Raw genomic sequence first — 104257 nt, 5'->3', positions numbered from 1 at the left:
CCATCAGGCTCTTTTTGGACCTTTCCAAACTCTATCACAGTTATCAGCCCAGTTGATTCTCAAGCATCCGGGACCCCCACCTCCCCAGCCACTCAAGTTTGGGGTAAAAAATGGTCACACACCAAGGGCTTAATTTCCAAAATATACAAACAGCTCATACAACTCAATAACAAAACCCCCCCAAAAAAACCCAATCAAAAAATGGGCTGAAGACCTGAATAGACGTTTCTTCAAAAAGGACATACGAATAGCCAACAGGCACATGAAAAGACATTCATCATTTCTAATTATTAGCAAAATGCAAGTCAAAACTACAGTGAGGTACCAGCTCACACTGATCAGAATGGCCATCATTACAAAGTCTACAGATAACACGTGCTGGAGAGGGTGTGGAGGAAAGGGAGCCTCCTACACCGTTGGTGGGAATGGAACTTGGTGCAGCCACTGTGGAAAACAGTAAGGAGCTTCCTCATAAAAACTAAAAATGGAACTATCATATGATCCAGCAGTTCCACCCCAGGCAAGCAAGCGAAGACTCTAATTCAAACAGACGCACGCCTCGCTCTGTTCGTAGCAGCACTGTTTCCAATACCCAAGGCTTGAAACAACCTAAACGCCCATCAACACATGAATGCATAAAGATGTGGTACATAAATACAATGAAATACTATAAAGCCATAAAAAAGAGCAATGCCATTTACAGCAACATGGATGGAATTAGAGATTATTATGCTAAGTGAGGTCAGTCACAAAGGACAGATACCCTATCATATCATTTATGTGCAGAATCTAAAATATGACACAAATGAACTTTATCGACAAAACAGAACAGCCTCATAGACATGGAGAAGAGACTTGTGGTTGCCAAGGGGGAGGCGGGGTGGGGAAGAGATGGACGGGGAGTTTGAGATTAGCAGATGCAAACCATTATAAACAGAATGGATAAACAACAGAGTCCCACTGTAGAGCACAGGGAATTAAATGATCCTGTGATAAGCCACAATGGAAAGGCATATGAAAAAGAATCCTTACCACAACTGCATCCACTTTGCTGTGCAGCAGAAATTAACATAACACTGTATATCAACCAAACTTCGATAAAATAAATTTAAGAAAATGGTCGCACAAACAGGAACTCACCGCTTGGGGCTTTCTGCCTGCCCCAGCTCCTGGGAAGGATCTTACCTGAGCTTGGGAGCTGGGTCCTTGCCTTTTGGCTCCGACTCTTCTCTGAGGTGACACCTGCCGCAGCTGCCTCAGTGCCTCCAGAGCTGGAGGAGGAGCTACAGCATGAGGTGGGAGTAGGTGGGGGGTGTTGCCAGGGAGGTACAGCTCCCACAGAATGATCCAGAAAAACAGAAAGCCGTGGGGCGCGGCACCCTCCCTGAAGGGGAAGCATCCTGCCTCTGCCCAGGGCCACGTGCCAGTTCCGTGCTGGTGGCCTTGGGCTCCCTGGGTCTCACCGAGATTCCTGGGCTCCGTGGCACAAGCTCTCAGGGGCCAGGCCAGAGGCTGAGCTGAGGGGCAGCACCCACCGATCCCTCCTCTTTCCCTGCCCAGACCCGTGCTCAGCATTCTCGGCCGAGCCTCTTGCAATGAGTTCTTTCTAAAAAGACACCCGTGGACTCCTGGTGTCCCAGCCCACAAAACATGCTTGAATCGCAGAGCAAAGCCCCACCACGCACAGGTCTTATCTTCATGGGAAGCTGAGGCCCTGGATGCTGGCGGATTTGCCTGAGGTCACACCCAGTCTTCACATCCCCATGACCAAGGCAGTCCTACATTCTTTTCACTGCATCGCGCTGCACATGCCCTCCCACTGCAGCCAGAAGGCCCAGTGGACCTGACATGGGGGCTCTGAGGAATCGCTGCCGCGGCTCCCACTCGGGCCCCGCACCAGGACCACCTGTGGAGTCTGGTCACCACAGAGGCCAGCGGCCAGACCCAGGGGGCCCTGCTCAGCTGAGTCAGGTGGGCCCAGGTGTAGCGCCTGGATGGTAGGTCCTCATTATTCATGGTAATTAGTCTGTAAAGTCGTAGGAACCCTGACTTAGCAAACATGGAATCTTCGTCCCTAGAGGAAATACAGGGTTAGGCTCCTTTGAGCTCCTGGACACAAACTTGATCAGCTGATCAATACATAACCCATTTTATGCGGGTTTCTGTTTAAAGACACTTTAATCCATTGATTCATTCATGTTGAGCTCGGAGCCAACAGCATCGTAACTCACACCTGAGCCAAGAGGGGCGGGGGGGGGGTGTTCTCTGAGGACAGGCAGGGGAGGGACAGTCTGCAGCCACAAGCCTCCCCCCGCTATCGCCCTGCTCTGTCCTGGACATTCTCCAAGGGCCTGGGCCTGGGCTGGAGGAGCCCCCAGCCGCTCTGCAGAATTTGCACAGTTTTCAGAGGATGAGCACAGAGCTGGGCCCATGGTAGCCCGGAAGCTGAGCGCTCAGCTCTGCAGCAGGGCCCTGGGCCAGTAGGGACCCCCACGCCCACCTAGAGCTGACACAGGACTGGACACATGCCCGGCCTCAGGCGCTCTCGTTCACCCATCCTCCTAAGCCCTAAGCACAGACCCCACCGACCCGGCAGGGCTCGGAAGACGCGGATAAACTGGCTTCACGTGAGAACAAAGCTTCCCCCGCATACCTGTGTTTCCCACAAGGCACTTCTCAGCCTTCCTGTGCTCAGCACCCCTCTGTTTGCTCCGACCCCCGGTTCGCTGTCGGACAGGTGGAGGCCTGACCAGCCTGCACAGAAAGCGGGTAAACCAAGCTCCCAGTTGAACCTTCTCAGTCGCGGGAGCTCTGAGTCCGGGCTCAGAGGATGATGTGGGTCCCGGCCAGGCAGTGCTGGGGAGTGGCCTCAGGTGGCTCCAGGGGGACCAGACTTTCTCGGCACCAGGAGGAACAGGGTGTGAGGGTTGGAAGGCCCCAGAGCTGAGCTGGAGAGGGGATTCTGAGAGGAGCACCGTGCATCCCAGGCCTGAGAGCCAGGCCTGCCTGACAGACACCTGGGCCTCGGAAGGAAGCTCAGGACCCTGCCCACCTCGCAGGCTCGCTGGGCTCCCAGCTCTGTGTGTGGGAGGGAGGTGGCCCTTCTGGGAAGCCCTTGTCGTGGCTTACTGCAGCTCCGGGGAGGGTGAGGGGATCACCCAGAAGCTTCAGAAATGCATCTCTCCAGAATCCACGTCACGGTTTCTTTCTAGAAAGTTTGATGTTTACAAGCTCAAACTCATTTATCTAGTAAAAAATAAAAAGAATCCTCATTAATGGCAGTCTTATGTCTTTTCTCGCTCAGTAACGAGAATGATCCTGCTAAATGGTCCCTCCCTTCTTCTCCTTCCTGGCATTCAAACATCATTTAACTTCTGCTCCGTCTGGGGCTGGGTACCAGCTGGCTTCTCCCCCAGTGGATGCCCTTCCCTGTGGGTCTTTTCTGGCTGGCTGCCCTGCTCCCCCACATCCCTCACCCCAACCCCCTGCCCCCGGCAGGAACCACCAGCTGAGGGGACACCTGGGGAAGTGCCCCCCCATCTAGGTGCCAAGCATAGGCCGCCTGGCATTCTCCTTCTGGCAGAGGCGTGTGACATGACCAGCCTCAGGGGTCTTCCCTTCTCCCCCCCAGGATTCTCCCAGGAGAACATTTCATTGTCTCACCTGGGCTCCACCCCTGCCTTTGCTCTATGGTCACCAAGGTGTGTCGCTCTGCAGGGCAGAGGAGTCTGGGCTGGCTTTTACGGGGTTTCTCTTTTGGACCTGCTCTCGTGTGTGTGTGTGTGTGTGTGTGTGTGGGTGTGTGTGTGTGGGTGTGTGTGGGTGTGTGTCTGTGGGTGTGTCTGCACCCACTCCGTGCTCCCCAGCAGACTGGGAGCTCCCCAGGGGCAGGAGTCTCTTCTCTTCCTCCCTCTGAACACTAAGGCCCCAGGCAGGGTTTCTAGGGGAGAAGAATCAGAAACCTGTCCCTTCCCTCTTCCTCCCTGTCATCGTCCCACGGCAGCCTGGCATACTCAGGGAGGCCACCCAGAGGGGGTTTCTGGGACCCTGGCTGGCAGAGACGGGGTGCTGAACCAGAACAGGCAGGCCTCCAGCAAGGAGGCCGGGCCCTGGGGTGTTTGGAACGAGGAATGAAGGGACCTAGGTGTTCCTTACAGCCGCCCCAGGGCCTGGGGGCTAGGGGGCCTTGGTGGGGGCGGGGAGAACAGGTCTGTCAATCCAAAAGGGAGCTGTGGCTGTGCGAGTCTCTTTGTAGCCTGTTCCTCTCCCCCGTGCCACCCTGCATCCTCACCTGGCCACTTAGAGAAAGCCTGTCCACATTACAAAGAACCAGGAGGTCTGGAGAGCAGTGAGTCCCAGGCGACACATGCCCCCAGGGCTGCCTGGACCGTCAGCAGTCTTAGAAACACGTTGGTATTACAGAGGGCATCGGTGCTTGCAGGAGAAAAAGCCACGGGAGCCTCGAGTCAATGATGAACAGGAAGATTCTCCTCCCTTCCCCCCGACGGCCCCGCCTCCGAAGCCGGGCCCAGTAAGATAATTCCTAACTTGGCAAAGCCGAGGGTCTGCCTTTACAGGTCCTTTCCCGTGTGGGTGTGTCTATTGACATGTATTTCCACGTGACAGTTCTTAATTCTAATTCCAAGCACACGCACAATGATGAACTCAGAGCCTGTCTTCCACACGAGCCGGCACCCGTGAAATGACCCAAAGCAATGGGTCATCTCGAGCCAGTTCTCTTCGATACGGATTGCATGTTTGGTTTTATATAAATTTTTGTTTATAAATCTTGTTTGCAGAGTTTGCCTGGTTTTGGCTGAAATGGAGTCTACTTTGGATTAACCGAGCCCAAGCCAATCAGTGTAGCTGGGTGGGCCACCTAAACCCAGAGGTGGTTTTTGGGGGAGGGTGGGAGCTGTGGGGAGGATGGAGTGGGGACTCAGTGATAGGAAATGACTTGAGAGGCAAAAGGCAAACTGTCCACCGGATGCTCCAGCCCTGTGCCAGGGAGGCTGGCCTCGAGCGGCCCCAGGGACCTCCCCCTGCCTCCAGCTTTAGCTGGGGGAGAGGCAGCGAGGTCTGGATACCCTCCCTCCTGGGCTGGGGCTTGGCAGTGGCTGCTGTCTCTCCAGAGGCCCCCGTTCCTCAAGGGCAGACACAGCACGCACCAGACCCCAGAAGGCGAGGGCAAACAGGCTCCCACTTTGCAGGCTCTGGCACCTACCAGCACTTGTGGGCACTAACTCTGCCCGCACTTCTTCCTTTTTTTTTTTTTTTTTTTTTTTTTTTTGTCTTTTTTTGCCATTTCTAGGGCCGCTTCTGTGGCATATGGAGGTTCCCAGGCTAGGGGTCTAATCAGAGCTGTAGCCACCAGCCTACGCCAGAGCCACAGCAATGTGGGATTCGAGCCACGTCTGCAACCTACACCACAGCTCACGGCGACGCCAGATCTTAACCCACTGAGCAAGGCCAGGGATTGAACCTGCAACCTCATGGTTCCCAGTCAGATTCGTTAACCACTGAGCCATGACGGGAACTCCTGCCCGCACTTCTGTACATAGTCTTTCCATCAAAACGTTCGGCTCCTGTTTTGCATGTGCTTCTGTCCCTGACACCTGAATCGCTGCTGAAGGCTCTGAGCCTCAGGTTCCCCGTCCTTGCATTGGGGACGATGATGACTCTGCCTCTAGAAGCTGGAAGAGACCAGGAGCTGATCCTCCCCTAGAGCTACCAGAGGGGACGCAGCCCCGCCAGCACCCGAGTTCAGCCCAGTGACACTGACTTTGGAGATCTGGCCTCCAGATTGTAAGACAATAAATTTATGTTTTAAATCACTAGTGTGTGATAATTTGTTATGACAGCTATAGGACACCAATTCACAGGTCCAGGTCCCAGAGAAGCAGAGAGTATAATAAATTCTGGGCTCTGCTCCAGCTACACCTGACTGTCCCAGGAGCTGCTCAGGGGGGACCTGCCGGTGGCCTCCCAGTGCCTCGGAGTCTTCATGTTGGTCTAGGAGGCACAGGTTGGTTTGTTTCCAGGTGAAATCCTGACACCAAATTATATCTGAAGGGTTTCAGACTCCAGCATTATCAGGAGCTACAGTAAAATGGTATTTTGAGTGAGTGAGATGGTGTGAGGCAATGGGGCATGGTGGGGCCTGTGGCGAACTGGAGAATACACACCTTTTGCTTAAAGACATCAACTTCAAGTGACAACAAGAACAATAAATCTAGCCAAACAAAACCTATGTCTAATCTATTGATGTGGCTTATGGGCTAGGAGTTTGAGAGCCTATATTTACCTTCTACTTTCAAGCTGCTTCCAGAGGGAGGCGGCCCATGGGGTAAAGCACGGCCTTGGATATGATGAGGGCCTCTCAGCCTCGCTGCCCCTGAGCGTCACTGGCCTCACCCCCCCACCTCCGCCACGCCCAGCCTCTCTGCTTCCTAAAAGGGGATTTCGATACAGAGCCAGGGGAGAGCTGCGGGTCCTGCGGGCTAGCCAGGACTGCCTCACTGCCCTCATCCTTCCCCACCTGCACAAAATGCTCAAAGTTGCCCCATGGGGACATCATCGCAAAAGCCCTGGGGCACAGCCTCACCCCTGTTTCTCCAACAAGGAAGGACCTTGTGGGGAACAACCAAGACTCAAACTCTAACCAATCCAAACCACAGGTGAGGGAGTGGGCACACAGAAGAGGGACACTGTCCCAGAAAATGACGTGAACCCAGACGGTGAGGTGGTAGGGATCGTGGGTTTGGATGCAGCCAGACCTGGGGGAGTCCCCCATTCACCATGCACCAGCTGTGTGGCTTCAGGCAACACACTTAACCTCCCTGAGACTCAGTTTTCACATCTTTAAAATGGGGATAACGATACCTCTTTGCGTTGTTGCTGCGATGATGAAGTTAGATCACGTATGTGAAAGACAGCGCCTGGACAAGAGGGGCTCTGTGCAGACTCTGGAACCGGACGACTTGGGTTAGAATTCCCCTTAGCGGTTCCGTGACCTTGGGTGAGTTACTTCATGTTTCTGTGAAGAATATTCTCACCTGCCATATGGGTTTGCGGATGTGCTCTTAGGGCTCCTGGGAGGAGGAAGTCAGGGACGGGCTTCAGAAGGACCCCACAAACAGGTGAATTATTCGCTCGGGCTCTTCTGACCTGGGTGAGCGTGTGTCTCCTGCAGCTGGTGGGCTCTGGGTGGGCTCCAGGGATGCGAAGTGGAGGAGTCAGAGCCAGCTCCTGGTTTTCAGGAGGGGCTGCCCATACTCTCCCTTCGCCTGTCTGCCTAGTTTCTTCCCGCATCTCCCCCTGCCCCCGGGTCTTCCACCCTCCTCACTTTCTGTCCCCAGCTGCTGCCTGACACCTCCCCAGACACCCCTCTGGCAGCCCCAGACCCTGGGGAGCAGGCTCCCTGCTGTGCCTGGGAGGGGTCCGGGCTGCCCTCTGTCTGAGAAGCCCCATTAGTCACGGCGCAGGGCGAGCACCGCACTGCCCTCGCTCCAACACGTGTGTGCACGTGGGGTGGGCTCGGATGAATCACTTCCCCGCCGAGTTGTTACCCAGGCTTGCAACAGAGGCCCTGTGTGCTGGTTCTGTGGGTAGTGTTTCTTTCCACTCCATGATTCAGAAAACGCCGGTCACTCAGCCATGTGATCCCCTCATCTTCTGCCAAGGAACTGAGGGAAAAGGTTTGCTGGAAAACCCTCGAAGGGCGGGGGAGGGCAGCTGTGGTTGCCAGAAAGGGGCCTGAGCTGCGAGAACTGGACATCGGAGCTGGTGAAATCGTCATCAGGAAAAGGGCATCAGGGGACTCCGAAAGCGAGAGGCCAGAGACCTGCCCCCAGAAGCAGCGGCTGGTGGGTGAAGGACCCCGACGTGGCTGCGCACAGATTTCCACCCACCCCCAGAGAAACAACGTGATTATTTGGTCTGGCTATGCAATGCTTGCTTCTGCAGAAATTCTGATCAGCACATAAAACTCTAAACAGAAAGGACAGGTCTCCCGCAGGCTGCCGCCAGACACCGTTTCAACCCAGCAAGACATGTGCCACCTGCCTTTGTGCTTGGAACTGTCAGGTCCTTGTCCTCTGAGCCACTGGCCACAGCCCCGGTCTGATCCTGGCTCCTGCCCGAGTCCGGGACACTGAGCCTCCCAGGGCCCTGGGGAGAAGGGCCAGCCCTGGTCTCCGGGACCTGGGTTCTAGTCCCAACTTGGCCATGTGCCCTTGGGCAAATCCTATTTTTCTGTGCAGTTAAAAATGGGATAATAATTGGGCTGACGTGTTGACAGGATGAGAGGTATGGGGGATATGAAACCTCCAAACCTGCAGAATCTCTTGCAATGTAACGGAAGTGCCTCTGAGGTGACGCCTAATTCTTTGCCTCGGCTCATTCAACCCCAAGGGCAGCCTTGAACCAGCTCCCTGCTCCACAATTGAACTTGGTCTGTCCACGTAACGTGACCAAAGGCTTTCCCCAGACGCCCCCACGACTGGCCCAGAGCAGGGAGGTCTCAGGCTGGGGCCCCTGTCATGGCAGCACCAGCCCTGAACATCGGCTGAGCACCGAGGCCCCAGTTCAGGAAACGACAAAGCTCGGTTGTGGCACCAGTTCTGAGCCAAAGTGACTGCCTCCCTTCCCTCGCTTCCCTCGCAGACGCTTCTCTCGCCAAGCCAGGCCCATCCTCGCGCCACTCCCCCTCAGAAGCTATCTGACTTCAGGGACCTTTGTGAATTCTCCGGTGTATTCTCTCGCTTTACCGTGTGCGGAATTTAAGTGACATCCTTGTGTACTTACCCAAGGCACAGTAATGACAATATAAGCACATTTGCTTGGCTGTTTCCAAACTACTCCTTATTTACGTCTCAGAAGAAGAGGCCCAGGGCCTCCTGGAAGAGTTAAAGGAGCCTCAGGACAGTGAGTCTAAGCAGCCCAGCACCTCCTCGGGACCCCACTGCCCAGCCTCTGTCGCCGGGGCTCCCCTGGAGCCGAGGCAGCTCTGCCCTTGCTCCCACTGGCCCGTGCCGTCTACCCAGGAGGCAGGAAAAGCCGTAGGTGACCAGCGAGACCCCTCTCCACACGGCTCCCATGGGAAGGAGCGAACCCAGGCTGAGCGGGGGCCTGGGCCCGCGTGGACCACGGCAGCCGGTCAGCCCCTGCACCGTGGCCTTCAGCACCACGTGGCTTCTGGAGAGGGTGACCTGTCAGCCACCTGGGGGGGCACCCGACCTTCCCCACACTCACAAGACCTGCCCAGGGCATGTGTCTGGGCATCAACCTCAGGGCCCCCGCCCCAGGCCCTGCTCCCACTGGGACCCCCTGAGCTCTCCAGGCTCCCTTGAGCCCCGTCCAGGAGATGGCAGGGCGACTGCCTGCCTCCAGTCCCCCCGCCCCCTGGCTCGGTGTTCCTCCTGCCTGCCGGACGCCCAGCGGCTGGACACCCTGCACAGGAGCCCTTGTCACACACCTTCGGTCCTGGGCAGAGTCTCAGGCTCAGGACCCCTCCTCAGCCCATCCTGATTTACTTGAAGCAAAGAGACATGCTTCCTGACAGGAACTAGCAAAGAGAGGACTCAAACCCAGGTCCTCTCATACCCAGTTACTGTGTTCGCACCACAGCAGGGACTGAGGGGCCAGCCTCCCTCAAAGCTGGCCCTGGAGCAGAGGAGGTGAGGCTGAGGCGGGTGGCGGGCCAGGAAGAGGCGAGCAGGCGGCGGGGCCGAGCAGCCCCCGGGGGAAGCGAGAGGCCCTGCAGTGGGAAAGGCAGCGGGCGGTGCAGAAACAGGTGTGGGGACTTACCCGGGGCCTGTGGCTCGCAGACGTGGGGCCCCCCTGAGGCTGCCGGGAAGGCTGCTGCGACAGGCGGCATCATTACGGTAAAGGCAGGTGCCGCCCAGCGAGCACTTACTGCTCACGAAGCGCGGGGCTCCAATGCCTCGCCTGCGTTACCTCCTTCGACGCTCCCAGCAATGGGATGAAATGGGTGCTCTCAGGACCCTCCGTTCCACAGGGGAGGCGGCTGACCCTGGGTTTGGTTGAACAACTTGCCCAAAGGCATCATCTTGTCAGGGGAGGGGCTGAGATGAGAATCCAGGCAGTCTGATTTCACGTCCCGCTCTCACTTCTCTAATACCTGCTTTCTTAAAAAAACAGAAACCAAACCAACAAACAAATGATCCCTCCTGCCCAGAAGGTGGGTCAGGAGGCAGGTCTGTCGAGGAAAGATGGATGGTTATAAACAGACCCGTGGGCACGTCCCCGGCTTCAGCGGGAGGAATCCCAGGGAGCCCAGGGTCTGGGCCGCCCAGTGGGGGAAAGTGCTCTTCCTTGAATAAAGACACAGCATCAGAGCCTCAGAGTGGGGCTGGTGCTGGGTGGGGGCAGGGCTGGTGGGGAGGGGCCTCTGAGAAGCCGCTAAACCAGGCTTGCTGATGTCCTGGCTGGCCAGACCACCCTACCGTCCACACCACTGTGGATCTGGGCCTGGGACACGAGGAGGCCGTCCTATAAATATGGCAGGACTGGTTGGTTAGAGGCAGGGAAGAATAAATGACAAGTCCATAAGCTGGATTTTTAAAATACATGTTTTGTTGTTGTTGTTTGTTTTCTTGGCTGCGCCACCGCATATGGAGCTCCTGGGCCAGGGATCAGATCTGAGCTGCAGTTGTGACCTAAGCCGCAGCTGAGGCAACACCAGATTCTTAACCCACTGTGCTGGGCTGGGGATTGAACCTGTATCCCAGCACTCCCAAGATGCTGCTGATCCTTCACACCACAGCAGTAACTCCTCAAAATATGTTTTTTATAGTAGGATTTTAATGACAAATATGCACTAGGAAAATATAGTTTGACTCCAAACCAGCTGTGTTAATTGAAACAATTTAACTTGCTCACCGGCCTCAGAGTCTTAATGAATCGAGAGGACTTAGGCCCAGCAGGCAAGGCACTGGGTCACGGTCTGGGTGGCGCTTCTGGTGGCCAATGGGCACAACCCCAGCTCTGTGGCCAATAACTTTCCTCCATGTGCTGGCTCAGCACTCTCCCCACCCCCCCACTTCCCGCCCCACTCCAGTGCCTGCAGTGTAGACTGGCTGGTGGAAACTCACTTTCATATTAACTCAAGCAAAACATGGGTTATAAAACTCCTGCAAACAAGTGTTGTGAAACCAGAGGAGAAAAACGTTTAGATATGTGGCTTTTTAACTTTTTGGACGAAACTCACAGGAAGCAATGTATTTTCTATCGTAGCCAAGTGTGTGCGTGCACACATGCGCAGACGCACACAACGACAACATACTTTCCTGAAACGATTCTAAACTCTAGTGCATGACGTGCAGCTGATATTTCAAATGTTATCTGCTTCCATTGAAATAGAATGTGATGTGAGAAGCACTGCATCGTTGCCCCGATTCACGAAGGTGTGGAAACTCACAGTTTCAAAAACACTGGCTGACCACGCTGCTAGCGAGCCAAGGAGCAAGCTGCCTCGTTCATCTGCCTCAACTCCCTTTGGATATAAATTTCCCCAGATCAGAGGCTGTGCCCTCCCATTAGTCCTATGGAGGAGTCTGCACCCATGCACCTTCCACAAACACAGACGCTGTGGCAAACACCAGGAGTCCGAGCAGAAAGGGCAGGTGCCAGGGGAGAAGTCACAGGTGCCTTTCTTCCTAGTTAATATTTAATTGGGATTCGCTTAGCCATTAAATAACCTTCAGGGAGTGAGAAACAAGTTGAACGAGGGTGGCAGACAGGAAGAAAGATGGTGAAAGGTCAACACGCCCCAGTGTGATCCTGGGCATCGGTGTGTGACCATCGCAAAGTGGATGTGGAATGGTAAGTGGCCAGGAGCACAGACTTGTGAGTTAATATGAGCTGTGGCTAGGAGCTATAGCTCTGTCACCTCGGCTGTGACCACTGGTGAGGCCCTCTGCCTCTCTTTGCGTCTTCCTCATCTGTAAAATGGGAACATAACAGTATTTAGTTGCTTGGGTTGTGACCTAATCAATATGCCAGTTTTTGATGATAAACAAGAAGGCGGTTGACCCAGACACACAAACTAGGGTCCAACTCCAGCCAGTGAAGGGTGGTACAAAGCAGAGAGCAGCTACGAAGTGGGGTATAAAAGGCGACGTGTGTTAACATTTTAGAGATTCCCTCGGGGAATGAAGACCCTGCCCTGCAAGGAGAGGTCAACGCTGGCATTCGGAACACTCCCATCCAGGCATCAGGCTGGACCTCAGGCTCAAGAGCACTCAGTACATGAATGGGAAGACCCAGCATTCTCCAGAGCCCCCTTCTGCTGGCCACCTGCTTCCTGTGCTTAGCTTCACCAGTTAACTGCCTTTCAGCTCTCTGCTGCATTACCCTGTCTCCAGTCCTGGAGCCTGGAAGGATGAGAGCAGGGGGTGGGTGGACGGGGAGGGGGAGGGGAAGGCGGAAGAGAAGGGGAGGGGAGGGGGAGAGGGAGAACAAAGACCTTCAGACGGAGGGTTCTCCAACCTCAGTGTGTGCTCAGTCCTCAGGTAATTTTGGCAAAACGCAGAGTTAAAGACGCTGTGAGTGTCGCTGTGGACCTCTCTGAATCACCGGTGCTCAAAACGTGCGGGCAGGCCAGTGGCTCTCCTCTGTAAGCAGGGGGTGAGGGCGCCTGGGTGTCCGGGGGCAGCTTTGAGACTCCAGCATCGCACACTGTCCCGGCATGGGGCTTGAATGAATGAAGGCCAGCTGAGTTATTGTCTCTCTGCCTCACTGTCCCCGCCTAGCTCAGGGCCTTAGCTTCTCTCTCCTGGACGAACTGGTCCCCCTCCCACCAGCCCGCGTTCCACACTTCTGCTAGAATGAGTTTTTAACGTGCAAATGTGCTGTGACTTCCCTTTGGCTCTGTACCAGACCCCTGATTAAACTCTTGGAAGGCTTCCCACTGCCTCAGATGCATTTCAAAGCCCCTCAGAGGCCCAGCCTCAGCTCCCCTTCTTGGTCTCATCTTATACCATCCTCTACAAGCCCTGCTGGCCAGTCCTACCAAATACCCTGCATTCCCTGGTGATGCAATACAGGCTCAAGCCTTTATGCTATTGCCCGTGTCCCTGTTTATGCCTTGCCTGCCACATCTCTGCCAGTTGGACTGGGCCCCTTATTGAGAACTACCATGCTCAGTGGAAGCATCGTGTCCTCTAGGTCGCTTTCCCGGATCCGGTAGAGCCAGGTGCTTCCTTTTTGCGCTCCCACAACGCTCGGACTCCTAGGAGGCAGCCCTCAAAGGCTTGACTGGCTTTCCGGCTTTGGCCACTAGAGGGCAGTAGAGCGCAGCGGGCGTCTGGCGGCAGCCCCGGGAGGCTGAGAGCGCTGGGAGGCCCCGGCTGCAGGCTGGGCTCCAGCCCTGCTGCGTCCTCACACCGGTCGCTGGGTGGGCCTCCCTTCTGCAATGCTGCGCAACCGTTTCTGGGTCTGCAGGCCTCTGCCGCGCCTCTCCGCTCCTTTACACGCAGGACTGTGCCACTACCTCCCTTGACGTTTTTATCACCTTTCCTCTTTGCCACCCTTACCCACCCTTTCTCAAGAACACTCAGTAGCTCATTATTATTTCCATATTAACCCAAAACTTCTCATTTTGGACTTTTGTTTATTAAAGTGTTGCAACTTCAAGAACAATAAAAAAATTAAAGAAAAAATTCCTAAGTCTATCCCATAATTTTCTTATGGTTTAATATCTCTGTATATATAAATTATGTATGCATTATATACATGAAATTTGTGGTTGTGGTCAGGGCATAGATACAATTTTGAATTTAACCGTCTTGGCTTATGGTGAAATCCTAGGCAATTTTTCAAATTACCATTCTGGCTTTTGTAAATAGTGATATGAAGAAAGGCCAGCATGGGTTTCAAGGCCAAGTTTGCCATCTCTCCTGTTCCACTCGATCATCCCCAGCGCCGATCCTGTGACTCTTTTGTGACTGGAGTACCCGCCAGGCCCCCATCCTGGTGTCCACAGCTACCAGTCCCTTTTCCAAAGCATCCTTCTCTCCCTTCTCCACTAAGCGGCTCCAACTTCCCCTCCAACGAGCCTGTTTCCCAAGCAGGAAGCCCAGCTCTGGCTGCCTTGCCTCTAATCCCTGCTGCCCAGCCCTCTCTGGTACAGCCCTGATTTGCCTTGTGAGACTGGGAGCACCCCTGGGGTGAGTGGACACTGTCCACTGGCAGCTGTAACAAAGTACCACAGACACGGTGGCCTAAAGCAACAGAAATGTATTCTCTCACAGTTCTGGAAGCCAGCAGCCCCAAATCCAGGTGTCAGCAGGGCCAGACTCTCCACTGAGGTTCTAGGCGAGGATGCATTCTTTGCCTCCTCGAGCTTCTGTCTGTGGTCGGTGTTCCTCGGCCTGTGGCTGCCTTACTCCGGTCTCTGCCTCTGGATCCTCTGTTCCCTTTGTTTCAAATCCCCCTCTGCCTGCTCTACATAAGGACACTTGTCATGGTACCTACTGGATAATCAGGGTGCTCTCTTCTTTTTAAGATTCTTAATTATACCTACAAAGATGCTTCTCTGAAGTAACGTAACATTCACAGGTCCCAGGGGTTGGGATGTGGGTCCATTTTGGGGGAGGCCACCATTCAACCCTACAGTTCAGGGCCACCCCCCAGAATCAGTGTGGAGCAAAGTGGGGCTCCCCAAACCTGGCTGATCCCCAAAGTCACAAGTGTGTGAGTGACACTTGGAAGAATGCCTCCGCTCAGGCTCCCATGGAGACTGAGATTCGGGAGGTGTGGAACAAGGCCTGGGTATCAGCCCGAGGGAAGAGGTTATGCTGCAATAACAAACAGCCCCTGCCTCTCAGGGGCTTGGCGCCACAGATGTTTCTTCCTAGTTGACTCCAGTGGTCACCTAGACTTGGCTTTGGACTCTCCCCTGAGTTGTCCTTATTCCAGGACCCAGATGGAGTGGCCACCATCTGGAGAGCTGCTGGCTTCTGTGACAGTGGGAGGAAACGTGGTGAAAGATGAACTGGATTTTAAGGCCATTTCCACCCAGAAGTGACACTCACCCCTTCTGCCCACATTTCTCTGGCCATTGCACACACCGTGGTGGGACCATGATCCTGTGTGGCTTTTATCTGGAAGAAGTGGTGCCTGTGTCCCTATTTTTCTTTTTTCCTGTATTTTTTTTAGGGCCACACCTGTGGCATATGGAGGTTCCCAGGCTAGGGGTCGATTGGAGCTACAGCTGCCAGCCTGCACCACAGCCACAGCAACGCCAGATCCTTAACCCACTGAGCGAGGCCAGGGATCGAACCCGCAACCTCATGGTTACTAGTCGGGTTCGTTAACCACTGAGCCACGATGGGAACTCCTGTGTCCCTATTTTCCCAAAAGCACTGCTGGTTTGGGAAGCATGGAACCTGAGAGCTGCAGAGGGACATCCAGTGACATCCTTTAGCACCAGCTCTAACTGCCCTCCTCTCCCCCAAGGGTCAAAGCCCCAAGAGTCAAAGCCCCAAGGCGGAGCATCCCCTGGGCCGAGCCTGGGTGACAGTGGGCCTAGGGCGTTGTTTGACCATCCCCCCAGGACCACATGCTGGACCAGCCCCCTGGGAAGGGCCCACCCCGGTGCTCCCTCTCCAGAGCCAGCTTCTCCTAGAGGGCATTCAGGAGTTCACGTGATGCTCCAAGGGGCCCCTTCACTGCTTATTCTGGGGGCGCTCAAGAGAGAGCGGGGCGGCATTCCCCTATGATCTCCGCTTGGTCCCACAGAGGCCACCAGGATCCACCCTGCAGAACCAGGACGACTGGTTTGGATGTGGTGGCCCTGTGTTCACCCCAGAAGGAGTGGGCTGGGAGCAAGAAGAGGGAAGCAGAACCGCCATGGTTCCGTCATGTGCCTTCATGGAACAGTCTCTCAGGGAAAGTCTCTCAGGAAAAGATTCTGGTGAAAACAAGGTGTGAAGAAATCTATGTTTGACTTGAAATGGTTGCGCAAGCTGGCAAAGCTTTGTCATAAGGGTTGGCTGCCTATCGAGTTATTTTGACACTTAACACACTGACGCTTTGGGAACCTGAGCCCATTTTTAGCAGCCGCCTTTCCTCACAGCCTGGGGCCCACACAGACACCTGGGCTCCAGGCAGAGGTGCTCAGAAGGAGGCCTCGCGCCTGCTCAGAGGGAGAGCAGCTCCAGAGATGGGACAAGGACAGCGGCGTGGACGCGTCACAAAGTGTCCTAAAACAGTGGTTCACAAACCAGACTGTAGAGCCCCAGGGTGTCCTTGGGGTCCCACGTGTGCAGGGTCCCACGTGTTACCATCAGGACACCCAGTTAAATTTAAACATCAAACAGCCAGTGAGTTTTTTTTAGGGTAAGTATGGCCCATGCAGTATTTGGGATATACTTATCCTTTTGAAAGTATTTATTGTTCCGAAATTCCATCTTCACTGTATATCTGGCATTTTTATTTGCTAAACCTGGCAAACTTGGGTGTCCTCCTGCTTTGCTTTTATTTAGTTTGGGGCTTATGTTCGATTTTTTTTTTTTTTTTTGGAGTCAGGGTTTTCACTCCCCAAACATCAAAGTTTGGAAAGCCATGGCTAGCTCCTCATTGTTTTTTTCCACGTTGAAAAATTTAGCTGTAACGAATGTTAAATGCATTCCTCCAGCCCTAGACAGATGTCATGGTGCGTGCTGACAGCCCAGGCACGGGCACGGAAATCTGGGCCAGCACGAGATGAACAAGACAGAGCTGCTGCCTCTCAAGTTGTCGAGAGATGGTCGCCCCTGCCCAAGTGTGGCGGGAAGTGCAAGGCGCTGAGAAGGGAGTGAGGCCCACGTGGATCAAGGCAGAGCCAGGAAGCATTAAGAGAAGCCAGGCAGGGCTGCCAAGCAGGCACGGCCTCTGGCGCTGGTTCCCACCTGCCATGTTCCAAGCCGGCGGGCACACCGCTGGGAAGACCTGATTCTCTCGGGCTTCGCTTTTCTTTCCCTCTGACTTACGGTTTATTGATGCCCTGGGTAAGACTGATGAAGCAGTCAGGGAGCCGCTTCCTGTTCAGTTGACTTAAGAGGGATGACATGGGCGAGCCATTTCCTTGGGGCGTTTTGGGGATCTAACACCCAGATCTGGGCCAAGGTTCCACGGGTACGGGCAGGAACCACCTTTCCCTGTGTCCGTGAGACTCTGGCCCGGCCCTGACCAGTACCAGGAATGTGGCAGAGAGACACGAGGGAACTCTGCAGGAGGAGCGTTCAAAGGGCAACATGCCGTCCACCCTGTTACCAGGTAAACACCTCCGCCTCCGGGTGGATGCGAGAGCCCGAGGCCCCAGGTCTGCGGAGGCAGAGTTGTTTCCACTGCCTGAGGAGGCAGCGGGGGCAAAAAGAGGGGGCTCTGTTATCAGGAGCATGTTTGTTTGTTTGTTTGAGTCATCAGAGGAAGTGATTTCCCTTCTAGAAGCGTCTGCTGGGAATGGAGCCCCTGAAGGTGGGTGCTGAGAGGGCTCGTGGCCGATGCTCTGGGGCTCAGGAGGCTCGGCCTTGGAGCCTGGTCTCACGTGGCCAGGACAGCGTGGAGTCGCCAGCATGTGACCCGCCGCAATGGGCTCGGCAGTGGTGGGGGCCGTGGCAAAGAGGCTCAGAGACGCTTTTGTGTGAGTCCAGAACAACCACACGTAGCCCAGGATTAGTGAGCCGACCGCAAGTGTGTGGAAAGCGAGGAGGCCGTCTCCCGCTCCCACGGGGAGCTGGAAATAGAACTCTGCCCTTTGTCCTTGAGGAGCTGAGGCAACTGCCCCGTGTGGGAGTCCCGGCCACAGCCCCTTGGTTCCTCTCGCCCCCCCATTCCCCTCCTGCCCTTCTTCCTCTGTGGCCTCAGCCCCCGCCTGGGAACACTGTGGGCTGCGCTCAGCCCCACTGCTGGTCACCTCTGGGCTGGCGGGAAGGTCACATCCGGAGAATGGGTGCGCTCCTGGTTGCCAGGGAAAGCCGGACAACGCCTTCCTATGGGTACTAGCTGCCACCCGAAGCCCTGACCTGGGGCCATTCCGAAACGTTCTGCCTCTTTCTGGCAGTCATGTCAGTGTCAGGCACACCCTTCCAGGGTTTTAAGACTTCATTAAGCGAGAATCGCAGAGAGAAGCACTGTGCATTTTACACGGCATCCCGTGCACGCAGTATCGCTGGTCTTCTCCACATATGGACAGGGGTCCTTGGCTCCGGCCCCAGGCTTTGCCACACTCAGCTTGTGGGCAGTCGGGCAGGAGTCGGGAGGGAGAGGGAGGAGCGGGAGTAAGTATCTATGCCCCATCGGCTGGCCCCAGGCTGGCTGGCTTCCTCTCTCTGCTGATGACCACAGCTCCTGTCCGAGCTCTCCCCACATGACTCTCCGTCTCCAAGTTCTGGAAACACCTTCTGCCTTCAAGCTTTCAAGGCTGAGGCTGATAACTAAGCCCCGCAGTTCCTTGACCTGGCCCTGCCCCAGCTCTGGTGAGTTCCCTACACCCTGCCCACGTCTTTGTAAACAGTTCCTTTATTAAATGCCCACAGATGACACAATCAGAATGTGCCATCTTTCTACTGCTGTATCCACGCGGCGTGTGTCCATACATTACACGCACACACACACGTTCACACGAGACTCGTGAAATAACACTCACTCTTACTCCCCACCAGGGACTGTCATATATGACTCTCTTCTGTCAAATTATCAGGAATGCTTGTCCCACCTCCTCAATTCATGCCATGACTCACTTGTGGCTCTCAATTCCATCTGCAAAGCACGCGTGGGGCCAGCCCCAGGGAGGCCGCTGGTCAGCTGGCCTGGCTACGGCGTCTGGCAGAGGTCAGCGTGGAACGTGCTGGGGGTCTGTTGGATGACTCTGCAGAATGGGTGTCTACGGGGCTCCCCTAGGGGAAGGCTGGACTCCTTTCTGGGGGTCGTTCCTTTCTGCGGGCATCCCATCCCGGGGGCCGGGTTTCCACCTTGTAAGCTAGAAAGCTGTGTTGGTTAGATGCTCTGAGCTGCTGCGCTTCGGGGTGACTCACACAACAACCGGGCACAACCGCTGCAGTCCGGATTCAGCCACCCCCCAGGACGGTCCGGCGGGCACCAGAGCCGTGTTCACCCACCGGCACCCTCTCACGGGTGGGAATTCTCTCCGGAAAACCAGGCTGTCATCAGAAGGCGCCCGGCCAGCATGGCCTTAGAGCAAGGGCGTCCTTAGCAGCGGGGGCGGATCTGGGCGTCCAGAGCAGGACCTCTCCGGGACGCCCGCTTCAGGGGCCCTGCTCTGATCCCAAACCCTTGCTGACCCACCCCCTCTGGCTGACGCATTGACCTTCTCATTCTGTTCCCTACTGGGTCAGAACGATTGAAGCTTCTTATTTTGGTCCTGGTGGTGGTGGGTGGGGGTGGTTTGCGGGGTGGCTGCCCAAGGGTGGGTGGCACATGTGTTCAGGGAGCAGGGGAGTTCCCCCTGCCTCACCTTCCAGGTGGTCCTGAGATGGGCCCAGTATCTGGCCAATCAGCAATGGCCACAAGTGCAGGCTTAGGAGCGCTTTGTGGAAACTGGGCTGCCGTGGGGCGCATTATAGGCACGATCTCATTTCTCTCCCGACGAGCTGATGAGAAAGGGCCGGTTTCCCCACCATGTACCTAAAGAGACCGAGGCTCAGAGAGCCCAGGTGATTGGGCTGAGGTCGTACTGTAAGCCAATGGCTAGGGGACCCTAGAAGCCATCCGTGAGTGCACACAGGCTCTGAAAGGACAAGGAATGTGTCCCCAGCCCCTTGAGCTCCCGCTCCCTGAAGGCAGGTCCTGGCTCCGGCAGGAAATTCCCTCTCTGCCCCGCTAGCCCCCCCACAGTGCCCAGGGCAGGACTCAGCACCCCTGGACCCAGGCACCCACACTTGCTGACAGGCGCAGATTGGGGATCGGCCTCTTGCCAAAGAGGGAGGGCCAGTGGGAGCCTCAGACCACAGGGAGGTGACTCCATGGACGCACCAGACCGTGGTGGTGACTCAGCTGCCTGGCTGGTGGACGGTGCTCGGACGTCAGCCCTTGCACTGCGGCCCTTCCCTTTTTCCCCTGGAACAATAACAAATCCTGGCTCTGTGATTCGGTTGCCATGGGAACTAGAAAACATTTGATAACGTGGAAACACTGGGACAGGTGGGCTGAGCAGGTCTGGGTGAAAACAACCTTTCCTGCCCCTTCACCCCAAATCCCGGGCGTCTCACCTGTTTGGAGCAGATTAGGTAAGTAGCCAAGAGGGCGTTACCCTGCCACCTGTGTTGAGTGATCTTGTCCGACCAGGAAGTCTGGGGCAGCCACAAGTCTGCGTGCTCGTGGGATGGGCCCAAATTCCTGCTGGGAGAAGTGAGAACTGAGGCACCCTGTCTGCCTGGGAGACCGAGCGTCATGTGGGGTGTCTGCCCCTGGCAGGCGTGGGCCTCGTCCAGGACACTGAAGGCAACAGGAAGAGGGGAGGCACAGGTCCTGATGCTCAGAGAGCTCCTGTCTGCTTGGGGCAGGCCACACACCTGGACAGTCCTGCCCGGTCCCAGGCCACACTGGGAATCACCAGGCAACAGTGAGAGAGGTGCTTGGGAGAGTGGCTTCTGGGCGGGCATGGGGCTCTGGGAAGGGAACTGGAGCCCTCCAGCCCCAACAGGACCGCCGAGGGTGGCGCCAGGCTCTCTTGTTGGGTGACAGCTGGGCGCAGGGGACTGCAGGCGCTCGGAGGCTCAGCCCTCCCTGCCTTCCTCGCCAACCACGTCGCGGTCCCCGTCCTCCTCCTCCCTCCTCCACGCTCATCAACACCTCTGCAGGCGGCATGTGGCTCCCACAGCGGTGTCCCCCCCAAGACTAAACAGGCTCCACGCCCTGCCCACAGGACTCCTTTTCCTCAAACACTGACGCTTCCTAGGTTTAATGGCCTCTCCATGTGCACACGTATGACCCTCCTTCCACGCGGGTCTCTCGTGGGGACCTCCCTGTCCTCCCCCACGGCCGCCCCGGGCCTTCCTTGCACGTGACCGCTGAAGCCACCTCCTAGATGTTCTCTTCGTCCCACCCAGGCTTGGAGGCGGTGCCCCTAAAGCCCTTGACCTCTGCCCCACGTGCCAGCATTTTCAGCTTCTTATTGGGCATCGCCCCAAGCAACTCAGACCCAGACTGCCCGAGACAGGACCGCCCTGCCCCACAGACTCTTTGGCTTCTATTTCCTCTCTCCGTGGGGAGAGCCCCAGCCTCCTCCCGTGTCCCTGCCCGCTGGCTCTGTCCCCCCCCCCCCTCCACCGGGGTCAGAATTCCTTTCTAACACATGGCTCTTCGCAGCGCTCCTGCTCAGAGACCCTTGATCTCCTCGTTGACCACGTCCAGGTCTCCTGGGAGGCAGATGAAGGCCTCCTGGCCCAGCCCCACCTCCCACTCGCTCTCTTTCTGTCTCCTCCCTCCCCTTTCTGTCTGTCTGTCTCTGCCTCTCTCTGTCTGTCCCTCTCTCACCTGCAGGTCCCTGTGCCTCTTGCTCTTTTCTAGCATCGCCCCCTTTGTCATGCTGACGCCTCGGCCTGAAACCCCCTCTTCCTCCACCTGGGAACCCCCACCCTCCCCAAGGCCCCGAGCCCAGCCCAGATATCTCCCCAGCCCCATTGCACCCCAGATCCAGGGCAGAGGTCACCACTCCCTCTGCGCACCCACAGAATTCAAGCATTTTCCACCCGGACCAGGAGTTCCTGTTTCCAGCCACCTCCACAGGCCTGCAGACCTGTGGTGCCAGGCCTGTCTATCCCTTTGTGTCCTGACGTCCAGCTCGAGCCGGGGCCCCACGAATGCTGCACAGATCCCGAGTCCCCAGCTCCTCTCTCCGCCAACAGGGCAGAGCGCCCGCCTCACTCCACCCTCTTTCCCTGTGGTGTTCTGCACTTAGTACCTACCCTCAAAATGTTTGTTGAAGTGCTGAACCCTGCCATTCCTGTGCACAGCCCTGCAGTGGCTCTGGGGGCCTGTGACAGGCTGGCCACCTCGGGCATACAGGGCAGCGGTGACCTGATCATTGGAGGCCCTTCTGCCACAGCAGGGGCAGGACCCAGAAGGAGGATGGCACCCTCAGCCCTCAAGTCAGCCACCCCACAGGAAAACTCAGCCTCTCATGCCTGCTGGTGGCCAGCAATTGCTGGAAGCTTCCTCGGCTCCCTCCCACACTCCCTCCTTCCATCATTTTCCATCAGCCCAAATTCCTGGAGCTGGGTGTACAGACACTGGCTGCCCCGCCTCCACCTGCCCATACACACCAACCCTCTTGCCAACCTCACCTTCCTGCATTTCATGGACAAGCTCCGGTTAATCCAGGCCTCCTGGCCCGCATACTCTGCAGGCAACTGCTCAGGCAATTCCCCTCCCCTGGAGGCCTCCCTTCTCTCCTCCACTGATCCGAAACCGCTGCTGCAGGCCCCGCTCTGGTCTCCCCTTCCCCGCGAATTCCGTGACGCGGAACTGCCTCCCTGAATCACATCGCGGTCCTGTGGCAATCAGCAAGCACCACTCCGCTTAATAGTTCATCAGTCTCCACGCTTTTTTAAAACGCACGTTCATTTTCTTTCCGCACCTAGATGATAAGCTCTGAGGGATCAACTAGTTCTCTAGCTGCCGGGAAGGCGGGGGAATGTAGGTTTCTTCTCAACTCCCTTAGCTTCCTGTTTGTGTCCTCAACTTGAGTGGAATCATCTTTGAGAGTCCTAGTGTCTGCCTGATCAAGTCTTTTCTTGGACAGCCCCGAAAATACATCACAGATTACAAGGAAGCCTCATGCCTCAGGCTTCCAGGACTGAGAATTTAATGGACCAGAAGCTCAGCTTCTGCGGTCGGCCTGGCTGGCTGGGAGGGCTCCCAGGAGGAGAGAGAAACCAGGATTTCCACACCGTGGGAGCAGTTGTTGCCCTGCTTTGCGGTGGCTGGGGAATGACGTCCTCAGCTGGAGCAAGGCTGTGGTGGCTTGGTGACCCCGGGACCTGTGCCCAAGGGAAGTGAACCAGCCGGCCCTCTGGCTGGCCTCGGAGGAGCCTGCCTGGAGCCAGGGGGTGAAGCCAAGGGCCTTGTGATGGCCTGCCTGGCACTGGGCACCATGACCACTCCCTCCGAGCAGGGCTGGCTATGGCGAGGGGCGTGGGCAGCTGAGCAGAGCAGGGGAACCCCTGAGAATTGCATTCGCTGTCACTTTGCCCAGCAGCCTCCTTTAGGTCAGGTTACACAGGACTCCCTTCAGGCTAGACACATGTCCATGGGGCGGCTGAGCCCCGGGCAAGCCCCTGAGCACCTGGGGCCTGAGCCTCCAGGAGTGTGCATGGCGTGAGCCTAGGGTCTAGGAAGGGGAGTCCAATGCCAGGGGCTCAGATGCCTCTTTCTCCTCCTCACTTTCCTGCCAGACACTGTGCTTTTATCCCCTCCACCTCACATCGCCTCCTTTCTGCGAGGTCACTTTCTTTTTTTAATTTTTTTATCTTACATTTTTTATTGTAATTGATTTATACTGTTCCGTCAATTTCTGCTGTACAGGAAAGTGACCCAGTTATACGTATATACACACATCCTCTTTATCACATCATCCTCCATCGTGCTCCATCACAAGTGATGAGATATAGTTCCCTGTGCTATACAGCAGGATCTCATGCTTATCCACTCCAAATGCAATAGTTTGCATCTATTAACCACAAACTCCCAGCCCATCCCACTCCCTCCTCCTCCCCCTTGGCAACCACAAGTCTGTTCTCCAAGTCCATGAGTTTGTTTATTTTCTGTAGATAGGTTCATCTGTTCCATATATTAGATTCCAGATATAAGTGATATCATATGGTATTTGTCATTCTCTTTCTGACTTATTTCACTTGGTATGAGACTCTCTAGTTCTATCCATGTTGCTGCAAATCGCATTCTTTTGTTCTTTGTTATGGCTGAGTAGTATTCCATTGGAGAAAACAGTTTCAAACAATGCAACTAACAAGAGTTTAACCTCCAAAATATACAAACAACTCATACAACTCAACTGAAAAATGGACAGAAGATCTGAAATGACATTTCTCCAAAGGAGATAGACACAGATGGCCAACAGGCACATGAAAAAATGCTCAACATCACTCATTATTGGAGAAATGCAAATCAAAACTACAGTGAGGTACCACCACACACCAGTCAGAATGGCCATGACTAATAAGTCTACAAATAACAAATGCTGGAGAGGGTATGGAGAAAAGGGAACCCTCCCACGCTGTTGGTGGGAGTGTAAATTGATATAACCACTACGGAAAACCAAATATAGAACTACCATATGACCCAGCAATCCCACTCCTGGGCATATATCCAGACAAAACTTTCATTCGAAAAGATATATGCACCCCTATGTTCATAGCAGCACTAGTCACAATAGCCAAGACATGGAAACAACCTAAATGTCCACTGACAGATGGGTGGATTCAGAAGCTATGGCTCGTAGTCACTGTTTCTTTGACCTGCACCTTCTCTTCCGGGAGAGCTCTCTGTCTGATCACCCAGCGGCAAATTCATCAGTAACGTCTGCTTGACCTATTTCAGGGCTGCCTCCTTCCCTTCCTGTCCTTGTCTTCCCTCTGGAAAACTTGATTTTCCAGAGGTTACCATGGAAACAGTGCTGGTCCCTGAGTTTCTGGAGCCCACTTTCCTCAGGTCACAACGTTATGTAACGATTCAATGAGCACTTGCACTATGGGACCGGGGGAAATAAGAAGGGCTGGCCACTGGCCCCTGCCCTTGGGGACGTGTCTGTAGCAGAGGAGGTGGGTACACAAGTAGGCCATTGTGAGGGCGGTGACAACTGGGAGATGGACAGGCTGCAAGGCACAGAGGGGGCGGCCAGGACCGTGTTGGGGAGATGCGGGAAGTGACATCTAAAGGGAGGTCTGAAGAATTGTTGGCAGTTGTGTGTAGGCTGGGGGGAAACTGTACCCATACAGAGAGAAGCCGAGGAGACATGGGGAACTGCACGCAGGTCCCGCGTTGCTCAGGGTCAAGGAGAGTGGGGGTGGGAGAGGAGAAGAGCCAGGGGAGACTCAGGCAGCGCCTCCAGCGCAGGAAAAGACAGGGGACTCAATGCAAGAGCAAGCAGGAAGGTGCCGAGGGGTCTTGAGCAGGGAACGTGACCTTGGGTAGCTGATGTTGGGAATATCCACTCCTAGTTATATAATGGGGGACCTTCCGAAGGAGGCTTGCTCTCGTCCAAGTTCACATTCAGTGAGGAGACTGAAGAAGGGAGGCTTGGAGTCCTGCTCAAGGCCCACAGCAGGCAGGGCCAAGTTGGCACTAGGCACCATGCAGGGGGGGGGCACAAAGAGACGAGTGACTGGAGCCGTGGGGACTCCTAGGTTGCAGCTAACAGAAGCCCACCTGATCCGACATGAGCCACAGGGGACAGAGGTGGAGAGGATACCGGCCCAGAGCAGGACAGCAGAATTCTCAGAGGCAGGAGTCCTCTTTGTCCACGCCGCTGCCCACCTGCCCCACCCTGCTCTTTGCAGCCCTTCCTCAGCCACTCTGGCTACTAGCAGAGCCTGTCCACCCCACGGACCCTGAGGTGGTGAGTTACAGGCCAGCTCTGGGTTCCAGGTCCAAGTTCCAGGAAAGAGACTCTGAAAGCCCAGAGCATCTAGTATAAGCTGCTATGCCCAGGGGTGTCACAGTACACACCCAGGGGCCGGGTGGGGCTTGCACTGTGCAATGGGGAGGGTCCCCAGAGAAGGAGGACTGTGTACCAGCAGGCACCCCAAAGCTGTGAGGCTCAGAATAGCATGGTCTGGGCTTACAGTTACACAGAACTTTATAATCTTGAGGAACCAAATACAGATTCACTCCAATCCCAAGCACTTTATGACAACAGCTAATACTTTTGAGCACGTACTCTATGCTGAGCACCTGCTCAGTGGTTTACAGGTATTTTCTCACTTCATTCTCATGGCCCCGTGAGGTGGATGTTCTTATTGCTTCCAATTTACAGAGAAATGGATGCACAGAGAATCCTGACTGAACTTTCCTGTCCCGTTTCTGAAGTGCAGCACCCAGTCTTGGAGCACAGAGGAAGAGAAAGAGGGCCCCCCTCTTACCCAGCGGTGTGCCAATAATTGTTTAACAACCAGCTCTCTGGCAAAAAAAAAAAAAAAAAAAAAAAAGCTCTGGTCTGTAGCATCGACCGATGTCTGAGGGGTGACGACCCCATCACGGCTGACTTCAAGCCACCAACTTCCCAGGGCCAGGCTGAGCGACTCCCACGCGCACGGCCTCTCTTTCGGGTGAGTCCCAGAGAAAGGTCCAGAAGCCGTGTTTTGGAGCTTCTCAGAGTGTGGTCCCTGAACACGTGCAATTCTCTGATCTCGCCCCAGACTTCCTGGGGTGGGGGGGGGCCCCCTCGTTCCACAGCCCTCCAGGGGATTCTCACGCTGTCAAGTCTAACAGCCTCGGAGCAGAGGGGGAAGGCGCCCTTCCTCAAACCCGGCTGGTCCCCCTGCGTGGGGAGAATGGGGCTTGTTTCCCACTCCTTGGCAGATGGTCACACTGAGGCCAGAGAGAGGAAGCTGCTGGAAACGGGTGGGTGAGAGAAGTGGGCTGAGTCACCCTCCAGCCTGGGTGTCCTTCTCCACAAGGCAATGGGACTGGGGGTCTCTGCAGAGTTCCCGCCCTGGCCCTTCACGCGTCTGTGAAGTGATGGCCCGTGGACCCGAGGTGAGTGGGAGGGTGAGAAGGCCGAGCAGAGAGAAGCAGCGGAATCCCAGGTCCTCTGGAGCTGGCTCCTCCGAAGAGGGCGAAGCAAGGGAAGAGCCACATAAAGGCCTAAGGCTCAGCAGGGCCTGGCTCTGGGCCTTTGAGCCTGGTCCAAAGAGGTCCTGAGGCTGAAATAAGTCCTGGGACAGTGCTAGAGTCAGCACCAGCAAGCCCTCCGCCCGAGGTCTGAGCCCAGAAGACCTGCGCTGGCTCCCGGTCGGGGAGGGGCAGGGAGCCACAGGTCCAAGTCCCGCCAGGCTCTCTGGGGGACGTGTTTATTGTCTGCTTGTCTCAACAACTTCCCTCAGCCCCAATCCAGATTTGCTATTAACCAAAGGCAAACAAATCGAGGCCCAGGTCTCAGAAATGATGCAAATTCCGTGTCAGCCCCGGGAGGCCGTGAAACACCTGGGCAATCAGCAAGGGCATGATGTCACCGGAGGAATGCCTGGCTCGCATGCAACTGCAGTCACGTGACACGGCCCCAGGGTGCTGGTCACGCGGGGGGAGGGGCTCCCGCCTGAGCTCAGTGTCTGACGAGGAAGCAAAACACAAACAGAAACTGTCCTGTCAGGGCAAAATCCGTAAGTCATGTGATGGGGCCGTTTTCCACCTCCAAGTTTGAGTCACAAAGCGGAGATTCAGAGCCAGCATTACTTAGCAAAATCAGCTCCTGCTGGGATGCTGGCCTGCTTTTTGCTTTGGGCTGGAAAGTCGAGTCCCCTGGAAGTTCAGTCACTCTCCTTCAGGAAAGAAGCTCTGTAAGAAAGTTTCCTCAGGGCACCTGCTCTAGGATTTCTTCAGCAAAAGTCCTGGACTACACCAGCCTTCCCTACTGGGCTGCAACATCCCCGCAGTGTCTCACCTGGGCCTGGCCGCCCCGTCGGTGGGTCGGTCCCCAGGGAGAGGCCAGCAGCCATTCCTCCTTCCCGACCCAGAGTTGCCCACGCAGGGTCCCTCAGCAGTTGCTGGCTGAAGCCAAGAGAAGATCTTGGCTCAGCACATGCTGAGCAAATGCCTGGGGCAAGTGGAAGGTTCTAGGCAGCAGAGAGGTGCCAGGTCTTGGGGGGAAGGGGCAATGGCCCACTCCATTCTCTTGCCCCCACTCCTCTGGGCTCCTGCTCTTGGCAAAGCAACTTGTGGACCACTTGGATCCTGGCACCAGACAACGGTGTGGGCAATGTGTAAGTGGCAGCCAGGGCGCTGCCCTCAAGGGGCTTAGGTTCTATTTAGGAAGATAACACTATCCTAGCCCAACACAATAACAAGCAACAATGAAATGTACCACAGACCCGGAGCAGTGAAGCAGGAAAAGCAGGGGTGGTCACCGAGCTAGACACACCACGTGTGAATTCTAGCCTGGCCACGCCCCGGCAGCTGTGGGTGACTGTGGGCAAATTGCTTCAACTTTCTGAGCCCCAGTCTACGCATGTCTAAAATGGAGATAGACATTTCCAATTCATAGCACTGTTGTGAAAAATGAAAGGGTGTCTATAAAACAGGTGGTAAGACGCTCAGCACAAAATAGGTACTGGATAAGTTACAATAGTTCTCTTAATTCCATTTTGGGCCAAGATGGCTATAAGAGATGAACCATTTATGTTTGGTCTCCACCTAATTAGAAGCAGATTAGAAGCGATAAAGTGAAAGCACTGGAAGAGAGGCTCAAAAAGAGAAAGGAAAACTCACACAAGAGAGCCTGACAATGAGGGGGTACCTAGAAAAAGTATTAAAGCAGATGTGAGAACAAAATAGTGCCCACCATAAGGGCAGAAGCAAATAGCCACCTTTACCCCACAGCCTCCGGGGCCATCGTCGTGTCACAGGACAGCAGAGCACACAGTGTTCCAAAGACGATATATTCATTAGCCTCCAGGAAGCCAGGGACGAGCATAGTGCATTTGAAAAATATTTTCATCCAAAGTTTTTAACTTTTTTTTTTTTGGTCTTTTTAGGGCTGTACCTTCAGCATATAGAGGTTCCCAGGCCAGGGGGCCAATTGAAGCTGTAGCCACCGGCCTACACCAGAGCTACAACAACAGGGGATCTGAGCCGTGTCTGTGACCTATACCACAGCTCATGGCAATGCTGGATCCTTAACCCACTGAGCGAGGCCGGGGATCAAATCCGAATCTTCATGGATACTAATTGGGTTCATTAACTGTTGAGCCACTATGGGAACTTCCCAAAGTTTTTAATGTTTTTAAAAAAGCACTTAAGGAGTTCCCGTTGTGGCGCAGTGGTTAATGAATCCGACGAGGAACCATGAGGTTGCGGGTTCGATCCCTGGCCTTGCTCAGTGGGTTAAGGATCCGGCGTTGCCATTAGCTGTGGTGTAGATTGCAGACTCGGCTTGGATCCCACGTTGCTGTGGTTCTGGCGTAGGCCAGCAGCTACAGCTCCGATTCGACCCCTAGCCTGGGAACCTCCATATGCCGCAGAGCTGCCCAAGAAATGGCAAAAAGACAAGAAAAAAAAAAAAAAGCACTTAAAATGTGTGGGGCTGGCAAATTTTCAAATATCCAGAAAAATCACTTGTCACAATTTCCTAACAGCTCGATGAGTTGAGTTTTCACTCTACTTCTTAATACATTTGTCAAAGAGATTAGAGCCATGCTTAGCACATCATGGGGGCTTACCCACCCCCTGTTTACTCATAAATTCATACAGTGTTGGAATATGGTTTCTTCTGTTTCCCGTCATCAACACTTCTATGCATTAACTGATTGAGGCCAGGGATGCACTCAATCTCCTCTGTGAACAGCAATAACGGATTATCTCCAGCCTCCCCTGCCACCCCCACCACCTGTCCTCTCTTCTGTTTTCCAGGTTTTAGTTAATGGTGCCATCATCTACTAGACAACAAAATCAACAGCAATAATAGTAACTACATTAATGAAATCTGTAGGATATGCTTTCTAAACATGTGCCAGGCTATGTACATCACCTTGATTTTTTTCTCCCTAAATTCCTGCAAAGTAGGATTATTTTGGTTCTCAGATGCAGAGGGTGAGAGTCAGAGAAGTTAAGTGACTTGCTTCAGGCTACCCAGCTTCTAAGGGGCAGAGATGCATCTGACCCCTTTGCTCTGCATGCAGTCCCAGGTCCTGTCCAGAGGGGGCGCTCGGGCACAGCTGCTGCACAGCATCCCCACAGGCGCTAACCCTAGAGCTGCCAAATCTGGGGTGAAACCTGAGGCCCTAGCATTCCCCTGGTCTAGGGACACCCCCGTGGAAGAGGAGGAGGTGAGTTCCCTTTCCTCTTGCTGAGCCTTGCAGGGGACCTGGAGGCAGGGATGTGGTTCCAGGTGCAGGGCACCCAGAGAGCTTCACTGCTGGCCACCAGCCCCAGGGAAGAATGTTCCCAGAACTCAGAGCAGCCAGCCACACTCCTTATGCATCTGGCCTCCCCAGCTTCTGTCAGGTGCCAGTCTGCTGGCTGCTGCCCAGAGCAGGAGGGACTTGGCCTGAGCAGAGAGACCCCCTTCCCTGCTCACCCTCCGGCCTGGCATTGGCCTCCCACCCTCTCTCTGTTGGTTTCTGGAGACCCCAACAAAAGGTTCGCTCATGCCCTACACAGGCTTCCTCAGTTTTCCATTTGCTGTTTTGTTTGACTTTTAGTTCATGTTTGACTTTTTAAAAGTGTAAAACAGATCAAATTCATCTGGCAATTAGCCTGCAAGTAAATAGGATATCCTTGTGTTTAAAATACCCACTTGGAGCACTGTGGGTCCCTCCATCCCTCTTCCTTCTGACCCTGTCGGGGTGCTGTTCTGGAAACACAGTGAGAGCCTCCCCGTCTGGGAACCCCTCTACTTTCCTTCCTCTCACGTATGTACACAGAGCCTGGCAGGGCACAGATGAGACTGGCATGGGCACAGGTGAGCCTGGCAGAAGGACAGAGGAGCCGGTGGATTCTGGAATTTGAATCTAGACTTTCATTTCCAGCTGTGTGACCCTGAGCTTTTGTTTTCCTTCTCTCTCAAATGAAAACTGGAACAGCTCCCTGGCTTGTGCAGGTGACAGAAGGCTCCCCTCCCCACCTGAACCTGGTAAAGTGGCTGGCACATGGTAAGGACTTATCCCATCCAACTGTGGCTCATTTCTTCTATGAGGTCTTCCTTGATTATCCCAACTGGAAGAGACAGCTAACTACTAGCCCATCCCCACACCCCACTTTGTCATCACAAACAAAACCTGAAGTTTATTTGGGGGAGCAAAGTGCCCAGCTAAGAAACTACTTTTCCCAGACCCCTTTTCCATGAGGGTGTGCATGGGTCACAGGAAGGGCCAATGAGAAGTTGCTAGGAGGGATGCTGAGAACGCTTTTTATTTGTTATTTTTTTAATTTATTTAAGTATAGTTGATGTACAGTGTTGTGTCAATTTCTGCCGTACAGCAAAGTGACCCAGTCATACCTACATAAACATTCTTTTTCTCATATTATCTTCCATCGTGGTCTATCGTGCCTGGGCTGTACAGCAGGACCTCATTGCTCCTCTATTCTAAATGTAACAGTTTGCATCTACAACTCCCCGTCCATCCCACTCCCACCCCCCCTACCTTGGCAACTACAAGTCTATTCTCCATGTCTGTGAGTCTGTTTCTGTTCTGCAGATAGGTTCATTTGTGTCAAATTTTATTTTATTTATTTATTTATTTTTTTTTTGTCTTTTTGCTATTTCTTTGGGCCGCTCCCGCGGCCTATGGAGGTTCCCAGGCTAGGGGTTGAATCGGAGCTGGAGCCACTGGCCTACACCAGAGCCACAGCAACGTGGGATCCGAGCCGCGTCTGCAACCTACACCACAGCTCACGGCAACGCCAGATCGTTAACCCACTGAGCAAGGGCAGGGACCGAACCCGCAACCTCATGGTTCCTAGTCGGATTCGTTAACCACTGCGCCACGACGGGAACTCCCATTTGTGTCAAATTTTAGATTCCGCATATAAACGATATAAAAACATGGAACGCTTCCCAATTCTGCATGTCCTCCTTGCTCAGGGCCCGTGCTGATCTTCTCTATGTTGTTCCAGTTTTGGATATGTGATGCCAAAGCGAGCACTGAAGAAGCTCTTTAAAGACGGCTGACTCAAGCGGCTGCTTTTGCCCCTTACCCTCTTTCTCCTTTCTCTTGTCTGGAGTACACATGCGATATCTGGAGCCACAGGACCCGTGTCATGACCATACGGCAACCTTGAAGAGGAAAGTCACATACAAAGCAAAAGAGTAGAAGAAGCCTGGCCCACTGAGGGCACGGTTCACCAGACGTCAGGATTTATGTTACAGGAGGGAAGAAGAAATCGCTTATTTACGATTTTTATTACATGCAACCCAGTGCAGTCCCTGTGGATGTGTTGGTTAATGACCCTTCCCCCTTCTCTGCGCTGTGGTCACACATAGGGTCACAACTGTACTTGGGGAGATTTTGGTCATAAGCAAAGCAGCCTAAGAATCCAGACTTTTTTGGAGCCTCACGTGCGAGGAGGAGGAAGTTTCTGATTCCCACGAGGTGTCTGTGCCCCAAAGCTCATGAGGTCCTGCACTCGTCCCCTGGTCCTTATCCTTTGGGGGGAATGAAAGACAGATTGATGCTGAATGCAAGGCAAACAGTGCCTGCGGGACTGTAGGATTTGTTCCATCAAAGGCAGGATGAGAGGGAGCAGAGGCCAGCAGAACTCCTACCCAGCTGCGAGGTCTGGAGAAAACCTGGTCCCCTCTGATTCTAAGAGCATGGATTCTAGACCATGGAGAAGTGATGAGTCCTACTTGGGCAGCAGAAGTATTTCTTCACATGTCCACATTCTATACCCCAAGGAGCTCAAGTTTGCACTTAAATTTAAAGCATTTCTGCGCTTCCCACATCCCAGTTCCTGTGCTCAGTGCTGCGGGAACTCAGAGATGAAAAAGACCCCAGCCTTGCCCTCAGGGAGTTGGCAGTTGAGTTGGGGGTGCACACAAGCTTCTCTGATTCTCACGTATGAATGCAGGACGTTGTGGAAAGGCCCTCACAGAAGTTGAGAGGGATGAGGGGTAAAGACAAAGGAGGAGGAGACTGAAGCCTCAAAGGGACGGTGCATCTGAGCTGGGCTTTGGCGAACAGGTGGCATTTCAACAGAGGGCAGCGTGGGGAGGACCTGCTCAGCCTGAAAGAGCAGCACGAACAGGATGCAGAAGGGTCACTGGTGGTGTGGTGACTTCAGAATGGTCGCAATCTAGGAGGACTACAGTGTTGGGAGCCTGAGGGGGTGAAACTTGGGTACTGAGTGCGGGAGATAAAGCTGTGACTGAGTTTCAAATAAAAACCGTGGTGGCCAGCATTCGCTGCATGTGCAGTAAGTGCAAACCACTGTTCTAAATGTCTTCCGTGAATTAATTCACAATTCTATAGGGTGAGGACTAGTACTCTGCTCATTTCATAGATCAGGATGCTAAGCTTTCACGAAGAAAAAGTCTGTTTGCCTAAAGTCAGATCTCTTGAGAAGAGCCAGGATTCAGCCCAGTTTCTAGGGGATGTGGCTTTTCTTGCTCAGATCTGTGAAATGAGCAACAGGCCATCGGAAACAGACTTGTGACTCTGATGCATCCTCCTCCAGGGCTGGAGCAGGGAGAGAGTAAAGGCAGTACTTCCACTAGGAAAGTAAACCCATTAGGAGGCGCGGAGCCTAGTGAGAACTACTTGCAGGCCTGGTCTGGGGCAGGGCCGAGGGGACAGACGGGGAGGAAACAGGCAGGACTGGTGCTTGGGAAGCTCTGAGTATATGCAGCTGGTACGGAGGGAGCAGGACGATGACTTTAAAGAGAGGAGGAGGGAGAGGAGTCTGGGAGAAGAACAAAGGCTTCTCAGACTTGATCACACTTGTCCCCAGATTTGTCCCACAGATCCATTCCCTGCATGTGACATGATGTGGGGGCAAGTTTCTTCACTGTGTATTCCATGAGGTGGCAAAGGACTGGAACTAGGCTGAATGTCCTCCAATAGGACACTGTTTGGATACATTATGGTTTAGCAGTACATTGAAATACTATATTTTTGGATGGCCTGGGGGTTAAGCACGGTCTTCACATTTCTAAGTGTTTGGAAAAAAATGAAGACTAATATTCTGTGATGTGAAAATTATATGAAATTTAGCTCTCAGTGTCCATCTGTAAAGTTTTATTGGAATCCAGCCATGTCCATTTATGTGTCATCTGTGTCTGCTTTCCCACCACGATGGCAGAGTTGAGCCCTGTGAAAGAGGTCTCGTGGCCTGCAGAGCCAAAGATATTTACAATCTGGCCCTTTACAGAAAAAGTTGGCTAACCTGACAAAGGTCCCTGGAAAGCTGCACAAGAAATGAGCCATCGTGAGTGCCCCTGGGAGAGGAGTCCAAGGACAGAATTGGAAAGGAGACTTCTTACAGTGTAACTTTTGTAATTTTCAATCATGTGAATGTCTGACCGATCTTTAATTTAATTTGAAATTTAAGAGGAGAGAAGGATGCTTCCCATCCAGAACTGAAGGAAGAGGAGGGAGAAAAGGAAGAAAGGGTGACCGAATTCTAGCTCTTTAGCCCGGGGTCTGGGTGAGGTCATGGGTCTCCAGTCAGGAGAGGCTGCAAGGCGAGTTGGGCCTTGACCTTGGCATTGACGTGCTAAACCTCCAGGACAGCTCTGTTGCCCTGTGGGTGAGTCGTCAGTGCTGCTCACGTGCCTAGAGGCCCTCCCTCAGAAGGGACTAGAAGCCTCTGTCTCTCTGCCTGCCGTGGGAACAAGGGAAACGGACAAGGAAACCCAGACTGCAGCCTCATCAGTCACTGATAAATAAGAAGCCCAGTGGAGTTCCTTGGTGGCCTAGTATTAAGGATTCAGCATTGTCCCTGCTGTGGCTTGGGTTCAATCCCTGGCCTGGGAACTTCTGTATGCCTCGGGCTCAACCAAACTAAATCTATAAATAAAGGGGCAGAGTGGATTGGGAATGTGCAGCAATGAGAAGGGCAGAAGGATTCTGGACTCTGGACACTGAGTCCTAGTCATGCTTAGCCACCAACTACCCCTGTGACCTTAGATAAGTCATTTTCCCTTTGGGTCCCAGCCTGAACCTGGCTTTTGGGTCCCAGGGGCCTGGACCAGAATGATGGTCATGCAACTGCCACTCCCCTGCCCCCCCTTCACCTGCTCCTGCCCGCTTTACCTACTGGGTATTACCGTGAGACTTCACAGAGGCCCTGGATTGAAAAAATGACAACCAGTCAAAACAATGGCCAGTCTCACCTTGACGGTCTCTCTGTCACTCTGTAGCTGACAGCCTCGCCACCTCCCCAGATACAACCTCTTAAGAGAGGGAGGTCAAAGGAACACCTTTCAGCCATGGATTGAGCAGTGGGGACCTCAGAGGGCCCAGGTGATGGCTGAGCTAGCAAAGCAGCAGCAGGCAAGAAGTGGCTAGGGAGGGGGTTGTGTGTCCATGGACATGGTGGAGGCCCTTCTTGAGCAAATCCAGGCAGATACATTAACAGCCCAAGTGCCGTAGCAGCTGCAGCCTGCTGATTGGTCCCTGGGGAAGCCCTGGAGTGAAGGTGGGGCACCCTGAGTAGAGGACTTGCCACCTGAGCAAGGTGTGTGGCTGCATCTTCCTGGCCCTCCTGGTCATGAGCAGCCAGCTCAGAGGCTGGTCAGCATCCTCAGAGAGCACTGGGTGCACGGCCCACAGCTGCCCTCCAGGCCTGGAAGCCTCTTCTCTCCCTTTCCCTACAAGGCCCTATGCCTCATTTACGACCCAGCTCAAAACTCTCCTCTTGAACACAGAAGCCCGTTTGAAGGGGCTCCCCATGGCCAAATTTGAGATAATCTGATCACAAAATAAGTAATGATTGCAATAGATGATAACCTAAAGAGTAAGAATAAAGAAGGAAAGAATAAAGAATAACAATAAGAGTAAAGAAAGACATTTACCTATATCAGAATAGGCAGATGTTTGAATAAGTAAATACGGGGGGAAGGACAGCCTCTTTACAGCAAAATTCCAACTGATGCATGTTGGAAGGCGTGAAGGAAAGAGAAACAGAAAGCCACCACTTGGCAAAACCACGCTCACGATTGTTTTAAGTAAGACTCATCAATGGAAACAAACAATTGTGGGGACAACAAGATGAGAAACAGGATGTTCACATAAAATCTCAAAGTAGTTTCCCGGGAGATGCCTGTTAATTGCAAAGGGCAACAGCGTAACTTTACAGTGGGAAAACCAGGCAGGCCCCTCCTTGCTCAGGTGACCAGAGTCAACATGACACGTGACACATGTGCCGGCCTCGTGTGCTGCCGGATACAATGTGCCATGAAGCATCGCCTCTGCGGTGCTCTCGTCAAAATGCACAACCGGAGGAAACACCAGCCAAACCCAAGTTGCGGCACATCCTACAAAACAACTGGCTGGTACCCTTCCAAATATGAAGGCCGTGAAGGAGTAAGAGGCAGGCGCCCTCCCAGACTAGAGAGACGAAGGAAACACGATAGCTAAGTGCTGTGGGTGAACCTGGACTGGCTCCTGGGCCAGATGAAGAGCGTTCGTGGGGAACTTGATGACATTCTAACGAGGTTTTTAGCTAATGTTACTTTCCCGGTTTTGATGACTGCACTGTAACTCCACAGGATGTTAACACTTGGGGAAACTAGGTGGAGGGTATTTGGGAATTCTTTGTATGCTTTTGCAACATTTATGTAAGTGAAATCATTTGGAAAAGGCAAAACAGAAACCCTTTCCTCATTGGTCCACCTCCCAGAGTCCCTTCCACGGCTGTGTACAGCTGGTGACATCACACGGGCTGTTGCTGTCATTTGTTTATGCGTTTGCTCCCTCAGGCTCTGACTTCTAGGACGGGCACTAGGTCTCCTTAACCTTTGTTTTGGCCTCCTCTTGTAAATCTCCTCTGGGTGGGAGCTGATTGGCTGTTGCTCTTCCAGAGACCCCTTCTACTCCACGCCTCCACTGCCAAAAGCACCAGTTCTTTCAGCTGCTCAGACCCAAGTCCTAGGAGTCGTCTCTATACCTCTCTTTCTCTCTCCTCCCAGGACTAGCAAGTCTTGTTGGGGTTCTCCAACAGTTGGGGGTCTCTAGAGTTTATCACCAACCAGATACTCCTCCCCCCCTCTGCCAGTGCCCTCAGCCGAGGGTACTCATTTCTCGGAGGAACCTGAACCTTATGACTTGGTTCTCCCGCACCCGCATCCTCCAGTTCTTTTCCACCGAACAGCCAGAGGGATCTTTTATTTTTTTTATTTTTTATTTTTTTTAAGGGAACTGCAAACTTTATTTATTTTTTTTTTATTTTATTTTTTTTTGTCTTTTTGCCATTTCTTGGGCCGCTCTCGCGGCATATGGAGGTACCCAGGCTAGGGGTCGAATCGGAGCTGTAGCCACTGGCCTACGCCAGAGCCACAGCAACGCGGGATCCGAGCCGTGTCTGCAATCTACACCACAGCTCACGGCAACGCCGGATCGTTAACCCACTGAGCAAGGGCAGGGATCGAACCCGCAACCTCATGGTTCCTAGTCGGATTCGTTAACCACTGTGCCACCACGGGAACTCCAGAGGGATCTTTTAAAGGAGAAAGTCGGGTCTCTGGTCACTCCCTCCGGTGGTTTCCCATTGCCATTAGCGTAAAATCCACATCCCCAGCCTGTCTCAGGAAGCCCCCGCCTTCTACTGCATCTGCCTCACCCCGACCCTCCCTGCCCTCCCTCTCCGGCTCCAGCCGCTGGGGCCTCCGTCTCTCCCACAGCCCCCTGAGTTAGTTTCCATGGCTGGGGTGTGGGTCCTCTGCAGCTCCTCACAGGAGCAACTCCTTCTCAACATTCCAGTTTCAGCCCAGTGTCACCTCCTCGGATAGACCTTACCTAATCTGTTAGCTGAATTAATTCTCTTCTCCGGCAGACACTCTTTGTGTGAGGGCTTCTGTAACAAGCACTATAGACTGGGTGGCTTAAACAACAGAGATTCATTTTCTCATGGTTCTGGAGACTAGAAGTCCAAGATCAAGGTGTCAACAAGGGGTCGGTCCGTCCAAGGGCTGTGGGAAGGACTTGCTCTGTGCCCATTTCCCAGCTGCTGGTGGCAGGTGGCAGTCTTTGGTGCTCCGTGGCTGGGAGGCGCGTCACTCTGATCTGCCTTCATCGTCACATGGCATTCTCCCTGTTTGCCTCTCTCCAAGTTTCCCCCCCCCCACCCCAAGCCATAGCAGTGACAATGCTGAATCCCTAACCATTAGGCCACCAGGGAACTCCCAAATATTCCTTTTTTTTTTTTTCCCAGAAAACCAGTCATGTTAGATTAGAGCCTACCTAATAGTCTCATTTTAACTCAGTTACCTCAGTAAAGACCTTATCTCCAAATAAGGTCATATTCTGGGTCAACATGTGACTTTCGGTGGAACACAGGTCAACCCGTAAGAGTTCCATCACTTTGTTTTACTTAGGGCCTTTATACCATCTTAATTATCTCATTTATTTGTTTGTGGTCATTGTCTGTGTCTCCCAACTACACCGTAAACTACACGAGGGCAGGGAGCTGCCCCAGCTTTAGTGCCTGGTCCTTCTCCTGACCTGCGGAGGGACACAGTCCGTATTTCTACAGCATGAATCAGAATACTTCCCTCCAAGTGCCCCAAGGAGAGCAACAGACCTGTCCTCATTCAGTTTCCACCAGAAACCCATGTGCTCACTGCACGTTCACCGCTTAGCTCGATGGGCAGCCCAAGATCTGCAGCATCAAACCCTGGATCCAGCCATGAATCTCAGAGCCGGAGAGATGCTCTCCACTGGTAAATGCTCAGTAATACTCACTGAATGTTGAGTGAATGACAGCCACACATAGTTCGGATTTTGACCCAGGTTTCCTGCCCCCCAGACATTGCAGCATAGCCTGATGGCTAAGGACATGGGCCGTGGAGCCAGACTGCTTGGGTCTGCCACTTAAGCAAGACCTGGGTACATCACTTACCCACCCTTTGCATCAGCTTTTCCAACTACGAAATGGAGAAAACTATAAAAGTATGTCCCTAGTAAGTCACTGTATGAAATGAGATCACATGTGATGAACAGTGTTTTTAACCATGAGGAAGTGCTTCATGCTCATCCAGGTCTCATCTTTTAGGCCTGGTCCTGAGGTTTCAGAAAGCTCCTAGTGGACAGAGGGACCAGAGCCCAAGAGGTGTCTCTGGGCAACAGGGGACACAGAGGCTCCAGGTTACTACTCAAAATCCCCATCTGCCCCCAAAGATAGCCATCCAGCACTGGGGAGATTTTGACCATTAAATGCTGGGTGGGCTTTAGAGTTTCACTGGTACTTCTGGCTGATGGAGGAGAAGAAAAAGGAGGATCTAATTCCTCAGACTCTCTCTGAACAGCCAATATGAGGTATGTGGCTTCCAGATGACTCAACAGGGCCAGTTTTCTTGGAATTGGTCACTCTGGCCCAAAACTGTCCATGTTGCAACAGCCTCACTCAGCCACCCCCAGAAAAGCTGACCACCTTTCAGCTTGCTTCCTGATTTAATACTTATTTATAGCCACGTGCATGGACTTAGAGACCAACGAGGCTAAAAATACCCCTACCCCACTTCACTTCTTTGTTTTTTGTAGGTTCCTTGTTCTAATTTTACAGCTCAGGAGATTGGAAATTGCTGTCAGAATGGAGTAACTTCTGGGGGTGGCAGGGGGACCAGAGGACACACAGGCTTTGTTCGGGAGACAGGGGGATCCATTCCCAACCTCAGCTCTCAAGTCAATGTGCTATGATGTTTTGGGATATCCTCCTCCCTGCCGCATCTCAGTGTCCTTCTCCTGAAGGCAGAATTGAACTTGATGCTCCAGGGTGTTTTCTTGCTCTTCATTCACAGCTAAGTGCAACGGTACGCATGGAGAAAGCTGACACTGATCACTGTTCACTCATTCATTTAACAAACACTTATGAAGCAAAAATGTCATGTGTTTGATGGTGGTAGTGTCATGGAGAGGAAGAGAGTAAAAAGGGGAGGCAGGCTTGGAGGGGGTGCAATTTTAATTAAGGAGGTTGGGGAAGACCTCACTGAACAGGTGGTATTTGCCTGAAGACAGGAATGAGGCTGTGCCCGGGAGGAGAGGCAGTGCGCAGGCAGAAACCTGCGGGGAGCTGTCCCAACAGACGGGCTGCAAATACCAAGGCCTCAAGGTGGGAGCACACCTGGCGGCTTTGAGGCCACTGGGTCTGGAGTGGAGAGAGCAGGGAGTGCAGGCGAACAGATGGAAAGGTAAGATGGGCCACTGCTCCGGCTGGGACGGGGTGCCATGGGTTGAGCTGAGGGGAGACCTCAGCTGACCTCCTTCTTCACAGGATAGCCTGGCTGCTGGGACAGTTCCTAACAAACTGCGGGGCACGGGTGGAGGCTGGGACACTATTAAGGAAACCTGCAAACCAGGCAAGGGTGACGGTGGCTTGGAATAGCGTGAGGGCGGAGAAAGAGAGGACGGGTCGGGATCTGTGTGTATGTGGAAGGGGAGGCTGATGGACTGGGGACGACATGAGAGAAACGGAAGCCAAGAGTGACTCCAAGGTTTCTGGCTTGGGCAATGATGGAATTGCCATGACCTCAACTGGAGAAGACAATGGGAGGAGGAAAAACCAGGAACTCCGTTTTACACCCATGAGGAGAGAGATGCCTATTAGACATCCCAGCGGAGGAGTTGAGTGGGCAGTTGGATGTGAGTCTGGAGGTCAGGAGAGAGTCTGAACTGGAGGTGTACATTTGAGAGTTGTCAGCAGGTACATTTATATGGTACAGAAAGCTGCAGGCCTGGGTGAGGTCCCCCAGAGGGTGCGAGAGGGTCCCAGCTCTGAGCTCTGGGGCACACCAACAATCAGAGGTCAGAAGGTGAGAAGGAACCAGAAAAAGGGATAGAGAAGAATCAGCCAGGGAGGCATGGCTGACACCTCTCCAGGCCTTAGTGCTTCGTCTGTGAAGGGGAGGCTTTCAGGGTTCCCCTCCCACTCTGATATCTGTGCTTGTAAGATGCCGAATGGAGCTGTGCCCAGACTGCAGCAGGAAACCCTTCCCAGCCCTTGTCTTGTAAGTGGGCCCCAGGCTCCTATTTGAGCTGCCCCCTGGGGTGGGGGCAGCTGCAGATGGCCTGAGGCAGCTGGTCACAGAGACAGGTGGGGAGTGGAGGCTGGCAGCCCTGCCGGCCCCTCTTGGGGAGCAGGGGAGGGCCGGGGGGTCTTTACCTGGGCTGGAGAAGTAGGAGCCGGCTCAGCTCTGACACTGCTTTCCTCTGTTGGCAAGAAGCAGCCAATCTTTTCTCTGGTGATCGATGCCACCAGGGGGGTAAATGCTTGGGATACCATCAAGCACAGGATTCTGAGCATTTCTCACAGAAAAGGGAAGAGTGGCTTCTAACTGACACCATTATCCTCCTCCTCCTCTCTTGGGAACTTGAAGAAATCTCTTTGCCGCCTGCCCAGAGGTCATGACAAGTCAGAGCTTTTTCCCAGGATCTCTAGACTCTACCTTTGGAAGGAGCAGAACCAGTCCTGGAAGCCACTGGGGTGTCAGGCCTGCAGGATCCTGGCCTCGAGGAGTGTGGGCTCAGCAGCCCAGCCAGCGTCGGACCTGTCGCTCCCAGCCGGCACACTAATCCCTCTCGGGGAGCCCACACTTAGCCCAGCTGGGGAGCGCTGGTGTGACTACTACTAATTAGTCACTTCCCTTGCACATTTACTGTGATAAACATTTTACATACATTAATATTTTAATATATTGTACACACATGTGTATATATGTACACAGAGTGTATATGTGAGTGTGTATGTATACACACTCTATGTACATATATACACACAATCCACAGGAATCCTACTATAACACCTCATAATAACTGAGCAGACATAACACAATTGGCTCCAAGCGCCTCCTCTTTCCTGTACTGTCACCATAATGAGACTCCGAGTTTTGCGCAGTTGAATTCTTGGGATCCTGATTACGACGTTCCCATCAGGTACGGCCATGTTATTGTTCCCATTTACAAAAGTGGAAAGTGAGGCTTACAGAGATTAATTTAATTTACTTACCTCAAGTCACAGGAGATTTGAACCCAGGCGTCCTGGCTGCGTGGCCGATGGGCTTCACCCCCTCGCCATGTGTACAAAAGTATCTGTGAGAGAGAATAACGCAGGGGATCAGGCCACTCCGTTGACGTGGAATCTTCTGTGCTCTTTGTATTACCCCCCTCCATCAGGGGCTGCGCCCCGAACACCGATACAGCCTCTTTCCAGGATGTTGCTAACTCAACCCTCATCGGTCTGGGTCGCTGTGAGGGTAGAGACCACAAGTCCACACTGGAGAGAGGAGTGGAGCATAACAACGCCAATCGAAGGGTTCAGAAATGGAGAAACTTGGGTCCAATCCCGGTCCCACTGCTTATACCCCTACTGCCTCACGCATGTCACTCGGTCTCCCCGAGCCTCAGTTTCCTTATTTGTAATGTGTGGTTTTGTGCATAATAAATGAATGAACACATGAAAAGCCCATACGTAGCACAATGTTTGACACAAAGCAAGTGTTCAATGGTACTAGCAAATGACTTTTCTGGGAAAACATTACATTTCTAATAATTTAGCCACTGGAGATGGAGTTTAAGAAAAAGAGTTTAATTGATTGACTGATTGATTGAAGTACTGGCCTTGCCTGCGGTATGCAGAAGTTCCAGCGTCGAGGAACCGTGCCATTGCAGTGACCTGAGCCACAGCAGTGACAACACTGGATCCCTAACCCACTGAGCCACAAGGGAAGTCCCAAAAGAATTTAGGTCCGGGCTCTTTACAGAAACATGCTTTGGGGCTATTGCAAGGATTCAACGAATTAAAATAAATAAAGCACCTAGAAGAGTGCCTGACACATCATATATGCTAACAAGTGGTGCTTTTTTTCTTTTTTCTTTTTTCTTTTGTCTTTTTAGGCATATGGAGGTTCCCAGGCTGGGGGTCAAATCGGAGCTGTAGCTGCCAGCCTATACCACAGTCATGGCAATACCAGATCTGAGCAATTCTGCAACCTACACCACAGCTGACAGCAATGCCGAATCATTAATCCACTGAGCGAGGCCAGGACTGAACCTGTGTCCTCATGGATATTAGTCAGACGCATTTCCACTGAGCCACAATGAGAACTCCAACAAGTGGTTCTTAATCTGGGTTTGATGGGTGAGCCTTGGGGGACTAAGAACCACCTGATACTGGTGGTATGAATGCCTCTTTCTGGGGCCAGACTTCACAGTTATCGTTAGCTTCTCAGGGAGGTCACCAACTCTCAAAATATTGAACATTTCAGCTTTAGAAGTTTTTCCCATCCTTCCAGCATATATCCTCCTAATGTGGTTTGGGTTGAGAAATTTGTTTACCCTGTTAGAAGTATGATTAAAGTAGGAGTCCACAGGACTGAAGAGGCCAGATGGACTCGCCTATTGGGGAGGAGGTGAAAGTCAATGAATGACACTGTGGACACCATTTTTTGCTGCCCAGCCATCTGCTTTTGCATCCTGGCCTTTAGCTGTTTGCAAAATGTGGATGACTAGATGGGCAATCACCAGTAAGTGAGCTGGTTTTCACCATGCCCATGCTATGGGCACTTTCAATGTCTGCCAGACAGACCGTGTATCCTGAGCTCTGTGTGTGTTTGCCATCTTTTTTTTTTTTTTTGTCTTTTTTGTCTTTTTAGGGCTGCACCTGCAGCATATGGAGCTTCCCAGGCTGGGGGTCCAGTTGGAGCTATAGGCGTCAGCCTACACCAGAGCTATAGCAACACAGGATCTGAGCCATGTCTGTAACCTACACCACAGCTCATGGCAACGCTGGATTCTTAACCCACTGAGCGAGGCCAGGGATTGAAACTGCGTCCTCATGGACCCTAGTCAGGTTCGTTAACTACTGAGCCATGATGGGAATTCCTGCTCTCCATCCTAACCTGTGGATTTGGATACATCAAAGAAATCTTCACACTGTACCCAGGAATAGACAGGGGAGGGTCAGCCTTGTTTGGTGACTTTCAGTGACATCTGTCTAAGGAGATCATCTGCTAGTCCGTGACAGATGTTTTCTTATACTAGTTTTTCTAACATAGCCACATTGATTACCAAAAGAGTCAATCTTTAAGGCTGAAGCTTCCCTCCTGAACAAGGGAAAAAAAACAACCCCAGCAGAACTGTAACACCTAAGCTAAATCTTCCTCCCTCTGAAGTTCAATTCTTTATCACCTTCCTCATTTGTGTTTCAAAGACAGAGAGAAAAGGATTCACCCAAACTGTGAAATATTCTTGGCTCTCCCAATTCTGGGAGGGTTATAAAAACCCTTGGAGGGATGGAATTAAGATGGTGGAATAGAAGGACTGGAGCTCAACTTCTCTCCTAAAAACAAAAAAATTGACAGTTAAATGCTGAGCAATCTTCAACCAAATGGACCAGAAATCTTCAAAAAGATATCCTACTCCAGAAGACAAAGAGGAGGCCACATCAAGAGGTAGGAGGGGCAATTACGTGGGTGCAAGCCCCACAGACTGGAAAGTAACTGGTTCACAGAGACTCACCTACAGGAGAGTTCTGAGCTCCACATCAAACTCTCTCATGTGGGGATCTGGCATGGGGAGAAAGAGTCCCTGGAGCATCTGGCATTGAAGGCCAGTGGGGCTTGTGTGCAGGAGCTCCACAGGACTGGGGGAAATGGAGACCCCATTGTTAAAAGGCACACACAGACTTCACATGCACTGGGTCCCAGGGCAAAGCTAAGTGTCCATAGGAATCTGGGTCAAACCTGATGGCAGTTCTTGGAGGACCTCCTGGGAAAACAGGGGTGAATGTGACTTGTGAGGGAAGGACATTGAAAGCAAAGCTCTCAGGAATATTCAGCAGCATGCCTATCTCTGGAGGCGGCCATTTTGGGACAATCTGGCTGTACCCATCAACACTGAGAAGCCCCAGGACAAACAACAATCCAGGTGGTATCACAGCCCCACCCATCAGTAAACAGGCTGCCTAAAGAGCCCCCAGGCACACAGCCCTGCCTCCAATCTCACCCAGAGACAAAGCCCCACCACCAGAGGGAGGCATCAGCTCCACTTACCAGTGGGCAGGCATCAGTCCCTCCCATTAGAAAGCCTACAGCAAGCCCCTGTACCAACTTTAGCCACAAGTGGGGCAGACACCAGAAGTAACAGAGACTATAACTCTATTATCTGTAAAAAGGTCACCACACCAAAAACCTATAGAAATGAAAAGACAGAGAACCATAACTCAGATGAGGGAGAAAGGAAAAACCCCGGAAAATCAGCTAAGTGATGAGATTCTCAGCATCCAGGAAAAAGACTTTAGATTGTTGATGCTGAAGATGATGCAAGACATTGGAAATAAACTGGAGGCAAAGATGGATAACTTACTGGAAACACTGAGCAAAGAGATACAAGATATAAAACTTAAACAAGAAGAGATGTAAAATACAATAACTGAAATTAAAAATTCATTAGAAGCAGCTAACAGCAGAATACAGGAGGCAGAAGAACAAATAATCGAGGTGGAGGACAGATTCATGGAAATCACTGATGCAGAACAGAAAAGAGAAAAAAGACTGAAAACAAATGAAGAGAGTCTCAGAGAACTCTGGGACAATGTTAAATGCTCCAACATCCGTATTATAGGAGTGCCAGAAGGAGAAGAGAGAGAGAAGGGGACAGAAAAAATATTCCAAGAGATAATAGCCGAAAACTTCCCTAACATGGGAAAGGAACCACTCACTCAAATCCAGGAAGTGCAACGAGTACCATATAAAATAAACCCAAGGAGGAACACCCCAAGACACATATTAATCAAACTGACCAAAATTAAAGACAAAGAGAAAACACTGAGAGCAGCTAGGGAAAAGAAACAAATAACATACAAGGGAACCCCAATAAGGTTATTGGCAGATTTTTCAGCAGAAGCTCTGCAGGTCAGAAGGGAGTGGCATGATATACTTATGATAAAAGGAAAAAAACCTCCAACCAAGATTACTCTACCCAGCAAGGCTCTCATTCAGATTTGAAGGAGAAATCAAAACCTTCACAGATAAGTAAAAGCTGAGAGAATTCAGCACCACTAAACCAGCTTTACAACAAATACTAAAAGAACTTCTCTAGGCAGAAAAGAAAAGGCCTCAACCAGAAACAAAAATTCCACAAATGACAAGGCTCACTAGTAAAGGTATATATACAGTAAAGGTATGAAATCATCCATGCACAATTATGCCACCAAAATCAGAAATTATTAGAAGAGGCGGGTACAAATGCAGGACACTGGAGACACACTTGCAATTAAGAGGCCAACAACTTAAAACAATCTCATACACATATAGACTCTTATATCAAAACTTCAGAGTAACCACCAACCAAAAATCTACAACTGATACACAAACAAGAAAAATCCACTCAAATACAACTCTAAAGATAGTCATGAAACCAGAAGAGGAGAGAACAAGAGAAGAAGGGAAGAAAAAAGAGAAACAAAAACAAATCCAAAGCAATTAACAAAATGGCAATAAGAACACACACATCAATAATTACCTTAAATGTTAATGGACTAAACGTCCCAACCAAAAGACATAGACTGGCTGAATGGATACAAAAACAAGATCCATATATATGCTGCCTTCAAGAGACCCACTTCATTTCTAGGGACACATACAAATTGAAAGTGAGAGGATGAAAGAAAATATTTCATGCAAACGGGAATCAAAAGAAAGCTGGAGTAGCAACACTCATAACAGACAAAATATACTTTAAAATGAAGAATATTTTAAGGGACAAGGAAGGTCACTACATAATGATCAAAGGATCAATCCAAGAATAAGATACAACAATTTTAAATATCTACACACCCAACATAGGTTCACCACAATATATAAGGCAACTGCTAACAACCTTAAAAGGACAAGTCAACAATAACACAATAATAGTGGGGGACTTTAACACCCCACTTACAGCAATGGACAGAGCATCAAGACAGAAAATCAATAAGGAAACACAGGCCCTGAATGAAGCATTAGACCAGATGGACTGAATAGATATTTATAGGACATTCCATCTAAAATCAACAGAATACACATTCTTCTCAAGTGCACATGGAACATTCTCTAAGATTGATCACATCCTGGGCTATAAATCAAGCCTCAGTAACTTTAAGAAAACTGAAATCATATCAAGAATCTTTTCTGACTACAATGCTATATGACTGAAAATCAACAACAAGGAAAAAACTGCAAAAAACACAAACCCATGGAGACTCAATAACATGCTACTAAACAACCAATGGATCACTGAAGAAATCAAAGAGGAAATTAAAAAATACCTAGAAGCAAATGACAACGAAGATACGACACTCCAAAACCTATGGGATGCAGCAAAAGCCGTTCTAAGAGGAAAGTTTATAGCAATACAAGACCACCTCAGGAAACAAGAAAAAGCTCAAATAAACAAGCTAACTTTACATCTAAAGCAGCTTGAGAGAGAAGAACAGACAGGACCTAAAGTTAGTAGAAGGAAAGAAATCATAAAGATCAGAGCAGAAATCAATGAAATAGAAATGAAGAAAACCATAGAAAAGATCAATGAAATGAAAAGCTGGGTCTTTGAAAAGATCAACAAAATTGATAAACCCCTAGCCAGACTTATCAAGAAAACAAAGAGAGAAGACTCAAATCAAAAATTAGAAATGGAAAAGGAGAAGTAACAACAGACATCACAGAAATACAAAGGATCATAAGAGACTACTGTATGCAACTATACACCAATAAAACAGAAAACCTAGAAGAAATGGACAAATTCTTAGAAAAGTACAATCTTCCAAGACTAAACCAAGATGAAACAGAAAAGAAGAATGGACCAATCACAAGAACTGAAATTGAAACTGTGATTAGAAAACTTCCAACAAACAAAAGTCCAGGATCAGAGGGCTTCACAGGCGAATTCTATCAAACATTTAGAGAAGAGCTAACACCTATCCGTCTGAAACTATTTCAAAAAATTGCAGAGGAAGGGATACTCCCAAACTCATTCTATGAGGCCACCATCACCCTGATACCAAAACCAGACAAAGATACCACAAAAAAAGAAAACTACAGGCCAATTTCACTGATGAACATAGATGCAAAAATCCTCAACAAAATATTAGCAAACCACATCCAACAATACATTAAAAGGATTGTACATCATGATCAAGTGGGATTTACCCCAGGGATGCAAGGGTTCTTCGATATCCACAAATCCATCAGTGTGATACACCACATTAACAAACTGAAGAATAAAAACCATATGATCCTCTCAATAGATGCGGAAAAAGCCTTTGACAAATTCCAACACCCATTTCTGATAAAAACCCTTCAGAAAGTGGGCATAACGGGAACCTACCTCAACATGATAAAGGCCATATATGACAAATCCACAGAGAACATCATCCTCAATGGTGAAAAGCTGAAAGAATTCCTGCTGAGATCAGGAACAAGACAAGGATGTCTGCTCTCCCCACTACTATTCGACATAGTTTTGAAAGTCCTAGCCTAGCAATCAGAGAAGTAAAAGAGATAAAGGGAATCCAAAAGGGAAAGGAAGAAGTAAAATTATCACCATTTGCAGATGACCTGATACTACACGTAGAGAATCCTAAAGACTCTACCAGAAAACTGTTAGAGCTCATCCATAAATTTGGCAAAGTTGCAGGATACAAAATTAATACACAGAAATCAACGGCATTTCTATACACTAACAATGAAAGATCAGAAAGAGAAATCAGGGAAGCAATCCTGTTTAGCATCACATCCAAAAGAACAAAATAGAGAAGAGTAAATCTACCTAAAGAGACAAAAGACCTGTACTCTCAAAATTCTAAGACGCTGATGAAAGAAATCAAAGATGACATAAACAGATGGAAAGACAAATCATGCTCTTGGATTGGAAGAGTCAATATTATCCAAATGACTATACTATCTAAGGCAATCTACAGATTCAATGCAATCCCTATCAAATTACCAAGGACATTTTTCACAGAACTTGAACAAAATATTTTAAAGTTTGTTTGGAAGCACAAAAGACCCAGAATAGCCAAAGATATCCTGAAAAAGAAAAATGGAGCTGGAGGAATCAGGCTCCCTGACTTCAGACTATACTACAAAGCTATAGTCATCAAAACTATGGTACTGGCACAAAGACAGAAATATAGATCAGTGGAATAGGATAGAAAGCCCAGAATTAAACCCATGCACCTACAGCCAACTAATCTATGACAAAGGAGACAAGAATATACAATGGAGAAAAAACAGCCTGTTCAATAAGTGGTACTGGTAAAACTGGACAGCCACAAGGAAAAGAATGAAATTAGAAAACTCCCTAACACCATACACAAAAATAAACTCCAAATGGATTAAAGACCTAGATATAAGACCAGGCACTATAAAATTCTTAGAGGAAAACATAGGCCAAACACTCTCTGACATAAACGACAGCAGCATCTTCTCAGATCCACCTCTTAGAGTAATGACAATAAAAACAAAAATAAACACATGGGACCTAGTTAAACTTAAAAGTTTAGGAAACCCTAAACAGCACAAAAAGACAACCCACAGAATGGGAGAAAATCTTTGCAAGTGAATCCAATAACAAGGAATTAATCTCCAAAATATTTAAACACCTTCTGCAGCCCATACCAAAAAAAAAAAAAAAAAAAAAAAAAAAAAAAAACACAAAAAAACCCATCAAAAAATGGGCAGAAGATCTAAACAGACAGATCTCCAAAGAAGACATACAGATGGCCACAAAACACATGAAGAGATGTTCAACATCACTCATGATTAGAGAAATGCAAATCAAAACCACGATGAGGTACCACCTTACACCAGCCAGACTGGCCATCATCCAAAAGTCTACAAACAATAAGTGCTGGAGAGGGTGTGGAGAAAAAGGAACACTAGTACACTGTTGGTGGGATTGTAAATGGGTGCAACCACTGTGGAAAACAGTATGGAGATTCCTCAGAAAATTAAACATAGAACTACCATTTGATCCAGCAATCCCACTCCTGGGCATCTATCCAGAGAACACCATGACTCGCAAAGACACACATATTCTGATGTTCACGGCAGCACTATTTGCAATAGCCAAGACATGGACACAACCTAAATGTCCATCAACAGAGGAGTGGATCAAGATATACATATACACAATGGAATATTACTCAGCCATTAAAAGGAACGAAATACTGGCATTTTTAGTAACATGGATGGACCTAGAAACTATCATGCTAAGTGAAGTCAGTCAGACAATGAGACACCAAGATCAAATGCTTTCACTGACATGTGAAATCTGAAAAAAGGACAGACCGAATTTCTTTGCAGAACAGATACTGACTCACAGACTTTGAAAAACTTATGGTTTCCAAAGGAGACAGTTTGGGGGATGGGGGGATGCTCTGGTGTTGTGGGATGGAAATCCTATAAAATTGGGTTGTGATGATCATTGTACAACTATACTTTTTTTTTTTTTTTTGTCTTTTTGCTGTTTCTTGGGCCGCTCCCGCGGCATATGGAGTTTCCCAGGCTAGGGGTCAAATCGGAGCCGTAGCTACTGGCCTACACCAGAGCCACAGCAACGCAGGATCCGAGCCGCATCTGCAACCTACACCACAGCTCACGGCAACGCCGGATCGTTAACCCACTGAGCAAGGGCAGGGATCGAACCCGCAACCTCATGGTTCCTAGTCGGATTCGTTAACCACTGCGCCACGACGGGAACTCCCATTGTACAACTATAAATGTAATAAATTCATTGAGTAATTTTAAAAAATCAAATGGAAAATTCCAGAACTAAAAAAAAAAAACCCTTGGAAAGTCATTAGAGGATGACCTGGAGAGTGATTCAAAAGCACCCTAAGAAATTGTGTGACAGGCAGAAAAAGACTTCTGGAGTCCATCACACCCAGTGTGAGGTCTATGCAAATCCACCCCCAGGCACCAACTTCCCCCAGCTGGAGGCCATCTCCCTTCCCCACTGCCCTCACCCTCACTGGGCAGCACTGACGCTCGTGGGAGCCTGGGGAGGCAGCCAGGCCCAGGGCAGTTGGGAGCAGAGCAAGTTAGCCTGTTTCTACAGCAGGCTGTTCCCCCGTGCCTCTCACCACAGTGATGTGGTGACTCACTCTGAATAAGGCCTCATAAATTTCTTCCTAAGAACACACTTGTCACTGAACCATTCCAACAATTTGGCAGGACAGGAGATGTGACTCAAGGCAGCAGAGCCAATAGTTAATCCTCTGTTTATAAGGCATTTCCCTGTCAGGGCTGGAGAGGGGCGAGGACCCCCAAGTCAATGTCACACATTCCATGTAGAGCTGGAAGGCCTACGCCCTCCCTCACGGATGAGGGATTTAGGGACTTAGCCCCTCGGGCCCAGCTGGGATAGACCCTGCCCTTCACCCCAGGCGGCAGCCCTGTGGAGGGGCTGTGGTGGTAGATGGGGGTTTGAATCCTGGCTCTGCCAATTCCAAGCTGGGCGACCTCAAGCAGCTTCCTCTCTAGCCTCTCCTTTCCTCATCTGTGAAATGGGATTAACTCATGAGGCTTCTGTAAGGCTTCCGTGAGGCACACTGGGTAAAGAGCTTTGAGCAAAACGCCAGCAGGCAGCGAGGCCCCATGCTTGCAGCTGATAGCTTCTGTGCCGACTCCGGTCAAGGGCCATGTGTCTCTTTGGCTCATGACCACCGCCTCTTGGCCTCCTGCCGTCCTGTCCTCTGCCGTGCACTCCACCTTCTCATGCTTTCTTTAGAAGAAAGAAAGGTGGCCACTCCTGCACTGTGTTACCCGACACACTCAACCAGCACTCCAAGGAGGTACTCTTATCTGTGGCTGGCAGGGGTGGAAACTGAGGCTGGGCCAGTTTGGGTGACTTCCCTGAGGCCACCCCCAGGGGCACGACAGAGCCAAACACAGCCGCTTCCAGGGGAAGCCCAGGATCAAGGACCAGCTGCCAGCAGGGAGGTTCCGGATGGGGCTGAGTATTTCTGTCACTGCATTCTTCCCAGGTGGCTCACTCTTAGGATGTTGGACAGCTGCCAAGGAGGTGTGACCGAGGAGGCAGAGAGGGCTTCCTCGGAGGGTGCAGGGAGGCCACCGAGCTGTCATTCACCGAGTCCCTGCTGCGTGCCCCCCACGCCAACACTGTGCATTGTTCGTGCACACCCACGCCTGCGAGCCAGGCCTCGTGCAGTGCCACTTCCCAGAGGAAAAGGAAGCATCGGGGCTCAGGTCAAGGGCCCAGTGCCTCCCATCAGTGTGGCATGAAGTTTGGCCAGAGCAGTCTGATTGGAAACCACATCCAGGTGAGATGACCTCAACCCACCACCAGGGGCAGAACGGGCGGACCCTGCGTTCCTTTAGGAGCCTCCAGGCCTCTCCCTAAGCGCATGCAGTGTGTGTGTGTGGCATCTCCCGCAGCTTCCGTGCATCATGGGGGGGCAGGGGGTAGAGCGGCACAAGCCCAGGCGGGGTTGTCCACCGCAGAGCTACCTCTGTGTGTCTGCCGTGGAGCTGGACTGCATTAAAGGGGAAGGCGGTCCTGCAGCCCACAGGTCCTGCATCTCTCCCTGCATTAAACTGTCCCCACCCTACCCTATGAGGATGGGCACAAGCTCCCAGGGAGTTTTGCCTCATTCTCCTTGGCATCTCCATCACCTAGAACAATGCCTGGCCCTTAACAGACACTTGTTGACTGACAGACAGACTGACCGATGATGGTCTGACCGACAAAACCCAGTCAGGCCCAGGGGTACACAGAAGCCAGCGTGGCAGGGATTTGCTGGGCCACTGAAGGGTGAGGGGCCCACAGGGACCCCAAGCAGCTGCTGTGTGAGGAGCTGAGATGGGTGGCACCGGCAGGCTAGACAGAAGGAACACGAAGAGAACTCTAGAAGGCACAGGTTCAAACTGGTTGAGGGCCATTGCCAACGAGAGAGGCCGGCAGGCTGGCCAGGGTGTCACAGTCTGGGAGTTCAAGGCTGCCCAGCCTAGTGCGGAGCCTGTGTCATGTAATGTCGAGGCCACAGAGCTGCCTCTGACCTGGAGAGTCCAGCCCAAGAAGGAGCTGTGGGTGATGGAAATCACTGGGCTGGGAGGTCAAGAGCTGGGCTGCAATGACCCCCTCTCTGTTGGCAGTGTCTTCCCTCCTAACTGGTGCCCCTGAGACTGTCCCTCCGTCTGTCCATCACAGCTTTGCTGTCTGTGACCAGAGATGGCATCTCCCTCACAGGACTGCTGTGGATGCCAGAGCCTAGAACTTATGAGCGCCCTGGGCCCCCACCCTGCCCCCATCACAGCCGAAGGCACCAACCCCGCCACATCCCTCCGAGCGCCTCGAGTGGGGACCTTCCAGCTCAGAGCACGGCGCCTCTCCAGGCCCAGTCCCCCACCTCCGCCCTCCACACCCCGGTCCTTCCAGCCCCAGAAGCCCAGCCTCCCTGTGGAGCAGTCCTGACACAGAAAAAGAACTCATTAGCCCAACCACCAGTTCAATTCTCTCCACTCACTTCTCTGTGGAAACAATTTGCTGACGCCCAGAGGTGGGGCTGCTCCCACAGCCTCCAGGCCCAGGGCAATGAGGGTTGGGGACTGCAGAATCCCGAGCTAATTAAGTGGAAGCTTCGCTCTGGGGGAACAGGCTCGCATCCCTGCTGCTCTGAACACATCCCACTGAACAGATGCGACCTCTGGAAAATGTGGAGAAGGCACGGAGGGAGGTGAACGGCAAAGCCGATTAGAGGGCTTCAAAACGAGGTGGATGCGGGATGAAAGGTTAAGGCAACAGAAGCGCTAGCCTCAAGGAAAGAGGACCAGGGCAGGCAATTTAACCACCTCCTCTTCTGCGTAAAAGGAGACTCCCCCTTGGTCTGTTCCCTCCTCTAAGCCTGTGTAGTCTGGTCCTCAGTCCCCACATCTCATTCATCTCATCCCCGCTCTATTTACTTGTCAATTCGTTTTGACATTTAGGGAGCATCTCCTTTGCGCTAGACACGTTGCCAGAGTCTGGAGATGAAAACACCGAGCCTCTGCCTGGAAGGTCAATCGGGAGAAGTGGGTCCATGACCCCCAACTACTAACACTATGGCCTGGAGGACTAGAGGACTACAGGTCTTGTCTCAGGTCTCAGAGAGAAGGACGAGAGTTGGGGGGACAGGAGTTCATGAACAAAGTGGGCCCTCGGCCCCGTCTGGGCATCGGGGGGCTTCCTGCAGGAAGTGACACCCAAGTGCAATCCTGAAGAATGACCAGGTGAGCCGGCAAGGACAGCTGGGAGGGTATTCCAGGGGGCGGGTGGCAGCCAGAGCAAAGGCCCAGGACATCAAATGCAGAGGGAATACAGGCAGCTGCAAACTGCTGGGCTTTACTGAAGTAAAGAGCAGAGACTGGTGCGGTGAGGGGTATGGCCACGGGGACACACAGGACCCAGCTCCCAAAGCCCTGACCCTGTGGTAGGGAACTGGGCTTTATCTGGATGCAGCACTTCCTGAAGTGTTCAGAATAACAGTTACATGCAGTATTAAGAGATGTCCCCCCCACCCCCAAATAAAAGGTGCTTCTTGGTCAAATAAGTTGAGTGACATTGCGTTACACTAGGGGTTCTCAAGGGAAGGGTGATTTGCAAAAGGGACTATTTGGCCATGTCTGGTGATGTTTTTGTTGCCCTGACTTGGGGAGGGGTGCCGCTGGCATCTGCTAGCCACACTCCAATGCACAAGACAGCCAGACAGAAAACTCAGCCCCCACCTGGCCCCACCCCGGGGCTCCCACAGCCCCTGCACAGGCCCCGCCAGACCTCTCAGTACTGTCATGGTCTGTTTGCTGGTTGCTTCCCCCCCAAGTCCCCTCTTGGGACTGTGCAGGTCTCAGCAGCTGGGTTCAGGTGTCAGTTTTGGGGAGGGAGGGGGAGGAATACAGGAGAAGAGAACGTCCTGGCAGGGCTGGGTTGAGGGGGTTGCGCTGCAGAGAATCTGGCTCTTGGGGTCGCAGGTGATTCCAGGGGGTCTTTCTATCCTAGCAGCCCTCACTGGCTATAGCTGGGGGTGCGGGAATCAGACTCAGCCCTGAGGAGCTGGCCAGACCAGAGTCAGGGACCTGCTCCGCTGTGCACTGTGTGGGCCCTGGAAAGAGCAACCCCTGGGCAGCTTCCTCTCGCCTGTTTTAATTTTCCCCATAGTATCCTCTAATGTCGCTATATGTAGATAGACATACCTTTGCCTTTTTAGGGCCACACCCGCGGCATACGGAAGCACCCAGGCTAGGAGTCCAGTCAGAGCGGCAGGTGCCAGCCTACATCACACAGATCACAGCGACGCCAGATCCAAGTCGTGTCTGTGATGCGCAGCTCAGGGCAACGCCAGATCCTTAACCCTCTGAGCGGGCCAGGGAATTGAACCCACATCCTCATGGATACCAGTCAGATTTGCTACTGCTGGAACCCAAACATAGCTTTTTTTTTTTTTTTTTTTTAATCTTTTCTAGGGCTGCCCCCTGGGGGTTCCCAGGCTAGGGGTCTAATCAGAGCTGTAGCCACCAGCCTATGCCAGAGCCACAGCAGCATGGGATCCGAGCCACATCTGCGACATACACCGCAGCTCACGGCAATGCCGGATCCTTAACCCGATGAGCAAGGCCAGGGATTGAACCCGCAATCTCATAGTCAGATTAACTGAGCCATGACGGGAACTCCGCCAACACAGCTATTTTTAAGTTTATTTGCCTGTCTCCTCTCCTCATTCCGCTTTCCACTGCAGAAGGTCAGCCTCACAAGGCGGGACTTTTCATCTGTATTGCTCACTGCTTTATTCCCAGGGTCTAGAATAGTGCCAGGCACATAGCACGGGCTCCCGTAAAATGTGCTAAAGCAGCAAATGCTGAATGTACAGACCTGAGCGCCTGGGAGCCGGGGCCAAGTTCTACCACACATGCTCCTTCCCTCCTCTGCACTGGCAAACAGGGGACGTCTCAGGGAGCCTCCCGCCTAAACCAGGCAGCATCTGCTCATTGTCCAGATGATTCCAAAGCCGCTTTGGGGAAGATGCGGGAACATCACCTGCACACCCCGGATCCTCCCTGATGGACTAAGCTGCTAGCTGAGGGGGAGGGAGCAGCTAGGATGATGCAAAAGGCCAGGCGGGCTGGCAGCCAAATGAAACCGTAGCCAGGTGACAGGACAGTGGCACGGACAAAGGCCTCACTGCCTCCTGGAACCACTGCCAAGCATTGGGCCACTCAGGGCTAATCGCATCTGAGTGCGGTGCTGCAGGGGAGGGCCCACATGCTGGCAGGGCTTCCGTCACTGCCTGCTTGCTGGAGGAAGCCCATTTGTCACCACGTGAGGCCAACAGGGTGCTCCCAATTACATACAGGGAGCGAGGCCCAAAGCAGGGAGAGCAAGTGCCTCCTGGTCCAAAGGCAAGAAAATAAAAATCCGAGGGTAGAAGCAGGTGCCCGGGTCTAGCCGGGGTTGCCAGGGAATCTATGTTCATGGGGGTGGGGACCTGATAACCCCCAAGGCTGCGGCCCATGGGATTTTTGTTAACCGTCGGCTCGTGGCCTGGGCTCTGGGCAGCAAGACTGTTAGAAACCTGGGTTCGAATCCCAGCTGACCCTCCACACTGGGGGTTCCAGGCTGCAGAAGAACTGTCCTTTTGAGCTTTGTGGCCTCAAACAAGTCCTTCATAAAAAGTGCATTGGGGTGAAGGGAGGGTTTGTCTGCTCTGCTAAGCTAACAGTTTACTGGGAGTATAAAAGACGGCCGAGGAAGGGCCCTGGCAACCACAAAGCACGGAGTAGAGGTAGGCACGAAGGGGTTGCCAGTGTGCCCTTTCAGGGAGCGGGCTGTGCAATAGGGAACAAAGGCAGTTGGGGGTGGCCTTCGGTTATCTGAAACCAACTGACTTTCATGGCACGTCTCTCATCTCCAGAAGTTGTGATTTTTTAGAATCACATTTAAAGCCCATTAATGGACAACCTCATGGAAGCCCAGAGACACACAATTCATTTGGGTTATTCTGAATAATTCCTTTAGGCAGATACACTTATATTCAGCTCACAGTCCCATGCCAGTTCTCCATTTGTTAAAACTCATACAAATGGAATCCTTAAATAACACCAAAACTTAGGTATTACCATGCTCATTTGATAGGACATAATACTAAGAGGCTCAGAGAGCTTGGATGAGTCACACAGCCAGTTTGTATCAGAGAAAGGCTTTGGGTCCAGGCCTCTGATTAGAGGTTAGATTCGTGTCAACTGTATAGATGTGACTCTCCTTCCAGAGTCCCCGCCTCCCCTTCTTTATTGGGGTCTTTGGTTTGGGGCCCACTTTGGCTGTTTGCACTGCTTAACCGGTTTATTGGGAGACTAAAAGGCAGCCATGGAAGGGCCCTGACAAACCTAAGCAGAACTGTCCTTTCGAAGAGGGCAGTCTGGAGGAGAGAGCTCCCCGTGGGAGGAGCTAATGTTCCCAGAGCTGAGCAATGGCCACTTCCCCAGCAGGTGCCACCCCACTGGGGCCTGAGCATGGTAGGGCAGCTCACAAGGTGTGCAGCTCGCCTGCCCTGAGGCCCTGCCATCCCTGGCAAGGCGGACACGACTGTCCCAGACTCCGGAGTGGCCTGAGAAGGGGGTTTCAGTAGATCTCCTTGATATGAGACGAAGGACATCCTCTCTCCTTAAAATCGGTGCAGTTCACTTACTTCCCTGTGGAGAGCTTGTATTTGGGTTGGAATGCTGAGAGTAAAGCAGAAGCAAGAAAACTTTCATTTATAATAAAGGTGAAAGTGGGAGGTTCCCATTGTGGCTCAGTGGTAATGAGCCTGACTAATATCCGTGAGGATGCGGGTTCGATCCCTGGCCTCACTCAGTGGGTGAAGGACCCAGCATTGCTGTGAGAGGTGGTGTAGGTCACAGATGCAGCTCGGATCCCGTGTTGCTGTGGTGTAGGCCAGTGGCTGCAGCTCTGGCTCAACCCCTGGCCTCAGAACCTCTATATGCTGCAGGTGCAGCCCTAAAAAGCAAAAAAAAAAAAAAAAAAAGATGAAAGTGCTCTCATATTTTTAAATGACACTTCATATATTACCAATCAAGTTTGCATCCATTAGCAATTTAACTTTTAAAACAGCCCTATGAGAATAGCTATAACCTGTGAGGTATTATTATTCCCATCCTAAAATTGGGGGAAACTGAGGTTTAAAAGTGCCCAGATGACTTGTCCAAGGTCATAAGTCTGGAACAGAGACCTGGTTCTTCGATCTAAAAGTTCAGGGCTTCACAGATGACAACTTTTTTTCTTTTCTTCTTCTTCATTTTTTTTTTTTACTTTCCACAGGTGAGAAGTTAATGAACAGTAAATTCAAAGGTTGATTAAAGGACTTGTAAAGGGAATCCCCTTAAATTCCTGGTAGCATCACTACTTTTCTCTGCAAATCATAAAATCAGGCTAATGGTGTCTAGTCAGCCCTCATCAGAATATAATCCAATATCATAGCAAATGATGTATGGAGACAGAAGGTATGTATTAAGAGACTCACTGGTGGTTGCTCGAGGCTAGGTGCATGGGCACTGCCTTTCCAGGCCTGGAGGGTTGCTTCAATGAGCATTTCTTTCTTGCCACAGCTGGCAGTGGCTTGATGTGGGATCTCAGTTCCCAGACCAGGGAATGAACCTGGGCCACAGCAGTGAAACTGCCAAGTCCTAACCACTAGAACACCAGGGAACTCCCTTTTTTGGGGGAGGTTTAAGGCTGCACCTGAGGCATATGAGAGTTCCCAGTCTAGAGGTAGAATTCAAGCTGCAGCTATCAGCCTATGCCACAGTCACAGCAATGTGGGATCTGACCCAGTCTGTAACCTACACCACAGTTGATGGCAACACTGGATCCTTAATCCACTGAGGAGAGCCAGGGATCAAACCCACGTCCTCATGGATTCTAGTAGGGTTCGTTACCACTGAGCCACAAGGGCAACTCCCACCCTTTCTTTTTTTTCTTTTTTTTAAAGAAAAAGGACCCTGACTTTTGAAATGTGGCAAATGGATCAAGGTAGAGCAAGACTTAGAAGGCAGATTTGCAGCCACGTGGATGGACCTAGAGATTATCGTATTAAGTGAAGTAAGTCAGAAAGAGAAAGACAAATGCCATATGAGAGAACGCAGAAATAAACCCAGACACCTATGGTCAATTAATCTTCGACAAAGGACAGAAGAATATAAAAAGGGGAACAAGACAGTCTTTTCAGCAAGTGATGCTGGGAAAACTGGACAGGTGCATGTAAATCAATGAAGCTAGAACACCCCCTCACACCATGCACAAAAATTAATTCAAAATGGCTTAAAGACTTAAACATAAGACAAGACACCATCAAATTCCTAGAAGAGAACACAGGCAAAACATTCTGACATCAACTGCACAAATGTTTTCTTAGGTCAGTCTCCCAAGGCAACAGAAACAAAAACAAAAATAAACTATGATGGAGGATAATGTGAGAAAAGAATGTGTATGTGTGTGTGTGTGTGTGTGTGTGTGTGTGTGTGTGTGTGCGTGTGTATATATATATACATATATATATAAAACTGGGTCACTTTACTGTACAGCAGAAATTGACAGAACAAATAAATCAACTATAATAGAAAAAATAAAAATCTAAAAAAATATCATATGATATCACTTACGTGTAGAATCTAAAATGTGACTAATCAAACTTAAAACCTTTTGCACAGCAAAGGAAACCATAAAAAATAAAAACAAAAAGACAACCCATGGAATGGGAGAGAATAGTTTCAAATGATGCAACTGACAAGGGCTTAATCTCTAAAATATACATACAACTTATACTACTCGACAGCAAAAAAACCAACAACCCAATTAAAAAATGGGCAGAAGACCTAAACAGACATTTCTCCAAAGAAGATGTACAGATGGCCAACAGGCACAGATGAAAAAATGCTCAACATCACTAATTATTAGAGAAATGCAAATCAAAATTACTACGAGGTGCCACCTCACACCAGTCAGAATGGCCATCATTAACAAGTCAACATGGAGTTCCTGTCGTGGCTCAGTGGTTAACGAATCCAACTAGGAACCATGAGGTTGAGGGTTTGATCCCTGGCCTTGCTCAGTGGGTTAAGGATCCGGCATTGCCGTGAGCTGTGGTGTAGGTTGCAGACTCAGCTCGGATCCCGCATTGCTGTGGCTCTGGCGTAGGCCGGTGGCTACTGCTCCGATTAGACCCCCATGGCAACCTCCATATGCCGCGGGAGCAGCCCTAGAAAAGGCAAAAAAAAAAAAAAAAAAAAAAAAAAGACAAAACAAACAAACAAACAAACAAAAAACAAGTCAACAAATAACAAATGCTGGAGAGGGTGTGGAGAAAAGGGAACCCTCTTACACTGTTGCTGGGAATGTAAATTGATATAACCACTACGGAAAATGGTATTGAGGTAACTCAGAAAACTAAATATAGAACCACCATATGATCAGGCAATCCCACTCCTGGGCATATATCTGGACAAAACTTTCATTCAAAAAGATACATGCACCCCTATTGTTCACTGCAGCACTATTCACAATAGCCAAGACATGGAAACAACTTAAATGTCCATCGATGGAGGAATGGATTAAGATCTGGCACATTAACACAATGAAATACTACGCAGCCATAACAAAGAACAAAACAATGCCATTTGCAGCAATATGGATGGAATTAGAAACTCTCATACTAAGTGAGGTAAGTCAGAAAGAGAAAGACAAATACCATATGATTTCACAAATCTTGAATCTAACATACAGCATAAATGAGCCTTCCTCATGCACCTGGAGAAGAGAAACAAACTCATGGACCTGGAGAACAGACTTGTGGTTGCCAAGAGGGAGCAGGAGGGAGTGGGATAGACTGGAAGTTTGGAGTTAGTAGGTGCAAACTATTGCATTTGGAGTGGATAAGCAGTGAGATCCTGCTGTATAGCACAGGAACTATATCTAGTCACTTGTGATGGAACATGATGGAGGATAATATGAGATAAAGAATGTATGTGTATGTATAACTGGGTCACACTGCTGTACAGCAGAAATTGACAGAACAAATAAATCAACTGTAATAGAAAAAATAAAAACCTAAAAAATACCATATGATATCACTTATGCATAGAATCTAAAATATGACACAAATGAACTTCAATGCCAAATAGAAACAGACTCACAGACATAGGAAAGAGACCTGTGATTGCCACGGAGGAGTGGGATGGACTTGGAGTTTGGGATTAGCAGATGCAAACTATTATATCAGCATGGATAAACAACAAGATCCGACTGTAGAGCACAGGGAACTATATTCACTCTCCTGTGATAAACCCTAATGGAAAAGAAAATGAAAAGCATATATGTATAAGAATACGTATAGCTGAATCATGTTGTGGTCAGCAGAAACTAACACTGTAAATCAACTATACTTCAATAAAATCAATGTAAAAACAATAGAAGGCAGGAGCCTGGATGTCAGGATGTAGCGGAAACTTGGGGATGAGGTGGTGGGGCTGAACCAAGGAGGCGGCTGTGGGAATGGAGAACAGCAGAGAGATCTGAGAGCTTAGGAGGAGAAGGGCAGGATTCAGTGGCCACAGTTGTGCTGGCATGGGAGTGGGGAAAACGGAGTCAAGATAAGAGTGCTAAGGAACCTGGCTTGGAAACCTGGGCGAATCCCAACCAAAATGTAGAAATCTTGGCGAGGAGTTCAGCTGAGAGGAAGGAAATACTGAGTTATTTCCAGAAATTGTTCTACACATAGGCTTTGTTCTGGGAATCTTAATTATACGTATAGCTGTAGGTATACATAGATACAGACACATTTTTTTTTCCATTAATGTGACAATATCTGCTCATGTTATTACAGACTCTTCATAAGCATTATTTTTAATAAGGGGAAAACTGTAAATAAATATGCAAACTGTCAGAGAAAATGAATCAGATGTGATCATTGAAGAGGGTATTTCATACACTACACACGTGCAAGAGCAAGTCAGCTGGTCAGCGGGCCCATCAACAGCATCTTCAGAGCATCTTCTGGGAGGGGCCTGTTCTTGGTGCCATGAGTGATACAGAGAACACATGAAGAGCCTATGGTTGTACCCAGGAGACTCAGGAGTCCCAGCACTGGCCAGGTGTGGCCTTGGTCACAGGCAGACAGCCTAAAAAGGGGCAAGGGACCCAGAGGGAAGTCTTGGCCTCTTGGAATGGGGAAGGATCAGGGGAAGATCTGCCAAGAGCTGTGACTCTGAAGGGCGTCAAAAGAAAACTTCCCCAGCCAGCTGGGAAGAGAAAATGCTCCTGTGCCTTTGAAAGTATTTCGTCATCTCAAAAGCTGAATGCAAACTTAAGGGACTATTATGATCCACATTCAAAACCATCAATTTAAAACCGATGGAAGATTTCCTCACCTATAAAGCCACAGGGGTGGAAAGGAGACTTTTTACTACACTCCCCTTTGTACTTTTTGAATAATAATTTTTTTTTTTTTGTCTTTTGTCTTTTTGTTGTTGTTGTTGTTGTTGCTATTTCTTGGGCCGCTCCCGCGGCATATGGAGGTTCCCAGGCTAGGGGTCCAACCGGAGCTGTAGCCACCGGCCTACGCCAGAGCCACAGCAACGCGGGATCCGAGCCGCGTCTGCAACCTACACCACAACTCACGGCAACGCCGGATCGTTAACCCACTGAGCAAGGGCAGGGACCGAACCCGCAACCTCATGGTTCCTAGTCGGATTCGTTAACCACTGCGCCACGACGGGAACTCCTGAATAATAATTTTTAAAAATTCTTTTTTTTTTTTTTTTGGTCTTTTTGCCTTTTCTAGGGCCGCTTCCCGCGGCATATGGAGGTTCCCAGGTTAGGGGTCTAATCAGAGCTCTAGCCACCAGCCTACGCCAGAGCCACAGCAACAAGGGATCCGAGCTGACTCTGCAACCTACACCACAGCTCACGGCGATGCCGGATCCTTAACCCACTGAGCAAGGCCAGGGATCAAACCCATAACCTCATGGTTCCTAGTCATATTCATTAACCACTGCGCCACAAAGGGAACTCCTAAAAATTCTTTAAATGTATACAAATCAATTCTCTCTTATTCACTAACAGTAGTGAGAAACAAGTCAGGTGCCAGGATTTTTTGAGTTGTCCAGAAAGAAATCATAAAGAGAAGGCAATACTGCATCTCGCAGTGACTTCATTCATTCAAAAAAAAAATGATGTCTATGCCTAGAGTGACAGTACATGATCACATATTGAGGTAAAAGAAAATGAGCCAGAGTAGCTATGGGGGAAGGGGCCTGGCATCAATGTATAGGACTTGGATTCCAGTTGGGCTAAACTTCTTGGTGCCTCAGTTTTTTCATCTGTACCATGAAGGATCATTACAAAACTCCATTGAGATAACCTTCATTAAGGCAGCTCACACTCAATGACCTGCAACTCTGTACATGTCTGTTTGTTGAGTCTTAGAAATACCAACTTTCAGAGTTCCCGTAGTGGCGCAGTGGTTAACGAATCCGACTAGGAACCATGAGGTTGCGTGTTCGGTCCCTGCCCTTGCTCAGTGGGTTAACGATCCGGCGTTGCACGTGAGCTGTGATGTAGGTTGCAGACGCGGCTCGGATCCCGCGTTGCTGTGGCTCTGGCGTAAGCCGGTGGCTACAGCTCTGATTCAACCCCTAGCCTGGGAACCTCCATATGCCGTGGGAGCGGCCCAAGAAATAGCAACAATAACAACAACAACAACAACAACAAAAAAGACAAAAAAAAAAAAAAAAAAAGAAATACCAACTTTCACATGTATCCACAGAACTGCTTTTGACTACAAATAACAGAAAAACTTGACTATAATGCCTGAGATAAATGAGGGCTTTTTTCCCTCACTATATAACAAGAAGTCTCTGGAAATAAGCAGTCAGGGCTAGGACAGGATAGGTGACCAAAGACCAAGTTTGTCTAGGAACATTGCTGTTTTAGCATCAAAAGTCCTGCATCTCTAGATACCCCTGAGTCCCAAACAAGCCAGGCACTTGGTCAGGTTAGCAATAACGGTCATCAGAGATGCCATCAAGAAGCACAGTATTTTATTCTTTTTCAGTGGCCATTCTGACTGCTGCATGTTGCCTCGTGGTTACAAAATGGCTCTTGTACCTCCAGAAATCATGTCTGCATTCCAGGTAAGAAGAAAAGGGAAGGGCAAAAGGATCAAAGAAGTGTGCAAAGGGCAAAAGGATCAAAGAAGTGTGCAAAGGGCAAAAGGATCAAAGAAGGATCTTAGAGAAGTGTGCTTCTTCTTCCAGAAAGAAAACTTTCCTTAAAGACATATCTTATTGGCCAGAACTGTTTTACACACCACCCGCAGCTGTAAGAATAGCTGGGAAAAATGAATATGCATTTTGTTTCCAAGCCTTCAGTAGAAGAAAATGAGGGGAGAAGGTCATGAAAGGCTTTTGGGTGGCCGATCCCCAGTGTTTGCCTCCCTCCCTCCCCTCCCTCTTTATTTTCCCCAGCCAATGTCAAGACCAGGCTGTGAGACACGCATTGTGCTAGGGTCTGCAAAAGGCTGAAAGACGAATGAGACACAAACCCCACGCCCAGTAAGGAGACACAGTCTGGCACAGGCTGACTTAAGACAGAGGGGACTAGTCAGAAGAGAGCCACGAGAGAGCGGGAAGGGCTGTGCTGGCAAATCTTGCCCAGGATGCATATGGGAATGACAGGGCTGGTGGATCAGCCAGGTAACAACGAATATGAGGTGCTTTCCAAGTAAGGATAAACCCAGGGGTGTGAGGGTGGGGTTTGGCCACAAGAAAGCTCCGGGAGGAAGAGCCAGTGGGTGTGAGAAGAAGGAATGTGCCTCAGGTCATTGCCACAGCAGTAGGAAGCTGTTCTGAAACAGCGTGTGCCTAGGAGGAACCTGAGTGGCTTTGGAGTACACCCAGCAAAGAGGGTACGAATGCTCGTGGAGGCAAGTCACCTCAAGTACATGAGATTCCAAACCTGCCCTTGCGAAAGAGGAAACCAAATTTATATCCTCTGTCTGAGGATCCTGCTGGGTGCCCACACTCACATCTTACTCTTGTTTCCTACCCTTTTGGTCTCTGGAGCCACCCCTTCTTTCTTCCCAGCTCCTCTGCTTCCCTGGGTCATTGCTGGATTCGTCTCCAGGCCTGGACCCGGCCAGCCTCTGAGCCAGGCAGTGCTTAGGAAGCAGCCTCCATTGCCAACTAGAGCTGGTGCCTGATGCCAGCGACCTGCCCAGGTTCCTGGGCGAGTGGCAGCATGTCCCACCTCGCCTGCTGGTGCCGACCTGGGTCACAGTACAGTCCTGCCTTAATCTGCTCTCAGGCTGCCACTGAGCCGTGGGAGGGGAGCCGTAACTGTCCTTCACGTACTTTCCATTATGTCACAGAAACACGGGAAAACAGCCCTGCAAGGCGGGGAAAGAGCCCCAGGTAGCCAGGGAAGGGGTGAGGCCAGAGAGGGCAGGTAAACTGCCCGGGATCACGCAGCTGCTCAGTGGTAGAAGTTTCAAACCTGGGTTGGATTCCAAGGCTCCTGCTTTCCCCACCGGCACCATTTCTCTACACACAGCCAAGCTTTCTCCCCAGGCCCCTTTCCTGAAAACCTGTCTGTGCCCAGAGCCCTGGCCCCGAGGGCATGCTCTGATGGAAGATCTTGGTCACCAGAGACCGTGATGAAGTTTCATTTATTCCTCCACTCGACACAGACTTACTGAGTATCCCTTGTACGTCAGGCACTGTGCTGGGCTGTTGTGTTGTTTTCTGGTTGCCTGAATCTGCCCGTAGCTGGGCCCACTGGCCTCCAAAGATCACTGACCACCAGAATTTACTCTGTCCTCAGGGCACCATGCAGAGCTGCCTGTGGCCAGCTCAGACCAGCCCCGGGGGCACAGCCTCTTCTATTTCCCCCGTGCATTAATGTCCCCTCTGGTCTTGCTTCTTTTCCTTTTCTGTGAGATCTGTTTGCAGTCTGGGCCTGGCATGGTCATATCTGAACCTGTTCCAGGTATGCCAACTCACTAGTCACTGCTGTCATCAAAGTAAGGCCATCAGACGATGGGAAAGATGTGAAACTGCCCTAAATCCACCTGATTCTTGAAAAACGATATGGTGGAAATGGAGATTAAAGGGGAATATATTTTGTGGGGGAGGAGCTTCCAATAATCACCCTCTCCCCTGGGGGAGAGGGAGTCCTAGGCAGATGCCATGGAGTGGTAAAATGACCACCACATGTTTTATAAATATGTCATTTTCTGTGGCTGCATAAGATTCCATTATATCGGTGTGCCACAATTTGTTTAACCTATACTTTTGGCTCCCCTTCCATTCCTGCCTTTCATTTTGTCCTATACAAGTAATACTGAGATGAACATCTTTGTACATAAATAGTTGTGCCCACAAGCTGCTTTTTCCTCGGCGGGATTCTGGGGGACAGATCACGTTGGTACAGTGCGTCTCTCTTTCAGAAAGAAGCAACAGGGGAGCTATTAGTCACCACCAGGCTTCCTGACCAGGGGTTTTGGGGGTACCCAAAGGGGGAGACACCGAAGCAGGGGGGCATAGGGACCCCACAGCTTCACTTATGGTTTTTCTCTCAATGACCTCTGCTTCATTACCCCAAACTCTTTAGTTCAGAAATCTGCTGACACCAGCTCAAGCAAACAAAACAAGTGCAGATAAAAATGCCGGGCAACGGAAGTTTCCATGGTGGCTCAGTGGTAACCAGCCTGACTAGTATCCATGAGGATTTGGGTTCAATCCCTGGCCTCACTCGGTGGGTTAAGGATCTGGGGTTGCCGTGGCTGTGGCGTGGGCCTAGCTGTAGCTCTGATTCAACACCCATTCTGGGAACTTCCATATGCCGCAGGTATGGCCCTAAAAAGCGAAAGAAAGAAAGAAGAAGGAAAAAAAAAAAAAAAAAGGCTGGGCAAGAACTTAGCCAGTGCTCAGAGAGGGCCTGGGAAAGAGGAGTCCTTCCAGACTTCCTCCTCTCCTCTCCCCAGCAGTCCCCAAGGGCAGTGGGTCTCAAACTTGAAAGTGTACCAGAATCCTCTGACTGCTGGCAAGCCCACCCCCACGTTTCTGGCTGAGCAGGTCTGCGGCAGAACTGAGAACCTGCATTTCTCACGCCTTGCCAGGGGATGCGGATGCTGCTGGCCCCGGGAGCACGCTTTGAGAACCTCTGCTGGAGCCCAACATGAGGGCTGGGGGCTGGGCGACACCCTCCAAGACGGCTACCACACGCTGCTTGCTGGGGGAATCCTGCCTTCTCATCGTGATCTTGCCCAGCAGCAACAAGGCAAGATGTTACCACCTCCTGTCGGAAAGAATCCTCCGCCAAGAAACACCCGAGAGCAGGGCCAGATCACTACGGCCTTTCCCTGAGGTTCTCTCTCCCTCCGGGCCTTTTTCTGAAAACGGACTCAGCCTCTTCCAAGGAAGTTCTCTCATAGCCAGACTTCCTTCCCTTTGGCGGACACCTGAGTGCTGGACTGTGGTTATAAGGTGGTCTCTCCCTCTCAGGCCACTTGCTCCAAAGGGCTCCTCTGTTCCAGCACTGGTCGAGCAGGGATTGCTGGGGAAATCTGAGGCTGGAGCCTCCACAGGATGTGGCTGCGTGTGGTGAGGCAGGGCCCACCCATGGCATTGGAGGCGCATCAGACAGAGGCAGCCAACAGGGGAACTCACCGTCCACTGTGATGGCACAGAGGAGCTCACACGCTGGTGAAAGCAGTGAAGGGACCTTCACGAAAGTTCCTATAAAATTACAAAAGAAGAACCAACCTTTATTGTGTGTGCTCCTACTTGTGTGGGCCCCAAATGTGTTATGCTACTACCTTATCATCTGACTTAACCCTTCCTTCAATCCCATGAATGCAGAGATGGGTACCATTATCCCTAGCATACAGATGGAGCAATCGAGGCACAGAAAGCCTGGGTTACTTGCGAATGCTCTTAACCACTACTTTTAGCTGCTTTGGGGAGAAGCTAGAAAACCAAAAAAAGGGTGGAGGAAAGAAAATTAACACATTTTCTTTTACTCGATCATCATATTAACACTCTATAAAATTATCCTCATTTTATAGGTGATGAGATGGAAGCTTGGTTAAGAAGTTTCCCAAAGTCACACAGCTGGTAAGAGATGCCCCAGGCATGGAGCCCAGGTTGGTAGCCCCCAAGGCCCAAACTCCTTCCACTCGAACACCCCGCCTCCTGAGCGGGATTAATTGTTAAGTGGGGAAGGGGGAAGCTTCAGTGGGGCTGGCATCTGAACTAACTAGTCAAGTAAGGGTTCAATGCACAGAGATGGGCAGGCCATGAACTAACTCTTGGGGCTTGAAAATGCATGGCCCATCTGTCCATAAAAGAAGGGCACATAATGGCACATCCTTTTAACAGACTTCTAACTAGACAATAAAATTTCAGATCGGGGAGTTCCTGTCATGGCTCAGTGGAAACGAATCTGACTAGGATCCATGAGGATGCAGGTTCGATCCCTGGCCTCACTCAGTGGGTTAGGGATCCGACGTTGCTGTGAGCTGTGGTGGAGGCTGGCAGCTACTGCTCCAATTTGACCCCTAGCCTGGGAACTTCCATATGCCATGGGTGCGGCCCTAAAAAGAAAAAAAAAAATTAAATTAAAAAAATAAAATATCAAATCTGAATATTCTAACATGCAAAAAAGATTACAAAATAAATATGCATTGAAAACTCAGGATATAAAACTAGTTACAGTAAGATTCCAATGCAGTATATCTATTTCTATACCTCAATTTCTACCTCTTCTTTATATAGAGAGATAACAGCCTGGAAAATATACTTCACCGCATTAGACTTTTCAGGAGAGTAGGATTATGAGTGATTTTTATTTTATTTTTTACTTTTCTAGGTGTTTTTCAAACACAATGATCTTGTGATACTGTCAGAGCCATTAAAATAAATATTATTTGTTTACACAGATGCAACGGCACAGATTCTTCCCCGACACCATCACGGAAGGAGAGGATAAAATTCCTTATCCCATTCTGACCCTCTTCCTCTCCTGTCTTCCTACCTCACAAGTTGATTTTCCAAGACTTTTCATTCGTGAGCTCTTGGTATTTAATTCACCTGTTCAAAAACAGTTTTTGTGTGAGGGTGGGAGAGACGGCGTTCGACGGCATCTGTTTGAAGGCCTAGGGAGGGCCCTAATTTAGCCACACCTGGAAGCCCTGGTTTTCTAGAGCTTTTCTCATCTAACCAGACTGTGGTGTGGATTCCCCTGGAATCCTCAGCAGACCTCTGAGCTTAAGACCATTAAAACTCATCTTGCTGTTTCTACCTCCCTTTGCTTTAAATTATTGCCTGTGCAAAAAACAAACACTCAAACTCAAGGTGAAGTTTCTAAGATCTTTAAAAGGTTTTCAAAAATCAAACCAACCTGGAACTTAGTGATGTATAATGACAAAGTTGACTCCATGTATCTTTCTTTCTATGATTTTATTCTGGTCCAGTTCCATTTGTATTTGGAACAGTTTGATACATATACTAAAGTGTTAAAGAATTCTAGAGCTAAATGAAAAAAAAATCCTGTACAAAAAATGGCTGCCAAAGATTGAAACAAAGTAGATTCAATTTAAAAACTAGTCCTTGGGAAAAAAAAAAAAAAGAAAAATAATTCTATGTATCATTGTAAGGCAAACATTTGGATAACTAATAGAAATTTCACTTAAAAAAACAAACAAACAAACAAAAAAACTAGTCCTTGGGTTGACTTAAGAATTCAAACATTTTTTCCCCCTAGATTTAAAAAGCACCTCTGCCCCTCCTCTCTGCATCATTTTTTTTTTTAAAGGTCTTGAGTTCCATTTTCAAAATAAGTTCTATATTTTTAAGGGTGACACATACCACATAACCAGAAACTGCCCTTGGCTTGGAAAATCTCCCAGTTCTCATAAACATGCAATCACTAGTTCCTTTCAGGATGATGAATACTATTGATTGGCTCCGTTCAGCTTGTGACCCAGCAGTAGATTAGACATTGGCTATAAAACATCTCCTTATGAATTTTTCATTGGCTTGTGTGTCTGGAGAGCTGGGCAGCTGCCTCCCCAGTGCTCATTCTCTCGGCTTGCCCTCCCTCCTCTCTGTATCCCAGAGCTATGAGGCCATTCTGCAGCGCCGCATTATTGGATCAGAGCAGTTAACTGTATAGTCTGATTTTCTGAGTCAAATCCAATTTCTTTTTCAGGTACTGCAGGCTTACGAGTAGTCATGTGCTTTTTGTTTTGCGATGGCATCACAGGATTACTAGCAGAGGCAGTAATCTGAAGTCATTTCCCATTAACCGTATTCCTCATGATACTAAGAGAATGTGTCACTCTGAACTTGCATCCTGGAGCATTTTTCAGGAGAAAGAGTGCTTTCAGCAGAAAAAAAAAAAAAAAAAAAAAAAAAAAAGGCTGACAAAGAGGCAAACTCTTGAGAAACACTGTGTCAGGCACTTTCCAGTACCTTAGCTCCTGATTCTCCTAACAACCCAGAGAAAGGAGGGATGTTATTCCCTCTTCTACACTGGTGGTAACTGAGAATCTGAGAAATACGGTAATCTCTACTTGTTGAGGATTTATCAAGCTCCCACTGAAACAGGTGGAAAGGTGAAACCCAGGGACTCTAGACTTGATCAGATGGACAGAGCAAACCCAAGAGTCACCTTCTTCTAAGAGAACAGGGAAGGCTTCACTCAGAGCAAACTGTCTCCTGCTACGTCTCCCTTGATTCTTATGTTCTAGATCTGGATAAACTGAAAGATTCAAATTCTGATGTCTAGAAATAAGGCTTTAGTCCCATTAACACTTACATCCAGGTGAAACTGAATTAGTGTAAGCTTTAAGCACCAACCTGAGGGAGGAAACACCACCAGGTCAGAATGCAGCCCGGCCCAGGGAGGTTGCTGAGGCAGGGTTGGGAGTGCGGGGGTATTAGCTGCAGGTGTGTCTACCAGCCCTCTCTCTCGTGCATGGCCCTCTCCTTGGCCTCGCTTTCTCTGCAAAGCACGGAGAGCCTGCGAGAAATCTGTAATTCACAGTGAGTGAGAGCTCTGAGTCCCTACACTGACTATTGCCACATAGTTTGTGGTATGCTTAAGAGGAAGGGAAAAAAAAAAAGAATCAGGAAATGCCCCACTGTAAATGAAAGTGAGAATCTTTCCTGGCTTCAGCCTCTGCTAGGGGAATCTAGACTCTGCTCAGGAACAGAGGCTACTTTTTACAAAGTGTATGGTTAGGGGTTCATCTGAGTCACAGTAACCTGACTACCTGAGCCATGAGCCTGTGATTGCCAGAAACAATGATGCCAAAAAGAAATCTTTCTCTGTGTCTGTTTCCAGGGTGCTCATCACTATAGCACAACTGCTTTTTTAAAGTCTTCTCTTTATTTTTTATTTATTTATGTATTTATTGGCCGGGCCCCTTATTGGCATGCAGAAACTCCCGGGGCAGGGATCAAACCTGCACCACATCAGCAATCAGAGCTGCTGCAGTGATAGCACCAGTTCCTTAACCCACTGCATCCACCACAAGGGAACTCTGTGCACCACTTGCTTCTGAGTCTTTGACATAAATCGTTGGATTAAACTGAAGACCAGAAACACACCGACACTTAGCTAATCTTTTCTCCAGAGGCCAGTTGAGATGATTATGTTGACGTGGCAAACACTAGGTTGTTTTTGCTCCTGGATATTAGGTCTTTTCTAGATCCACCCCTTGACTTTATACTCTTAAAGTCCCAAATGCCCCAAGAGAAATTCCAAAAGTTAGTTATCTGAGACATACTGAATAGAAACATCATGCTGTGGATTCTTCAAAACTCATTAACCTGGCACCTTCCTTGGTATGGTTGTGATTTTCTAGACAGCAGCTGTTAGCACATCCATTTCATGGATGTCAAAGACTCAGTGGATGACAGACAGGATTCTTTGCCACTTTACTGAACATCTCATACTAACTCCAGTTTCCAAGCCTTCAGAACTTCCCTGAAAATTTGCGTTTATTGTTAAACTTTTCATCAAAGAAGATGTACACAGTATTGCATTAGGCAGGAGGATGTCATTCTGGAGCATCACGGCTGAAAGGGTAACTCCACGTATCTTCTACATTCCTGCCTAGACCCACAGTGCTCAGTCTCAGTGGACATCCCTGCTTCCTCTGTTTTGTCCTGAGCAAATAGCACCCATGGGAGAACATCACAGAATCACTTCCTTACAGTCAGGTCCTCCTGAGGTCTTAGAAGTCTCATGTCCCTGAATTTGGACTTTTCTTAGTGGAGTAAACAAGCTAATAGTGCCCCTTGAGAGAGCTCACTAGCTCACCTCCAGCCCTTAATGTCTTTTAAACTTGGAAGGGATCTTAGAGGTCACTGCGCTTAACCCCAATATTAAAAATGAAATGGCTCTTAAGGAAAGAGTCTGCTATCAAATGATGCTAAGAAAGATAAAGTTCAACCTCCTTCTTTGAAACTACAGCTGTGACGATGGAGGCTAAAAGGCAGGAGAAGATCTTGGAATCACATGGGTATTCCAGCACAGTCTTGGTCTCATGACAAAGATGACCAAAAAGTGACAGGGCATCTGGAGAGACTGTTGTGTTTGTCTTGCAGTTTGCGGGTAAAAGAGTGGGTTGATTCGGATGACTATGGTGAGTTCTTCCTTCCTCCTAGTCCAAAAAGGTGAATGGCCAACCACTGCCTGCCCGTGAGAGGGCCTTTCACGAGAAAATCACAGACTGTGAACAGTTATTTTTTATTGTGGCACAAAGTGTTTTTCTTAACCAGCGGTGTGACCATGACACAGGAGAGTGGTTCTGCTTTCAGCTCAGAGAAACAGTGGGGGAGAGACAAGGAAACAAGCAGAAAAGAAACATTTTCTTAAGGCTTTAAGGTGGGCTATCCACCTCCACCGTCAGGGAATCGCTTTCAGGATCATCTTGGAAACCTCATTTGCCCTTGACCCTCACATCCACTGCAGTCAGAAGGAGACTTTGCTGGGCCACTTGAAGGCAGTCCTCATGCTGTGATGAAGACAACACAGGCCGTGTCCCACAGGTTGAACTCTGCCTTCTCTTTCCCACTCTGACTCATTAAAGCCAAGCTTCAAATTCAGTTTCAGGACACCTGTCCTGCTATTCCAGCCCCTCAACGATTCTAGCTTAGAAGCTACTAGTAGACCCATCCCACCATTAGGCGGAGACCTTACTCACCCTCCAGATTCATTCCTTAACCCGATCCCAGTGCCTGGCACGGGAGAAGAGGTCAGTGATGTCAAGGAACCAAGCTGGTTACTTCCGGTGCTTCTGGCTCTGATCTTTGTGTGCTTCTCTTCTGCTTCGTATGTAGTTTCTCTCAACCTGCTGTCTTGGGCTGTCCTTACATGTGCACTTCTGCCTCTTCTTTCACAGAATCCAGTCCACGCTGCTGCTCTAGGAGGTCAGCAGCAAGTATTTGTTGGCAACCGAGAGTGCCATGGGACCTTGTGTGATAGATGGACCTTACACAGGACTAGCGCGTAGTCTGAAAATCTAGGCAAGTTATTCGCTTAATGGTGAGGCATCTGCAAAGAAATTGTCAAACACCTCTCCTTTCTCTCTCTTCCCACCAGACTTCTTGAGAGAGTAATCTTTCCTCCCACCATCTCATACCTCATCCAGTCAAATCTGATTTCGTTTTCTACACTCCCTCCACACATAGGCAAACTCTGAAGTTCTCATTCTGCCAGATGCAGTAGTTTTCTTGAATTCTAGCCTTTCTAATCTTCCTAATCAATTTGAGGCACCTGTGAACTACCATCTTGAAAATCTTCTTCCATGGTCTTTGGAGCGATTGGAATATAGTTTGCCTCCCCAAACCATCTTATTTCCATCTCCTGGCTCCTCTCATGCCTTATTTAAAGCACAAATATATCCCAAGATCTGCCGTCAACTCAGTTTCTTTTCCTTTTCTATACCTCCTTTCTGGTGGTCTCCAATACTCCTACTGTTTTAACTAATATCTCTATGCAGATAGTACCAGCTCTTCACACCCAGTCCAATTGATGTGCGAAGTTCTGTGTTCATGTTTTCAGCCGTCTGCTGGATTGCATTATCTAGATAATTCTCTTAGTCTTTCAAATGCATCAGTTTAGAAGCATACAAATTTTCTCCCCCAAACCAGCCCCCTTATCCTAACTTCTCTATTAATATTTGTGAAAGAAAACATGCCACTAACATTGAAATAAGTTCAAAACTGAATAATTCTGTACTCCTCCACCTCTCAGTCCCATACCTAACGAGGTGACAATCACTGAGGAGACGTCTCTAATGAGATGGCATTCCTTTAACGCCGGGACCGTGGGGATGTAGTGTGGGAAAAATAAAGATATATACGTGGAGAGAAGGAGGGAGACAGAAGAGACTGGTCTTTTCCCTGAGAACTTAAAAAAGGGAGGACAGAAAAGCATTCATTTGAGGAAGTTTTATTGAATGCCCATTAAAAGCCAGGCATTGTTCTAGGTGACAAAGTCCTTGGGTATCACCTCCAAAGTGTCTCTCAAAGTCAACTCCGGACTAATTCAGGTCTGTTAGAACGTCCAGTTCAATATTTTTTAAATGGGCTTCTTGCCTTTAGTATTGTATTTTTCTACCAGTAATTATCACTTTAGCTGTTAAAGTAGATACTATAAAGAAGCGTTTGTCGATCTTAAATCATAATCTAAATTTCCTTCGTATAAGAACATTTCATTTTTTCCTTCATCTTTTTGAAGTTCCCTAACAGCACTTCACTCCTGTCTCTTTGTGCTTTGACTCAGACCACATGCTGCCAGCAGACAAATACTTCTGTAACTGAGCTGTAAGGTGGCTTCTTTATTTTGAAATATGTAAAGGTTCAAAAATCATAATCTAAACTCTGCAATTAGGAATGCAAGACCCTCATCCCGAGACCTGAGCTCCAACCCCTCCTGGTCCTACCTCCCAGTCCCCTTTCCAGGACACCTGTCCACCAGCCAAACAGGACTGCTCAGGGTTCACAAACAAGTCCCGCACTCTTAGGTGGAAATGAAAATGAAGGCCGAAAAAAGGGTAAGTCCGAGTAAGTCCGCAGGACTCACAGGCCCACCCAGACCAGCGGTCTCTACCTTATCGGACCTCCACAGGCAAAACAATCAAGCCCATGAAGCAGTTGACTTCCCAAGGACGAACACAGCCCCAAGGAGAAAGTTAAATTTTATACCGTGATCTCAGCTGCCACCCCGGACCTACAGAACTCAGCACATGACCCCCTGCCTATAAAACCTGATTCTCTCCCAAAGGCTGGGGGCTCTGAGTTTCTCTGCTAGTCAACAAATCTTGCCTGAGATCTCACTGCTCTGGTCAACTGATTTTCTCTCTCTCCCCAGAGCTACAACATATCCTTTTTTTTTTTTTTTTTTTTTTTTTTTTTTTGTCTTTTTAGAGCCACACTCGTGGCATATGGAAGTTCCAGGCTAGGGGTCGAATTGGAGCTGTAGCTACTGGCCTATGCCATAGCCACAGCAATGCAAATCCAAGCCACATCTGTGACCTATACCACAGCTCACGGCAACGCTGGATCCTAAACCCACGGAGCGAAGCCAAGGATTGAACCTGCGTCCTCATGGATGATAGATTCATTTCTGCTGAGCAACAACGGGAATTCCTATACTTTGTTTCCTTAACCAAAGTCATTGCCCCCACTTGGAATGCCATCCGGTCTATCCCTATTCACCGAAAGCCTTCCTTCCTCTTTCAAGGTTCGGCTTAATTGCTTTATTATTACAAAGGTTTGTGCCTTATTCCCCAATGGCTCGAACAGATGGCAATGACTGAGTTCTAATCATATTTATGGTAGGGCCACTCTCTGTTCCACATGCGACGTGCAAAGAGACCTTCTCGTTATTGTTATGAATGAATAGTTACTAACTAAACATTACCAGAAGCAATTTTCTAGTAGTTTCACATGTGTACATTACTTCTTTCCAACATGAGTATAAACCCTTCAAGAGTAAAGACAATGTTTTCTCCCTTTCCCTTTATTTTCTAGTTGTTTGTATAGAACTATAGAGTTGGAGTATAAATGTTAGCAGAATGAACAACTGATAAGTTACACTTTTCCATAAGAAAACACAGTATTATGTTAAAATCCATAGTCATTCTGCAGTCTAAGATTAATGCCATGTTTGGACACTAGGAAAATAAAAAAACTGTAGCCAGTATTTTAACATCGATAACATTCTCTTCATGTTTCCTAAATAACTATTGCTGCTCTATAGGAAATCTATCATTTTTATGTAGTTATTCTGTAATTGTACCTCACCGAACTCCATTATTAGTCCTTTAAAAAATTATCTTAAGTTTTCCTGGTAGATCATAATTATCTGTAAAGACAATTTTGTCTCTGTTAAAATAATCATATCATGTATTTATTTTTCTTATCTTAATAATTGGTTGGAACTTTCATACTGATACTTTAAAAATGGAAAAGAATAAACCTCTTGCTTTTAGTGGGTTTTTTTTCCCTACAAGTAATAATCAGTTTAGCTGTTGATTTGTTATTTTTATTTTAAGAAGTATTTATCCTGAATCACTGAAGTCTAACTTTTCCTCTCTATATTAAGATTTTATTTGTGGGAGTAAGTGAGGATTAAGATGGTGGAACAGAAGGACTGGAGCTCAACTTCTCTCCTAAAAACAACAAAATTCACAACTAAAGGCTGAGCAATCTCCACCCAAATGGACTGGAAACCTTAAAAAAGATACTCTACTCCAGAAGAAAAAGAGGAGGCCATATCAAGAGGTAGGAGGGGCAATTTTTCGATATAAACGACCCCATACCTCTGGGGTGGGAAGCTCCACAGACTGAAAACTAACTGGCTCACAGAGACTCACCTACAAGAGTGAGAGTTCTGAGCCCCACATCAAACCCTCACATGCAGGGATCTGGCACTGGGAGGAAGAGCCCCTGGAGCATCTGGCATTGAAGGCCAGTGGGGCTTGTGTGCAGGAGCTGAATGGGACTGGGGGAACCAGAGACCCCATTCTTAAAAGGTGCACACGGACTTTCACATGCACTGGGTCCCAGAGCAGAGCGAGGTCTCCATAGGAATCTGGGTCAAACCTGACTGCAGTTCTTGGAGGACATCCTAGGAAAACAGGGGTGAATGTGGCTTGTTGTGAGGAAAGGACATGGAAGGCAAAGCTCTCAGGAATATTCAGCAGCTGCTTTTCTCTGGAGGTGGCCATTTTGGAAAAATCTGCCCCCGCCCCATCAGTCAGCACTGAGAAGCCCCAGGGCAAACAACAATCCAGGTGGGATCACAGCCCCACCCATCAGTAAGCAGGCTACCTAAAGACCCCTCAGGCACACAGCTGCCTCTAATCCCATCCAGAGACTAAGCCCCACCCACCAGAGGGATTAGAATCAGCTCCACCCACCAAGTGGGCAGGCAAGCCCACAGCAAGCCCCCCATACCAACTTCAGCCACAAGGGAGGCAGACACCAGAAGTAACAGAGACTATAACTCTATTATCTGTAAAAAGATCACCACACCAAAAACCTATAGAAATGAAAAGACAGAGAACTATAACTCAGATGAGGGAGAAAGGGAAAAACCCCAGAAAATCAGCTAAGTGATGAGATTCTCAGCATCCAGGAAAAAGACTTTAGATTGTTGATGCTGAAGATGATGCAAGACATTGGAAATAAACTGGAGGCAAAGATGGATAACTTACTGGAAACACTGAGCAAAGAGATACAAGATATAAAACTTAAACAATAAGAGATGTAAAATACAATAACTGAAATTAAAAATTCATTAGAAGCAGCTAACAGCAGAATACAGGAGGCAGAAGAACAAATAAGTGAGGTGGAGGACAGATTCATGGAAATCACTGATGCAGAACAGAAAAGAGAAAAAAGACTGAAAACAAATGAAGAGAGTCTCAGAGAAATCTGGGACAATGTTAAATGCTCCAACATCTGTATTATAGGGGTACCAGAAGGAGAAGAGAGAGAGAAGGGGACAAAAAATATTCCAAGAGATAATAGTCAAAAACTTCCCTAAAATGGGAAAGGAACCACTCACTCAAATCCAGGAAGTGCAACGAGTACCATATAAAATAAACCCAAGGAGGAACACCCCAAGACACATATTAATCAAACTAACCAAAATTAAAGACAAAGAGAAAACATTGAGAGCAGCTAGGGAAAAGAAACAAATAACATACAAGGGAACCCCAATAAGGTTATTGGCAGATTTTTCAGCAGAAACTCTGCAGGCCAGAGGGAGTGGCATGATATATTTAACATGATAAAAAGAAAAAACCTCCAACCAAGATTACTCTACCCAGCAAGGCTCTCATTCAGATTTGAAGGAGAAATCAAAACCTTCACAGATAAGCAAAAGCTGAGAGAATTCAGCAACACTAACCAGCCTTACAACAAATACTAAAGGAACTTCTTTCTCTAGGCAGAAAAGAAAAGACAGCAACAGGAAACAAAAATGCCACAAATGACAAGGCTCACCAGTAAAGGTATATATACAGTAAAGATATATATACAGTAAAGATACGAAATCATCCATGCACAATTATGCCACCAAAAGGTATATATACAGTAAAGATACGAAATCATCCATGCACAATTATGCCACCAAAAGGTATATATACAGTAAAGATACGAAATCATCCATGCACAATTATGCCACCAAAATCAGAAATCATGAGAAGATGTGGGTCAAATGCAGGACACGGGAGATGAACTTGCAATTAAGAGAACAACAACTTAAAAACAATCTCATATGCATGTAGACCCTTATATCAAAACTTCAAAATAACTGCAAACCAAAAATCTACAATTGATACACAAACAAGGAATCTGTGGAGAAGAAATATATCTCATAGTAAATAAGTGCCTAATCCACCACGAAGGGGGTCATTTGACATCATTCTTGGAATGCCGAAGTCGTCTTAGATCTGATTCTGATTTCCTCTCCATCAAAGCACTTATGATAATTATAATTAAATGATGCAACTGTACAATTAAATAATACAGTTCTACAATTGTATTATTAATAACCATTTCTCTCCATGGTACAATGTAAGGTCTATAATGTCTTGTTTATCACATCACCTAGAATGGTGTAATGCCTATATTGAAGAATCAATAAGATGTAACAAATTGTGAGGACATATTTATATAGTTACACTGTTTTTTAACCAATTTATGCATTTTATATTTTACTTATTTTAAGAAGGTGTATTGTTATTCTTACCAGTTAAGTTATTCTTTTTATTAGGCTATATAAAATATTTAATGGTACATAAGGCTTTCTTCTTTATAAGTTTTAGTTGCATAATATACACAATTTTAATATAATGCTAATTTTTAAAGAAAAATTGAAATGTAATAGATAATACTAAATAGTAAAGATGAACGCCATACAAAATGGGATAAAGTATAGAATAGATTTCCTATTTGTCTCAGCATATTTTCCATTCCACTTCTCCAGAGGGAGTCACTTAATCTGTTTCTTAAGATCCATGATATAATAATCTGTGTGAATGTAATTGTGTTTAAATATATGTATTTTATTCTGTAAAAAAATAAAAATAACAATTCAATAAATAAATAAATAAGTAAAATTTTATTTGTGCTCTGACCCGATGGCTCTCTCAGACTCAACAATGTCACTTCAGTGAAGGGGAGATGTAGCAGCTGTTCAGTGCTGTGATCAATCACAGATAAGCGAAGCCATGCCAGGTAGCTTATATCATGAGTCATTCGGCCTACATTTATTGATAAAATTATTGAGAGAAGCGAGGAACGTACTTTAGCCTTTGCGCAAAATCGCATGAACTCTCTGAGACAAAGGTGACCAAATATGAAAATGCTGATTTATTCTACTCTTTGATTCATTATTGATTGAGTGCTGCTATGTGCCAGACACTATTTCAGTGCTGGGCTATAGGAACAAACAAGACAAACTCCCTATTTTCATGGGGCTTTCATTCTAGAGAAAGTAAATTGTAAGTTAACAAATAGGTGAGCAAGATCTTTGCAGATATGCATAAGTGTTGTAAGTATAGTAATGCAAGGTGATGCACCAGAGAGTGACTGATGGGGATGGGTTATTTCAGCCAAGTGATCAGGGAAGGCTTCGCCAAGGCATGGTTTTGAACAGAGACGAAAGGGATGAGAAGGAGCCAGCTCTGAGAAGATGACAGGGAGAGCAGTACCCGGGAGGAATCCACGAATGCCAAGGCTCTAGGGGAGAATGACCTTGGCATTTCCTGAGAACGAGGAGAAGGCTAAGCAGCCGTGAACGGAAGGGGAACTCCAGGACACGCGTTTGGAGTGGTAGGAGGACCAGAAGAAGAATCACAGAAATCACTTTCAAGGATGAGAGTAACACATTTGCTCAAACGAAACATTTACACTTAGAAGATTTACAGTGCAAATTATTACCCTTTATACAATTAACTCAAATCTTAAGTAGGAAGTAAACCTACATAAGGCAAAGAAGCTTTCTACTACATCCTGTCACACCATCAACAGTCTCATTTACTTTGTGTTCTCTCACACTGAATGACAACAAAGATCTTGGATCGATCAACATGTCTTCCTGGGAGCAAAACTTTCTTATGCAACGGAATGTGAGCCAAGATCTTTCTGGCAGTTTAAGCAGTCCTGAGAGAAACGCCGTCCCTACCAGTTAGCCGTGGGCTTTCCCAAGCTGAGGAATCGCATCAGTACTTGCTGCAGGCTTCGCAGTAAGTTAAACAAAACCACATGACCGAGTTCCTTTCTTTGTACTCTTATTTGGAGAGAAAAATGATCAAATGAAACACTTTCAGTACCCGCTAAACTTATCCAAAAATAAAGTATGTGACAGATGGGTCTGGGTGACTCAGGGTGGTCACTCTCTGCATGTCTTGATTTAGATTATGGGGCTATTTTTGGTTTGTCATAACTGGCTGGCTGTTGTGGTCTCCGACCAGGCCCAGTACACTGGTCAAAGCAGTGCTTTGTCACAGCAAAGACGCTTGCAGCAAAAAAAATCTGGCAACATTTTGTCCCTCTGTGAAAGAACACTGACTCCTAGTTGTGGCTAGATCCTGTAGAGACAACCTCCAAAGGGCTGCTCAAGTCTTTGTTAGAGTGGAGTTTTCAAATTTCATATGGAGATGATGCTTTTGGAAAGAACAGCTTACCAGTGAGATCTTGTGGGTCTTCATGGGGTTCATGGTAATGGGACTCAGAAAGGAGCGAGGGCAGGCTCCTCTACTCAGACATCACCAAGAGGTCACCACTCCCGGGCACGGGGTCTGGAGCAGAGTGACCCCTCAATAAAAGTCACCTGGTGATGTCTGTATTTTACGTTCATTTGCCCTGCACGGTGATTCTTTGGAAGTCTCTGGAGCAGCACTCAAAGGCCAGTCTACAGAATTGGGCCAGTCCACTTTCACTGGCCTCCAGCAAAATGAGAAAAAGATTTTAAGGTTTTTATTCATCAGTGCTTGTTGACTGCCGTTACTCTGATGCTTTTGATCTCCCTACCAGGTTTTTCTTAAAATTCACAAGTTTTAAATTTTAGCTATAAATGTTAGTATTTGGTAGTAGTAGTTGTTGTTTTTTCTTTTTTTTTTTTTTTTGTCTTTTGTCTTTTTTTTGTTGTTGTTGCTATTTCTTGGGCCGCTCCCACGGCATATGGAGGTTCCCAGGCCAGGGGTTGAATCGGAGCTGTAGCCACCGGCCTACGCCAGAGCCACAGCAACACGGGATCCGAGCCGCGTCTGCGACCTACACCACAGCTCACGGCAACGCCGGATCGTTAACCCACTGAGCAAGGGCAGGGACCGAACCCGCAACCTCATGGTTCCTAGTCGGATTCGTTAACCACTGCGCCACGACGGGAACTCCAGTAGTAGTTGTTTTAAATATCCTTACTTGGTAAATTAGATGGTGACATCTCAATGCCAATCCCCCCAAATTTTTGAAAATTTACTGAAGCCTGAACCCTAAATCTGGGAAACCTCAATCTGGATGTTTACCGCCTCTAATTGTCTGGCCTTTCTGGTCCCTACTACTGCATCTGGGATGGATAAATGCTCAATCTCTAGGCTCTTCACTAATTCATATCCTTCTTCAATGTAATGTCTTGTAACTGAAAGCTGGAGACCTGCAAGGGAGGGAAAGTTTAGGGAAGCAGGAATAAAATTAGCTGTTAATGTCACTAGTATTATATTAGGATTATGGAGCGGCAGAAAACAAGGCCAAATAAAACATATACAGTTTTTAGTGTGATAGGTACAGATGATCAGAAGGTTTTCTCTAATGAGTATATCACCTCGTGAAAGATGTATAATAATATTTTTGTTATAATATTTAAAATTATTAAATGCTTCTGTACTTTCAATGGTTGCTGGCCTAGTTTGCAAATATAAATGGTGCTTTAGGCATTCCTTCTAAGAAACATTTAATACCACCAGGAAAATGTAGATTTTTCTATAATTAAATCAGTCTAAATAATTGTTAAGATTATGCTTCATGATATTGCTTATAAATAAGAATGTAGGGAGTTCCCTGGTGGCTCAGCAGGTTGAAGATCTAGTGTTGTCACTGCCGTGATGTGGGTGCAGGTTCAATCCCTGGCTCAGGAACTTCCACATCCCATGGGCACAGCCTAAATAAATACATAGATACATACATACATAAAATAAAACTTAGGGAAAAAAAGAGTAAAAAGTAAAATATCCACTTTTTACTTTTACTTCTTTTATTGAGTAAAAAAAGTAAAAGTAAAAAGTGGCTATTTTTATCCTAGCAGGACACCATGGCTAGAGTACAGGCCTCTGAGATGCAGGTGTTATATTCAGCAAAGTCACTGATTTACTGTGTCACATTGGTAAAATTATTTAAGCTGCTTCTGTTTTTATAAATCTGAGTTACTAAAATTTGTCACTAATGTCCCATCATCAAGGGTGGTAATGAAAACAGATTATTACCAATGATGGCCTTTCTCCTGGGAGGGTAGTTACCTATGCATTTCAAGATCATATAACTACCATACTATTATCTGGAATAAATAATAGCATAAGGAGAGACTAAAAATTTGGAGTAATAACTTTGTAATAACATCAATAACAGCCACCGCATAGCCAGTATTTATTAGGAACCAGTGTTATGCTGAATGCTTTATGAACATTGCTGTAATCTTTTAGGAACCACTGTTACTACCTTCAGCTTACAGTTTGGGAAATTGGGGCTTTTGGAGATAATTCCCCATGAGTAACAAATACCAAGCTGGGAGGCCTCCTGGGAGCTGGCAGCCGGCCTGTTCCCAAGGGGCTGAACTGATTCCCCCGGCATCTCTGTGTTGACAGGGCTAGTGAGGTGCCTTTCCCCCTCCAACACCAAATAAGGCAATGTTTTCCTTTTGATTCCTCTAGTTCCTTATATAAAGAATTCTTAATTTCTTTGCCTTTTGTCACTTGACTTTCAATTCCTGTTTTGAGTTTTCTGCTTTTATCACTCTAAGCCTTCAGTACCGCTCTGCCTCATCCCTCTTCTTGATGGATTTGACCTAAGTTCCAGTTTTGGTGCATTTTCCCTCATGTTTCGGTTCCTTACACAGTCTGTATTAAGCAAGCGAAGTTACCTTTTACGGTTTCCATATTTTTGTTTTTCACTGAAGGTCTTCTAGTTTTCCTATATTCCTTTGATATGCATGTATTTATCTCGAACGGATTTCCTTTGGAGCCCTCTAGATTAAACTTCAACCAGAATTTTCTGATTTAAGTGCTGTGATGTATTAGAACACCTTGTTGAAAGGGGTTGTATGCATCTACAGATTGTGTGAGTGTGTGTGTGTGTGTGTGTTTGTGTTTACAAAGAATACACAATGACTGAAAGAAGAGGCATGGAAGAATTTGAATGTCATCTTGTTGAGACAGAGAGAGAAAGAGAGAAGTTAATGGCCTTCTAATCAGAGAATTCTGGACTATTCACATGATTTCAATACCTTGAATAACAGAACTCACAAACAGATATTATCATCACAACACTAGATACTTTTTAAGGTAAATTTTGTTTTGTCTAGAAACAAGGATATTTTTCTACCCAGGTGCTTTTGATCCTTATTGTTGGGAGTCCAGGTTCCAAACAGTTTAATGAAATGGCCATGCCAGCATAGTACATGGAAACAAACACTGGATTAGGAGTAGGAGACCAGTGATAGAGTCCTGGCTATTACTAGTAACTAGCTGGGTTACTCTATCTTCTCCAGTCTGTTTCCTTACTAGTACGACAAGTTGAAAATATTAGGGGATCTACCATTAAGGTCTTTTCCTACTTTACAATTTCTGTTACAACACATATTTCCCTTTTCTGTAAAAACGAGGAAAATTCTCATTACTGAAAGAAAGCTCTCTCAGGTAGGGCAGAACATTAGTAACTCCAGCCTTTCCATAGTTAGAGCTTGGTAAATAATACTTCCAAGTTCCCCAAATATCTCCTTATGAGCAACTTTCTAGAGAATGGTAAATTCTGCTGTAACGTCTCCTCTTGTGAGTTTTTCTGCAGCAAATACTTTATTCAGATGTTACCTGAGCTACACTTATAGGAAATAACACATTTTGGTTAGGTTTTACTACATAATCTGAAATATTTAATGCCAAAGGTCTTTGAAACACATATAGCTTGAAAACAGCTTTTGTGGCTACTAAGCAAAATGTTCAGAAGAAACTAAGTACCCTAAGAAAACTTCTGACTCCAGCATGAGAAAGCTAGTGTTGTTTCCTAGAAGCTATATCTAAGGAAGAAGACCTGAAAGACTGCCTTTCTAGGTAACAGAGTCTTCACAGGTTTTTAAAGCTGGAAGGGGCCTTGACCATCATCTAGTTTAACCTTCTACTCAGCATGGGCACCACCTTCCAACATTTCTGCCATTTAGTCATCCATCCGCTGCTTTAATGTGTCCTGTGACAGGGAGCTTACGGCCTCTCAACATAAATCATTCCACTGAAAGAGAGCTCTGTTCACTGACAAACTCGTGTGGAACTACCCCGTGGGCTAGGTTTCATGGAAGCCCTTCTTGGCCACAAATTGCAGCATATACTTATTCTTTGCTGTGGGCCTGCCTCTTACATTTGTGAGGTGGTCCAGGGTAAGAGTAAAGACGGCAGAGTACATGCCGTATGTCTAAATAGGTAAAAGTTACATAAATCAAGCGGAAAAACTGTTAAGTACGTTCTATATCTCTACCTTGACAAATACACTTTCATAACACTTCTAATGGACTGAACTGTGTCCTCCATCAAATTCATATACTGAAGCCCAAACCCCTGATATGACTGTATTTGGAGTTAGGACTTTTAAGGAGGTAAAGTTAAATAGGGCAAAAGGGTGAGGTCCCAATCCCATTAGAATGGTGTCCTTAGAGTTTCCTGGTGGCCTAGCAGGTTAAGGATCCAGTGCTGTCGCTGCTGTGGTGTGGGTTTGATCCCTGGCCCAGGCACTTCTGCATGCCATGGGAGCAGCCAAAAAAAAAAAAAAAAAAGACTAGTGTCCTTGGAGTTCCCGTTGCGGTGCAGTGGTTAACAAATCCGACTACGAACCATGAGGTTGTGGGTTCAATCCCTGCCCCTTCTCAGTGGGTTAAGGATCCGGCGTTGCCATGAGCTGTGGTGTAGGTTGCAGACGCGGCTCAGATCCCGCATTGCTGTGGCTCTGGCGTAGGCCGGTGGCTACAGCTCCGATTGGACCCCTAGCCTGGGAACCTCCAGGGAGCAGCCCTAGAAAAGGCAAAAAGACAAAAAAAAAAAAAAAAAGACTGGTGTCCTTATGAGAGGAGGAGACACCAGAGATCTCTTTATGCAAGTGCCCAGAGGAAAGGCCATGTTAGGACACAGCAAGAAGGTGGCTGTGTGCAAGCCAGGAAGAGAGGTCTCACCAGACACCAACCCTGTGGAACTTGTGGATCTTGGACTTCCAACCTCCAAAACCATGAAATAATAAATGTCTGTGGTCTAAGCCATCCAGTCTGAGGGATCTTGTTATGACGGCCCAATCTGACTAAAACAACACCATTGTTGAAAAAATAGGTGAGGAATTCCCGTCGTGGCTCAGTGGTTAACGAACCCAACTAGTATCCATGAGGATGCGGTTTGATCATCTGGCCCTGCTCAGTGGGTTAAGGATCCGGTATTGCCGTGGCTGTGGTATAGGCCAGTGGCTACAGCTGATTCAACCCCTGGTCTGGGAACCTTCATATGCTGCAGGTGCAGCCCTAAAAAGATAAAAAGAAAAAAAGGTGAAAGTTGTGGTTTTTATATGTGCAAAATATGAAAGACAACAGAATTTCCTTATTATTGGATATGCCTAGGTGTTCCGTTGATGAGCTGACAATGTCGCATAAGTTATAAAATAAAGGCATGCAGCTGTCCCTCAGTTTCCATGGGGATTAGTTCCAGGACTCCCCACAGATACCAATATCCACAAATGCTTAAGTCCCTTATATAAAGTGGTGCAATATCTGCATATAAGCTATGCATATATCCTCTACTGTATTCACCTCTAGATTACTTACAATACCAAATACAATATAAGTGTTCTGTAAATAGTTGTATATGGTTTATTTGAAAAACAGAAATTGTGGCCAAAAACTCGAAAGCATTACCTCTGGGAGGAAGGACTCGGGGGTAGGGTCTGCAATGGGAAGAAAGGGGACTTCTTCATGCAAGAATGTATTGCATTCACAGTACCTGAGAAGAAGGATTTGACACGTGAATTTGTCTTTTAACTAAGTGCGGCTTCCACTCAACCCTTCATACCCAAAGGAAGATCAGACTTGGATGCTGGTGGCGGGGTAATTTACAAACTTCATAGCAAGAGATGTAATGAGATGTTTCCCCGGGACCTGAATTATGTTAGTCACCAGAGCAGATGTTTAGGTTACAGGCTGTACCATGCCATGCTGCGCACCAGATCCTGAGATAGAGGGTGTGTGTGTGTGTGTCTGTGTGTGTGTGTCTGTGTGTCTGTGTTTGCAAGGCCCTCTGAAGCCCAGGATCCAGGGCTGAGACCTCTCTTGCCTGAGACTAAGAATGGGACTGCCAGAGTTCCCGTCGTGGCGCAGTGGTTAATGAATCCGACTAGGAACCATGAGATTGAGGGTTCGATCCCTGCCCTTGCTCAGTGGGTTAAAGATTCAGCATTGCCGTGAGCTGTGGTGTAGGTCACAGACGAGGCTCGGATCTCTCGTTGCTGTGGCCCTGCTGTAGGCCGGCAGCTACAGCTCCGATTAGACCCCTAGCCTGGGAACCTCCATATGCTGCGGGAGGGGCCCAAGAAATGGCAAAAAGACAAAAAAAAAAAAGAATGGGACTGCCATTTTATTTAAAACAATAATATGTCTTTTAGACAACCCAACTTGGTTTATTATCTTCATGTTTTAGAGTTGGCTTAGGATATGAATACCATGTAGGGGTCCAGAATTTTTTTCTTCTTCTTAGGGCATTTTATTCAAATGCAAAACACACTTTATACTCTAAAGCAAAGAAGAATAAAGACATGAAAATCACGTTGTGCAACAAGAACTGAATCACCGTGACCGCATCATACTGCACGTGCAAGTCTTTGTTTTGCCATTTACCTTTGAGCTGCATCTGCCAAAAACCGGAAATTAGATTCCAAAGGCAGAACAAAGACAACCTAGGATCTAGGTTGCCTAGGACATTTTGGTTGTCTCTAACCCTTCTTAAACAAACAAACAAAAACCAAAAAAGCCCCTATGGGCTTATCTATACTTAGGTAACCATCTTTTCTTCTACTTTAATATCATTTCTTCACATAAAGAAGACAATGAAATGAATTGTACTACAAATACCGATTCCCTTAGCTCTTCAAAATGTCCTCTTATTTCCTTTCTCCTAAAGGGGATATAAGAACTAGGTCAATACCTGCCCTTGGTTTTTAAAAGAAGTGCAAAAGAATATAAAATGACAAGTAAAAATCTTTTACACTTAGATTTAGTAAAACTTCATTCCTAACCCCCAGTGACATTTATCAGAATTAACCACAGATAACATTTTCTTGTGTAGCTTTCTAGAATTGTTTAAGGCATATACAAGGACCTACTTTTAAAAAAAAAAAAAAAAAAACATTACTGGGAACAAGCCATTCATACTCACATGTATTTTACCTTTTTAAAAAACATAACAATTTATCTTGAAATTATTTCTATTTCATCACACATAAAACAAGCTTATCCCCTTGTTCTTTAAACTAAATAAAGTAATTTATTAGCATCAAATCTGGTGTATACTGGCTCTCCAAAAACAGTTTCATACCTTCTGTCAATAACAGAAGAATCAGGAGTTCCGGTCGTGGCTCAGTGGAAACAAGTCTGACTAGCATCCATAAGGACGCAGGTTCAATCCCATAAGGACGCAGGTTCAATTCCTGGCCTTGCTTAGTAGGTTAAGGATCCAGCATTGCCATGAGCTATGGTGTAGGTCACAGATGCAGCTCAGATTTGGCAAGGCTGTGGATCTGGTGGTACAGGCCGGCAGCTACAGCTCTATTTGACCCCCAGCCTGGGAACCTCCACATGTCACAGATGTGGCCCTAAATATAAAAAATACAAAAAAAAAAAAAAAAAAAAGTTAACAGAAGAATCACATGGATCACTATGATTCTGGAGGATTCTATTACTTAAATGTAGGTATCGGTGTAAAAACTCATAGGATTACAGAATTAAAGAGGGGACAGCTCTTATAAATTCACTTGACTTAAGTGGTAGAGCCTATACCAAAATGAAGTCTTTACTTTCAGTTTGGTGTTCCTCTCATCCTTTTTCATTCCTAATATAATTTGGTTTTTAATCTGTAGTTCACCTTGAAAATCAAGCATGGAAATGTGTTAAACAATGGTAATAAATCAGGTTTGTGTACACTGCTTGAAAGAAACAGGCTAGTAATTTTCACTTAGAGAAAGCAGCTTAAACCAAAGATAATATATGGTTTATTTGAAAAATAGAAATTACAGCAGAAAACCCAAAAGCCTTACTTCTAGAAGGAAGGACTCAGGGTCTGGAGTGAGAAGATTTACTTCTTCCACTGCCTGAATTTGTTTGCACATTATTCATTCTTCCATTTGAAAAACCAGCATTAGTGTATGCAGGAAACTGGGCAAGGTTTAGTGTCCTTGCGCTTTACCTAATGGTCTGTCCCTCAAAGCTTTTAAAATGCTGATGAAATTCCCTGGGGGGGTTATCGGTTAAGGACTTGGCATTGTCACTGTTATGGCTCAGGTTTGAGCCTTGGTCTGGGAACTTCCGAATGCCACGGTGTAACCAAATAAATAAATAAATAAATTTAATTAAATGCTGATGGAAGGAGTAGAGATCCAGTGTTCAGGGTGGAGAAGAGATGGGTAAATATCAAGAATCCGGAAGAGTGCTCTAATATTGGAAGGCGAATAAAACCTGGGAGTTCACTGTGGAGGAAAAAGGGAATTATGATAGGAACATAGTCCATGAAGCATGAACAGGGATTTTTACTTTGCAGTTGCTCTAAGAACACTGCAAATAAGAGAAACTGGGGGGGAAATGTGAAAAGTGAGATTACTCAATTTAATCTGGCTGAAAAAGTAGGGAATAACTGATTAGGCCAACACAACAGTGGTACAGAATAAGCTCTCTTGTCTTGAAGAGACTAGCTTGTTTTCCTCCTAAACATATGATGATCTAAGGAAGCTGCCTAAAATGAGGTTAGGCAATCTATCATATGACCCAAAGTCACCCGACTCAGACTCCCATCTGGAAAATGGAAATTCTGAAGACTCATGTTTACATCACAATGATGCAGGGAAGGCACAACAGAGCAATGCAAAACAGGCTTAAGGCTTAAGTTTTGGCAATCAAGTACTCCCTTCTTTAAAGTCATCTGAAGCAAAGACCCACAGAATTGGAAGGAATCTTAAAGGTCACTGAGCCCCCTCATTTTCCAGATGAGGACACAAACAGGGATCCAAGGACCAGTATAGGTCTCAGAGGTAGCCCAAGGGGCACCAGTGCCAGAATCCAGGTCTCCCTGTCCATGCTTGGGCTGTACTCCTGCCCCTCCTCCCTTAGAATGTTTATTGCTAGTGGTCTGCTATCTGCTCTATTCTATGCCAATGCCCTCTTTTCAAGGTGGTTTTATGTTTATCTTTTTTCTCTAATTAATCCAATGAAACTGTAAATCCATCGTAAAGGAATCATACATCTTTACTCGGGAAAAATGGTCAACGGACATGCACTACTTAAAGACACTTTGCTTAACGAAAGGTGTGGGAATGTTACGACGGTCCCTCGAATCTTTCTGATTCTGAACTAGAGACGGAAGAGAGGGTGGGTTTGTAAGATGGGTACCTCACAGAAACACTCACATCTCACACACACACACCCCAAGCACACAGGCAAAACTAGACCATGCCTACACAAGGGTAAAAAGGGTAAGAGTAAAGAGCCTTATTGGATTCACTCCAAAATACTGGTGATATTATTCACCCTTTGTAGCTATTTGCTAGGCATTCAAATCCACTCAACAAGAATTTACTGGGTGTTTTCCTTGTTTCCTTAAGCTCTAAGGTTTCATATGCGAAAAGATACAATCTCTCACTTAAGGAGCTCACTGACTAGGAGAGGTGAGAAGTAGGTGAGAAGAGGTGAGAAGTAATATGCTAATATTTCAACTAGCTGGTCAGTTGGTTTTTAGAAAGCAAAGATCTAAAAAAGCACTGTAAAGAAGACACACGGAGGGCCAGTAGGCCCATGAAAAGATGCTCAACATCTCTAATTATTAGAGACATGCAAATCAAAACTACATTGAGCTACCAGCTCACACCGCTCAGAATGGCCATCATTACAAAGTCTACAAATAACAAATACTGGAGAGGGTGTGGAGAAAAGAGAACCCTCCTATGCTGTTGGTGGGAACGTAAATCAGAGCAGCCACTATGGAAAACAGTATAGAGGTTCCGCAGAAAACTAAAAATAGAATTACCGGAGTTCCTGTCATGGCGCAGTGGTTAACGAATCCAACTAGGAACCATGAGGTTGCGGGTTCGGTCCCTGCCCTTGCTTAGTGGGTTAACGATCTGGCGTTGCCCTGAGCTGTGGTGTAGGTTGCAGACGCGGCTCAGATCCCGCACTGCTGTGGCTCTGGCGTAGGCCGTGGCCACTGCTCTGCTTGGACCCCTAGCCTGGGAACCTCCCTATGCCGTGGGAGCGGCCCAAGAAATGGCAAAAAGACCAAAAAATAAAATAAAATAAAATAAAAAATAAATAAAAATTTTAAAAAATAGAATTACCATATGACCCAGCAATCCCATATCCAGAGAAAACTCTAATTGGAAAAGATATATGTACCCCAATGTTCACAGCAGCACTATTTACAATAGCCAAGACATGGGAGCAAACTAAATGTCCGTCAACAGATGAAAGGATTAAGAAGATGTGGTACATTTATACAACGGAATACTACTCAGCCATAAAAAGAATGAACCAATGCCATGTGCAACACCATGGATAGAACTGGGGATTATCATTATGAAGTGAAGTCAGACAGACAAATATCATATGATGTCGCTTATACGCAGAAGCAGACCCAGACCCGGAAAATAAACTTATGGTTACCAAAGGGCAAAGTGGGGGAAGGATAAATTAAGACTTTGGAATTAAGAGATACACACTACTATATATAAAATAGATAAACGAGGACTTACTGTATAGCACACGGAACTATATTCAATATCTTGTAATAACTCATAATGGAAAATAATCTGAAAAATATATATATATATCTGAATCACTTCACTGTACAACTGAAACTAACACAATTTTGTAAATACTACAAGAAAAACTTTTTTTAATTAAAAAAAAAGAACTAGGCTATGAGCAAGACACTGTGCCAAGTGCTTTAATCTCAAATTTCTCCTCACAGAGTTCTGATGGAACATGCATATTGCTTCACTTTTCATTGTGAAGTTTATAGACAGGAAAACTGTTAAGAGAAATGAATTTGCCTGAAGTTTCATAGCTAAATGACAAACATAGTATTCAAATATACATCCAACTCAAAAACAGGTTTTTACCTTAGCTTTAAGTTTTAATCCAGTATGACTAATACTCTCAATATTTACTTGAGAAAATCTAAGTCTTTCTCAGATAACTCTCTCCTCAGCTTGAAATTATTCAAATGAAAGGAAAATTTATTTACCAAACATTTTGGCTTATTTTCTGTGGAAGAGAGGTAATTAACAAATGAAGACGACATATTTCAGGAGGGTAGAAACAAAATTTCACTTTTTTTTCCTTTTGTCTTTTTGCCTTTTCTAGGGCCGCTCCCGCGGCATATGGAGGTTCCCAGGCTAGGGGTTGAATCGGAGCTGTAGCCGCCACAGCAATGCGGGATCCGAGCCTCGTCTGTGACCTACACCACAGCTCACGGCAATGGTGGATCCTTAACCCACTGAGCGAGGCCAGGGATCAAACTCAAAACCTCGTGGTTCCTAGTCGGATTCGTTAACCATCTGCGCCACAACGGGAACTCCTAAGGTGTGTTTCAATTACATTTTTCTTCTCATCAAGCTTACGGCAGCAATGGCCCCCCCCCCAACCAGTATATCAGGTATGTTTTTAAAAGTCTTACTAATTTAATTTAAAATTCTATTTTCAGGAAAGAGATTGACTACAAGGAGGCACAAGTGAGCTTTCTAGGGTAGTGGGATTGTTCTGTCTTTGGGAATGATTATGTGACTGTGTTCGTTAAAATTCCTAGAATTTTATACCTAAAAGGATGAGTTTTACTACATGTAAATTACCTCAGTACATCTGACTTAAAAAAAAAAATCTTAACTACCCAACTAAAAATAAAATAAAATTTAAAATACAATTTACAATTTAGGTACAAAACATTTTATTTTCATAAGTAAAGGAAGACTAATAATTTTTTGTACTTATTTATAATTCTAGTAATCCAATATTATATAATTGAAAAAATATATCAATATCAATATTTTAAAATAGGATATTAAAAATATTTTTTATTTATTTATTTTCTTTTTACTGCTGCACCCATGGCATATTTCTGGACTAGGGGTTGAACTGGAACTGCAGATGCTGGCCTACACCACAGCCACAGCAAACATAGGACCCAAGCCACATCTGCAACCTATGCTGCAACTTGTGACAGCACGGGATCCTTAACCCACTGAAGGAGGCCAGAGGTTGAACCCACATCCTCATGGAGACAATGTTGGGTCCTTAACTCACTGAGCCACAACAAGAATCCCTGTTATATTTTTTAAAAATAAAGTTTTAGATTGCAAAACCTTTATTGTAACTATAATGTTGTTCAGATGCTATATTTTTTTAAATCTCGGAAAATAACAATCTGTTAAAAATGTCAATGACTTAAACTTCCAGAATACTACCATAAATCCTGCTTACATAATATGCTGAAAACTCTACTTTTAATAGTTAAGGACAAAAATTACCAGCTAGCTTGATTACTTGATTCCACTGAATTCTAAAACATAATAGTGGTTCAGCTCCTTAACAAGGCAAAGAAAAAGAAATGATTGTTTTCAACAAAATTGGTTTAAAAAAACACTATCAAGAACACAGGAAGAGGTAGTGAAGTGATGTCTCTTCTTTTTCAAGGCTTTAATAAAATAGAAGCAAATATATTCAAGAAATCATTTAAAGCACCCGGCCTCAGAATTGAGACCAAAGTCATTTCCCTGCTACTAGAATTTGGCTTTAAAAAACAGTACCAAATTACACATCAAATTTCTCAGATTTTTATGATTCATACTTTAATACCCTCCGTTTTTATTCTCCCAGATCAAAGGCTACCAAGTCAATCTAAATTAGAGGAGTAATGTAATTCCAAGCCCTGGAAACCCTAGAAGAAATATGTTTAATAGGAAGAGCTCTCTTGCCTTGATTAAAGTTGTATATCTGTTGCAGATGCCATTTGTCAATCAAAAAGTACATATCTGATTTTTTTTTCTGGTACGGAGAGGAATGTATTTTTATTTGCAGCTTTAATAAAAATACCCTTTAAGTGAATTGTGCTTGGTAAATTGGCTTTTGGAAAGATGAAATATCCCTTAAGTGATAATACGTGACAACTGTCTGTAACAATTGCCAATGCCCAATGAAGCTCATCTTCCAAAATCTAAAAATTTTCAGTTAAAAGATTCTCAGGCTTGACCATATCTTGAATATCAATAAAACCTGATTTTGTCCATGTGATTTTTAAAAACATTTTCTAATGTTTTTATCTTTAATAACATACAACAATGAAAAACAGCACAGAAAGAGAAAGTATTCAAAGCATTATTTGGGGAGTTCTCATTGTGGCTCAGGGGGTTAAGAACCTGACTAGCATCCATGAGGATGCAGGTTTGATCCCTGGCCTCTCTCACTGGGTTAAGGATCCAGTGTTGTCGCAAATTGCAATGCAGGTCACGGATGCAGCTCAGATCTGGCATTGCTGTGGCTGTGGCATAGGGAACTTCCACATGCCACAAGTGAAGCCCTACAAAGACCTGAAAAAAAAAAAAAAAAAGAAAAGCGTTACTTTGTTAGGAATGACTATGTTCTGAATATTGAAGGACAACTCACTTGCTAAAAACGAGTTGTCCTTTATGCTCTGAGACTGTTCACAAAAAAATCTGCAGGACTGGCATAAAGATATCCACGATGATCGTGTTCCCAGGATGCAGCAGAACAGTGCCAATGAGGCAAAAATTACCCTAAGAATTTTTATCCTTTCCAGAACCATAACCAAGTGAATAATAAATATTATTAAAAGTACATAGATCATGGAAGTACTTTTAAATAAGCACTCTCTAAGATATGGGTTCACAAGACTGAACTCAACCAAGTGAAGTCCCTGTAGTGACAGTTCCTTCTTTTGAGGGGAGAGGTAGAGGTTAGAGTTCTAAAAAGACAGTGGCAATGATGGCACAACTGAGTCAAGTAAACAGTAAGAAAGGTTGGTCCTAAGGGGACAGTTGAGAAGAGAGGCTCATGAACTGGCTGGGCTGTATCATCAGGTCTTGGTACCTTCGAAGACGTCAAGGAAGAAGACTGAATAAGGAGTCAGGTGAGACTGGTTAGCGTGGTGGGAATTAGTTCAAAGGGTTACGTGAATGAAAACCCAAAAACTTGGAATGTAATTAGGAGGCTGGGGAGTTATCCTAAGGAAGGAAATAGCTGTATTGTATGTGCTACTGAGAAAGGGATTCTGAGTTGGTTACCGATATTCAAGCACTTGCACTAAGTAGGTGTGTTCAACAGGTACAGGTGGGGTGAGTTTGACAGACATTCCAGATGAGAGGGGAAAGCCCTAGGGTTACAGCTACTTTGTGAATCCCAAAGTGGGAGGGAGAGGTCGTGAAATAAGAGTTAAAAGCATGAGCTTTAGAAATCAAATGGATCTGAGTGATAGTTTATTAACCAGATCTTTGGTCAAATATTATTCTAGGCGTTTCTCTGAGGGGGTTTCTGGATGAGAGTGACCTTAAATGGAAGACAAGCAGATGGTGCTGCATAATGTAGGCGGGCCTCATCCAGTCAACTGAAGGCTTGAAAGACAAAAAGGAGTTCCTTACCATGAAAAATCTACATATCATAGGAGCAGTTCATCCTGCCTTGCTCAGTGGGTTAAGGATCTGGCATTGCTATGAGCTGTGGTGTAGGTTGCAGATGCAGCTCAGATGTGGAATTGTTGTGGCTGTGGCGTAGACCAGCAGCTACAGCTCTGATTCAACCCCTAGCCTGAAAACCACCCTATACTTAAGCCCTAAAAAAGACAAAATGACGGACTTTCCCCCATGGAAAAGGCAATTCTTTCCACCCCATAGCCTTCAAACTAGAACACTGACTTTTTCCTGCCTTCTGGACTCAGAATGGAATGATAGCTTTGGCCCTCCTGGGTGTCTGGATAGCCAACCACCCTGCAGATTTGGGGATCTGCCAACCTCCACAATCACATGAGCCAATTCCCTATATCCTCATAATAAACCTCTCTATAAGTATATGATATATTACATTATACACATACACAAATATTTACAACCTATTGGCTCTGTTTCTTTGGAGAATCCCAATATAAACTGTTTCTTAATAACTGTGTGACCCAAGCAAGCCCCTTAACCTCCCTGAAGCTATAAAATGGAATTAAAAATCCATTGAGCATAGGATTGTAACAAGGATTATTTGAAATAATGTTATGAAGCACCGAGCACAGGGCCTGGCACATACTGCTCAATAAATGGAAGTTGTCAATACTATTTTTATTATTATTACTATAGAAGGCTCTCTTTCAAGAAAAAAATCCAGGTAAAGCAGGGTGGTAGGAAAGTGAGAAGGGTGGTAGGAAAGTGAGTAGGAATTGACAAGGCTTCACCAAACCAACAGCAAATTGTCCCTTGTTCTTTCCTTCTAATCCTCTCTTATTTTCACAAAAGCGATTTTCTCTGTTTCATCACACTCTTTGCATGGGAAAATTCAGAGCTGAACCACTTTCTAAAAGCTTAATTATAATCTTGTTTAAAATTGTCCAAATATTAAATTTGTGTGGAACAACCACTATGGAGCACAGAATGGAGGGAGCTTAGAAAACTACATAGAACTACCATATGACCCAGAAATCCCACTCTTGGGCATATATCCAGACAAAACTTTCCTTGAAAAAGACACATGCACTTGCATGCTCACTGGAGGACTATTCACAATAGCCAAGACATGGAAACAACCTAAATGTCCATCATAAATGATTGGCTTAAGAAGATGTGGTGTATATATACACACAATGGAATACTAGTCAGCCTTAAAAAACAACAAAATAATGCCATTTGCAGCAACATGGATGGAACTAGAGACTCTCATACTACGTGAAGTCAGAAAGAGAAAGACAAATACCATATGGTATCACTTACATCTGGAATCTAACATATGGCACAAATGAACCTTTCCACAGAAAAGAAAATCATGGGCATGGAGAACAGCTTTGTAGCTGTCAAGGGGAGGCGGAGGGAGTGGGATGGACTGGGAATTTGGGGTTAATAGATGTAAACGATTGCCTTTGGAATGGATAAGCAATGAGATCCTGCTGTAAAGCACTGGGAACTATATCCAGTCATTTACGATGGACATGATAATGTGAGAAAAAAGAATGTATACATGTATACATGTATGTGTGACTGGGTCACCTTGCTGTACAGGAGAAAACTGACAGAATACTGCAAACCAGCTATGATGGAAAAATAAAAATCACCACAAAATATAAAATAAAATAAATAAAACTGTCCAAATATTTATCCACTCTCTCTTAACTTAAACATAGTGGACTTGATCCCCTTGCTGTACAGTGGGAAAAGAAAAAAGAAAAAAAAAACATAGTGGATGTAGAAAGGGGACCTTCTGATTTAGTGTGTTGCAGTGGTACTGAGTTATTACAGGAAATATTAGGAATCACGGCAACATAGTATGTATATATTTTTCTTTTCTTTTTTCCCCTTTTTCAGCACCCATTGCTAGGGCAACACCACAGACACAAGCAGGATCACTAACCCACTGAGCCACAGCGGGAACTCCTGATTTTCAAAACTCAATCTCTGATAGCAACTTATTTTGCTGCCAGCCTTTCATAAAAGTAAGTGAGGCAACAATGCCAGTTTGCTTAGAATTTTGGCTCGTAAAGCTTTACTGTAAAAATCCCCCTTTGACAATTCTAAAGAAAAGAATAAGTACAATCTCTTCATTTTATATCTTTAAATCTTTTCTTAAGGTAGACATGAGATATCATTGTGCGGAAACAAATTCTATCACAAATGTAAACATTCCATTTAGCACCAGTCTTAACTATCCAATGGTGATTCTGAAATTCCTACATATATTTTTTTGGTCTTTTGTGTTTTTTAGGGCCACACCCGCAGCATATGGAGGTTCCCAGGCCAGGGGTTAATTGGAGCTGTAGCTGCTGCCTACACCACAGCCACAGTAATGCCAGATCCAAACAGCATCTGCGACTTACACCACAGCTCATGGCAACACCAAATCCTTAACCCACTGAATGAGGCCAGGGATCGAACCCATGTCTTCATGGATACTAGTCGGGTTCGTTAACCACTGAACCATGACGGGAACTCCTGAAATTCTTATGTTTTAAAAAAATAAAAATAGCCAACTCCTTTGTGAAAAGAACCTGACCAGTGCCAATGTGTAAATTAGTCCTGGCCTGCAGACCAAATAATGGTCTATCATCTTGAAAAGTATAGTACACTATTTAGAGTTTGATTGTTGGTTTTATTTCTTTGGCTTCTTCCTCATGGGTGGTGATGGTGGGGGGAGTGGGCCTGGAAAAGAAGGGACATGTGTCCCCCACAGCAGTGTCCACAGCCCAATCCTCCAACTATAAAAAAAAAAAAAAGTCGCCCTTCCCCAAATGTGCAATCTGGTTTGGAAAACTCACATTTATTCAACGAAACAAAAACACCACAAAAAAAAAAAAGGTAGCTCTTACCACATGCAAGGCTATTGTAGATGCTAGAGATACAAAGACAGACAGGAGTTCACAGTCCCAGGAGTGGAAGAAACAAAACATGTAAGTGAACAGTCACAACCGTGAAAATAACTGAAACAAAACACCGCAAAAAAAGGTAGCTCTTACCACATGCAAGCGCTATTGTAGATGCTAGAGATACAAAGACAGATGGGAATTCATAGCCCCAGGAGTGGAAGAAACAAACATGTAAGTGAACAGTCACAACAGTGAACAGAAACTGAATTAACAGATGTGATTCAGAGCAGGTACAACTTCCGGGCAGTGAAGATTTCACAGAAATGGCTGTTTTCAGGATGCAGGCGGCCCATTCCAAGGTTAAGTACTTTTAAAGCAAAAACCCAATGACCAGACTAAAAACCTTAATTTCTGAATGTGAGGACTTTTACATTCAGGTTCTTATACATTATATAAACACACACCAATAACCCATAACAAGGGAAATTAGCTCAGTCTGAGAACATGATTCATCATCATTCACACCCGCTCAATTTAGGTCCCTCCCCAAACAGGCATTACATTGAGGACTACGTGGTAGCAACTGTCCAAAATTAGGACAGAGACTTCTGTTGTTATACGAATAATATAAAACAGTATCATACCTCTGGATGTATTCAACTGTTAGACTGTAAACTGTCAGTTCTTTCTTTTTTTTTTTTTTTTTGTCTTTTGTCTTTTGTCCTTTTTAGGGCTACACCCGCAGCATATGGAGGTTCCCAGGCTAGGGGTCTAATCAGAGCTGTAGCCACCGGCCTACGCTAGAGCCACAGCAACACCAGATCCCAGCTGCGCCTGCGACCTACACAGCTCACAGCAGTGCGGGATCCTTAACCACTGAGCAAGGCCAGGGATCAAACCCGCAACTTCATGGTTCCTAGTCGGATTCGTTCCGCTTCGCCACAGAATGAGTAATAAAGACCTAAACACCTGCAGTTTCCATAGTTATACCTGAAAAAAAGTCTCCACTTTACCAAGGCCAATGTGGCATTTTGACGGGGGAGAAATGAACATTACACATGTGATTTATGGGTTTCTGACATTCATTCACGTTATAATCCCCAAGATCTTTATTCCACACTAACTTTCCACCATTTCTAAGAAAAGGGCATATGAAGTCTGTTTTTTTTTAAAGGTTATAGCCTTCCAATAACTGAAATATAAATTTCGAACAAGTCAACAATCAGAAAATGTTTCCCTACTATCATCTGATATTCCCAGTTTATCATTCTATGTAATACTCTTCTGTAACATCTAACTCTCTTCACCTAACAAGGCCAAAAGCTCCCTGAACACTGTTTTACAGGCTACCTGCGAAGGCGAACCCCATGAGGTCTGACGATGCCACACCAGAATGCAGGTCACTGTGACACGGCAGCCCACTCTGCAAAGTCGAAATTGCAGTTCACTTTACGCTGACAGAGCTTCTTTCCAGAACTCCATCCATCTCACCGCCCAAAGATGGGGAGCGTGTCGATTTCACAAGCGGCCTGGCACTGCTTTCTTTACGTTTCGTTTATCTGATTCCTGAAAGGTCACCTTGGTGCGCCTGGGTTTGGGGGCATCAGCGTGGCTCAACTGGTGACCTTCAGGCCTCTGTGCTTAGCTTGACCCCACAACGGTCCCCTTCCCTCCCCCTGCCACGGATTCTGATGCGGCGGCTCAGCGCGGGTCCTGAAGGACCCTCCCCCGGCGGAGGGCGACGCTGGCCAAGTGCAGGGCCCCCGGGAGATGCTGCGCGACCGCCCCACAGAAGGGACCCAGGGCTGACGCCCCGACAGGCTCAGCCCACGCCTCCCGCCCAGCCCCGCTCCTGTTCTGACTTCAGCCCACCGCACCCCGTCCACCAGGGAACTCTCCAGAACCCTGGCCCTCTCGGGGAAGTCCCAAGTCGCCATCCAGGAGGGAACCGCGATTTATTTATTCAGCGTCCACGCTGAAGCCAGGCGAGCTCGGGGCTGGGCTGGCACCCGAAGGACACCCCTCGGGCTGGCCTGGGGAAACGCCCGCGCTCGTGCATTGCGGGACGTCCTCCAAGAGGACCGACGGCGGGGCAGCAAGGGACCCGGAGCACCGCGCCCCCAGCCCTCTCGTCCCCTCTGCCCGCCTTTACCTCACCCGACCCCACCTGGGCAGGCGCAGCTAAACTTAGAAACCAGCGCGCAGCGCGCTCACGTGCACTCGGCGGAGCAGGGCCAGCGGCGCGCCCGAGTGAGTCACGCCCCGCCCCCCTCGCTGAGGACGCGCTGACGTCAGCCGCTTCCCCGAAGGGTGACGTAAGCGCGCCTCGGAAAGGCTGCGAGGCAGGCGTAGAACGTTCGCCGAGCTTCGATGCCTTAAAGGGACCAGGCTTTGGATCCTGAAAGAGCTGAGTAGGTGACTCTGCTCAGCCACCTGCAGAGTCCGAGTCCATCTTCTATCCCTTTGTATTGAGAAGAGTTGATTGTTGCCGCAGGAATGAAGAAAGGAGAGCAACGGAGCCTCACTGGAGGTTCCCAGAAGCCCAGAGCCTCCTCCTAGAAGCCCTCCTTGGTTCACCAGAATTTGTTCCTGGCCCAAATGTCGAGAAGTTGTCCATGGCCTTTGACTCCCTATGCCTTTGCTTATATCTTCTCCCCATATGCTTACTTACATCTCTGCTGACAGAGGAAAGCTGTGGTTTGAATATTTATGTAATCCGTCAACGTTGGCATCCGTGGCCCTTTTATCATTGGTTTTTACTGTATCCAAACTCATTCATTAGTCTGTGACCTGCAGCGAGTTATTCAACTCTCTGGGCATGAAATCTGTGAATCCAAACCCCCTTTACCCTGTGGAAGCTTCCAGAGGCAGGGACCCTGTCCAATGCTTGATCACTCAGTAGTATCACAGCCTCACAGGGAGCTAACAATTCATCGAGGTTTAATATGTATTATTCATTATCCTCTGGCCCCTCTCTTTAATCCCATCTGCTCTCTGAGGTGGGTGTCATTGTCCCCCTTTTACAAGGGGAAGGAAATTGAGGCACAGCGAGGTTAAGTACGTTTCCCTAGGTAACATAACTAAAGAATAGCAAACTGGAAGCCACTCTCAGGTCAGCTGGACTCCAAGTCAGTGTTTTTGGTAATAAAGGTGGGCAGTGAAGTGCATGTGTTCTGGGTATTTTGAGTTCCCTAGAACCGCTTTTACCCTTTAAGGCAATCCCAGTGCTTCTCAACAAATAGCCGCTGCCTGCAGATACAAAGAGCAGGAGGTCGGGGCCTCGGGAACAGAAGAGGGTGAGGAGAGTGAGGAGGTGTTGTACTTGCAGGACCCTGAAAGCAAGTGCCTCCTTGAGGTTTGCACCCTAATCCCAGCTCTGCTGTGCCTACCCTTGACTCTACTTTTTTTTTTTTTTTTTTTTGGTCTTTTTTAGGGCTGTACCTGCAGCATGTGGAGGAGTCCAGGCTAGGGGTCGAATCAGCTACAGCTGCCGGCCTACACCACAGCCACAGTAATTTGGGATCCGGGCAGCATCTGCAACCTACATCACAGCTCATGGCAACGCTGGATCCTTAACCCACTGAGAGAGGCAAGGGATCAAGCCCGAGTCCTCATGGATACTAGTCGGGTTCATTAACCACTGAGCCACGAAGGGAATTCCTATTTTCTCTTCTGAAGCTAAAAGAGGGCATCCTGCTTCATGCTTCCTCACCTGGCACATCACCAGCCAGTTCTACCCAAGTGCAGAAGAAATACCTTGTTTCTCCTCCGTTGTAATTTCCTTTCTATAAAACAACATAAAATTTCCTGTTGAAAAGGCATATTCATGCCAAGAAGAAATGAAACAACAGCTTCTTAAAGTTTTTAGCAAAATGATGGTGCCTGTGTACTGGAAATGGAGCCAAATGGGTGAGCTGCTGTCACTGTTCTCTTCTGGCCATCATTACTGGTTCTTGGCTGAGTGACACAAGCCCATCCCCAGGCCACACCTGCCAGGCCCACCAGGAGTTCCTTCCTTCTTCAGCTCACTCCTCAGAGACACTGAGAACTGATCCCTCTCCCCTCATACCCTGACTCCAGCCACTGCCAAGCTCTCTTCTTTGTGTCCCCTGCTCCTGTCCCCTCCATCATGCTGATGAAGTCACTGCCTGCTGCTTTTTCTGTTCTCTAGGTTTTCTGGAACCTGTGACCAAACATCTTATGTGTGCTCACATCGCATCTTAGGAAGAGATGGTGAAAACCACAGGCAGCCTCAGCTGTGGGCAGTGTCTTCTCCCTCTGTACTGGGCTTGGGCACACAGACGTGGAACCTCAGAGCAGTGTGGGACCTTCAGGCCAAGCAGGCCAGCCCCGTTTTATATCCATGGGACTAAGGTCTGGGTGAGGGGACCTGCCCTGTTAGGTAGAGAGCCCTAATCACTTGACTCCCAACTCACTGCTGTATTCATGGGTCACACCCTGTTATGAGTCTCAGGTGGAACAGTGAGCGTAAGTGTGCATAAAAAACTAATGTGTCATATACATGACAGAAGAGAAGACAAGTAGTGACTTGGAATAAATACAGAGATAAGTAAAATCATAGGGCAGAATTGGAGAACACATTTCTGAGGACCCCTGGCTATTTCCTCTTCTCCTTTCCTCTCTCTCCCATCCAGCCTCAGGATAGTGGCGGGGGGGGGGGGGTATTCCTCCTCGGACCCAGGAACCACTTCCCAGGGGAGGACTCCATGGGTTGGATTGCCATTTTAAACCTTCAGTAATCAAGACCTTATGTGTTATTTCAGGTTTTGATTTTGTATCTCCCAGCCTTCACTTCCCATCATCTTCCTATCCTCAGAGCCCCATTAAAGGTTGTTAAGAGCTCTAAGTGTCACTGGCAACTAATGTGGAAGAATTGTGAGCTCCAGCAAATAGCCCCGGCAAAGAAAAGAGCAGGCCTCCTGGGTCTGTTCCCAACCGTGCTGGTGACTCACTGGATGACACAAAGCAAAGTGCTTCTTTTGGGGAGGGGTTGTGGAGGGAGATACCTGAGACAGCAACACAAACAGCTGCTGGCCTGACGGAGGTGGAGGACGGGGGGAGCCACGGAGGAAGCTCCTGACGTAGGGAGGCTCTGGGGTCCCTGGGTGGACCCACGTCCATGGTGACTGTTTAGCAATGTCCGAGGGTCTGCCCCGAGCTCTGCCCCCCTTAAGCGCCTGCCTCAGACGGAGCCACTGAGATGACTGGGCCGGATCATGGCATTTACCCTTCGTGACATCATTCTCATTGGTTAGGAATGCACACTGGTTATTCCTAACTCCACTTTAATAACTTGTTATAGATCTGCCCTCCAGGAATTTATTTGAAACTTTCCTTAATCTATTTATATTTCAGCCTGGACAGCCTTTTCAGGCCATAAGTAGGTTTACCATTTATGTGAAAGCATCAAAACACAGAAAGTGCTATGTAAGTGTTTTTATAACAGTAATAATAATTGTATCATTATAATGTTATATGTAACAAACATAATCTGATGAGACTAATTCAGATGGTCTCACAGATTTATTTTTAGTCACTGTGGTTGTTTTTATCGCCATATTCACATGCACACACACACATACACACCCATCAGACAGTATTGATTAATGGAGTGGGGTGCTGGGATGGGTGTCACTCTGCATGCAAACTTACAGATACCCACTCAATATTCTCTAAAGAGTTACCGCCTAGGACCAGCATAGAGTAGGTGCTCAGTAAATTCTTC

At 47.9% G+C, this 104257-nt stretch overlaps 3 long non-coding RNA genes across 11 annotated transcripts; 1 reads left to right on the top strand and 2 right to left on the bottom strand.

Moving 5' to 3' along the window:
* Positions 426-10692, bottom strand: LOC110255534. Of its 2 annotated transcripts, none has more exons than XR_002336043.1 (3): positions 7056-10692; positions 6883-6965; positions 426-4434 (listed from the first exon to the last, which is right to left on the bottom strand). It is a non-coding gene; the product is annotated as an uncharacterized LOC110255534 (long non-coding RNA). The 2 variants fall into 2 exon arrangements; XR_002336044.1 differs by having other exon boundaries at positions 426-3246; positions 7056-10691.
* On the top strand, positions 11755-13271 carry LOC110255533. The gene is made up of 3 exons (XR_002336042.1): positions 11755-11844; positions 12159-12637; positions 13189-13271. It is a non-coding gene; the product is annotated as an uncharacterized LOC110255533 (long non-coding RNA).
* On the bottom strand, positions 16514-101880 carry LOC102164427. Of its 8 annotated transcripts, none has more exons than XR_002336034.1 (5): positions 68964-70335; positions 67598-67666; positions 41857-41939; positions 19481-20361; positions 16514-18985 (listed from the first exon to the last, which is right to left on the bottom strand). It is a non-coding gene; the product is annotated as an uncharacterized LOC102164427 (long non-coding RNA). The 8 variants fall into 8 exon arrangements; XR_002336037.1 differs by having other exon boundaries at positions 16514-19616; positions 19999-20361; XR_002336036.1 differs by having other exon boundaries at positions 16514-20082; positions 20235-20361.

Source organism: Sus scrofa, chromosome 9 (genome assembly GCF_000003025.6).
Source record: "Sus scrofa isolate TJ Tabasco breed Duroc chromosome 9, Sscrofa11.1, whole genome shotgun sequence".
In the NCBI taxonomy this organism is placed as follows: domain Eukaryota; kingdom Metazoa; phylum Chordata; class Mammalia; order Artiodactyla; family Suidae; genus Sus; species Sus scrofa.
The sequence above is the reverse complement of the archived record's forward strand: the minus strand, read 5'-3'. Positions and strand labels throughout refer to the sequence as shown.